This window comes from Ictidomys tridecemlineatus, chromosome 9 (genome assembly GCF_052094955.1).
Source record: "Ictidomys tridecemlineatus isolate mIctTri1 chromosome 9, mIctTri1.hap1, whole genome shotgun sequence".
NCBI classification, from domain to species: Eukaryota; Metazoa; Chordata; class Mammalia; order Rodentia; family Sciuridae; genus Ictidomys; species Ictidomys tridecemlineatus.
The window spans coordinates 111452619-111596797 of record NC_135485.1 but is presented as its reverse complement, the minus strand read 5'-3'; the positions used below and the strand labels follow the sequence as shown (position 1 = coordinate 111596797).

General features: G+C 33.5%; 1 protein-coding gene across 1 annotated transcript; it reads left to right on the top strand.

Annotated features, from left to right (window-relative positions):
* Nucleotides 1-25218: 25218 nt before the first annotated feature.
* Mmrn1 (multimerin 1) lies at nucleotides 25219-90205 on the top strand. Its single transcript, XM_040293082.2, has 9 exons — nucleotides 25219-25360; nucleotides 34534-35377; nucleotides 47798-47917; nucleotides 50586-50692; nucleotides 61996-62124; nucleotides 65674-65847; nucleotides 70657-72642; nucleotides 88009-88161; nucleotides 89377-90205. The coding sequence occupies exons 2-9, from the start codon at nucleotides 34794-34796 to the stop codon at nucleotides 89796-89798; spliced, it is 3675 nt and encodes a 1224-aa protein (XP_040149016.2). The 5' UTR covers nucleotides 25219-25360; nucleotides 34534-34793; the 3' UTR covers nucleotides 89799-90205.
* Nucleotides 90206-144179: the final 53974 nt, after the last annotated feature.

The window sequence follows — 144179 nt, the reverse complement described above, 5'->3', positions numbered from 1 at the left end:
GGTGCATATTTATATATTTAAATGGCCCTGAGAATTGGATATTTCACTTTTATGGCCCACTATTTATTCCTGAGTCAATGACAGAGCCTCATGTAAATCCATGTTTATGGATTCTGTGGCACAGATCCCAAGCCAGTCAGCACTATTTCTCTGGAATGCATGGCAATGCTCTAAATTTCAGTCTGAAGGAGACTCTCCTCTCACAAGACAAGGGAGGTTGGTGGCTGAAATCAGTTAGAAAACAAAAGTTACTTAGGTCAGGAAAGAAATAAAATTTATCCTTTTGCACATGGTTTTAAATTGGGTGCCTTTTTAATATAGGCAGCACTACAACTGAGGTATTTTATACCTTCCAACATGTGGCTGGGTCGGGGGGTTAAGTATTACAATTAAAATAAGCCAGTTTTAAGCAATTGGGATATTGGGAGCAAGGTGTTTGCAGGTGAGAAGGGAATGAACTTAATATGAGTGACTGAATGCACTTATCTCCATCATTAGAGTTAAAACAGTTGTCCCAGGCTTCCTGGGTTTCCATAAGAAGGGATTCTCCTTGATGTCTTTCCTTACTCTTTATTCTATCCAGAGAAGAAGGAGAAATTTAATAACTGGATAAAATTAGGAAGAATACACAAATAGCTTGCCTCAACTACTTCCCATTACCACTTAGAATAAATATCTTCTTTGTATTTTTTTTTTTTTTTGACAGAGGTACCCTGATGCCACACTTTGGAATCCCTTTCTCAAATTTTTCCAAATCTTCCTCCTTCCAGTGCCTGCAGTGCCCACTCTTAGCCTGGAACGGGATCCTATGGGCTTTTTCCTTCTCCCTTTGCAGGTTCTATTCTTTGACCCCTTTGACTCCACCTATGGAGTCAGCTAGAAGCCTGGAACTCATGTGCATACATTTGTTCTGGGATTCTATTGTCCAGTCAGGACTAGGAGGAAAACTGGACCAGTGAAACGCTTCTTCACTGGGTAAAGAGGCATACATTTTGCGTGAACAAGCAGTCAGAATTGTACAGTTATGCCTACTTAGGGTGACTTATTCATGTTGAACAAAGGGGCAGTTTAGGATTCTAGGTTGGTTATCACCTTTCACCAACCCAGAAATCTGGGCTCTTGCATGGGGTCTTTCCTGTCCATGTTTCCTTCATGGTGCCACCTAAAATTTACAGCTCTCCCACCAGAGCAGGGGTGGGAGAAGCCGTCTCTTATCATCCATCAGCTATTCATCAGACAAGCCTTGAGATGTGGCTCTGTCTCCTGTGAGGGCTCTCCACCCAATTTCTTCATGTTGATGATAAGCCCTTCTGTTTAATATCCTCTTTTGCTTCTCCTCAATATGGTAAAATTATTTTTTCTCAAGTTGGATTGAAGCCATGCTAGAGGACCAAATGTACGTCTTTATATAAATGTGACTATTCTTCTTGCTCTGTCTGCAGTCCCTGTCTGAACCTCTCAACCCAGTGGCCATGAGTGAGAGGTAAGGTAAAATTGGAAGAAATCATACTCTTGAAATTCAGTGATAATGTCTTAAAGAGCTCAAAAGAAGACATAACTGGATGTGTTGTTCTAAACTCATTGTACAAAATTTTGAATAGTAAGTTTAACAGGAGGAGCAAAAAGAATTGTTGTCACATTTTCCTGCACACTTCTAACTTTTTGCTTGGTCCTCATCAACAAAGCATAGTAACCACTTCTGAGAGTCATTGAAAGCAGGTGTTTTTTTACAGACTAGCATGGCAAGCAATGCAAAAACAAGGGTGATTATGTAAATAAGGAAGGGTGACACCTGAAGATGATAAAGAATCTTCATATATATATTAATTGGACAATAAAAACACCTCTTTTATTCTCAATCTTCATCAATAAATCATTATACCCCAGGGTCCTTAGATTGTATAATACATTTATCAACTATATATGTGGACAGGAACCTGGTACTACCTAGTCATGGTCTTACACAAGAACTGTGTGGGAAAGCTCATTTCAGTTCAGCGCTGCAGAGAACAGAATGGGTTAATTTGTTAGCTCTTATAATCCAGTCAATAGACCTGTTTGTCTTAACCTACATTTTCTATCTCAGACTTCAATAATAATATTGATAATATTTCAATTTCCCTCTGCTTTCTTTTATTTTCCTTTTTTTTTCCAGTTGATTCAAAATCTCACTGAAGAAAATAACCTGTCTTGTGCCTCTGTATGCTCCAAGACCCCCTTGATGAGTGGTCTTTTAACATATAGACATGATACAAAGGACAACTGAAGACCACAAGCATGTAAAAATGCCACAATCAACTGGATGTTTGACATAGTTCCCAAAATACACACCTCACCTCATTTTGTTGTTGTTGTTCATAGAAGAAAGATGCAGTTTATTATTTAGGTTTGTATATTAGAAGATTATCTCTACCCTGAGACTTCTTATGATGAAACTAATGAACACTGAGATGAAATAATGTGTGAGATTTTCAAACACTCATATAAATGACATCATCCATATGTCTCATAAACCTATGAGGGCTGGAGTTGTGGCTCAGTGGTAGAGCACTTGCCTAGCATGTGTGAGGCGCTGGGTTCGATCCTCAGCACCACATAAAAACAAACAAACAAATAAATATATAAAGGTATTATGTCCATCTACAACTAGAAAAAAATTTTTTTTAAAAACCTGTGAGGTAGGTAGGTGTTAGTTTACTAGGACTACAAAACAAATTACAAGGCAACTTAAAACAACAGGAATTTATTCTTTCACAATTCTAGAAGCTAGAAGTCTTAAATTAAGACTTTGGCAGTCTGTGCTCACTCTGAAGTAGCTTGGTGAAGTTCTTGCTTTCTCCTAGCTTCTGGCGGTTCTCAGACACTGTGGCATTGCTTGCCTTTCAATCGTATCGTTCTGTCTTTTCCATGACTGTCTTCCCTCTGTGTGTCCATGTCTCTCCATCCAAATCTCCCTGTTTTTTCTCTTATAAAATATTTAGGGAACAGTTTAATACAGTGTAACTTTATCTTACCTTAAGAGCATATCAAAACCCTATTTCCCAGCACAGTCGCATTCTGGCATTCTGTGAATTTTGAGGGGACATTATCAGACCCACAACTGTACTATTATTATCATCGACATCATCACCCCTCTTTCACACTAAGGATAATTGAGGCTCAGAAACAAAAAGGTGAAGGGGCTTTATCTAATATATACAGTCAATTCAGTATTGTGATTTCATGTACTGCTGCATTTTAAATTTATTTAAAATACAACATAATATGAAAAAACTAAACACATTATAAGTGAGTTTCTTTGATATTATCATAAACTTAACACATATATACACAATCAATAGTCAGATCGAAAGAGATGATTACCATGACCTCAAAATTCCCACCATGTGGTCTCTTAGTAATAATTGCTACCATGAGTGACCACTTTCCTTACTTCCAAAAGGACAGAGTACTTTTACCATTATAATTATTTACGTAAATTTAATCTCTCTCACACATATTTGGGGCAACATATTCTATTACTTTTCTATTGCTGATGTAACAATTTACCACAAATTTAATGGCATAAAATAATATTATGTTGAAGTTCTGTATGTTGGAAGTCTGGCACAGGTCTCACTGGGCTAAGATGAAGGAATGCTTGGACTGTGTTTGTTTCCAGAGGCTCTAGAGGAGACTCTGGCCTTACCTATTCTAGTTTCCAGTGACCACTCACAGTCTTTGACTCATGGCATCCTTTCTCAAACTTCCAAGATAATGATGTAGTGTCACTCTCATCATTATTCCACATAAAGGGGGCAGTATCTCCTCTTCCTGCATCCAAGAATAGCTTCTACCAAGGAATCATGAATTAGACCGAGTCTTTATGTGCCACAGTCTGGCTGGGCACAAATCACCGAGACTGCCACAAAGCATTTGTATGTTCAAACAGGAAACTTTATTGCCTGAACTTCAACAGCACTCCACTTTGCACACTCCCCGGGAACTCTCCCAAACGCCACCCACGCGGCCCCTCTCTGGCACACCACACCAACTGGAACTCCCTCCACCTGAACTTCACCAACCAACTTGAACTCCCCAGGAAATCCCCCCCACACACACCCAGAACTCCAAAGTAGCGGGCACCCGAGGCGGACAGCAGGGTTCTATATACAATTGAATCAATCCAGCATCATCTCAATGGCTCACCTCTCAACCATTACTTCTGGCAAAATGCCAGGGGCCATTCCGACTCAGCTGTGGCTCTCAACATATATGGATAATCCAGGACAATCTTTCTGTATCAAGAACATCAATAATTAATCATATCTGCAAAAATCCTTTAATCACATACTGTAATGAATTCACAAGTCACGGGGATTAGAACATAATATCTTTAGTAGTTCTCCATTCTACGGTAATACTGTACGGCATAGAATATGCATATATTCAGATTTAATAGATATTGATAGTTTTTCAAACTGATTGTACAAATTTGCATTCCTACTAGCAGAGTTGTCAATACTCATTTTTTTTTAAACTATAACTATTCTGGATAAAGTTCTGAGATGTATACCTGATTTCTTGCAATTTCAATTTTTTAAATATTTTTCAAAATGCTGAGTCAAGAACTGTAAAAGGCCTGAGATTTTTATAATACTTTCAAATTGACGAGTTAGTCTGCCACAGTTTCAAGGATGCTGGCAAAAGATAAAAGATTCCTGGGTCAGAGATAGAAGATGGTTTATTACTCATAGCAATAGCTGTGGAAAGAGTATCTGCCTTTGCTTCAGTTCCCAGACCCTAATTCTCACACACACACACACACACACACACACAAACACAAAGAGGGATAGATGTCACTGTATATGCAGCAAGGTTTATGATAGGAGAGAAACTCAGAGGTTAGAGAGACAGATATTTTATAAGGGAGAAAATGTATGCCTGGATGGAGACACTGCTTGCATGTTATAAGACCATTCCCAGTACAAGTAATCTTTTTTTTTTTTAAAGAGAGAGTGAGAGAGGAGAGAGAGAGAATTTTTAATATTTATTTTTTAGTTCTCGGTGGATACAACATCTTTGTTGGTATGTGGTGCTGAGGATCGAACCCGGACCGCATGCATGCCAGACTAGCGCGCTACTGCCTGAGCCACATCCCCAGCCCAGTACAAGTAATCTTGAAAATATATTCTGGAATAAAAATAGCAAACACATCTGCTTCAAAGACATGTAGAAAAACCACCGAACTAACAGGTAATTATCTCCCAATATGTTGACTCTGTTTGGAATTAGTTAATAGATTATGATACTTTGGGTTGCATGGGACTTCTATGGGGAAAATTACAGAAATAAATCAAAAGATGGCCTTACTTTCAAGAAACTTACAAACTGGCAGAGAATGAAAAGCACATACAAGAATAATTTTAGAATAAAGTAGAATGTGCTGAGCATGTACCAAGAAGATTCTCTTACTGTTAAATAATTTCCAGAATTTATATTAAAGTTTTATATTCTTTGATTTTTAGAAATTAAAAATTTTATGCAACCAAATTGTTTCTGTTTTGTTTGTCATCAATACTACAACTTTAAAGAGAGATGTCTTAATTGTTTAAATAGGCTTCTATAGAAAGGAATTGGAAAAATAATTGTTGGTGTAATATTTAGGGGAAATTTTACAATTGAGATTATTCAAATAAACTGTAAAGGAAATAATGAAAAGAACACAGGCATTTTACATATAAGGGAAGAGATATATCAAGCAGATATACAGAACTCACAAAAGTCTACTTTTACTAAAATAAACTAAATTTGGAAGACTAAGGGTATACTGTTGGCCAATTTCCTCACTATCCTCAAATGCAGAAATGTGGTTTTAGTTACTTATGAATGAAAGTATCTAGTCCACATTCTGGACTAAAATATGCTCTTATTTGTTGAATTAAATAGAACTAAATACTGGAGTTTAGGACTGAGCCTTAAAATACTTGAAAGTGTTTGTGTATAAGTGTATATTATGTACATGTGATTTGAGAATGTGTTATGTCAGGAAATGCTCAGAGATATTGTTGTGCACTAGAAAAATCTAATAGTGCTTCATGGTGTGAACTGTGTAACAATAAAGGCATAGAAACTATGTGTCAGCAAATGCCAAAGAGTCCAGGTTGAGAGCAAGCTGAACTAGAAGCGCACAATAGAAAGAAGGAGTTGAATGTAAACATCAATCCTGTGTTTTTGTTAATTTTTCCTCTTGGGCATCTGGAAAAATTGTAGCAGCAATAGTTTTGATAAAGAAGGTAGGAAGAAACATGAGTTCTTAGGAAAATTTACTTTCTTTTTCTTTTTCCCCAACACTTTAATGAATCCCTGGGATAAACTTCTTTACACTTTCTTGCCTTTAAAAACCTATAGATGACTCCATAGATTACTGTTCATGAATGGAACACAAGCCTTCTCCAAGACAGCCTGGCACAGGTGCCAAGAGATTGGGGCACTTTATCATTGACTTTCACTCTTCTATCTTCCTTTAGGTAATATTATTAATATATTCACCTTAATACCAACAAAAATTTGGATAAGCATTGCTAACATGTTTCAAAGCAACATATTTACTTTTTTATTTTGAAATCATATGGGATTTGCAAAATAATTGCAAAGTACAGAGAGTTCTTGTACTTCTTTCACAGTTTCCCCTAATGTTAATAGCTCATACAATGGTGGCATATTTATTTTTTATTTTAAAAAGCTGAACATTTTAAACTTTGTGTTTTAAAAATGATAGTTTCAATTGTCAATAAATAGTCTACTTTTCAATAAAAGTCTAATTTTCACAATTTTATATACATGTATATTTGTGTGTGTATATATATCTCCAGGTGAATACCTCACACTTGTTTACATTATAAACAAAATGTTTTCCCTATTATACATCTATAATATTGTGTATTATGAAACATAACTAATCTTAATCTATGGGTCACTTTAACCCCTAATGGCATTTCAATAGGTCATGTTTTCTTTTATGTGGTTTTTAAATAGTATAGAATTATTTCTTTATTTTGTTTGTGAATTATAAATAAAATTATAAGTAGATCCACCAATGAAATTCAAATTCAGATTTTCCCTGTTTAGGCCTTTAGATTTTATTGCCAATAACTAATGTGAAAATAAGTTGAAAATTTATTTGAATCAAATAAATTATAGATCTATTGAAAATTTATCAGATTAGTCACAACTCTGTTTTAGCCAACAGGGAAACAAATAATCTTTTGTACACTCATCCTTATACAAACCTTGCAGCAATATTTAAAATAAATGGTTAGAAATGTATCATTTATGCTGTGAAAATAATACGTACATTTCAACCATTCCAGTTACCATAACAACAGAGCATAATTCATTTTCCTTTATTTTAGTCAATCAAATTCATTTGTATTTGATTGCTACAACCAAAAATGAGAGAGATGAAAGAGAGAGAAATTCAGAGAGAGAAGAGGATGTTACAATTGCATTTCTACTTCTATTCAAAGGAGAACTTGAGAAATATCATATAATACTTGAGGGTTGCACAGGTAGAGTAGATAAAGTTTCATTTTCTAGCATTTTTGCAGATTGGTGAGGTTTGGGTTTAAGTTTTGGCCTCTTAAGTATTAGCAGAAGTGTCAAAGGCAGCTTCTGGAACCTTCCTAAAAAGATGATGTTTCCTCCTGTTCTTCCCCATTTATCTATTCCATTCCACTTCCTGAAATATAGATACAATAGGGAAAACCTTTGCTACCATTCTGTGCCCTGAGAGCATAAGACATGTATTAGAGATATCAAAGTAGCAGGTTAGATATAGCTTGAGTCCTTGAGAACTTCCTTGAAGTGTCCATAGTAGCACTTGACTTAGAACTTTTCCACAAGTCGGGGATTATTTCTATTTTATTTAAGCCATTGTTAATCGGAATTTTCTGCTGTTTGCAATTTAAAATAATTCTGATGCTCCAAGTCTCTATGGAAGTGGAAATATAGAAAATAATAGTAGATATTTATACTTTTCAAGGCATTTTTTTCTTATTCATTTATTTAAATACCTGTCACTTGTGAACATTTGAGCTGCTGCTCCTGCTCCTGCTATACTTTTCTTGGTGGATTCTGGATTGGCAACAAGTTTCAACCCACTCTTCTCTGACCCCATAAGGAGCTCTCAATCCACCTTAAACACTCTTAGTTTTATAACGGTTGGTTTGTTTTTAAGAACATTGTGACATTCTAAGATAATTAATAAAGCCCTAGAGTTTTACACAATCAGGAATGGGGAATGACTATATAAAGGTTTTTGTATTTTAGTATTAAAAAAATAGTACAGTTAAACCCTACTCTCAATACTACCAAATTAGCAGAGAGAATGTATAGTTTATTGAACAATCCATTTATAAATTCAGTAGAGGAATAGATATAGTGAACATATAAACTGCAATAGGAATCTCTTCTAAACCACACATGAAGTGTTATTCTGAAATAGAAAAAAAATATATTAAGTGGGATTAAAACACTTTAGGTATACTCAAAATCTATTTTGCCAAGCAAAATAGAATTTAGAAAGAAACAAAATAATGGCACATACATTATTAACACTTTTCTAAGTGATGAGAACAAAAGTTTCTCTTGAATAATAAAGAAAACATTACAGTGGAAAAGTATATTGTTGTTGTTGTTGCTTTAAGATAAAGAATATAAAAAAGAGAAATTGGAAAAGGCTGGATCACGATTATTTTAGGCTAGATCTCCAGAATGTTTTTCTAAGAAAAACAAAAACAGCACAAAAAAAATGGCATATCACCAGGATTGTTGAAAATGGGATTTCAGTAATAGGACACACAGGCAGATTTGAAGTTGACAGTTGTACCTCCAATTGGACCTAACAGTACTGGAATGGACCAAATACGAAAGGGATCAAAGCAAAGTTGCTGCCTCTACTGCTCCTGCCAAAGAAGTCATGTGAATGGCAAAATTCTACAGTAAATGAATCTTCTCTTCCTACACCGGATTGGAATATTTAACTACTATGAGAACAAAACTATTGTTCTATCTTTTTTCCTTCCCAGTTTCTTCCTCTGTGTGTTCTACCTTAGACTGTCATTTTTAAGGGACAGAAAAGAAGCAGTTGACCATTTCATTATTTCATTGGCTTCTTGGTTCCAGTGTTTCCACCTTCTCCTCCCCACCACAGACCATCCTCGTCTCCACTGAGACTAGGAGATCCTTCACATTTTAAAATGAAACACTTCTTGCTATTGCAAATCAATAGATCATGTTCTTGATTCTGGTTGTCTTAATATTAATATTTAAAAATTTATAGCAATGAGCTTTTCAACTATTATCACACATTAATTGTGAAAAAAACCAATATTTTATTAAGGATACTACAAAGATTTTTCTTCAAGATTAACGTCAATTAACTGTAATTTTGTAATTAAATTTATTTTTTTTCTGGGGCTGATAGTCATTATCATTTTTTTAAAAGCAGAGAAATAGGAAAAAACATAAAGTGAATCTAAATTTGACACTGCCCTCTGTTGATTACAAACAAAAACTGCACATTCTTTAAAGGTACAATTCCTTTCTCTGATAATTTTCAAGAAAAAATATTATAAGACAAATTTACCCTGTGTTGTCAATATATAAGAGAGAAAGATATAGTGATTTGTTCATGCTGTATTTCTGAATACAAGAGAATGTGTTATTTCTTTTATATTGTATGATATGTTATAGCTTTGAAATTGTTATAAATATTAGATAAACATCTACATAAAGGTCATCAGTATTTGGAGGGATGGGTACTGGGAATTGAACCCAGGGGCACTTTACCACTGAGCTACATCTCCAGCCATTTTCATTTTTTGTTTTGAGACAAGGTCTTGCTAAGTTGCTTGGGGCCTTGCTAAGTTGCTGAGGCTGGCTTTGAACTTGTGACCCTTTTGCCTCAGGCTCTCGAACTGGTTTGATTACAGGTGTCCTCCACTGCCCTGGACAAGTTATCATTATTAAAAAAATATGAGGAGCTAGGGATATAACTCTGTTGTAGAGTTACTGCTCAACATGCATATGCCCAGGGTTCAATTCCCCACTCTGCATATATATATGTGTATATATGCAGAGTGGGTGTGTGTGTTTATGTGTGCATGTGCACACATGCATATGCCCACACATGCACATGTGCACTTAGTTCAGGTTAAGTTTAAATAAAATGCAAAATAGTTGATATAGAAGACAATAAGTATATTTTCTGCCTTAAACATAATGGAGTTTAATTTTATAACTAAATGTTAAAGATAAGTGTGGTTTTTATTTCTGAACAATGATGATAAACAACTATGAGTGAAGTTATAGTATGGCAATGCATAATTGCATATTTTAGACTTGAGAAAATAAAATTATTATTTTAAAATACTTAAATTGTTTGAAAATGTGAACTATATATTTCCTCTCTGTTTAAGACATCTACAAAATTTTCAAATAGAATGTAATTAGTTTACAAAGGCAGCTAAAATTAAAAGAATAGTTTTATTGATTTAGCAAAAAATATTTATTGGATATTTTTATGTGAGATATTTTTATAAAAGATATGATATATATTTAATCCACTTAATTGCTATTGTTTATGTTTATACTTTCCCTGAATATTTTAAGTATTGATAATAATAAAATCAATTTGTTATGTGAAAGTTGCTATTTAGGGGGAAAATAGAAAATTCCATTCATACATGATTGTTTTTCATGATTAGTGTATTACTGAAAATTAGGAGTCCATTTTAGTATTTTTTAAAAAATAAGATATTCTTGCAGTATGATCTGTATTTTTAATAAGCAAAATTAAAATTTAAAGATATTAAACTCTCTTCCATTTTCTTTTTCATAGTCAGCTAATATACATTATTCATTGCTTCATCTCTGTAACCTTATTCTCTATTTTTGCCAAAAAGATCTGTTGTACATTAAAATCATTAGCACACTAACAAAAGGAACTTAGGAAAGTTCTTAACGATTTAAGTTTATAATATTTCAGAAGCATCTTTAGTACGGGTTACATTTCAGATCACTTTCTTAATGCTGTTGTTTGTTCATGGAAGTCATTTAACACTTCACAGAGGTCTTTTCAACTTAGTGAGAGGCAGAGTCTCGAATAATGTTATTAATTTTCCAAGTAGAATCATAAAACTGCTTTAGAATTAGATGCTTTGTATACTCATTCTAAGAGTGCTCTTTAAGAGATAAATAAATAGATTACCAAGTTGTTTAAGAATGAAGAAATACATTAATATTCTTGACAATTTTTGTGGCTTCCATAAGGAAAGATGCCAAGAAGAACCTTTACTTCTCTTAAGTTTATCTCTACAACATTCATTAGTAATAAACTCACAGTTATACATTGATTTTAGAGTATTTTAAGAATAACCTGGTGTATCATTACATGGCTCCAAATCTTTAAGTAAATCTTCAATCTTACATTTCTCAAGCAGATATAAACCCCCAAAGAAATCGAACTGGTATTCTTTCTTTTTTTATTTTTCCAGAATGAAATAATAGAGACTACATCTATCCTCCTGCTTTATATAAATAACTAAAAAGTCAGGCAAAAGATTGAAGCTTGACCTCTATCTCTCCCCGTGTACAACTATCTACTCAAAAGGGATCAAAGACCCTAATGTAAATCCTGAAATTCTGAAACTACTAGAGGAAAACATCAGGGAAATACTTCAAGATACTAGAACAGGCAATGATTTCCTGGCTAGAACTCCAAAAACACAGGAAACAAAAGCAAGAATTGACAATGGTATTTTGTCAAATTAAAAATTCTCAGTGCAGCAAAGAAAAAAATTAACAGAGTGAAGAGACAATTTACAGAATGGGAGAAAGTATTTGTTGGCTATTCATCATACAGAGAGTTAATATCTATAATATATAAAAAATGCCAAAAAACAGCAAAGAAAAAAAATAAGTAACCCAATTAAAAATGGGACAATGATCTGAGCAGATACTACTCAAAAGAAAAAATGCAATTTACCAATAGATATAGGGAAAAATGCTAAATATCATTAGCCATCAAGAAAATGCAAATTTAAATTACAACAATAGATTAACTATACATTGTTAGTAAGAATGTAAATTAGTATAGTTTATAGAAAACAGTATGGAGATTCTTAATAAAACTACCTCATGCTTCAACTATCCCACTCCTGAGTTTTTATATAAAATAAATAAAGTCAGCATATAAGAGACAACAGTATAGCCATGTTTACTTGAAGCACTATTCACAATAACAAAAATATGGAATCAGCCTGGATGACCAATAGATGAATAGAATATTATTCATCCTAGAGAAGAATGAAATCTTGTAATTTTCAGGAAAACAGATGAAACTGGAGACCATCGTGCAAAGTAAACTAAACCATGTACAGAATGAAAAGTATCACCTGTTCTCACTCACCTGTGAGGTAAAAAAAGATCTAAAACTAGGAGAAGGATTACTAGGGACTGGGAAGGACGCAAGAGGGACTATAAGGGGTGAGGGTAAAAGAGTGGAAGGACACAATTAATGCATAATAGACATATCACAGTGACCCCATGAATTTACACAATTAATGTGTGAAAATAGTAACAAAATAATAGCATAATGCAAACATAATGGTGAGGTACTGTGATGCTTATCACAAGTAAAAGGAAAAAAATGTTAATGATATCACATATTTCAACAAGTAGAAAAGGAAGCATATTTTTTAAGGTTCCTATATTTTGCAAGAAGCAGTGTATTATTTGAAGGTAAGCAATGATAAGTTAAATATGAATACTATTAACCCTACAGAAACTAAAATGAGACTGTGCAGAGTTATGGCTAATAACAAAGGAGAATTATAAATAGTATCATAAGTCACTCTCTATTAATTGAAAAGACAGTAGAAAAGAAAAGAAAAGGAAAGCAACAGAGAGGTCAAATAAGACGGTAGAATTAAACCCAAAAAAACATTTATTAATCATAGAAAATATAAAGCTTTAAATACTGAAATTGTAAGACACACAATATCGGATTGGATAAAACAGCAAAACCCAACTGCCTGCTGTTTATGAAAAATCCAATTTAAATGTAAAAGCATAATTAGGTTGTAAGAGGATAGAATAAAATATTCTATGCGAACATTTATCAAGACAAAGTCAGAATGGCTATATTAATTTCAGACTGTGTAGATTCCAAATCAAAGAATATTATCAGAGATAAAGATCATTTCATAATGGGAAAGAGTTCAAGTAATCAAGTCGACTTAACAATCTTATATATTTATAGACCACATCAGTTTTCTGTTTCTGCATAACAATTACCACAAGCTTAATAGACTTTAAAAATTCCCATTTATTAGCTCATAGCTGTGTAGGTTGGAAATCTGGCCATGGAAATCTATTCAGCTTCACAAGGCTAAAATCAAGGTAGCTGCTGATTTGTGTTCCAGTCTGGAGCTCAGGGTCATCTTCCAAGCCCACATAGTTGTGACATTAATTCATTCCTAGCATTTGTAGGACTGAGGATCATTTGTTTGCTGACTCTCAGCTGAAGGCCACTTGCAGCTCCTGGAAGTCAGCAGTATAACTTGCCCAATTGCTCCCTCCACTTTCATAGTCAGACAGGAAATTTCCCCACACAAAACTTCTTCTCATACTTGGGATTTCCCTCTCCAGGACTCCTGTCCCTTTTAAGAGCCTAACTGAGTAGACAGAGTCCACTGTAGAGTCTCTAAGGATCATACACGGCACACACACCTTAGAACTTTGCCTGTCACATAGGCAGAATATCTAATAACAGAGCTTCAAATTCATGAAACCAACAACGAAAGTACTACAAAGAGTAATAGAAACATTCATAATTATGCTACATATTTTAATAGCCTTCTCAACAATTTATAAAATAAGTAGACAATTTATAAAATACAATTTTACAAAACAATTTATAAAATAAGAAATTTCGTAAGGTAATAAAAGGCTTAAGTAACACCATCAATCCACTTGACCTAATTGATATGTTTGGTACATTCTATCTACCATCAGCAGAACACACACTTGTTTTCGAGTTTATATTGAATAGCCAATATGATAGGCCAAATCCTGAACCATAAGTAATAATTATTTCAAAAGTTTAATTTATACGAAGCATATTCTCTGAACACATAGAATTAAATTATAAATCTTATCATGATGGCATCTTAATATTCCTACCAATAAAATAAAAGAGGGAAAGCCTCAATGAGGTCACAATTAAAGAAAGACTTGAGTTGGCCATGGTGGTACATGCCTGTAATCCCAGTGGCTCAGGAGCCTGAGGCAGGAGAATTACTAGTTCAAAGCCAGTTTCAGCAACTTAGAGAGAGGGTCTATGAAAGTTAGTGAAACTCTGTATCAAAATAAAAAAATAAATAAAAGGGCTGGGGATGTGGCTTGGGGGTTATGCACTTCTGGGTTTAATCCTTAGCTTCAAAAGAAAAAGAAAGCAAGAAGAAGAGAAGAGAAAAGAAAAGGAAAGGAAAAGAAGAGAAAGGAAAGACTTCAAAGAGTGAAGAAGCAAACCATTTGGATGCCTAAGGAAAACTGCAGAAAACTGCAGAAGCAGTTGTTTATGCAAAGGCCCTGAGGTGAGAACCTCCAAGGAGGTAGATATGGCTGGATGGACAAGGTATAGAGCAAGATACAGAGACAAGGTCAGATATGGGGGAAAGAATAACCTGCATGGCTTAATTAGCCATCCTGTGAAGGCAATAAGGCAATCAAGTATTCTAGAGACAATCACACACAACACAAATACTCAAAGAGTACTTCTGTCTAAATCTCCTTGTGCAAGAAAGTGATTTAAACAAGCAAAATGTAAGCATTTTAAACAACTGTTGGCATATTTTTCTTTCATGCACTTCAAAGCAGTACATTTTTCACTGCTTTTCCATATTTACTCAGTTCTACTTTTAAATTATTAGAAAAAGAGGAACTAATAAAATAAATTCCATATACCCAATATCCAGATGACAGTATCAAGATTTTGACAAAATTGATTTTTTCTTTTGCCAAAGTATTTTCAAGCAATTTTATATCATTGCATCTTTATATTTCAGCATGCATCTCTAAAAATACAGTTATATACTTACATAACTACAAAATCATTATCACATGCAACTAAAGAAACTTACTTATGTTCATCTAACACTGTGCTCATAATCAATTCCTCTGATTTTTCTCAACATATCTGTTTTGCAATTGCTTTCTTTGAACCAATACCCAAACTCAGTGGTATTTCTTAGAGTAATAATAATTTAACTCTTTATGTAGTCTTCTCTTGAGTATCTTATTTTAAAGTATCTTAATCTTTCCAAATACTGAATTAGGGAGGAAATTAATTTGTTAATTATAATCATAAGCATCCTGAATTGATACTGTATTTGACTTTAAATGAAAGTGCTCAATCCAAAGGCTGCATTTACATGATTTTTACATTTCATTGCCTTTATTACCAATACAGCTGCTCAATTGTACTATGATTTAAATTATATATTAACATATATTTATTTTAAATCATAAAGGACTTAGAGAGTTCATACATAGAGCTTAGATGCATTTCCATGAAATAGTAGGTGAAAGGAAAATAGTAAAAGCAGCCCAGGTAATGATGCAACATAGAAAATGAAAATGGTACCAGCAAAGAAAGGAGGAGGCCAACATTTTTTCCAGTAAGCATTTGCTCCACATTATAATTAGTAATGTTAGATCTTAGTTCTAGCCCTATTGCAACATGTTTACAAAGCTGCATTTGATTTAGGTCATATAATAAAATCTGTCAGAATTTTGAGAAAGCCTTCAATTTTCTCTTTATATATTTCCCTAAACGTTTTTTTTTCTTCATAAAAAGTTTCTATTTTTCTTGTTCAGAATCAATAAAAGAATTTCTTCCTCTTTATAGTTATATTGAGTTTGTCTTTCCTTTATTAAACACTCCTCAATAACAAGCCATTTGATGTAGAGCATGTAGAAAATGGTTTGATGCTTATGACTCCATTCATCAAATTCCAGAGAAATATGATTTTGTGTCATTTCCAGGGCACATTACTGAACCTGAACTGAACAGAAAAAGACTAACCCTAATTAATCATCCTATCCTTCTTTTTCAACAATCATGTTGATGGATGGTGGATTTATCCATCTCCTTCAAGTTGGAGGAGAGTTTTTTTCGGAAGACCGAATTTGAAAATTTTGAATATTCAAGTCACTATGTAAATTTTTTAAATAAAAACTTATGTCTGAGAGATATTGGATATTCTAACATCAAATTCTAGCAGCTAGAATTTTTTTTTACCTTTGTAAATCTGTTTTAAATGTAAAATAGAATGTTTTTCCACTTTCACAGTTATCCTTTTTTCTTTCTTTCTTTCTCACACTAAGTCACATTACCAGACCTTTTTTATATGTTATTCAGAGGTGGGGTCTCACTAAGTTGCTTTAGGGCCTTGCTAAGTTGCTGACGCTGGCTTTGAACTTGTGATCCTCCTGCCTCAGCTTCCTGAGCCTTTGGGATACAGGCATGCACTGCCACGCCCGGCAATAGCTACCTTCATTATAAACATTTTAGAGTCATATCTTATCTGGTAGCCTTGTGGGTTTTTTCTTCCTAGTGTGGTTTCTGGACTGTCTTTTGCAGAGATGTTCTATGAGTTGTTTTTAGTTGATAAAACCTTTGTTTTCAACAAATATAAGTCTTCAATGCAAAAATAAGTCATTATGTCCAGTCAAAGATGTGTCTCTCAAATGAATGTTTGTTACTGGAAATATTTTTATTCAGATTTTATTGAAAATTTTCTAAGTGAAACACCTTTTGCTAAGTCCCTTGGGATTATTTTATTTACACTTCACATTAATCCTTGAAAGTAGGTATTATTATGATCCTGAGATGAAGAAAACAAGGATTGGAAAGTTAGATCAACTTCAAGGTTCGATACTTAGCCAGTGCTCATACTTCAGACACAGACTCCTCTATTAAGCATCTTAAATTAAACAAAAGTTTATGTATTACCATGTTTGTCTACACACTGATGATCATAGAGAGCCATACAGTGCCATACTGGGAGTAAGATAATAAGGTGGTTCAAGTGGGCAGAGATTTTGTTCTCAAAGAAATCACACTTTAATTGAGGAGACAATCAGGCAATAAATGAGTATATCCTACAATATCAAACAGTGACAAGAACAGTAAAAAATAAATTGGTAATACACTAATTATGTCATTTGTATTTGTATGGAATCAGTAAGACATGTGCTTCATTCGGGACACTGAATCTCTTGATAGATATTGTGGTAAGGGAATCTAGGTCTTTAGAAGCCATACCGGCCAATCATGACAATTGGTTCCCAACAGTATTAGGATAAGTGAGGTCCCAGAATCATTGTTCATGTTGATATGATGTGTGTTACATATATCATTTAATAATTTTTTTAAGCTGTACATGGTGAATTCTATTATTTGCAACTAAAAACTACTATTGATATATGGAAAAAAATTGTAGTGGGTTTGCCATAAAAGAATATTGGAAAAGGTGTTATTCCACAAGAGACATAAAGGCAAAGGAAAAAGCACATGGAAATGAAGCCAGAGGAAAGAGTAAATCTTTAAAAAAATGTCTAAAATAGAATTTAAAAAGAGGTTGAAAAGGAGTGGACAATGAATTGAGATAAAAATGCAGAACAGACATTCCAAGTGAAGAATGTGTTTCCAGAAAGATAAGGTCACCAACCATATCAAATGCTACTAAATAACTGTAATCTTACAAGGCCTAAGAATTGACCATTAGGATTTGTCAGAATAGTGTCACTGTGCAGTCAGGTCAAGGAGATAGTGAGAATAACTGATTCGGTGGAATAAGAGGTAATGAAAAATCTTATTTGAGAGCAAGAGTTGTTGAGAAAAAGGGGATGAAGAATTGAACAAGTCGAGTATAGTTCATTGATTTTCTAAAAAAAGGAACAAAAATAGAATGAGGTCTGAAAGCACAGAGCATAGGGAGGGATCTCTTTCTCTCTCTGTCTCTCTGTCTTCATTTTATTAATCGTATTCACCTCCACACATAAATCCATTAACATAGAAATATAGGATTTTATCAAGTTTGATCTTTTAAATTTTATTTGTTTTGACTACTAGTATCCAGTGACCTACTGAAACCAGTTTAGTGGTATTAATGTTTCGTTAAAACTATTCAGAATATTTAAAAATGGGTCTAGAGTAGACAGACAATTTTAAACTACTGAAAAATTTACTGAAAGGAAATATTTCACATTATTTTATCAAAGATGTGGGTTTTTTTTTTACATGCTAGAGAAGTTATGGAGTGAAAATGCAACTAAATATTTCAGTTTAAGAGTATTTAAACTTTGAAGCTTGAAACAGTGTGTAGAGTATTTAGAAAATAAGACAGAAGACACAGGCCAAGAGAATGGGGAAGTGTGATATCCTGCAAATAATAATAAAGCAGCGCCCAAGGATTTTACCTTGACCATAGTAGGCACTGCCAGGGGATGTCTAAATGCTGTAGAGTGCACTTGGCTGTGTGAGACATGGCTCTTTACATCAGAAAAGGTATAGACGGAATTAGGAAGACAAGGGGCATATGGTACGGAGATAGACAAAACAATAAATCTGAAGGCAGAGGACATAATATCTGCCATAACATTCAGGACAGATATGGTAATCATGAGCTTGAATCATTATTCAAGTCTTCTGTATGGGCAGAGAATGGAGAGGATGCATAAAATCTGGAAGGTGAGAAAAATGGGAAACAACATTCTCAGAAAAGAAAACGGAATTTTGGAATGATTTTTGCAACAATTCAAATTAAAATAGTTTCCTTGATTCCTTTTGTTTACACAGTTAAGTCTGTGCATACAAAAAAACAATTTTATATTCACCCACCTAGCTACAAAAACTGAAATATAGCACATATCAGATGCTGGCAAAGATATGAGGAAAGTGGAATCCTCTTATTGGTGACAGGTATGTAAATGATAAAAACTTTTTGAAAAATTTGACAGTTTCTAAAAAGCAAAATATTGAGTTATTTTATAACCCTGCCATTTCACTTCCATGTACAATAATGCTTATAGCAGCATTATTCATTATAGCCGAAAATTTTTAAAAAAACTCAAACATACATCAACTAATAAATTATAAACTTTTATGTATTCATACAAAAAAATTTATTTAGCCATAAAATGGAATGAAGCACTGGTATGTGCTACAACTGGAGTAAACTTTGAAAACATCATCCTAAATTAAAGAAACCAGACACACCAAGCCATATATGATTCTGTTCATAGAAAATATATATAATAGGCCAGTACAGAATGTATAGAATAGGCCAGTCACAGTGACAATGTCCTCTAGTGGTGGCCAGCAGCTTAGGGGACAGGAGATGACTGTTCATGAGTATTCAGTTTACTTAAAGGGTGATGAAAATATTCTGAAATTACATAGTAGTGATTGTTGTAGAACTTCTGGGGTATCCTAAATGCCACTAAACTGCAGATTTCAGAAAGTTGAATTTATAGCATGTGAACTGCATCTCATTTTTTTTAAGTAGAGAGAAATACCTAATTCATAAACAAAAGAATAGATGAAAGCATTCTTTTTGACTGAGTATTTCAGAGTCATATGGGAAGAGAAGTAGGTTCATAAGATGGGGAAATAGACTGGACTGACCAGAGAGGAGAATTTGGGATCCATAAAAGTGAAATGATGGGTTTTGGCAATCATATTATTTTAAAAATAAGTAGTATAAAGTCAAGAATTTAGAAAGACTGAAAAATCCAAGTCTATTTATTTCAAGCTGTGATAAGAAGAAACGGGAAGGTGCTTGCCTAAGATCATACAATAAATAAATAGGAGTCAGGATTTAAACCCAGATTTGACTAACTCCAGAGTCAATACCCATGGCTATTCTTTGTCCCCTTCAATACTTTATCATGATGACATTTCTAATATAAATAAAAATCACTCTTATAATATTAGCATTTTATTTTTCTTCCATCATAAGATGAAAAATTATATTTGATTTTGACTTTACTAGAGAACTAGTTTCTCAGGAGCCAACTAATATTCACTAAGTGCAAACAAAAATCAAATTGTTTTTTAGCGTGATTTATTATCATTGAAGTAGAAGCATTTTAAAAATATGTGTTCCTAGAGTATGATATGGAACACTGCAATTTTTCTTAGATTTAGCCAAATATATTTCATAAAGTATAAAATTAAAATTATGGCAGAGATATAAATAAAGAGGAAATTGAGGCATGGTCAATGGAATACATTTTTATAGACATATTGAAGTTCATTTAAACCAAAACATAGTATTTTATATTGCTTTTTTTTTGCCTTTGAATGTAAATTATTAAGGTGGCAGTTGGAAACAAAATTTCTGATTATAACCTATTGTCATGTGGCCATAGTTAACTATATAGAAAACTAAGACGTTTATCTGATTATCATGAAAAAGGAAGAAATGAATATTTGCAGATGTGGCAGTTCAGTTTCTCTGGGAAGCAGATTCTGAGATGGAAACTCACTAGCAAGGAAGTTTATTATAGAGTGTCCTGGGATCAATGACTGTGGAAAGTCAGTGAAAAGAGCAATTGTGAGTAGATCAGTCCCAACAAACTTGTAAGCCAATGCAATGGGAAACTCTGGAGCAGGGACGACCTTTATATTTGTCCCTAGTTGGAGAGAGGGGACCATGTCCTAATATTTCAACTTTGATCATTTGTTGCACAGTACTACTAAAAGGTGTGAGATTGGGCAAGGCTACTCTCTCTATCTGAAAAAAATCGTGAAGAAAGCTAACAGTTGAAGGCTGTTTTCCAGAATTTGTGGGGATAAATCCTTTGTTCCTGAAGAGAATCTGGGTAGTACATCACAGATTGTGTCAAGGTAGAATGCTAGCACTGTCTGTCACTGATGATATAAAGGATGAAAAAGGAAATTTAAAAACATATCTTGCCTTGAAGACATAAGAACTTATGTTTCAGCTATATTCCAAATAACAGACAGAAAGGATTAAGTGTCTAAAAAGCAATACAAGTGAAGAATTTTGGGAGTTCAGAGGTTACTTTTCATCCACAAGTTTACAAATATTTATTAAATGTCACTCAGATGTTAGATACCATGCATGCTAGGCAGTACGGGTTGAGTATACCTCATCCAAAATTCTTGGAACCATAAGTGTTTCAGATGTCACTTTTTTTAAACTTTGGAATATTAGCATACACAGTGAGATGGATTGAGAATGGGATCTCTATTAGTCAGCTTTATATTACTATAATTAAATACCTGAGATAATTAACTTATAAAAGTATTTATTTATTTTGGCTAATTATTTTAAAGATCCCAGTACAAGTGTATCATGGCAAAAGCATGTAGAAAAAAGAGCAAAACCATTTACCTCATGAGCCAGGAAAAAAACAGGAAGAGGAAGAGATCAGGGTTGCACAGTTCCCTTCAAGAGCAATAACCTAAGGTCCTCCAGCTAGGCCCCACTTTCTAAAGATTTCACCACTTCCCAGCACCATTACTTGGGGACTGAGTTTTTAACACATGGACTTGTTAACTGCTGTGCCAAAATTATCCAACAATAACAATTTACTAGAGGAATCATTTATTTGTGTTCATGGTTTCAGAGGTCTCATGATTGGTCAATTTCATGGTTGGTTCATGGTTGGTCAATTTCATTTCTCTAGTCCCAAGATGAGATAACACATCATGGTGTCAGGGCATGGTGGAGGAAAGTTTCTCAGTTCATGACATCCAGGAATTAGAGTGAGGAATAAGGGGAAAATATAATCCCTAAGGGCATGCCCCTGGTCACCTACTACCTCCAGCCACATCCCAGTTGCCTACATTGGTATATTGAATGAATTATTTGTATAATTCATTCAAATTATTAATCCATTAAATAGATTAATCCACTGATTATGTTACAAATCTCATAATCTATTCACTGCACATCTGAACATTCCTGCATTGCTGCAAAAGCTTTTGGGAGGACATCTTATTTCTACACTATAACATGGATCTTCACAGAAAACGTATCCAACCAGAGCAGAAACCAATCCTAAACACAAAGTTTGTTGTTGTTTCACATGTGATATACATATGAAGACAATTGCATATAATATATATTTTTTTAAAGAGAGAGTGAGAGAGGAGAGAGAGAGAGAGAATTTTTAATATTTATTTTTTAGTTCTCGGCGGACATCTTTGTTGGTATGTGGTGCTGAGGATCGAACCCGGCTGCATGCATGCCAGGCGAGCGCGCTACCGCTTGAGCCACATCCCCAGCCCCCATATAATATTTTTATTGCTACTGCTTTTGAATATGATTTGTTACATTAGGTGTGGAACTTTCTACTTGTAGTATCATGTCAGTATTAAAAGTTTCCAAAATGTGGAGCATGTGAAATGCTCAATCTGTATCATCAGAGAGATGAATATGACCGATCTGTTCTTTTGCCAAAATGGAATTTAGTGACTCAGTTGGAAGAATAATTGAAACTAAATTAAAAAAGTAAAATAACTCCTAATTTTGATATATTGTGGGAAGGAAATAAACAGCAAATAAATGACTCATTCTGAACTCTGTTTTTCAAGAAGATGCTCAAAGGGAAGAGGAATATAAACTTGGTTATATAATCTGAGAAGGAAGCAGCCACAAAGAGAATGGAAAGACAGAGGCAGGAGGCATAAAATATTCCAGAATTAAGTGACAAGTTTGAAGATTTACGAATGCCAGCAAGACTGGGACATAATTAGCAAAGGAGGAGGGAGTGGTCTGAGAAAAAGGGGAGTGTGGAGAAGACCCTGGGAGCCTGAGAATCTGGGCTGTGTGAAGAACAATGGGAAGACAAGGGCTTAGCACACAGTGGAGCACATGTAATCTGATTATTGGTTCTTATAAATTGCTTCTGGCTGCAGTAGAGAAAGTGATGTTGAAGGACGGAAGGAGCATCAGAAAGCTTAATGTCAAAGATTTTGAGAACTACTTTCAACTTTTATTCAACAATTATTAAACTTATAAATGTGCCACATTCTTGATAAAGTGACATGCAATAAAAAGGCAAAATTTCTTGCCTCCTGAAGCTTACTTTTCTTTGCAGAGATTCTTCTCCACTTTTCTCTCTTCATACCTACATACATACAGACACATACATGTATATATAGATGTATACACACAGATTTGTGAAAATGAACGGATGAAAAGAAACTCTGAACAACTTCCATAGCTATTTATTTTTATTCTTTAAAATGCTTTTTCCTTTCTACTTTCTATGTATAATAAATTATGCATGTATTCTACATGCTGTATATTTTATTATGTATTTATGCACATATATTTTGTAAGTATACACATGTATATATTATTCACATACTATATGTAATATATAGTCCTATATAGATATTATATTACATATAACATACCATACACCAAATTATGCAGGTATATTAAAAAGTTTTTACATTTTCTGTAATTTTTGAGTGAAGATAAAAAAATTACTCAACTTTGCATTTGCAATCTCAATTTTGTCATGCATTATAATATGCATTAGGCCCATACAGTATTCCCTCTTGAATTCAAAGAAACTTTTATATGTTGTGATGAAATTAATCTTACATTTTATTTAATAGATAATATTATTTTAAATACGTAGTCTTTTTTTAATTTTAGATGAAAATGTAACTACCCAAATATAATTTATTTTAAAATGTAGTTTTTAACTTTAACATTAGTATCAAAGCAAAATAATTTTTTTGTACTTATGACTCATTATTCAATTTATTTTCCTTGTGATGGGATAATATAATTATAATGCAATTAAGCTACATACCCAGAGTTAAATACCCAGAGTCTAAATAAAGCTAGTGGCACAGAGTCAGAATAAACTGGTGGCACAGAGAGAAGAGCTGAATACAGTATTCTTCATGATTTTGCTGCCTTGTGTTTGCATAAAATTCTGTGATAGAATTTGTGTTTTTTAATATGAGAGGGTTAGGATACTATAGTATGTTTCAATTCATTTCATAAAAGAAAGTCAACTACTAGAGAATTCCTGATTCATTATATAAAGAACATCATTCTAAAATTTCCCTAAGTAGACTATTTTTTCATTGTTTTTATCTTTCAAAAGCCAAATATTAAACATTCTCCAAAATTTAGATACAATGACTTTCATTCACATGTACATAAAGTTTCAAAAGTGGTTCTGGCAGAGGGATCTGAATGTGGTAATATCTGGTGACTTTTTAAACAATGAACAGCTTCGATACTGATTTCAAAACAATCAGTATTATTTAGTTGGACTGTCTCAGCTATCAGAGAAAAATCAAAAGAAAGTCAAGGAGAGTGGAGAATTCAAACTTAAGCCACAGCTTCCACTATTTTAGGCTACCAAAGCAAATACTCTACTCTACTTCAACACATTTATTGATCATCTATCATGAAAGTTTGGCCTTGGTATTGAAAAGATGAACAAGGCAGAAGCTCCTTCCTGGCATCAGTTTGGAGAGGAAGATCTTTTAATTCAACATAAAAAAACGTGTCAGATGTTGCAACACAGAAGTCAAGTAAGTGAAAAGGGACACAGATGACTAGAGACCCCCAGCTTCACTATGATATAGAAACTCTTTCTATCCACTTAAAGTAGCTGTCTAAGCAACTATAAAATTCTGTAGCACATAGCATATGCATTAAGGAGGTTTAAGTGACCATGAAATATTCCCAGGAACACAGTCAGAGCTATCATAGTGGTGGGGTTAATAAAAAAATCCTAAAGCACAAAATGACCTTAGTTTCTATATTTTTTCTTGTTTCAAAGGTGAATGGAATTAACTGTTTAAATCTTAACATGTATGATTAAGATTAATATGCCTGTTTTCAATAATGATTTAAATATTATTGATTAACAAGCTATAATATCTCAACTTTTGAGAAAACTCTCCTAGCCTTACTTTATTCTGAACACAAATCACCTTAGTGGCTAAACCTTCAGGTCGGAGCTTCAGTAGGAGCTCCAGGACCTTGTGCAATACTGAAAGGACCTCAGCAGACTGGGGGTCAGTGCCCTCAGACACAGTAGTTTCTAGGTCTCTGCACTTCTGTTGCTAGGCATTTACTGAAAGAATAATGGCAGGGCCATTGTAAGTGTGGTTTTCTTTACCCTCCCCCACTCTAAGCTCCTCTTTCTCTGCTTTTGCAAGTAAGTGAATATTTGAATTCAGTGGACAGAGAGACCCACAGAGGTTTCCACATGTCAGTATACATGGGTACCAAAAGTTAAGGTAAGAGCTATTAGTAATTCTTTTAAAAACGTACGTAATACTTTGCTTAATTTTAAAAAGTAGCTGGCTATTGTTGCTTCCAGTGAGATTACAGGTCTATTTTGAGTTTTAAAGAACTTTGTAAAACAAAAACAGCTTTTTATTTTTAAAAAAGCATTTATTTTCTTCTGAAATGTGTGGTACTTATAATCCAGTAAGAGTATGTGCAGAGAAAATCTGGCAGAAGTTAACAAGATATATGAAAATAGCTCGAAGAAAAGTGTTTATGTAAAATACTGTTATGTTATTATCAGTTATGGCACTTTCATTGACAGACTAAATCAACTACTAAATCAACAAACTTTGTACTGTGAGACTTCAGTCTTTTGGATGTGGTATGCTGCTGGTTTAATATTATAAGTATTCTGATTACTCTTGATACAGAAACACTGGGGAGCACAGAGGATTGAGTTAGGCATATTCACACATGTTAATTACTTTTCTTTTGAAACCAAATTCTGAGTCTCTTTCTTTCTTTCTTTCTTTCTTTCTTTCTTTCTTTCTTTCTTTCTTTCTTTCTTTCTTTCTTTCTTTCTTTCTTTCTTTCATTTTCTAGTGTAGCAGAGGTTGACTTCTGTGTGCCAAAGAAATCTAAATCAAATATATGAAATCAAGATAATGGGTGAGAGGATTTAGTTTAAGCCCTTAAGTGAAAAGTCATAGATTTAAAGAATGGTTATATCACTTTTCATATACCATACCTTGGGCTTCTTGACAATATATCATAGGGTTGTTAGAGAAAATAAATAAGATTACATAGTTTATATGCCACTTAACAGAGAATGTGGCACAAAACCAGTACACAGAGAGTTAAACAATTTCTATAATTATCTTGAAAAGGTAAGCCAGTGTTAACCTGCCCTTACTGTTGGTATAAGAAGAGAAAATTCAAAGAAATAGTAATCTGTCCAACAAGAATTTATTGAAAGGGGGCAGGAATATAGCCCAATGGTAGGGTGCTTGCCTAGCATGCGTAAGGCCCTGGGTTCAATCTCTGCCACTGGGGGAAAAAAAAGAATTTACAGAAAAGGTCAGTGACACAGAAGTCTCTTGGGATTTCTGGTGCTTAGAGTAAAGCCCTGAAAATTAAATTCAAGGTCAGGTGTGTCCAATACCTTGACGAGGTAGGAAGAGAGAAAATTCTACAGCTGATGGATGTTCTATAAATATCAATTAGGTTTAGTTGATTGATAATTTTACCCTGAAGGAAAGATGTTAATATCTGTGACAATAATAATAGATTTGTCTATGTCTCCCTTTAGTTGGTCAAAAGCCCTTTTTATTTTATTATGAGACAGTTTTCTTACTAAGTTACCCAGACTGACTTTGAATTTACAATCCTCCTGCCTCAGCCTCTTGGGTTACTAGGATTATAGACTTATGCCACCCTTGGCAGTTCTGTGGATTTTTACTTTATGCATTTTGAAAGTATATGTGATGCACTTAAATACAATGTTGTTATGCCTTCTTGGTGAACTGTCTTTGAAGATTTTGAAATCTCCCTCTTTGTCTTTGAAAATTGTCTTGAAGTCATTGATGTCTAATACAAATACAGTTTAACCAGTTTTCTAAAATTTAGCTGGTTTACAGTTTATATGGTATTTATTTTTCACATTTTATTTTTAACTTGTTTGTGTAATATTTATAAAATTTGCTTGTTCAAATTGGGAAATTTATAGGCTTTGCTTTATTTGTTATTTTGGTTGTTAACTCTGATAAACACTGACTTTTTGTTTGCCTGGATTTTTGTTTTTTCATTCAGATTCTTTTGTTGGTACATTATAGTTGTGAAGCCAGATTTAAAATTAGGTAGTCAGTGTAGTTAGGGGGTCTAATATCATATCAAGTGAAATCTAAAATGGAGGCCATGCTGATAATGATTCCCGGAAACCTGGACAACTCATGGAATGTAAATGAAGTCCAGGAAAGGCCCTAGGCCAAAGTCCACCCTAAAGAAATATTAATGGAATCCAAGAAACAGCCTCCAATAGATTTGGAGATAGCCCATCCCAAAGAAGTGATAATGAGTTCCTTCCTGCCCAGATTACTTGTTTGGCCCACCTGTGTCCCAACCCTTCCTCCCCTTACATTCCATCACCAAAACTATAAAAAGGGGAGACAACCACACTTCCACGGATTCCACCTCTTGGGTCCCCTTCTTCCTCCGGGAGAAGCTTTTTCTGCTGCCCTTGAATAAACTTCTAATTTCTACTCTGACCTTGCCTCCTCGTGCTCTGTGGTGTTATTCTTCAACAAGGGGAAGCAAGGACTGGTCACTGGTCAACAGCGGTAACAGTTGTACATAATGATGGGATTTGTTGTTGCATATTCATATGTGCATACAGTACAACAGTATAATTTGACCAGTATCACTCCCCAGCACTTCCTCCCTTCTTCCCACCTCCCTTCCCCACTCCTTTCCTTTAAAGACCCCTCTTTGATTTTCATGACCCTCCTTAGTTTTCCTTTTTTCTCTCTAGCTTTTGCATATAAGAGAAAACGTAGGACCATTGACCTTCAGATCTTGACTTAATTTGCTTTACATAATAGTCTCAAGTTTCACCCAAAAGTATAAAAGAAATATTGACTTTTAATTGGAATATTTATTCTCTTTATATTTAAGGTATTTACACCCTTGTGTTGGTTGTGCTCACATCAGCCTGCACTTTTAATTACAAATCTGATCAATGATCTGATCATTGATCAGATTTGTAATTAAAAGTGATGCATACTTTTAACACAAATGTGTGATTTTTATTTAAATATTTAAATTTTTGAAAAAAGATATAATGTATTATAATTTACTATGTATAATAAATAATATTGAATTTTATGCTTACCTACATATATAACTGTTCCACTGGTCTTCATTTTTCCCTCCTGGTCTAATTTCTCCTTAGGAAAAACAATTTCTTTAGCATGTTTTATAGTGTGGGTGCTCTGGAAACAACCTCTTTCAGATTTTGCCTATTGATGATGGTTTCTTCTTTGCTTTTGAAGGATCCTATCTTTTACAAGATATAAAATTTTAAATAGGTAGGGTTGTTTTTTAAGCTTTGAGCACTATGAAGATGTCATTCCATTGTTTTCTCTCATCTGTTTGACTTAATGAAAAGTCTTCTACAATGTTTTATCTCTTTGTGTGGTATAACATTTTTTTTCCAGACTACAGTCAATATTTTCTTTTTATCTTTAGTTTTTCAGAATTTTACCTGCATATACCTAACTCTTATTTTCTACAGGGTATTCCTGAACATTTTGAAGGATTGGGTTAATATGTGTTATCAATTTTGGAAAATTTCTACCTATTATCTTTTAAAAATAATCATTTGTCCTATTTCGTATTTCTTCCAATTAGAATGTTAAAACATGAAATTGTTCTATAGATCTCAGACACTTTTTGCTTTTTCTACGTATTTACTTTTTGATGTGTTTCAGTTTGGATAATTTCTTTTTAAATTTTTTTCAAGTTAATTGATTCTTTTATTTTTTTCTGGTGAGCTTTTAAGCTTTTCAAACGAGTATTTTCTTAATGATGTCATATTTTGGATTCATAACACATTTGTACTTTTTCTTTTAAGTAATTTTGTCAGATAAAATTTTCTTTCTGTGCAGACATGTAGCCCACTTTTCTACACCATTCTAGAATAGTTATTTTAAATTCTCTGTATATTTTCAATATCTGGGCTTTTTTTGGATCCTTTTCTATTGAGGATTTCTTACATGACTATAGGTCAAATTTTCTAATTTCTTCATATGCCTCACAAAATTTGATTATATGAGAGACATTATGTGTAATGGAACAATAAAAAGTGTAGTAAATAATATTTATCTCAGAGAAGTATATACCCTTATCCTGTCCTGCCTTAATATGGGGACTAAGTAACCCCAATTTGTAATGAGGCAGGTGTAATCTAAACCAAAATCATTAAATCTGTAATTAGTTTAACTCATCATGGTTTTAAAATATTTTAAAGTCCATAACTGGGAATTTCTTTTAACTATACTTGATACCTGAGCATAGGCTAAGCTTGGGAGTTCTCTTTGTTCTTTGCAATACAGAAAAAAAAGCTCTTGGTGCTGTGTGAGGCCTATAATTAAGGTACAATATTATGTGCTGCTTCAACATCTAAAACCAAGGGCACTGGATGGACTAACCGCAAGTTCCTTTCCCTACTCTGCTCTTGAGGATAAAGTCTCCTAGCCAGATGATCCCCCTTATCAAGAAGACCAGGCACAATTCCTGTTTATCACTGATTAGTGGGTTTCAGCTTTCTGCCAGCCCACAGAATTATTCAACCAAGCCAATGATACACTCTTTTGAAAGCAGGGAACATGCCACTCTTGCTCTTACAAAACCTGCCTCCTATAGTCCTTGACTGTTTACTTTGCTTCTGAGCATGACCCTGTGTGGTGTGCTGTTTTCTCCTCCCCAGGCTGTGAGTGCATGTATGAACTGGTGTTGTCTCATCCATCTATCGCTGGGTGTTACATGTTCAGTCATCCTCAGAACCCTAGAATGGGTATTTGTCCCTTGCTAATGCAGTAGAGAGGGGTGATTAAAACACTGTGAAAAGGGCTGGTGGTGTAGCTCAGTGGTAAAGCGCTTCTGAGTTCAATCCCCAGTACAAAAACCAAAACACTGTGAGGGGAGATCTCCTTCTACTTTACTTCAAAATGTGCTCAGCCAGGCCTCAGTATGTCTCAAAGTTATATATTTGAGTTCTCTTTCATGCTCTTCAACAAGTCTTTGGAGGGCTAGGCAGAGACTACAATGGAGCCTTATTATTATTTTTTTCAGAATGAAACCCAAGGCCTTTATGCATGCCAGGCAAGTATTCTACCACTGAGCTGCATCCCCTTAATATCTCCCTCCTTTATTTTTTTTGTTAGGACAGGGTCTTACTAATTTGCTGAGGCTTGCCTCAAACTTGTGATCCTCTTGTCTCAATGTCTCTAGTAGCAGAGTTGCAGATTTACACCACTGCACCTGGCTCCTGGCCCTTTTCTGACCCCCACCCCCCATCAGCAGGAAAACAAGGGTTGTGGCAGGCTGATGCCTCTGGTGAGGTGGAAGTTTAACCCCCTTTACTGGCAGGGGTGGGGTTTTCATTTTGGTGTTTGGTGGGAGTACTTACCTTTTTTAAAGTTTTCTGGTGGATAATTTTCTAGTACATTTATTTACATTGCTTTCTGTCTTTTGAGGCTATGAGAAGTGCAATAGAGCCCCCTCCCTTTACTTCCTCACGCATCCATAGCTACGTCTATCCATTCACTGATTCAAAACAAATATTTTCTGAGTGCCTATGAAATACTGTTCTGGATACTGGGAATGGCATAGTGTTCTGTCTTCCTGGAGGCTCTTTTCTAGCAAATGAAAGGAGTGTAATAATTGTGCTGTCAAGGACATGACATCATCAGCTCCTACAATTGTATGCAGGAATTAAAACAGCTGCCCGACAGAAATGAAATAAGCAGTTACTATTAGACTAAAGGCAAACTTATAAAAACCCAAAATGTTCCCCCTAACTTCATACCCTCAAACTAATAGAAATCATTAGATTCTTAGAAGTATCTAAACTTAGGTGTGAAATAAAAATAAAAAATCGAAGCTGGACTTGGTAGCTGGGTAAGGTGGCAGCTATAATCCCAACATCTTGGGAGGCTGAGGCTGAGGAGAATAATGAGTTCAAAGGCAGCCTCAGCAACTTACTGAGGCCCTAAGCAACTAAGCAAGAACTTGTCTCTAAATAAAATATAAAAAAAAGGTTGGGGGATGTGGCTCAGCGATTGAGTGTCACTGGGTTCAATCCCCAGTACAAAAAAAAAAAAAAAAGAGAGAGAGAGAAAGAAAAGAAAAATAGCTTAAAATTGTTTAAGAAGATGAATTTAAAACAATTTGAAAATTAATTTTTTATAGTTTTTCTAAACTTAGAAGTCTGTTACTTCTTTGGAGGGTACTAGCAAATGGTGGAATATAAATTAAAACTAAATTGTGTGTTCTATGAGTCACTAGTGTGGTACCCTGTGAAGTTATTCTTAAACACTAATTTTCTATAAGTAAAATGAGAAGAGAATATTTATATAGCATGGTTGTTATAATTATATGGCATGCCAAATTTAACTTATGCACCACATTGTTTCATCAAAATCATGAGGAAACTTGTTTCTTTCCTTTCCCAACCCTTTTGCAGCATACATGTCACTCCCTTTATTCACATGTAAAGGTAATAGATTTTGAATATTTTCAACCAACAAAAAATGGGGGAAAATATTTTTAACAATTCCAAATGACAGAGTAAAGCTATAAGAAAATCTTATTTGGAATGTTTTAAGAAAATAAAAAAAAATTCTTATATGAAAAATAAAGTTATATAATAACCATAGCCTTTTATAAAGATTCTTAGAAGTATCTAAACTTAGGTGTGAAATAAAAATAAAAAATTTGACTAGGATCAAGCCATAAAAATAGCTTCAAATAATACATAGCACAATCTACAGTGAAGTCCTCAGTCTGAGGTTCTTGTTTAACTTACATTTGTATTTTTTTAACTTAATAAAAAAAACATTTTGTATTTTTTTTCTAGTGGTTAGAAAATAAATTTATGTGAGTTGTAAAGAAACCCAGAAGAGACTGATTATCTCATCATCTAGAGGTAACCCATTTTGCAGTGTGTATTTAATCCTGTTAATGATACAATGAAAAATGACATAAAAATCTCCTGAGAGCTCACAACATAATGAATTTCATGTTTTATTTTTATAAAATACTCAAAGCAAATAAGTTAGCAACATGGTAAAAACAACTTAATATAAATAGTCTAATGGAAAATAGGGGTATAGCAGAATGAAGGGGTTCAAATATATGAACTGACAGCAAATTTAATTCAATAGTAGTATTTAAAGTATCTGAAAGAAGAAATGATCTGAGTATTGTTCTGTCAGTCATTTTAGGAATACTATTTTTCTTAATTGTTATTTGATGGCTGTAAGTGAATATCAGCAGAATTTGAAGTTAGGTCTCTGATAGTTTCTGTAATACAGAAACGTTGTCTCTAATTAAGAGCAGATTCATATTCCTAAAACCATCAAATGATCTGAGAATTCTCCGGAGAGTTATAGCACAAGATCATTTAGTAGATGAATGATGAGATACAGCACCTTTATCCTTTAGATCACAAGGTCACTTGTAAGCTTGGATGCAGACAGCAGGGATCACTGGTCAATACCCTGCAAAAGGTGAAATGGATTGCTCATTTCCATTCAATTTTATTATCATTTGGTAGCTCTTTGATATCAAATATAGATCCATTGAGTGACCTTTTACCACTAAAGTTCACTCACTTTGACTAGGATCAAGAATCAAGATGGGATTTTAAAACTATAGAAGCAAAAGCCAAAAGTAAGCAAAACAAAAAAAACTGTGAACGCCATCTAGTTGTGTTTTCAACATTCAAGATACTCTGTTCATCTACTGCTACTACATCAAAGGAAACAAATTCAAAATGGTACATTAAATAGAAATATTTTACTTGTATTTTTTTGAATTACTATTCCATTATAAGTCAAAGCTATTTGTTTCTGTCTTTTCTGGGTAAAGAGCTACAATGTCTTTTTTAAATTTAATTAAATTAATTATTTTCTTTTTTTGTACTTAAAACCATATTTGTAGTGCAAAAATTATGTGTTTCCATTACCCTTTTGGCTAACTAATAGCTGCCTGGATTTTTGTGCTGGACCCTTGTGTTTTTACTAATGCCAGGTTTGTGGATTTTTTGACTTTGAAGTTCACATTCCAGTCAGTTGGGCTGTGATTCCCATGTGTTTTAATTTAAATAACCCCATGTTATATGCTGTCTAGTAGGACAACAGTATGCACATAGAAATGAATGGCAATGACATTTAATATTAAATAGTTAATATTAAATAGTTTTAATATTAAATAGTTAGTCAGCAAGTCAGGGAAAATTAGGTCTTGTTTTAAAACTTGATATCCTGTGTTTAGAACTAGGGACAAGAACACATATTTACAATAACACAGGAACCAAATGGGAGCAGGTTTCCAATTTTCCGATTCTGGAAAAAAAAAATTCTATGATGTTTATTTAGCAGGAACCTAATGCCTGGCAAAGAAGTTGACAAAAGATTAATTACACATGTATCTAATCTTTAAATAACATGTAAATGACCATTAAAAAATTGATATCCAGTAATATTCCTAGTTTCCTTTGTAATCCCACCATCATCTAAGAGAGAGTGCCTTGCATTGACTGAAGGTTTAGATTATTACTAAATGTGAGGATAAATGAATAAACTCTTATAACTTAACATATATTTGTCTAAGGTACAAGATAAGGAATTTTGCAAATGAAAGAGATTAATAGAATCCTAAGAATCAGAGATTTGCTGGAGAAATGAAATCATATATCTCATGAAGCACCTCTACTAAAAAAAAAAAGTAAACCTAGAAAACTCTTTTGATCAATTTAGTTCTCTGTGCACTACAGCAAAGATATATGTGTGTTTTATATGATACTATTTTAATTTATTTTCATGTGACTCATTTTTCTTCATCTATTTTTCAGTGGTACACACAACCTCTAGAAAATTAGTGCTAAAAAATAGATAAGGTGACATTCTAATTATTCATTCTATTAGTCGGTGTCATTGGCAAAGTTCTAAGAACAAAATTTAAAGCAAGGTTCTTTACGATTATTTAGGCTTCTTTTTTGTTATTATAATCATTGAGATTAATTTCAAGTAATGATGCAGTTGAAGGTGTTTATAAATACCGTAATTTTTAATAACTCATCCTGTGATGTATGAAAGACAGACACTGTAAAGGTGTTTTTGTTTATTTGTGTGCTTGTAAGTATACATTTGTATAAAATGTGACTCTCTGAATATGGCACAGTGGAAAAGAAGTATCACAAAATGTTTTCTCCATTTCCTATATCCAGAACAAAATGTTAAGCTTTTTCCTTCAGCCTCCATAAACAACATTCCACAGTTCCCATTATCCATGTGAAGTTTCTCTTCAAAATCAAGTGTATACTTCGGAAGGAAAATTGCTCATGGTTTTCTCATTGGGTTTTCCTGATAATAATTGTGTTCTTTTTCCCATTTTCCCTTAGTTTTGTCAGAGGCCCTTCTACCACATCCATAGATCCATCCTAGCAGAGGTCACAGATCACAAAAAGCCTGCAGAAACAGGAAATCCAACTTCCTGAGTCCACCACAAAACACAGAAACCTGTTTCCTCTACACATCTCAAATTGGCAAAGTTCTGTCTTAGCACATTCAGTATAGAAGCAGCCATCCCAAAGGCTTGAAGGAATTTATCTTCAAATTTCACATGACTTTTTTTTGTTTTGTTTTGTTTTAATCTGTTGAGATGAAGGGTGCAAAGTTATTTTTCCTGCTTTCAAGTTTATGGAGTGGGGGCATGGGGCTTAACAGCACTGAGCATTCTTGGACTACACCTGAGGATGAAAACTTCCAGAAGAATGTGGCCTATTCTTCAGTAAATAAAAAACAAAGTCTCCGAATGCAGTCAACCTCTCAGATCCCGTCTGCTGAGAGAGTTACAACACCTGAAGCCAGAACTTCTGAAGAGAATCCTCTACAATCCTTGCTGCCTCACTCTGAGACAAGCACCCTCCCTGAAGGTACTAGAAACCCAGCACTCACACCTACAGGGAAGACAGAAGAAGGGGTGGTGGGGCTTCAAAATCTTACCCTCCCAACTGAGCCCAGCATCAAGGTCAGCCCTGGAGCAGAGATGGTCGTTCTTTCTAATTCCACGCTGAAATTTCTTCGGAGCTTTGCCAGAAAGTCAAATGAACAAGACATCTCTTTAAATTCAGTTAGAGGCGTGGGAAATCGATCGCCAAGAGAAACGTACCTCAGCAGAGGAGACAGCCCTCAAAGTCAACGATCCAGCTATCAAAAGTCAAGTTTTGAAACAACTAGAGGAAAGTAAGGAACACTTTTTTATTTATTTTTTCTGTGTCTGACTAGAAATTCTATAAGAGTATAAGCTAACTTTTTGCTTGAACTACCTCACTCTCAGAAAGTTATTTCAAGATAAAATCAGATCATAATTGTAACCCCACAATTACAATTTTTCCCTTTACCTGGTCGAGAAAAGATGAACAAGTAAAATGCAACAATTTTATTTTATCTGATATAATCAAAATCACTTTTTTATTCAACTATGCAAATATTGTTAACTTGGAATAGTCACTACCAAAGTAGCAATATAGTAGCTATTAGATTTTTATTTAGTTCCATGTGTTAGTTGTGTTCAGAACTATAATATCCACAACTTGAAAGAAAAACATTTTTTTAATGGAGACATAAACAGATGTGAAAATTAAAATAGGAGAATTGTAGAAAATATGCAGTAATCAATCATCAGACCAAACCAACTGAGTTACAATGTGCAAAAATACTTTTTATATAATTAGGCTGAGGTTGTAATTCTAGCTCTAGGGCTGTCACAACCCATGACTTGGAGTAAATCAACTGATCTTCCTAAGTTTTAATTTTCTCAAATGTAAAAAAGATATCATATGTGGAATGCAGATAAAACTATAATTTTATGGGTTTATCATCCAGATTCAAAATAATGAAATATGCTTAGACAAATAATTCTCACAGGAAAGGTTCTCAACAAATCATATTTCGCATTGTTATCATATTGTGTTCATTGTCATGAATGTGATAAATTAGAAAAGACTACTTATGTGTTGACTTTAAATTAAAGTTAGTCCAGTGTCAATTGCTGAAGTGAAATAATAAAACCAAGTATTGTTAGAGAGGGCTTTCAAATAAACTGAAAACCAAACAAAAACAAAGAAAAAACAGTTCTGGCTAAGTTAGTGTTTTATTCCTTTTAATGCTCATAGTCACCAATGTGTTTGGAATACTGGAAGCTGAGGGTTACAAAATTAAACTTGTAAAATACTTTTACCTTAATAAAACGATTTCAATACACCAAACATGCTTGGGATCTAAATTAAGTTTCTTTCTAATAATATTTAAAAAATCAAAAGTAAAATAGTAGTTGGCACCTGCTACATGAGGACATTTGTTCAAGCTGGTGCTGATACAAAGGTGAGAAGCAAGACACTGGGAAGAATACAAACCAATGAATTTGTGAATAAGTATTTCTTATTATTCGAGACAAATTTTTCACCATATCCTAAAGGTTATGCAATTTGTAAAAATATACATGTATATCTGACTTTAATTAAAACCTTATTTACTTAGAATTTATTTACTTGAAATTTTTAATTGTAAAATCAATACTACAGATTACAAAATGCTCAATGTGGAATGAGTAAGTTTTGTCTATAATAGAGAGTTAACAAACATGTATTAATCTTGTTTATTTTTGGAAACAGCAGAATTGTGCCTATTAAACATTAATGACATATATCACTGAGAGCATATAGGGACGTATTTTCAGTGATAGCAAAATCTTTGTGCTAAGTGCACAATAAATATTTAAGAATATTAAATCTGAAATATGTGGATCAAATTGTGAATATGAAGAAGACTCTTTCCCAAAGACATATTATTTTTCCATGGCAAAGTATGGTTGATTTGTTGTAAACTCTTCTTTTTTTTCCATCCTATCATTCTTGGAATGTTATAGTAGTTCTTAGTAAGGAGAATACTTCTATCTATGACAACTTCCTTTGTACATGGTTATTCTGGTGCGTTTTTTGCATCATCATGCATTTTCTCTCATTTTAGCACTGCAGAACTCTTAGCTACAACAGAGCTATGGTTTCCTGTGTGGTAGAGTGGGTGTTAATCAGTGACCAAGCACTTTGAAATGGTTGAGGAATAAAAGAAGAAATTAGGACTAGTGTATTTATGTGTTAAACATATATTGGCTAAACACCTAATCTGACTCCAGTGCTATGGTTATGCTAGGAGTCAATAGTAAACAAAAACACTTACATGTCCTGTGGGAGGGGTGAGAGGAAGAAAAACAACAAATCACAAATGCTGATGTTGAATCAAATAGCAATAACATTCTGAATGAAGCTACTAAGTGTGTAACAGGTGAACGAACAGCCTGCCATTCTTTAACAGGGTCAGTGAGTCTGGCCTGAGAGGACAATAGGTACAATGAAGTGTTGATGTAATCCAACTTCCCTAGCTTCTCCCATATTTCCCAACCCCTGCACACATGCATCTCAATCTTCATCATTTTAGTAAGTGAATAATTCCATAATTGTAGAATTTAGGTATATCCTTTTTATTTTTCTCTCCTTTAAAAAAAAAATCTAATCTATAAAGTCTTTTAGGCCCTTCAATATTTCCCAAATCTCTCAACATCTCTCCAACTTTGCTACCACCATTCTATTCCCATCCACCATCATTTAACAACAATTTTCTAACTGGTCCATATCCTTCCACACTTGCCTTCCATGATCTATGCCCCATGCAAGTGAGAGATCTTTTAGACATTTAAGTCAGATTAATGCATTTCATTGGCTCTAAAACTTCATCGTTGTGACACATTATAATAGGTACTAATAAGAAGGAAAAAGATGACATCACACTTTATTTCTTAGAATTCTTAGATTTATTTATCTTTTAGACTTTGAAATTTTTATCACATCATTCTTTTATGAACTTGAAAATACAAGTGAAACTGGTTAAGGTATTTATAAGGCAATGGCACTAACTACTGTCTGACCAATTGTGACTGAAGAGTATCATTGATTTCAGAATACATTCTGGATTCACAGAAATGTATGTCTTCAAATCTGTGAAATCTGGTATTTCACTGACCATCACACTCCAAACTCAGGACACTGGATTTCTCTGGGCACACTGGCCTTCTCTCTGCTTACTGAACATGTCAAGTTAATATGCATCTCTAAAAAAGCTCCTGTTTTTTATTTTTATTTTTATTTATTTTTTTTACTAGAATGCTCTTCCTTCAGCATTTAGAGCAAGGGACTCCTTTTCATTTGCAACTTCAGATTTAATGTCACCTCCTCAAAGAGACCTTCTCTGAATAACTGATGTAAATTTATCTATCCTCTTGCAGATTACCCCATCTTGTGACCCTTTTTTCTCCTTCATTGCACTTATTTAAAATTAATTGGTCTATGTCTTTCCACAATAGAATATACATTCCACTAACACAGGAACTTTGCCCATCTTCTTATTCTATTTACTGCCCAGAGTAGTGGCTGGTTTGCAGAAATAATTCAATAAAGCTGTGTGGAAGCCCAGTGCAAGAGGCTGAGGCAAGAGGATCTCAAGTTCAAAGCCAGTCTCAGCAAAAATGAGGCACTAAGAAATTCAGTGAGACCCTGTGGTCCAGTGGTCGAGTGCCCAGAGTTTAATCCCCAGTACCACTGCCCCCTCCCCCCCAAAAAAACAAATTGTGTGGAAAAACAGGTTTTGGATGGGTTTGAAACTCAGGAGGAAGATCAAGTGTAGGAGCAGAATCTGGGAAAGGGTTAGTATAGAAACATACATTAAGTTATGGATATGGATGATGCTAAAGGTTCTATAATCATGATCAGAGAAATTCTAATATTTGGTGGAATAAGGGCAGCAGGTACCAGGGCAATAAGCCCTTAAATGGAATGGCCCATGGAACAAAGAAAAAAATATTTTAGGAAGGGAGGCAAGTTATCAACAGTGTATAATGCTGCTGAAAAGGGCAGGAAAATGAAGACCAAAAATATCCACTACTACAGTGACATGAAGCTTAATAGTGAAGTGAGCTCTGTGCTTAGGCCCAAGTGAATGGAGCTATGCAGGAAGGTGGAAAAAAGAGAGGGCAGTTACAGACAGCTCTGTTGGGGTTTTCACTTTTTCTTTTCATTTTGTTTTGTTTTTAATGAAACAGAGAAGAAAGAGATCAGAAATTAAGATTAGTGCCAGGGGAGGTGGAGTGTACCTATAATCCGAGCAGTTCCGGAGACTGAGACAGGAGGATCAAGAGTTTAAAGCCATATCATATTTCACACTTTGATTCAAGTGGGTTATGAACTCCCATTTTTACCCCCGTATACAGATTGCAGAATCACATCGGTTACACATCCACTAATTTACATATTGCCATACTAGTGTCTGTTGTATTCTGCTGCCTTTCCTATCCTCTACTATCCCCCCTCCTCTCCCCTCCCCTCTTCTCTCTCTACCCCATCTACTGTAATTCATTTCTCCCCCTTGTTTTTTTTTAACCTGAACAATAAACAACCATTGCTATTTAAAAAAAAAAAAAAAGAGTTTAAAGCCATTTGTAGGTAAATGGATGGAGTTAGAGAAGATAATGCTAAGTGAAGTTAGCAATCCCCAAAAACCAAATGCTGAATGTTTTCCTTAATATAAGGAGGCTGGTTCATAGTGGGGTAGGGAGCATGAGCATGGGAGGAATAGACGAACTCTATGTAAGGCAGAGGGGTTGGAGGGGAGGGGAGGGGGCAGGGTTATTAATGATGGTAGAATGTGATGATCATTATTGTCCAAAGAACATGTATAAAGACACGAATTGGTGTGAATGTACTGTGTATACAACCAGAGATATGAAAAATTGTGCTCTATATGTGTAATAAGAAATGTAATGCATTATGTTGTCATATATAATAAAAAATTAATTAATTAAAAAAAAATAAAAGAGTTCAAAACTAGCCTCAGCAAAAACAAGGCACTAAGCAACTCAGTGAGACCCTGTCTCTAAATAAAATACAAAAGTGTGGCTTAGTGGTTGAGTGCCCCTGAGTTCAATCCCCAATGCCAAAAAGTAAAAAGAAAAGAAAAAGAAATTAAGGTTGATTCAGTTTCTATTTTTTGTATTTTATTCTTTCCTTATTTTATTTCATATACAGCTGGGGTCAAAATGTTTATGAAAAAATAAAAACTGAAAATGCAGGTAAAAACAAAATGTTTTTTGATGAATGTAATGACAAACTTCTTTTAAAATTTTGTTCATAGTATTCTTTTTCTATAAACTATATAACTTGTTTATTTACAAAGAGGAGGCTTACCTTGAATGAGTTGCAACTTCTAATATAATATTTCAAAAGATATATTCTTCATATCTTTTATTATTTGTAATTTAAGAAATTAATACCGCATTTAAAAATTATCTTGAATTATACAACCAAATCATTAAACCATCAAATTAATATATTTTTCCAAACATTTTATATATATAAACATTATATATATTCCATATATTTTTTTTTGCATTAATCATTTACTTTATTATATTATTTTGCCATTTCTGTTCACTGTTTTTACTGAATATATAGACCTATATTGTATTTTATTTGCTAGAATATAACAAGTCCTTAGTCCAGGTAAATTTTTGTATTTCCACACCTTCTGCTTTTCTGATTATAAAACTATAATTTTTAAAATTCATTATTTATGGGGAAATGCTAAGAGGGACAGTTTGCAGGAACAACCGATTAAACATAGAATTAAGCATCACACAAATGTTAGCCTGCTTTGTAGTCTGCACCCTGGGAAAGCCTGACACCTACTGGAATAAAAACAGTTTACAATGCCCTGAGAGTTGGAAGAAAAGAGATTAAAATAAAATAAAGTGAAATAAAGAAAATGTATAAAAAAGTTATATTTAAGGTTAAACTTAATGCTCATTATTTTAAAGAGGTATATATTATACCTAAATAATTCAGTGTACTACTTTTTAAAGAGTCCTAACTTTAACTTTAAAACTTGTAAAATAGTTTGGATCAAAAAACAAAAACAAAAACAAAAACAAAACCCAAATCTTAGGTATTTCCTGCGATGGGAACACATCCATCTCATTCTCCTATTATTTTACACTGAGAATATTGTAGAAAGACAATATAATTTGTGTGCCTTGTGGCTTCATATACTCGTTTATCACTGGAAACTCATCACCACCCTGTGCCCACTACAGAAAGAAAATTAATGATGCCTGAAAAAGACTTTGATTACAAAAGTTGGTATGTAAAAACATGTTTCTTCTTGGAACCTGAATAACTATAAAATTAAAGTACCAAAAATTCCCCATGATCTGAGCTTTGCATGGTTCACTTCTGAAATGTTTTAAAATATTAATTCATTTACATTATTCTTTTATAAAACTAATATTTTTATCTAAGCTTAAATACTATAAAGAATTTTGAAAAGAAAAAGCTATAACTGCAGAAAGGTACACTAAAGGAAAATAAAGGACAAATTATTATTTTTATCTGAAAATAAAATTCTACTTTTTTGAGGGGGTGCATATCAGGGATTGAACTCAGGGGCACTCTACCACTAAGCTACATCCCCAGCCCTATTTTGTATTTTATTTAGAGACAAGGTCTCACTGATTTGCTTAGTGCCTCACAGTTGCTAAGGCTCGCTTTAAACTCTCCATCCTCCTATCTCAGCCTCTTGAGCTGCTAGGATTACAGGCATGTGCCATTGTGCCCAGAAAAACTTCCATTTTCTTAAGGAAATAACTATTGAATTGAACTAGTCTTTTAGACTATTAGCCAGAAAAAAAAAAATATAAAGACGAGTGAGTGCTTTATTTAAATGTGATTTGCTTATGGAGAATCTTTTACTAAACGTGAATCCTTGTTTCCATTGCTATTATTCATATTGCATATATTTCCCCTTGAACTACATTCTAATTTAGGACTACTGAGCTACACGTAAATTTTAGTCTCTAACATTAATAGTTTGTTGAAGAATTTCTTTTAAGTGTGATTTTTTAAATTCCAATAAACTATTCTGTAACACTTTGAAAATGTTTATGTTCATGGCTTCTTAAGTCTAAAGAGACACTTTGAATACTATATTTCTCCTGAGAGCTAAGCTTCATCATTGTAATTGAACACAAATGATGATATACTTCTGTATTTTGGGGGAAATTATTATTGACTTAAAGCATACAAACAATTATGGTTAAGATGAATTTGTCATATCATTAAAAAAGTAAAAATGGAGCCATGAGGCAAGAAAAAAAAGGGGGAAAGTATATATTCTTCAGAAAAAAATCCCACTTACCCACTTATCTTACTTAAATATCTTGAGTCATTTAATTATTTGCACAAGTGGTGATGGCAGCAAGTGTTTTACATATTTTTTTATTTATATGTGACAGCGGAATGCATTACAATTTTATACATTACACATATAGAGCACAATTTTTCATATCTCTGGTTGTATACACAGTATATTCACACCAACTCATGTCTTCATACCTGTACTTTGGATAATAATGATCATCACATTCCACCATCATTTCTAACCCCATGCCCCCTCCCTTCCCCTCCAATCCCTCTGCCCTATCTAGAGTTTATCTATTTTTCCCATGATCCCTCTCCCTACCCCACTATGAATCGGCCTTCTTATATAGGAGAAAGCATTCTACATTTGATTTTTTGGGATTGGCTAACATCACTTAGCATTATCTTTTCTAACTCCATCTATTTACCTGCAAATGCTATGGTTTTATTCTCTTTTATTGCTGAGTGAAATACCATTGTGTATATATGCCACATTTTTTTTATCCATTCATCTATTAAAGGTTGGTTCCACAGTTTAGCTATTATGAATTGTGCTGCTATAAACATTGATGTGGCTGTGTCCCTGTAGTATGCTCTTTTTAAGTCCTTTGAGTATAGACTGAGGAGAAGGTCTTTTACATATGTTAACTTATTTAGTTTCATAATAATTTTGTGAGGTACGGAAGATTATATTTACTTACAGATTAAGAGATTCATTTCACAGACAAAGAAATGGCTAACAGGTTGTGGAGGCAAGCTGTAGAAGCCGTCAGCCTATCTCCGGCATCCAGTTTTGTCACATGCCCCTATTAACAGGTCAACAACTATGTTACATGACTCCATTCAGGGAAACTTTTTATTATCTTCTTTTGCTTACTCCTCTGTCACCACCCAGATCCTCTCTCTTCCTGATGTATTCTGATATAGAAAAAACAAACTCAATGCAGAAATGAATTTTCTTCCTTATTTGATCTCTCAGCGTGTAAAGTAAAAACAAAGCAAGGAATCCTATCCAGCAAGCAGCAGTCTTTCATCATCAGAAATGACCTTCTAACTCTGACTCACAGAGGTGGAAATAGCAAGTACTTATGACAGCTCTGATGTCAGGGGAAATCCCTCATCTTCCCTCCTTCCCTGTCCTTCTTTACCCCTTTTCGGCTCTTTTTTCTTCCTTTTGTCTTTCACAAAAGACAAATTGATTTTACTTCTAAGACATACAGCACTGTCATTTTATAATCTTGCTAGTAGTTATAGTCAAACTTAGTTAAGTATTTCCATGTACTAATAATCTTGTAATTTAAAAATAGGGCTCTGCATGAGAGATTAGTGGAAATATGAATGGGTTATTTTCTTGTGAAGGGTTAATTAATATTTTCCTCTCTAAATCCCACTAGAGACCTAATTTTTCCCTAAGGCATGTATGAATGATTAATACATGTATATGTTATTATCATTTGTAATTTGTATTCATCTGTGAGTCCAAAGTAAGGAAAGGTCACTTATAATCTTACACTTTCTCCAGGCAGGGATGCCTAGGTGGGTAATTAGATGAGGTAAGGTGGTTGCTAACCAAGTTACCAGGTAAGCCTATTTCTTTGAAAATATCACTTTTCACAAACAGCCATGTTTGTCTTGTATTGTCTCATTTTCCTCTTGTTCCCCTTTAGATTTCTAAATTTATCTCAATAAGAGGATGATAGATTCCTTAACCTATTTTCTCCAACTTCTAAGGGGAAAAAAATACATGTGCGTGCGCGCACAAACACACACACACAAATACTAGTATTGGCTGGGTTTATGGTAGAGACTTTTCTGGTTTAACTTGAGCACCTTCAGGATTTGATGCTTTTATACTATGTGTCAAATCAAGTCACAGATAATGAAATATGAAAGTTTAAACATTTAGTCTCTTAAGATTTGGATTACAAGGAATTAAGTAACGTGTGTTATAATTTACCGATGTTAATTCTTGGATGTTGAACCTTTATTTTTAAGGAAAATGTCCTTGGTCATTATTTAAAGGCATCCTTGCTGCTTTAGTCCACTCCCATTCAGAATAAGAATTGATATATCTGGATTGTGATCTGATGAGTTAGTGGAAGTTTTTCTTAATTTAATCTTTTCACTACCCCCTGAAAGATTGCCTCTAAAAGGTCAAAATCAAAAGTATAGCAGATTTTTTTACAATGCCCTTTCTTAGTTCATTATACAGAGACTTCCACTTTGACAAGTCATCACAGAACCCTTTTCCCACTTTCTGTTTTATGTACTCCACAAGCTAGATTTGTACGCACAACCAAAGAAATCTGCTTTTCCCTGGACCAAACCTTTTACCTACTAACTTGGAAAATCCAAAAAATCAATACAAGCTTTTTTCAGTACATGCTGCTGCACAAAAGCAACAGAGTTATTACCCTTAAAGAGAATCCCAAATGCAGCCTGCTGGATGGAGGGTTATGACCCCATGGACAGCTAAACACTTCAAAGTCACTGCTCTCTATTCACCATAATCAGTCTGGAAAGGTACACAGGATATCCAGGTTGCAGCAAAATACTTGTCTGGGCTCATTGCATTTGCTTTTAAATTACCTATCACCGTTTTTGCCATGCTTAATTTTGTCTTTTTAAACCTACATTTTCAGATAATTTGGTTTTAAAATTATATTTACATTTTTAAGCATTCCTTGGTGAGCTTATTTCATCAGTAGCATAAACCTAATTATGAGTCACACCAGGGGTTCTTTTGCTGTGGATAGCTCTTTGAATTTATGCTGGATCAAAGATTGCTGGGCCATGAGCAATAAGTTGATCTGCTGCCTTGCCTCCTTAACGATTTTGGTCATGAGACTATTTTACTATTTAGTATTTTAAAAGATTTCTGCAGGTGACACAGCCATTTTATTTTCACAGAATAAAACATACATTTTTTTACTTTAAAAAATTCTTCTTATTATACATGACAGCAGAGTATATTTTAACATATTAAACATATATGGAGAATAATTCCTCATTCTTTGGGCTGTACATGATGTGGAACCTCATTGGTCATGTAATCCTATATGCACACAGGATAGTGATGTCCAATTCATTCAACGCATCATTTCTATTCCCATTCCCCCTCCATTCCTTTCATTCCTGAGACCTTAGGACTCCTAACTTTGCTATCTCTTCCCAACCTCCCTAGTCATTTGCTAAGTATTCATGTTACACACAGTCCCACTGTATTTTTGTTAAAATTGTGTCAGTGATTAAAATCATCACTGGCTCTAAATAAAATACAAAATAGGGCTGGGGAAGTGGCTCAGTGGTCGAGTGTCCCTGAGTTCAATCCCTAGTACCAAAAAAAAAAAAAAAAAAAGGATCATCATTGGATTTGCATGATAAATTTAGTTATTCTTTTGGAGATTCCTTTGTTGTAGTTCCGTTAATTTATAAACCTATGTTTTTATTTCTTGCTTTTCCCAGTTCTTTGTTTTGAGATATTTTTGCTTTAGGTATCACTATGCTTTAGCAAAATATGCCCAAATCTCTCTCTCTCTCTCTCTCTCTCTCTCTCTCTCTCTCTCTCTCTCTCTCTCTTTGAATACTTAAAACATCTCATTCAAAAAAAAAAAAAAAACCTTCCACAAGTTTTATGGTACTCAATTTTTCTGCTTTGGAAGGATTCCTTAGATGAGCTCAATATGGAATGATTAAATCAAGATAATTAACATAGCCCCTTTTTTTCTTTTCATATGGTATTTTTGGAATTTTAATATGATGTATTTAAGTAAGGTTTTACTTTCATTTATCCTTTAGGCATTCATTGAGCTTCTTAGATATGAGGTTGATTTTTTTTTAAAATCAAATTTACAAAAAAAAAATTCATTCTTATTCATGAAATATTTATTCTGTCACAGTCTATCTCCTAGGCTCCTAAAACTCTAACTATGCAATCTTAGGCCAAATTCTGTTAAGCATATCTAGTCAATTTTTAGTTCATAAAGTCTATGTTTCTTGTTCTATTAAATGTTTAACTGTTTTAGTCACTGGTTGCTAATTCTAACACCCGTGTCATCTCTGTTTCTACTATTTACTGGAGTTTTACTCTATGTATTGGTCTTATATTCCTGCTTCTCACATCTAGCTTTGTTTACTGCTTCTTGCTTGGCACTGTGGACTATTATTCAAGTGTCTCAGTTTTGTTGTTTGCAAGCATTGATGCATTTTGAAAGCTCTATTGAACATGGAGCTCATATTAAGCTTTCCCACTCTTTCAAGAATCATATGACTGTATCATCTGCTGTCCAGCATCTGAAACTATTGCTTTATATGTCTTGGCTAGATTGAATTGTTAACATAGGCAAGTATAACCAATGTTCTGCTAGAGCTAGAAACAGAACTCTTTGAAGTTCATAATTTTAGTCAATTATTTAAAATTTATAAAATAAAATGACTTAAATTCTCATGTAAAACGAAGACTTATTGCTAAATAAACATTTAATTTATAGATTTATTTGAAGAGATTCAACATGTTTATTTTGGCTTTCCCCATCAACTGATGATTAGATTTTCATTTTAGCCTTTCAATACATTTAAAATATTTATAGATTAAATTTTATACTACTTTTGGTGAATTGAGTCTGAAGTTCATTATCCTTGTTACTTTTTGCTATTGCAAATGATGTCTTCTTTGAATTTGTGGTCGGTACAAAGAAATGTAATTGATCTTCAAGTCATGGGGGAAATAAATTGATTAGCTATTATAAATTTTTATATTAAACTTGAATACACTGCAGATCTCTTATTAATTATAATAGTTTGCATCTAGAATATTGTATTTTCTTTGCAATCAAAACATCTTCTGAGCTGGATATGGTAGTATATGCCTGTAATCCTGGGGGCTTGGGAGTCTGAGGCAGGAGGATTGAAAGTTCAAAGCCAGCCTAAGCAATGTAGTGAGGCCCTAAGCAACTTAGCAAATCCTGTCTCTAAATGAAATATTTAAAAGGGATGGGGATGTGGCTCCGTGGTTGAGCTCCCCTGGGTTCAATCCCTAGTACCACACACAAAAATATATTCTGTTAATAACAAGTGTTTTTTTTTTCTATTTTTGTTCTTTATCATTATTCAGTTTATTTAATTTTCCCTTATTGCACATTATCCAAACTAATAGACCTAGATCTGAGTATCCTATCTCAGTACTGAAATGTAGTAATCAGTCTATTCTTTCTAATATCTACATATCTTAAAGCTAGATATCATTGTTAAGACAGCTAAACTACAATACTTGCAGAAGTAGATATAGGCACATGAATATAGTTTTGATGGAAAAGATACTTGCTGACAGTGATCTTTATAATGATACTGATTTATCCCCTAGGAACTGGTGTGCTTATGTACATACCAGATTATCTCCCACGGTGATACTGGACAACCAGGTCACTTATGTTCCTGGTGGAAGAGGACCCTGCAGCCGGACCACTGGATCCTGTCCTTACATGTATGTAATGTTTCTTGAAAACACAGCTTGCGCTATTATCATTATGACTAAGAATATGCAAAGTTAGTCATCTCATGCATTTATGTGTAATAGGGTCAAAGGAGGGCTATCACATTAGACCTTCAGTAAGTTAAAATGCAGATCTTAATAATACTTGTGTCATATGATTTTAAAATCACATGAGATAATGCAGTAATATACTTGACCTAGAGCCCGGTGCATTGTGAATATTTAATAAATGTTAACACGCTTCTTTCTATTCTTATAGTCATATCACTTTCATTCTATATTCTGACCAACAATGCTATCTTTATGAAATAAAAATCCAATTTTGAAGATTTATTTATTATTTCTTCATACTAGCTCAGAGAGGATTCTGTACATACCATATTTCACCACATAATCATTGCAGATTTTATGTGAAGTTATTTTGTGAAAAGAAGTGGGCTGTGACCATTATGTGAAGCTTTAAAAAAATTGTGCCAGTATTACTTTAAAAAAATTATTTGTACACTGTCTTTTGTTTAAAATAAGGATCCATGGAATACCTGTGAATATACTTTAATGCAGTGGTGACTATGATACAATGCAATACGGTAACTTGGCACATATTCTAAAATTTAAAAAGCAATTGCAATTATGTATGGTAAAGCAGTTAAGTGGGGCCTTTCTTCTTGTGTCTATTTTAATGACCCATGTTATTTAGTTGTTTTTTTTTTTAAATTTATGTCATTGCCCTAAAATGTAGGACTGAGCACTTGATAAATTCTCTGAATTCATGTAGTCACAGTAGCTCAGCTGGAGATGTTCCTGAAGAGCCTGCAATAAAAAATTGAATTGCTATTCAGGCCATGATGGCTAATGTTATGCAGATTGTGATACAAATAACTCAGGAAATGAATCTGACACATCAGCAATCTGGAACAATGCACAGTAAGGGTACATAAAATCAAGGTGTTTCTTACTCCCATGGGGGATAGCTAAGGTTCATGGTTCAGAGAACTAAGCACATCTTAGGGATTTGAAAGAGCTGAGCTCCAGTTCTGCCTTCAGCATTTACTCACTTTGTGATAATTTCCTTGTGAACGTTAAGACACAAAGAATGCATTGTTAATTCTTCAGTAATGAAAATATTACCACTGTAACCCCTATCATATTGTCCTTCTGGGTTCAAGGTGAGCTCTTTGTTATTTTTTCTCTTTAAATAAGCCAGAAATACTTATTTTTATTCTTATCTTTTTTGTACTTTTGAATGGATCTCTCCATTCGTTCACTATTTTAGTACTTAAACAGTATTTGCCACCTTTTCTGTTATTATATCTGAGTTACATACAACAAATACTCAGTTTTCCAAATCAGCAAATCAAACCCAATGGTGATTCAACTAATTGTGTGAGCCTCTCCCTACAAACTTTGAACAAAGCCCATTTCCAAACTGGCTCACTTTCAATTTAGCTCTAGTGGTTGGACTGGATATGATATTTCACAGAACAGAGTTATTTACTAACTATGATTTATTGAAATTTTAGAGATGGAAATAAATCTTATAACTCCCTTTATAACTGAGGAATAACCTTGTACACTTAGAGTTACCTGAACATTGTATCACAACCCAAAACCACAGTCACTGAAAGCTCAGTCTATTAGAATGTGCTATCATCCACATATCCAAGGGCTTCTCATGCTCATGGATAGTAGCTAACAAATTCTAGGGTGTAAGCCTGGCCCACACAACATGGGTTAAAATTCCAGTTCTATCACTTTTAAATGTGGGACTCTGAGCAAGTTATTTTATCTCTCTGTTTTGAGGTTCCTCATCAGGAAATCAAGGCAATAGTATTTTCATCATAAAAATAATATGAGGTTTGGGCAAGAAAATGTGTGACTATTTCATAGACCCATTTGATAAATATCATCTATGCATAAGAGTCATAGATAAGAATAATATGGCCAAATTGATTTTATGACTTATATCTACAGACATATAGTCTGCAATTTAGTAATTTAGTAAACATTCACTAACTATAGAGTGATTGTTGTATTGAAAGATTATAACATTAATTTTCTTCTATGATTTTATCTCAGAAATAATATTTTTGCACATTAGACACCTTGCCTCCCTCCCTCACTTTCTCTCTAAAATACTGTATGGCAGAAATAGTAGATAGTATAATTTTAAAACTGGAAGGAGAGAAAATAGAGATTGAATGAGGCAATTAGATCTCTAGTATCCAATTCGTTTCAAGTTGCTTGATATTCTTCTAGAAGAAATGAGAATCTTTTATCCTGAAACAATATAGGAAATAATAGAATTGAAATAAAGTAAGTTATTCCTATATAACTCTCCAAAATTTGAAATTAAAATAAGTTCTAATATTGATTTAGCTAAAAAACATTATTAAAGGAAAAGCTGAGATATCTTTAGAAAATGTAATGACAGAAATTGAAAATATCAAAAGTATAACCACTAATGTTTTTTGTAGTGTATTCAAAGAAATCTAAGTTTGGCAGTTTCAGATATAATATTGATGCTGAAGATCGTGATTATAACAGCTAACACAAAATGCTTATTATATATCAGGCATTGTTTCAAATGCTTTGTATTTATAGTTCCTACTGATAATATGAGACAAATAATCTATTTTCCTGCAATTTCTCTCCCCTCTAGATCCCAGCAGAGAACTAATCCTGTCTATAGGATGCAACATAAAATTGTTACCTCATTGGAATGGAAGTGCTGTCCTGGATACAGTGGACCAAAATGTCAGCTAAAAGGTACACTCTGTTATTAATTTCATAATAACAATTACAAGCATATAAAGTTTGAAAAATTGATGAATGATTTTATAGAAGAAAATAATTATTTTTTCCCTTTTGAATGAGGGTAAATAAACATATAGTCAAACTATTAGGACTATTTTTTTTTTTTTAAATTTCTGACTTGATAGCTATTGATAGCACCCTAAAATAGTTTCTCCCTCCATTTCCATGTTGGCTTTATATGATGAGTAAATGAAGATCTTATTAAATATCTTATTTTTTCTTAACACTAGAAAAATATGTGCTACAAAATATAGCACACTATGATATCAAGAATATTAATTTTATGTTGTTAAGTAATTATTAGAAGTGACTGTAGGTATAAATAAGAATAACATCTAGCTTTGTCTCAGCTTATTTGAAATAATGCACATATGAATGAAATTCCATATTAAAGAATATATCAAGTATATGAATAATTCTTCTGTTTAATCCTAATAGAGCAAATTTTTTCAACTGAGATTTTAAGGATTTTCTGGTGGCAAAGCTGATCAAACACATGGTAACCTGCTGTGGCCTAACATCCATGTGACTATTATTTTGCTTTTGGCTTTAAACAGGTTGCCTTTGAAAAATAAGATATGGCATCAGCATACATATTTTAAATGAATGAATATTACAAGAAAGGCCATTAGCAGTGGTGGGGAATTCAATCAACATTGTAAGAGACTGTGATTAAAAATTAATGTAAGTGTGGAGAAACCATTATGATTCACATTAAGAAAAAGAAAATTATAATACAAGAGCTCTAGGAATCTTGCAATTTAGTTAGGGGTATTATAAATGGTTTTGCTAGCTGTACAATGAAAATCTGTAGGCAAATTTCTCTGTGATGCTATTTATTCTGGGTCTGGCCTGAATTTCAGAGATGATAGAAAAATCAATGCATTTTCAGACCACAGCATGAACATGTACTCATTTATAATCAGATAGAATAAAATTTTAAAGAAGGGACTGGGGTTGTAGCTCAGTTGGTAGAGTGTTTGCCTTGCATGTGTGAGGTACTAGGTTCAATCCTCAGTATCACATAAAAACAAATAGAGATATTGTGTCTGTCTACAACTAAAAAAAATATTTAAAAAATTTAAAGAAAATATGATCTATACTGAAAATATCTGAATATGAGATAATAAAGCATATTCTGAAAAGACCCAAATATACCCTGTTTTCAGAGGACTTCTGATTTCCATAAGACATATATTCACAATGGTAAAATATATTTGTTCTTGTTTATCTTTTACAGATGAATAAAAATTCTAGACAGTATTTAGAATCATATTTCTCAGGTTTATATTTATCTTTTTATATAAGAAAGGATATTTGGGGAATGATAATTTCATTATTATTTCTTGAAGATTCAAGTGTTTGCTTAAAGAATGCCTTTCTAGACATTTGAGATGTCATTATACACCTTGCTGTATAAGGGCTGAATGTAGATATGTGGCAGCGAACAAAGTCTTCAGGTCAAACAATATCACGGGCTCTAACTGCTGAGGATCGCAATTACTCCCTGCTTCAGCCTTGTGTACCTGAAAATTGATTCTCCCTGCTACTACCCCACATTGCTCTGGATGGATCCCAGGATCTGGCATGGTAGGCATGCACTTTACCATCCTACCACCAAGCCCCAGCCCTTGGTGAATAATTCTTAATCACTATGGTGAACTACATCCACAATGGAGAAAAAAACAAATCCATAGATTGTAAATATATACACAGAAACAAAGTCTAGTTGACAATTTTAAATATCTACTATGTACTATTATTTTCATTTGTCAAAGTATTACATCAGATATCTTAAGTGAATTCAAGAGGTTAACTTTTTATTGTTTAGTGACATTTTGTATTCTAATTAAAAACAACTTGTGAATATTTTTAATACAAAATTATAAACTGTTGCCTTAATTCACATTGACAAAAGTATCCCAAAACATTTTGCTTATGAATTTCTGTCACAATCATATAGTTAGAACTACTCATAATTCAGCTATCCACTTATCAAGTTGTTGTGGAAAGATCTATTTTCTATTGGAATCTTGGTAGAAATAATTCTCTGAAGGCAGGAATACCCAGTGTGTCATGATTTCAGAGAATTCTAATATAACTTTGATTCCAAAAGGATGTCCTATTGCTTCATACCATTCTTCTCTTCACTTTTTTTGCAGTCCATAAAGACTGTTGAATTTTTTTTTTTATCGGTGCAATAGAGGCACTGTTGATACCAAGAACTACTGTGTGAGTTTTCCCCAGACCTGTTCTTCATTATCTCTCGCCTAGGGATTTAGTCACTTTTTCCCCTTCTGACTGCCCAATTACATGCCAAGTACCTGCGCCACCCCCCCACCCTTTCTATCACACTTGATAAATGTGCCACCAGCTTTTTATTCTTACACAGTAAAGAAAAATTGTCCCCCAGAAGAAAAAAACAGTGTTTGACAACACTGTCACATGTTGTCTCATGTGACAGGCTGGCTCAAATATGGCAAGGATAATCAGTTTGGCTGATGTATTCTTCAAACCTCTTTCTGAACCCTCAAGGGTGTGGAATATCCTGAAAATACAGCCACCATGACAGTCATTTCAGGACTGGTTCCTCACAGCGTCAGGAGGTTATTTTACTCAGAAAGTCTGTAAGGTAGTAAGTATATCCACCTTACAAATTCTTCCTTCCTCAACAAGTTTCCTCCCCACAAGCAAAATTAATTCCAGAACATTAAAAAGAACAGTTTTCTTTTAATTTAGGTTGCAATAGGGATGATCAAATTTATAATAAGTATCAATAAATTGTAATAAAATGGTGTTGTTAGCAACTAGACACCCTTTTTCTTCTTTCCCTCACTTTTCTACCTCTTTCTACATCTTTCTCCCACTCTTTTTTAGATCTTCTTCAGGTCATTATTAAGGCATCAAAATTCATGAGGCATGCCATTGGTGTCTTATTCCACAATACACTGATCCGTCCATCACACACACACACACACACACACTTGAACTGCAGTTCAGATAATCAAAATAGTAGTATAATTATAGGATATCTTATTAAAAATATTACTTACACTATCAAAAGGAACCAATTCTTAGGAAGTTCAAGTAGACTTTTATTGGCTAGGAGTTAGGATCTTTTAAGTCCAAATAATAGTTTTGAGAGATTTTACATTTGCTGTATCTTTTGAGAGTTACAGGATTTTGCCTAATTTTATGGTATAATATTCAAGACATTTTTTGAAATATCTGTAGAAAAACACCACTTAAGCCTATTTTATAAAATTTGCAATTATGCACCTTTCCAGCAGATGTCTCTAAAATATTCTGAGTGTAACAAGAAAATTACAACTTGCTATAAATGACACAAAGGAAAGGAAATTCAGTTCAAATAGTGTTAGATTAAAGAAAATGAAGAATTTTTTTTGCACATCTGTTAAAAAGTAGTCTATTTTACTCAGATTTTCTCTTTTTAAATATTTTTAAATTGTAGATGGACACAATACCTTTATTTATTTATCTTTATGTGGTGCTGAGGATCAAACCCCGTGTCTCACACATGCTCAGCGAGTGCTCTTCGACTGAGCCATAACCTCAGCCCCTATTTTACTCAGATTTTCTATACAGGGAAGGATTTTTTATAAAGTAATGTTTTATGAAATTTATCACAGATATTATGAATGCTAAAAAGATGTGTGCATGCACAGATACACAGCTATTGATAAACTGATTCCTACCAGATTTCTATTATCAATATATGATAAATATTTCATTTTATAATCCTGTGAAATAATTCAACAAGTTAATGAACCAACTGCTGAAACTAACATTTTCAATATGGGGTCCTCTGTAGTACAACTATTTTAAAATGTAATTTAAATAATTTGAAAATTACAAAATTGAAAGAGGAAAAGCCTTTATTTCTTTTACTTTCACTTATCTAGTTCTTTTCAGTAGTCTTTAACATTTTTTTTAAAGAGAGAGAGAAAAGTTTGTAATTTTAATTTTTTTTAGTTTTCAATGGACACAACATCTTTATTTTATTTTTATGTGGTGCTGAGGATCGAACCCAGAGCCCCGCGCATGCCAGGCGAGCGTGCTACCTCTTGAGCACATTCCCAGCCCAACATTTTCTTTTTTAGAAAGAACATTTCCTTTTTTCAGCATCTTGTTTAATAAAATTGTTATATTAAGTTAAAGAACACTGTTCCTTAAGTCTTTGTTGCACCATGCCGCCTGCTTAAATTTAACTATCTTTATATATTTACTAAATATTCACCATGCAAATATTCACTTGATATTGCAGGATCAGCTGGAAATCTGTCTTGTCAAGTCACATAGGAAGGTTTTCTGGAGCTAGGGGAGAAAGAGCAAGCATTCTCATTACTGAGTTGCCATTAATGACTTCCTCCATATGGCTCAGAGACCTGGAAAGAAAGAAGAAAAAAAAAAAAACTTGCAAATAAAACCTGTCTAATTAAAAAGAAAAAAAAGGCACCTAATAAGGAAGCTGTTGCTCTTGCTCTTGACACTTGCTGACCTTGATTCTCTAAGTCTTTGATCCACCAAGGTCAGAGTTTCCATTGTAGGAAGAAAAACAGAGCAGTTACATTAGCAGATAAGACAAAAGGAGTCCAATTTAAGAATTCTATTGCATTTACAAAAAAAAAAAACCTAAAGTGCACAAAGATCTTTAAAAGTTCATCGATTTAAATAAATGGTGTTCTGTTCTGCACCTGTCATTTAGAAAGTACCAAGAAAAAGAGACTTTGAAATCTGCATTCTAAAAACAAAGCAAAGGTCTGTCTTTAGGTGAAAGCAAAGATAGATTGCTTGGAAAATCTAGAATCTGTGGCAGTCCTTGTGGTAGAGAATACACTTGGGGTGACTGAAAGATTTCTAAATGAAAAAAAAAATAAGAGTATTAATCAAAACCAGACTCTTTATTACAAGAGAGTAACTGACTCCACTGTCAGAGATCCTATCAGCTTTTCACAGCCGCCAGTTAAATCCCATGCAATAAATTAGGATGAATGCAAGTATTGAACTCCAGTTGACAAACAGAGCTAGGAAAAGATAACATGAACTATTGAATTTGTAAAACAGGTATTTCCAGTTTTTAACAGCCTTGGCAGGAATCCCATGCAATGAATTCAGGAGCAAACAGGTTCATGTGACATCTGGAACCCAAAGATCTTTGTGTGATGCTTAATGGTTATTTCTTTATTTTAGAGTAAAATTTTCTCTTCTGCTTCACACACACACACACACACACACACACACACACACACACACACACACACAGAGTTATATTCCTTTATTGATCAATGTTTTCAAGTATTTTCCAATTAAATTTTCTTTCAAATTAATCTTTTTAATTTTACCAATATATGAAAAATATATTGTATATCTACATAAAGAGGAGTTAGTCATCAAATATCAGAATGTGTAAGAAAACTGCAGACTTCCCTTTGATATGCCCATTTGTTATTTTTCATCCATTTCAATTTCTTTCCTTTTTATTTCTAATAGTTTGTCATTTACTTTGTCCTTCAACACTTGTCACTGATTTTAAAATTTCTTTCTTATGTTTTTAGTTTCTATTTTGAAAGTACTGGTTTTCTCTAGCAGTCCACCTTCTATGACCTTGTTTATAATATAGTAGCATCTCTAGCAATTCACATTCTATGACCTTGTTTATAACACAGCATTTTTCCAGATCACATGAATGAGATTTATCTGGAATTCTTTTGAATCTAAGGTTAGTAGTAAATTAGACCTTGATGCTCTTCATTTGTTTTCTGTCTCTTCCTGATACATTACCTCTAATCTGGGTTTGTTCAGACTTCCTGAATGTTTAGGTTCTTGCTGAACTGGGTAACTCAGAGAGAACTATGACTTGATGGAATACTCTACTCAAATCTCATCTAGGACATGAGAAGGCTTAAAATACTCCTTTTACCTCCTCACATGCGTGTGCATTGCAAATATGGTGTGTGTTTGTGTGTGTGTAAGAGAGATACACAGAGACACCTCATTTCCCCAGATCTGGAGGAATTCTAAGTAAAACATAATATTATAGTCTCCATATTAAATGCACAATGTCCAATACTTTGCAAAAGTTGAAGTGAAACTATTTCCTTAAAAATTAAATTGCAATTTAAAAGAAAGCTTTAATATTCATAATATATTTTTAGCAAAGTTTTTTGAACTCCTGAAAATAATAAACAAGCAAAATCAACCTGCCTCTTGATTTTAAGGATAAGGTGGGAAGGGGCTGGGGTCATATTCAAACATTACCCACTAATTCAGTAATATTGATCAATATATAAAAGATTAAGAAGGCATTATTTATTTTCTTCAGTTAAAACATGTAATAATTTCTATGATTATCAATGATGTCTTTCTATTGAATTATCTATTAAGCACTACTAAAGTAAAAGCAATTGTATTCAATTTTTTTCTAAAGTTTAAAAGCTACATTTTAAAATATTTAATATCTATATTCCTAACTATATTATGAAAATTGTTATAAGAATTTCCTATTTCAATTAATCATAGAGCTTTGTAAAAATTTTTGGCCAAATTAAGGACAACGTAAATCAAGGAACATTGACTTTTTTACTTTTGTCAAATAAATTTAATTTTTATATAACTTATTAGGGAAATCTTTTCATTTTTCACATGTAATTGATTATTATATTTGTTTTCACATAATGTATGCATATATGTACCTTAAATAACATATATAAATATGTGTATAAAATAGAATATATATGCTTCAAATATAAATATTTTCATAGTGTATATGAAATTTTAACAAAGGGAGTTCAACAAGAACATTACAAAATGCCTTTTTATCCACAGGCTGCCATTAAAGTCTAAACATTCTCGCAGTGTTTATTATTTCAATCTTTAACATATGCCCTTCTTTTCATCTCTGAACTCAAAATATTTTGTCTGAAAAACTTGGCTTACTTTCTCAGTACTATTCTATTGGCTCTGTTTAAAAAATTCAATACATTTTCATGAGCACAATTTGCATAGAAACATTGTTTTCTTTAGTGTTCATATGTATGACTATAATATTAACATAGTATTAAAGATTATTTTTCCTTCTAGAGATAAGGAAAACTATTAATTGTATACAAATTCTTGATTTTTAAATTTTATATAAATTACATATAAAACATTTAGGTGTAAAAGCACTCAAGTTGTATAATAATATTTAAAATTTTAATTTATTTGACTTTTAGGTTTCTAAGAAGTTATTCTCTCATTTTATTAGATATATGCTTTACAAAATATAGTAACATAAAAATGATTTTCAATGATATCTCTATGTCAGAATTAATATATTAGGTAAGTTCCCTAATATTTATATTTTCTGAAATGGTTTATTACTTCAAATATAGATAAATAGTGTTTAACATTTTGATTTTATTTCCTAAGTGTTTTTATTTTTACTAAAGTGATTTTTTATAAAGTATTATTTTTTCTGTTTTTATTTTTCATAAAGTATTTTTAAAATGTTTTATTATTTTAAATGGTTTGCTTTGATGAAAACTTTTATCCTTAAAATTTTAATTTTACAAATTTCATAACATTCTTTAATATCTTCCTCTTCATTATTAATTATTGCAAGTGAACTTCAATACACTGCAAATGCAGTCAATACAATGTAAATGAAAGTTGGTTAAGTAATTTTAATTTTAAATGATTTATACATTTGGAATATTATTTGAATTTAATACTCACAAGGGAAAAGACACAATAATTTTTATTGAAAAGTTAATTTCCATTCCAGAAACACAATTTGTTTTTTATTGAATTTACTTTTGATATTGATATGAGATTTTTTTAAAAAAAATATTATTTATTTTTAGTTTTTCGGCAGACACAACATCTTTCTTTGTATGTGGTGCTGAGGATCGAACCTGAGCCGCAGGCATGCCAGGTGATGCTCTACCGCTTGAGCCACATCCCCAGTCCCTTGATATGAGATTTTTATTTTGATATTGTACACACTGAAAAATGTTTCAATTTGATTTTTGCATAGTATGATTAAAAAATCTAGATCCAAATTCATAACTGGTAAAATTTCTACCTTTCTTTTCTTAAATTTAACAAATTCACACTCATGATACCTGAACTATTTTAAAAATTTAAACTTCTGTCCCTTTCAGTGGTTTGATAATTCTTTATAAATTCCTGAAGAAGAAATATAAAAAAAAAAACCCTGCAGATAGGACAATTAGAACATTCTAAGTAGTAAAGTAAGTACCTAATGACTTGGCTCCAAGAACTACATAAGTCACAGGTAATGGTAAACCAGTTATGCTAATAAAACACTGCATTTCACAAAGCCTATACAGTGCACCATGTGGACCCAACAAATTTCTAGTTCTTAAAAATAGTTCTCAGATGTTGCTGCAATAGAAATTCCTTTCATCATGTGTCCTGCAAAACACATCCTTTACCGTGTATCCACAACTAAGTGGAAATAAATTACTATTATAATTTTATCAGTTATTGGGTATCATCACTTCATATTTTCCAAAAAGTATACCTGTATTTCAATATTTCAATAGTTGGTAGACCACACTGATACTTACTAGCTAAACACAATCTTGAATTTGTGGGAGGATGTGGATACTTCTAGGTGAAACTGAGGAGCAACAGCCTTGCTTCTGATAGAAATGATTTTTTGTTTGTTTGTTTTACCCTGAGACTTTCTAAGATGTCAGTGGACTCTGGATGTGACTTCTGACAGAGTAGAACAAACATGTTCCATATGCTTCGAGCTCAGGAGCACCTGTTACAAGGGTGTGTCTACATAGGGTGAGGGGGAATAAGAAGCTGTGAAAAGTGCCTCCATATTCTACCCATACCATTTAATTCTGATAATGGCCCTCTTTTTATGGAATTGTAGGAGACTCCAGGTTTTTATTTATATGATTTTTAATAAATCATGTCTTTAACACATGCCCTGTTTATCAACTGACAGGCTGTTTAAATAAATCTACAAAGATTGACTTCTGGATTGTAATTTTAATAAGAAAATGATTGTATGTTCTGCCTTATAACAATAAATTTACTTAATAGAATGGGAATACTTTGCAATTTTTTTTTTCAAAATATGGTAGCTCTTAAGCAGAGCTGCACATTGGAATCGCCTGTAAAATTAAAATTTATAAAGTACACACATACTCAATTCTCTAGGGTAGATAAACTGGACCAGAATCTTAGGTGGGGAAATGGAAGAACATGCATACTCTCAGCAATTCAAAGATTACAGATGCTTCCGTGTTCTATCCATGTGAAAAGCCTGTACTCTAAAGGATTAGTAAAAACAAAGGATAAAAACCATAGTACATGTCAAAAGTTGACAGAAAGGAACATTTGAACAGTAACCTTTTTTGTATACCTGAAAATGGTCTAGATTTTGTTTTCACCATAATTATGTTTTATGTCTTAATAAAATATTAACCTATCACCATGTTAAGGAACTGCATTTAAATGCTTGTTGTCCCTATCATCTAGTTCAAAATTTAAGGAGTAAGAACATGAAAAGTCCCTTGGTCATCCTGGTAAGCCACCTGTTCCTACTGCTATCAATCCTTACAAGTTTGTGTCCTGAACACTGTCTGCTTGGAGAAACATTGAAGATAGTGGGGTGAGAAGTTGCTAAGGAGGATTTATCTTGACACTTTACTCCAGTGGAGCATGTGTAACAATCACCCTGAGGGCTTGTTAAAACACAGACTGCAGGCCCACCCCAGAGTTTCTTAAATTATTAATTTGGGATAGGGGGATAGAAGCTGCAAGTACAAAAGTTCCAGGAGCTGTTGGTACTGGGGAATTCAATTTGAGGACCTTTGTTTTACTCTCCAGGCACACTTTTGAGTCGACAGATATAAATTTCCAGGAAAAAAAAATCTCTTATTATACCATCTAAGGAGGATCCATGACAGACATTTTATATAATAATTTAATAGACCTATTTTATGAACTAATTTGTATTTAGGTTATAAGAACCTTATTCAATAGGATTTAGGAGATTAATGCTTTTCCCCACCTACCTCAGGCCCAAATAATTACACTTCTCCCTAAACAGCACATTGTTTTTCTACCATTGAATAAATAAAAAATTACACAGTAGAGGCCAAAAGGAAAGGAAAAGAAAGCAGAATCAAAACAAAAACTGTGGACATGAATGAAAATCCATTAATTTAGCTCAATGCCCTAAAGAAAAGAAATGCAAAATTCAATCTAACAACAGCAACTAACCCAAATTACTGCCAAGTCTATTATATTTCTTTTTATGGAGTAAAAAACTTCAGTATTATTGTCACAGCCACATATGCCTTAGGGAACATAATTAACATGTGCCAGAGGTGCAGAGTTTCACTGGTACATGATTTCACATGGGAAGAAGCCTAGCAGACACCAAACACTTGTTTGCACAAGTCTGATATGCAGAATTTAATGCATAAATTTGTTCATTCAAAGTCCATGATTTATAGACATACATTATTTAGTGTATTCAAATTTTTTTAAAAATCTCTCTAAATTGTTTTTCTCAATGAAGACTCACACTACCACGGAAAATATCACTAGATTTATGGGAAATAGGATTCTTTAAGAGTAGATAGTAAAATTTCCATTCTTCTGAAATTTCATTGGCATCATGGGTTAGCACCTTAGAGATGTACCTGTAAGTTTACTTTTACTTTTAGTCCCTTAGAAACTATGTGCTTTTTTTAAAATCTAGGAGAACCCTTTTAATTGGTTCTATTATTTAAATAACTATCTCCTCCCCCCCAGGAAAGAACCTGTCGTGCTCCCTTACTTTCAAGTTGTCACTGGTCAGAAATTCTACCATTAAAAGATTAGCCTTTTTGGCGGTCCACTTATAAGGCTGCTGTACTTTTAATACAGCAGATTTTAAAGTCCAATTTTGCAGGTATTTTACATCCTTCTTCCATCCCACCCAAATTAAAAAAAAAAAACCCACCATCCAATTTTTGTTTAAAGCAATTATGAATAATTTTTTTTTCCAGGCAGAGTTAGAGTGGTGTATTTCCAATTCCAGTGTGGTGTCACACTGCCCTGTGACTGGGGGCGGGGCAGCTTACTCTTGCAATCATCCTAGACCATCACGCTTCAGTACCCAGGAAAATGAATGTCAGCCACAATATTGCTCAGGACTGGAAAAAAAAAATGAGGCAGTTCCAGTGCTTAACACTCTCTCTTCTCTTTTTGTTTCCATCTAGCTCAGGAACAGCAGCAATTGATGCACAGCAACCAGGCTGAAAGTCACATAGCTATTGACAGAGGAACAGCCGAGCAGCCTCAGCAGCAGCAGCAGCAGCAGCAGCAGCAGCAAGACTGTGGTGACCCAGGTCATAGATTGTAATTACTATCATCTCTAACCCAATTATTGTCAACAAGGTTTATTTCAACTTCCAAACAAGAAATCTAAGCTTTTAAATGTGTGATGGTGAAACATTAACATACCCCTTAATCCTTTTCTATTGGTGCTGGATGTTGGGAGAAACTAGATGTGCTACAGATTCTAGGGTGAAAAGATGGAGAATAATTATTGAAGCTTTGTGTGCAAACACAGAAGGAGAATACAAGTACTGTGATATTCAGTTATAAGGAAAAGAACACATTTCTAAAATAAATTCAAACCTTCATCCTTCAAACAGTGCAATCATGGAAGAATCTTGACATAGAAGGGAAGACACTTTGTCCCGTTTTGGAATCAGAGAACGAAAGTTTTCTTCCATTGATTGATAGGAGATCAGCAATGTTATTGACTGGTCAAGAAAAACAATTATGACTAAGAAATACCAAGGATCTTGTGTTGATAAAAAGTTGGCATGTTATACTTTTTCTCATTCTTCTAATCATAAATGTTTTACCATATTTCTTGGGCTTAAATTTAGGTCTAAAAAATATAAGGGAGGTTGGTGCTAACATTTCTTCTCTGGGCTTGGCAGATATTTGGCATATAACAGGGCAATCAAATTGAGAAATGTGACTTAAGGGGAATTTCTTTAAGAATGCAGGTGAATATGCCTTAAAAACTGTCTTCTAATGCATTATAGGGAATGGAATTCAGTAGCTTTATAAAATACTGTCCAATCCTTGAATTATTAAAGTTATATGTAAAGGGATAGAAAATGTCATTGCTGTATAAAGTGATCCAATTTAAATTCTATATATCTCATTAAGGAATGCCTCAGTAAACAATAAAATTCTCAGAATATAGTTACTGTTATATATATATAAAGTTACACATATGTAATGCTGGGTCATTGGATTTCCCTTTATTTTTTATTGGTGCATAATAATTATATGGAATGGTGGGTTTCATTGGGACACATTCATAATGCATATAATAAAATTTGATTAATTTCATTTCCCACTATCTCCCCTTTCTCTACCCTGCCTCCTCCCCTTTCTCTACTCTGCCCCCTCCCCTTTCTCTACCCTGCCCCCTCCCCTTTCTCTGCCCTACTGGTTAGTCTTCTGTTTTCATGAGATCCTTTTTCTTGTTTTTTTTTTTTTCTCTCTAGCTTTCACGTAGGAGAGAAAACATACAGTACTTTATTTTCTGAGCCTGTCATATTCTGCTTGACATGAAGCTCTCCAGTTCCATCCATTTTCCTGCAAATGACAAGATATATTTTTTTCCTTATGATTGCATAAATTGGTATTATGTATATAGATCATATTTTCTTTATGCATTCATCTGTTGAAGGATACCTATAATAGTTTAATGACTCATCTTGTGAATTTTGCTGTGATAAACATTGATACCCATGCATCTCTATGATATGCTGACATTAATTCTCTTGGTTAAATACCTAGGAGTGTTATAGGTTGGCCCCATGGTGATTCTATTTCTAGTGTTTTGGGGAACATCCAAACTGATTTCCACAATGGATGTGCTAATTTACATTCCCACCAACAGTGTATAAGAGTTTCTTTTTACCAACATTCTTATTGGCATGTATTCTTATTTATATTTTTAATGATTGCCATTTTAACTGGAATGAGTAGAAATCTCACTGTTGTTTTGATTTGCATTTATCTAATTACCAAAGATGTTGAACATCTTTTTCCTGCATTTGTTGGTCATTTGCATTTCTTCTTTGAAAAGTGTCTGTTTAGTTCATTTGACCATTTATTAATAGGATTATCTGGTTTTTGTTCTTGTTAATGTTTGTTTTGTTGTTTTTTATGGTAATTTTTTTAGTTCTTTATATATTCTGAATATTAATCCTGGTCAGAAGAGCAGCTGCCTCAAATTTTCTCCCTTTCAGTAGTCTGTTTCTTCATGCTCTTGCTTCCTTTGCTGTGTAGAAGCTTTTTAATTTGATGCAATCCCATTTATTAATTTTTGGTATTATTTCCTAAACTTTAGGAGTACTATTAAGGAAGTCATTGCCCACATCTTATGTTAGAGTATTGCCTCCACATTTCTTCAAGCTGTCATAATGTTCCTGGTCTATCCCTAGGTTTTTGATCCATTTTATGCTACTTTTGTGCAGGACCAGCAGTTTTCCCAGTGCTGTTTGTTAAAGAGACTATCTTTTCTTCAATGTATGTTTTTATCACCTTGGTTAAGGATTGAGTGACTTATCTCTGCAGGTTTATCTCTACATCTTCTATCGTATTCCACTGGCTTTCCTGTTTATTTTTATATCAATACCATTGTTGCTTTTGTTACTATAGTTCTGTAATATCATTTGAAATCAGGTATTATGATGCCTCCACTGTTGTTCTTTTTTCTCAGAATTGCTTTGTCTATTCTGGGTTTTTTCTTCCATATGAATTTTAGAATTGTTGCTTATAATTCTGTGAAGAATTATACTTCTGTTATAATTATACTTCTTATAATTCTGTTACTTTGATGGAAATTGTATTAAGTCTGTAGATCACTTCTGGTAATATGGTCATTTTAACAGTATCAATTCTGCCTATCCATGAACGTGGAAGGTCTTTCATTTTTAGTGTTTTCTTCTATTTCTTTGTGTTCTGTGATTTTTCTTTGTGGAGGTTTTGTTACATTTATTACTAGGTGGGATTTTTTTTTTTGGAGACTATTGTGAATGAAATTGTTTATGTGATTTCTTTTACAGTGAATTCATTGTTGGTGTATAGAAAAGATATTGATTTTTGTTTGTTGATTTTTCTATCCTACTACTTTGCTAAATTTTTTTATAAGCTCTAGCTTTATTAACAATAAAAACAATGAGTAAACTGAGGAAAGAAGGAACTTACCTCACAAAGACTAATAGGATAAATCCCAAATCAACATCATACTGAATATGGAAAGGTTGAAAGCATTTCCTCTGTTATCAGGAATAAGATAATAGATGCCCCATTTCACCATTTCTGTTCAATATAGTACTTGAAGTTTTAGCTAGAAATATTCAACAAGAGGAGTAAATAAAAGGGATATAAATAGATAAGAAAGAAATCAAATTATCACTCTTTGTAGATGGTGTGATCCCATTCTTACAAGATGATAAAAGCTCTATGAGAAGATGTGGGTCATCATATTGTGGAGCCGAAGATGAGCCATTAGCTCTGCAATCTCAAAAAAAAAAATTATTTTGGCTTTCCAAACTTCACTTTTGTCATCTTTTGACCATGTGACAATAACTATATGAGAGTTTTTTTTAAAGACAGAAATTTTAAGAAAATTTGAAACACTTTAGAAATCAGATATTATAATACTTTAAAAAAAATCTATCTTTAAATAGCCTTAAGATTCAGACTGCCTTTTGGTAAATGAATATAGCCAGTTACTTATATTTTCAAATTTATTACTACAAACATGATTTATTTGAATTATCTTTAAATCTAATGTGAAATTTGAGTGGTTCTAAATATATATTTTCAATGCTTCCAATTTTATCTTCTTCCACATGCAGCAGTAATACAAAAAATGACTGACCAGATGAACCAGCAGTCCATGAAAGTGACACTTCTGCAGAAGAAAGTTGACAATATTTCTTTGGCTATGGATGACGTAAGGAACACATATTCTTCCCTAGAAAGGAAAATCAGTGAAGATAAAGGCAGAGAATTTCAGTCTTTTCTAAAAGGTAAAAAAAATGAAAATAAAGGGCTCTTTCAGTTCATACAAAAGGAAAATGATTCATCTTTTCTTGTGTCACTTTGGGATCTTTGCTGTAGACTGGGTGATATGGAAGTCTACAACATTTTTTTAATGAGATATTTTATAATCACTCAACTTCTGAAATAACTTGAAATATTATATCAAAATATTTTTTACTATGTGCACAAATCTTTGAAAATTCCATATGGTTGATTGATGTTATGTACCTAGTTACAGCATAATTGTCTTTTTTATGGTTAAAATCCATCATTGATAATATCCAGTTCAAGAATAAAGACAGTGCTGAGGTAATGATTATCAAGGCAAACTAGATGCACAGATGTCTCAATATTATTGACAGAGGTATTGAGAATAAATCTGAAGTGGTTATCCCAGAAATTATCTAAGTCATGGTTTATAATCAATACAGTATATTCTAAAACATTCCAGTTCAGAAAAGTAAATTTGCAATATAAATCGGATTAAGTTTTGTCTGAAATCTATGCTCTTAAAACAATATGCTTAGAAGTATGCTGTGCTCTTTTATGGAGAATCTATAGCATAGATAATCTATTTTCTGTTAATTCAGTTTGTTAGCTAAATTTATTTCCTCCCAGCTGTTGGACTGAGGTTCCTGCTTTTTTGAGATCTGTGAACTGAGGCCAATTCTCATCTTCTAGAAGCCACTGCATTTCTTGTCTCATAGCTTTCTTCCTTCACCTTCAAAGCTAGTGAGTTGAGTCCTTATAATGCCTCCCCAATATACTCTTCTGCTTTCCTCTTCCAATTTTAAGAATGGATGTGATTAAATTAGACCTATCTGAATGACTAAAGACAATCTTAAGATCCTTAAACATATTTGCTAAGTCCCTTTGGCCATATAAGTTAATATTCATAAGCACTGTGAGTTAGGATGTGGACCTCTTGTGGGGAGAGGAGTGTAAACCTTTCTGTCTACCATCAAGATTTATATATACATAGTAATTAGCATAGTAGTGTTATGCACAGGGTACAATGGGACCATTTGAGATTTGCAACAAATCCAGTGTAAGGGGTCAGGGAATGCATTTAGGAAGAGAAGCCATCTCAACTGATTTGTGGAGGATCAGGAGGAGTTGACCTTTTGGTAAGACTTGAATGTTTCAGGCAATTAGTTTGGTTACTAGGAGGATCCCAATGCACTGGGTTTATTGTATGTTTCCAAGTCTCAAGGTTAGTGTTCACATTGACTTTACTTTATTAATTAAAACTTTCTCACTGGATACCCTTATTTCTATACAATTTTTTTTCTCTCTTGTGGTTCACATTTAAGAAAAAAAAAACAAAGTAGTCATAGATTTGATGTATCATCCACTAAGAAAGACACTTTTACATCTCAATAGCAACCATGATTCCATTATGTTTTTCAATCATGTAAATAGTGCTATTCAGCTACTGAAATGAAGACTCTGTCCTACATAATTGGTACAGCCCAAATTACCAATTAAAACCATATGAGAAGAATTTTTTCTCCCTGAAGTGATAACACAAGAAAGAAGTTGGGCTGGGTTTGTAACTCAGTGGTAGAGCGCTTGCCTAGCACATGTGAGGTACTGGGTGCAATTCAATCCCCAGTACTGCATAAAAATAAATAAATAGGATAAGGTTTTGTATGTATCTACAACAAAAAATAAAAATAATATAAAAAAGAAAGAAGTCAAAAAGAAACTGTGTATGATTGACTGTAACCATCTTAATGAAATTAGCAAAATTTGGTTAACACAACCCTAGAGATTTAGGCTTGTCAATGGCTTTTTGCAACCTACTAACCTATTTAAAAAAATCTGGCATAGGAAAAAACTGACACATGAAAAATCATACTCACAGCAACAATAATAAAACTCCCTACTCAATAGTAGAGATTAGTTATTCCTTAGCACAATCATTAATTATGAGGACCAGAGGGCTTGTAGTTCATGAATATTCTTATAGGAAACAAAGACTAAACCCACCCCTAAGGTGCCAAGCTTGCTACAGCTTCCTCTCTTGTTTACTTCACATCCAAGGTTAAGAACAGTGCTTAATCTGCTAGTAACCATAGAAACTGTTGAAAATCAAATGTCTCAACTCCTCACAACCTATCTGAATGTTATGAAAAGACCCTATGTTCACAACCACAGAAAGGGCATGCAATTATGTCTGATATTAAATATATCTAAGTCACCAAAAACAATATTATTTTTTAAGAAAGTAGAAGGATTTAAGTCACATGAAACAGAATCAAAAAGAGTTCAAAATTATATTCCCACATAGATATTTCCATAAGCCATCTTGGCATATTTTTTCAAAAATAGATTTACATAAATATTTTTTGTAACAAATTGTGGAGATGTAATCTGAAACAGAAACAAAGTTTTAAGCTAATAATCTGTTTAGGTTTTTTTTTTTCTTCAGATCTTACTGTGATTTTCTCTTTTCTCCAATATATTTTTTTCATAAAGATTTTAAAGAATTATGGCTAAGGCATCTCATATTTTTCATTTCATAATTTCTCCTACTTGCTTTGACCAAGATTCTGACCTGAATTTTACCTGACACTGTTTTTATCTCTATTTCTTATTCTGACTTTCAATCATGTAGTTTTTGTTTCCCAAGGTCAAACATCTAATTGTCATTATCTACAACTAATTAATTCAATAAAGCTTAACTTATATTTTATCTTTACAATCTTGAAAAGCATCTTTTGTCAAAATTCTGAGGTTATAAACTCAAAGAAGGGTTAACCCCAACCTTATGTATGCTTTATTGCACTACATCTTTACATCTTTTTTTTTTTTTGCTATCATGAGAATTAAAATTAAGTTTAACTAACAGGAGATAATTAATTACCTGTAGATAGTGCTACAAAAGTAATTGCACTATGGAATTGCACAATTCCTCATTGGGGGAAGCTCATATAGTCTGTTTTTAATACCAAAAATCTAATTTTTTAAATTTTATTTTTGGTATAGGATACAGAATGTATTTAAAGAATATTTGTTAAATAAATGGTGATTGGTTAAAGGCTGTCTGAATTTAGAAAATACAAATATTTTAAAACCTTTTGTTACAATTCAAAAGCTAGGAATTTTTATGTGTAACATCTCTTAATTGTGGCTATTTACATTTTCTAATGAATTTATTCATTCTTGAGTACTCTGTGGTGTTGTGTGTCACTGACTATTATTCCATATTTGACATTTTAAAAAATGTTCCTATTATATACAGACTAGTTTTCTATACTTTTTGAACTTCACAATTTATTTAAGTTTCCACTAGGTTTAGAAAATGTAAATTTTTTTTCTCATTTTAGCAACATCAATCATAAAACATAGGATTTACTAGGTCATTTTTGTCCATGTAAAAACCGTCTACTTTTACAGCTTTATCTTTGTACTAGATTCATTGACAGCAAGATGTTAAAGCAACACTTCATTCTGTTTTTTAATAATTTCTCTTTCACAATAATTTTCATGTAAGTCTCTCATGCATACTAAATACTTTTCAAAACATGCTTACGAAATAAATAAATAAAGAGCCTACACTAATTTTTTTATCCTATGATATTTCCTATATAGGCTACTTAATAGCCATAACTCAAATGGCAATATACCACTGCACAGATTTTCCTTTTGAAAATCCTAAGTATTATGTTGCTTGAATCTTGTTGTATGGCCTTTGGTGTTTTTGAATTTGAATGGACAGATCTTACATTTACATTGCTAAATAGCTAGATACTATAAAATTTGGTTATCATAAACAGCTTTTTGTAACCCATTAACCTACTTTAAAAAAAATCTGGCACAGGAAAAAACTAATACAGGAAATAAACTTGGCAATAATAATAAAATTCTCTACTCAATAGAAGGGATTAATTATGTCCTTAACCCAGTTTATATATATATAAAACAAATATATATATTTGTTTCTGAATGAAACAGAATGTTGTTGCAGTTTTAAATATTCATTTTCTATTATATCATTTATAATAATCTATATAATACTTTTCATTTTCTCTTTCTTTCTTAATACTACTTTTCAAACTTACCACAATCTTGGTTCATAATTAGTCTATGCTTTCTCATATTGGAGACACTAGTATGTAGTCATTAGCAGGAAGTTTCCTCCTCTCTTTCTGTTAAAATGCAAGTCATATTATGAAAATTAAGCATATCTTGAATTCTTGTTTTAATTTACAATTGAATTGTTTTGTTATCATCAAACCTCTTATTTTACTTTTTTATTGTTGCTGTAAACCATGTTGACTCCTGTGAATGTGAATTCATCTTTTTCTTCAATTCATTAAATTTCTTTACTAGAGCAGATTCATAGTGTTTATAAATTCAAAACGTAAGCTCTGAACCTGATTACCAGAAATCTAATAACACAGTCATCAGCTAACAATGGGTATTATTTGCAAAGGCAAAAAAGATCAAAGCCATTTATTTTCATTCAGGACTAGACCCAGATTATTGCATAGTAATGTCTATTACTGAAGCCAACAGTATTTCCTTCATGTCTTTTGTCCATAGAACCTTAGATTTATAGTTCTAGCATATTCTACATTACACTTTATTTCTCCAATCAGGTTCATCAACCAACAAGGTGATTGCCTCCTATAAGTCGTAGTTTTTAAAATGTTGTAAGTAAATATATTAGAGTATTATTTTCACTAGTTCATGTTATTAATAGTTTCAAACATCTACCTTTTAAATATATCTAGCCTCTAATAATTAAAATCATGTATTTTTTTATTATTTGTTATCTTTGTCTTTAGGTCTAAAATCCAAAAGTATTAATGATCTAGTAAAGGACATAGTACGAGAACAATTTAAAGTCTTTCAAAATGACATGCAAGAAACTGTCGCACAGCTCTTCAAGACTGTGTCGAGATTGTCAGAGGACCTTGAAAACACCAGGCATATAATTCAACAAGTTAATGCATCTGTGGTTTCAATAACAGTCCAACAAAAGTCTATTTTAATGCAAGAAAACAGGCCCACATTGACTGATATAGTAGATCTAAAGAATCACATTGTGAATATCAGACAAGAAATGACCTCTACGTGTGAGAAGCCTATTAAAGAACTAGAAGCAAAGCAGGCTCATTTACAAGGTGCTCTAGAACAGGAACACTCAAGGGGCATTCTGTACTATGAATCCCTCAATAAAACTCTTTCCAAAATGAAGGAAGTACACGAGCAGCTTTTATCAAATGAACAAGTGTCAGACCAGAAGAATGCTACAGCTGCTGAATCCAGCAGCAATAATGTCACTAAATACGTATCTATTCTACATGAAAAGATAAACAAGCAAGGTTTGATGATGTTGCAGATGTTTGATGAGTTGCACATCCAAGAGAGTAAGATTAACAATCTCACCATCAGTTTGGGGATGGAGAAGGAATCTGTCAGGGTTGAATGCGAAGACATGCTATCTAAGTGCAGAAATGATTTTAAATTTCAACTTAAAGACACAGAAGAGAGTGTACATGTGTTAAACCAAACATTGGCTGAGGTTCTCTTTCCAATGGAGAGCAAGATGGATAAAATGAGTGAGCAACTAAACGATTTGACATATGACATGGAGATCCTTCAACCCTTGCTTGAGCAGGGACCATCACTCAAACAGACAGTGACATTAGAGCAACCCAAAGAAGTAGTAGTTACAAGGAAAAAGGTGGAAAGTCTGATAAGTGCTGTCAACAGTCTACATTTTCTGATCAAAGAACTTACGAAAAGACACAATTTACTGAGAAATGAAGTACAGAGTCGTGAAAATGCCTTAGAAAGACGCATTCATGAATTTGCCTTTGAAATGGAAGATGGCCTGAATAAGACGACAACTATTATAAATAATGCCATTGATTTTGTTCAAGATAACTACGTGCTAAAAGAAACTTTAAGTACTATTAAGTATAATCCTGAGGTCCACCACAAATGTAACCGAAACATGGAAACCATTATGAGATTTATTCCTCAGTTCCAACGTTTAAATGATTCTATTCAAATTTTGGTCAATGACAGTCAGAGATATAATTTTGTTTTGCAAGTTGCCAAGGCCTTTGCAGCTATTCCTAAAGATGAAAAAGCAGATCAGTTCAACTTTCAAAATATTTATCAAATGTTCAATGAAACCATTTACCAAGTGATGAAATATCAGCAAAACATGAGTCATTTGGAAGAAAATATACTCTCAGCCACCAAGATTTACAAAAACTTTGAAACTCGGTTGCAAAGCATTGAATCTAAAGTGAGTCAGACACTCATTCCTTATTATATTTCACTTAAAAAAGGCAGTATGACTGCAAATGAGAGAGACCAAGCTCTTCAACTACAAGTATTAAATTCCAGATTTAAGGCCCTGGAAGCCAAATCCATCCATCTTTCAACTAATTTCTCTTTGCTTAACAAAACTCTGCACGAATTTTTTATCGTGTGTTGTAATGCTTCAACAAGCGCATCAGAACAGAATGCTGCTGTGCTTAAGTGGATAAAAGGTTCTCTGCCACAAAATCAGCTTCCTCAGAAAGGTCTGACAGAATTTGTGGAATCAATAATTGAAATAAAAACTCAAGCTGCCCTATCTAACTTAACTTGGTATATAGATCGATTGTTGTCTGAAGGTCTGGCAAATGTTGTCAAGTGTCAGAAGCAAGTAAAATTGCTGAAGAAACCTAACACACTTAAGAAACCCACAGTAAATCTTACGACGGTTCTCATAGGCCGGACTCAAAGAAACACAGACAACCTTGTGTATCCTGGTAAGCTATTTCTAAAAATAACTTTTAATTTCTCTTTCTAGTTAAATGACATTTAGCCAGTCTGTACAGTCTAGCAAGTATAAAAGGTGTTCCCTTGAGACTGGATAGTCAAGTATTAGAAGATCATAGATTATTTGAATCTCATTCTACGTAAACTATTAAAACAAAACATGTACTTCTAGTGTACATATTTGTCTACATGTTTTTATTATTTTCTGATATTTGATGATTTGATCATCTGATGATCATTTTAAAATAATTAAATTTTCTCCCATTCAATACATTTCAGCATAAGTAAAGAAAAGTATTCCACAGTGATTTGGTAAACAAGATCAAAAAATCATTTTGGCTTTACTGGACACAATATCAAATGTGTAATAAGAACTCAGTAATTATCTGTTGAATGACTGCTTTATGATATATGTTTAGAAATTAGGGTTGCGTAGATCACAGAAGGTCATTAAGTACCAAGCTAAGCCACTTAGGTACAATTTTGCCAGTGGAGGGATAGCTGTAGAAATTTGGGGTAATGGGCTCTGTGTAGTAAGATTCAGAAGCATGAAGCTAACAGCAGCAAATAGTATGAGTGCAGAGAATGACATTATGGTACTGATTAGAGCATTACTGAATAAATTTTGGCAATATCAATAAGAGTAATATCTAAGGAAGGGGTAGTTAAAAAAGAGGCAACAGAGACAAGAAATGTAGTGAATGTATAATTAACAGAAAAAAAGAGTAACTAATTAAAATATTCACCTATCTGGTGTCTCAGTTTCTTCCTTCGAAGTGAGAGGATTGCAACTGGTAATTTGCCGAGGAGAAATGTGTTGCAGACTGCATCACTGAAAAAAATAAATAAATAAACATCTATTCACAGACTCCATGTATGGAATTTGGAGAAGGGAGACCCTAGAATACTCTGAAGTTTTAGATTTGGGTAATGAGAGGATGTTGGTGGCATTAACAGATGTTGTTAGCACCACAGGAGAAAGCACAGAGTTGAGAGGAAAGAGGGATTCAGTGTGGTAATATAAATAACTTAATAGTAAGAAAGAAGTGTTTTTTAAATGTTCACCAGCTGAGTAATATCTAGTAATATTTTCACAACGAGAATAGCTGCTTGTTCTTACTAAGAGAAATGGCTGTGTTTTTCTCACATAAGTAAGCTGTTAAATTATATGCCCATTTGGATGAATTTTGTATTTTATTGCTTTTTAATTGCAAAGAGTGCTCATTATCTTAACATAAAGTGAATTTTCATATTTAATCTCCAAATGTTTTGATAATGTTAAAAATCACAAAATACTATTGGGATGAATTCTTGTGAATGTTTAACTAGTATATTTATTTATGAGTACCCCAAATTAGTCTGACTAGGAGGATTAATCTTACCCCTATGGGTATACAGAATAAACTGTTTAGAGTTATGTGTCCTCAAAGAAATTTAGTACCCCAATATAAGATGTCCTTGTAGTAACCATTTTAGGAATGATAATGATTTGTTCTTTTCCAAAGTACCATACTATCTTGGTCTTCATGTGGGATTTGCAATATGAGCTTCAGTGAAATTCTGTGGCATGTTTGATCATACATCAAGCAAGTGATGTCATTTTTTTTAAACCAAAAACTATCTGGATCTATATAGTAAACATAAATTTTAAATAACCTGAAGTAAAAAATTTATAGAATAAAAGAACTTAGAAACTTTAGTAGTATAAAGAATGCATTTTGAAATATAAAGTGGTTTACTCAATATTGAGTTTAATGGGCTAAAAGGGAATAATTCAGTTTTGATTCATATTTTTCCAGTAATGTTTTGATTAAGTTGTTTCCTGTTTCTTTACTTACTGAGAGCAGAATGTTTATAGAACTATCTGGCCAAACTGACATCTCTGTAAAAATATCAATAATGATTCCAGGGCAACAAAGGTGTATTGCCCTAATTCTATGTGCAAGTTGGAAATTCACCTTATGTGGGACAGGTGGCATAATGTGTCGGGCCCCTTCAAGCAATCGTATGGGTTTTCATGCCCATTAAATTGGCCATGCTCCTAGGGTCCATAAAATTAGTGGCATTATTTGGGAATCTGAATAAGTACGGTTTCTGCAAGGTGATAAAGGCAGTGGATGCAGGCTAAGTTCTCTTTCTATCTCTTTCTCTTTGGCACTAGGGATTGAACCCAGGGTCACTTAACCACTGAGCCTTATCTGCAGTCCTTTTTAATATTTTGTTTAGAGGTCAGGTGTCTAAACAGTATGATATTGGATACTGTTTATTAATGTTTACTGCATCTAAGGCACTGTATAAATTTAACTATATACTATATCCTTCCTTTACCAATACATATGAGTTAGTCACATTTTGAAGATGACTAGACTAACCTGCAGAGAGATTAGCCTAAGCATCCTGCTGAGGATCATTTACCTTGTATGTGGCTCTTGGTCTCTTGGACTCGGGGCTGTGTTCTCATCCACTACATTAGTTTGTTTTTGTTGTTTGTTTGTTTGTTTATTTGTTTGTTTTTTCACATGCTTTCCTCTTCCTTCTGCTTCTGTCCCATGCATCATGTACTTTTCAAAGTCTCACCATATCTGAATATTCCATAATGACTACAGTTGATATTCTCAGGGAATTTCCTTTCTTGGGAATTCAAATCCTGATAACTTTTTGTGTGTTGATGCTGAGGAAGTAAAGGTACTATTTTCAGGTTTTTTTTTTTTTTTTTTTATGGCCAGTGGTTTATGTAGGAGGTGTCCTCCAAAAGCTCAGTTGACTTTTTGGAGGTGAAATGATTCGATTTTGAGAGGTATAACTTAACTGTCAGCAGTGGAGTGTGGCTGGAGGAGTTAGGTCACTAAAGGTGTGCATTTGGAGTAAATATTTTGTTCCTGGTAAGTGGAGCTCTCTCTGCTTCCTGTTGTCACATCCTGAGATGCTTTCCTCCATCATGCCTTCCATCATGTGTTCTGCCTCACCTGGAGCCCAGACTATGGAATTGGCTGGTCACCGACTAAACTTTTGAAACTAAGCTCCAATATTTTCCAATTTTTCCTCTTCTACATTGTTCTCAATGGGACTTTTGGTAAAGCAACAGAAGAGCTGACTAAATCAGGATTTTTCTTTACCAGATGTAGGAGAATGGCAACAAAGTTCAGGGTACTCATCCTCAGCACTTCCTTTTCAAACCATGCTTACATTCAGTTATGCTAATTCTGATTCCTAGTAGGCCAGTGCTGATAAGCTGTTCTGATTCAATTGCTAAATATTTGTCTTGTTTCTAAACAATATTCCAATAGACATCAAGAGGTTTTTTATTTCATTTGTGAAGATTTGTTTGTACAGCAATTGGCAGACTGGTCTCTACAGAGAGAGTCTGGCTGCTTGCCCTTCCAAAGGACAGCTAAATCCTGCCTCGGCATCATTTCTCAGTCCACTGTGGAGCATGGGCACTCAGGCTTGTGGCTCATTCATTCACTTTTTATTAACTATCTCCCTGATATGTAACACTTTAGCTATCCTTGATATTTGTCTTGTTGCTAAACAATATTCTACTAGACATCAAGAGTGTTTTTTTATTTCTCCTATTCATAATGATCCCAGTACTCCTAAGAAGGATTGCTTTCTATAAAATATTTAGTAGTATACAACTTTAAAAAAATCATTGTTGTGAATATAAGCAATTTTAAAAAGGGAGAAAAATGAACCTATTACATACGCAACTGTGTTTTTAATACTCTAAAACCATTTCTAAGGTTTGTGACTCTTAGTAGAAGCAGTTTTAATGACTAATGAGCACTGACAATTGGGAGTCAGGAAATTAGGGTCCAAGTTTTATCATATTTATTTGAAAAAAGTCATACATTTTTCTCAGCATTATTTCCTCAAGTATAAAATAAGAATAACATACCCACCTTACAAATGTATTTTCCAGATCAAGAAAATAATCTGCATATAGGATATTATTTAGCTGTGATGTATATAATTTTCTTAACTATTTTTTTTTATTGGTTGTTCACAACATTACAAAGCTCTTGACATTAAACAGAGGCACGAGATGGGAGGAAAAGAGAGAGAAAAGGGGAATTGCATGGAAATGGAAAGAGACCCTCATTGTTATAAAAAACTACATAAAAGAGGTTGTGAGGGGAATTGGAAGAAAAATAAGGAGAGAAATGAATTACAGTAGATGGGATAGAAAGAGAAGATGGGGGGGGAGGGGGATAGTAGAGGATAGGAAAGGTAGCAGAATACATCAGTCACTAGTATGGCATTATGTAAAAATGTGAATGTGTAACCTATGTGATTCTGCAATCTGTATTTGGGGTAAAAATGGGAGTTCATAACTCACTTGAAACTATTGTTCGATAGTTCTAGTTGTACACAATACATTTATTTTAATGTGGTACTGAGTGCCTCGCACATGCTAGGTGAGCATTCTACCATTGAGTCACAACCCCAGCTCCTTCTTAGCTATTTGTAATGATGTATTTTCTCAATATTTTGTTTAATATTTCATCTGTAATTATTGCTATGCATCAACACAATTGACAGACTCATGGCATAGCATCATTCTCTATTTTTATTTCACTTTTTAAACAAAAAATTAACTGTAGATGGACACAATACCTTTATTTTATTTAGTTAGTTTTTTTATATGGTGCTGGGACTCTAACCCAGTGCCTTACACATGCTAGGCAAGCACACTATCACTGAGCCACAACCCTGGCTCTATCACTGTGTTTTAAATCCAGCATATACTTATACTTTAGCTTAAGCTTGCTCTGTAATGATAAATCACAAAGAATAAAATACAAAATATAAAATCTTAACTGCACAAAGACATGTGCATTGGTAAACACGGAAAAAAAAATACCTCCAGAATGTTTTAAGAATGATCTCTTCCAAGGGGTCTTCTTTTCATAGAATTTTTCTACATTAAAAAATATTTTTTTCCAATATACCTCATGTTATCAAATAAATTGACTTGAGTAAAAAGTGGTTAAATTTTAAAGAGCATTTACTTGAATTTAGAATTTCTGACCTATTAGAAGCCCCCCCTCCCAAATCATGCCCACTTTATTGATTCTCCACAAGCCCTCATAGAACTTGGCATATAGTTGTGTACATAGCTAAGGTTTATTATGGTAATATGATACACAATAGGACCAACTAGGAAAAAAGATTTAGGCAGAATTGAGAAATCCATGCATAACTTCTTTATATGCTTTCCTTTCCATGATAAGGAACAAATCTGTGAGCTCTTTTTTCCATTCAGAAAAAAAAAAATGTAGCAACATGTATGCTATGTTTCTTCCCAGAGAAGTGCATCAGGTATTCAACACCCAAGGGTTTGGTTGACCTTGTCATTTAGGCACTGTTGGCAAAGCACATACCAAAACTCCATGTTCTCTAAAGGAAAGCAGATGTTCAGCATAAAGCACACTGCTCATATAATGAGTCTGTACAAGGTGAATGAATGATTCATTCCTATTAGAGAGTGAAGTCAAGTTCTCACATCCCAACCAAATGCAAAACCTTGCAAGTGGGCCTTTCAAAGAAAAAATTCTCAGGCTTGCTAGATTAACTTTTTTCTGTACATGATCTTAAAGATATTTTTGTGTCAGAATTGGTCAACAGAGGGTCTGGGGTTGTGGTTCAGGGGTACAGTGCTTGCCTCTCACTGTGAGGCACTGTGGTTCCATCCTCAGCAACACATAAAAATAAATAAAATAACATTTAAAGAAAGAATTGGTCAGCAGGCCTGGGGATGGCTACCCCAGTTTCTGTTATTAAATCATCAGTGTTGAAGAGAATATTAAATAAACTACTTGTTGTCCATGGCTCCCTGGGAGAAGAAAAATACTTTCCCAGCTTTCTATGTGATTTCCCTTCATATGGAAAGATGATCACAGGTGAAGAGAGAAGTCTGACACAATTAGCAACCCTTTCTTGCACCTTGTCTTACAATAAAATAACCAGCATATCTCAGGTGAACAGTCAGATTCCCATGCATGGGGTGGATATTTTCTGATCCAAAATTTCTAATATTTAGCTTAACATTAATAGCAAAATGTAGCAGAATGTCAGGTTCTGTTTACGTAGTTGCTGCTTATGTTTGGGTTTTTCCTAACTAAGCAAGAATCATAGGAGTCATTTTCTAAATTAAATTTAAAAGGACATCAAAGATTTGAGACTAAATTTGATTATTAAGTGATCTGTAAGTTGGATATAATGAATAGATGTTTTTCTATTGGTCATTAACTGCATTATTCATTTTAAATTGTGCACAATAGTATTATTTCATGTTGTGTTGATTATCATACCATGGTTAATTAACAATCCTGCTAGAAATCTTTTATAATTTTAAGCAAGTGATAAAACCGTAATTTGTTTGGAGATTTAATTTTAAGAGACCGCAGCACAAGAACCATGTTGGAAAACTTTGGGCTTGGTGAGATAAACCAAGGGAAAACCTATCTGACCTTGGGACTGGAAACAGGATCAGAGTTAGGGCAACAATAACCTTTAAAGGATAGCTGGAAAGAGAGAAAAGTCAAGAGAGAATATTGGGGAGGAACAGAGATAAGAGAATAAGCAAATAAGTTAATATATGAATATTAACACCTAATTTTGATTTCCAGGTCTTTCACAGTGAATTAGAAGTTATAGAAAATATTCAATATCCCAAATAATTTTCTGAATAATAATAAGACTTCACAACTACCCTTCAAATATTAAAACTACCTTTTAAACATAAATTAAACTCATTGAATTTGTTGTCAGCTAACAAATTATTGCACATTTATTATAACCCAAGAAATTTGCTTGAAAAATATCAAACTGCAGATTTAATCCAAGAAAAGTTTTGTAAAACACCTTACTAGATTGAAGATGCAATAGAGGTGCAGTAATTTTTTTAAAGTGTGTCACATTAGTGCATAGTATTGTTTTAAAACTAATGCACAAATAAATAAATAAGAAAAATAAAATCAAAGATTTGTGTCATTAAGAAGAAACCTCATATTTAAGTTATTTTTGGCTTGGGATTGAAATAATTTATCTTTAGAATTATTTATATTTGAAAATTATAGCAATCATAATTGTCCATTTCAATTCAACAATTATTTAAGTGCCAGATGGAATCAGGTACTATTTTTCATGCCTTGAATATACCACAATATATATTTTTTTAAAATTTTGATCTCCTAGAGTTCACATTCTATCAAGGATAGAGAGAGGAAACAAATCCACAATAAATAAGTGGACAAATGTTATGCTAAAATTGACAGATGCTATGCATGAAAGAAATGCAGAGAAAAGTAAGAGAAATCAGAGTATTATAGAATGTGTTTGGGTATATTGGAAGTAGGTAACATTATTAAATTAGACGGTAAGATTGGCTTCATTTGTTGGAAAAAATAGTGAACTCTGTAAGCAATACATAGTGCTGTATGTATTTCTCTTTAAGGAAATGATAATAGAATGAAATAGCAAGGATCTGGCTCAAAAATCCTTGTAATTTTGCTCTAGAAAATGTTGATAGTACTGAGCTCCATAGTGCATACCTGTAATCAGAGTGATGCTGGAGGCTAAGGCAAAAGGATAACAAATTCAAGGCTAGCCTCAGAAATTTAGCAAGACCTTGTCTGGAAATAAAAAATAAAAAGGGCTGTGTATGTAACTCAATGGTAGAGCACCTCTGGGTTCAGCACAATACCCTCCCAATACACACACACAAAAAAAAAAAAAAAAAAAAAGAAAGAAAGAAAGAAGAGAAGAAGTTGAGAGTGAAAGGTTCCTCTACAGAGCTTTGTTTCTCCCCTTTGCCCTATCTAAAGTTCCTCATTCTTCCCATGCTCCTCCCGCCCCCATGAAGGATCAGCATTCACATATCAGAAAAAACATTTGGCCTTTGTTTTGGGGATTGGCTTACTTCACTAAGTATGATATTCTCCAACTCCATCCATTTACCTGCAAATGTTGTGATTTTATTCTCTTGCTGAGTAATATTCTGAGTAAAATGCTGAGTAATAGTCCATTATGTATATATACCACAATTTCTTTATTCATTTATCTAATTAAGGGCATCTAGGCTGGTTCCACAATTTAGCTATTGTGAATTGTGTTGCTATAAACATTGATGCAGCTATGTCACTGTAATATGCTGATTTTAAGTCCCTTGGGTATAGACCTAGGAGTGGGATAGCTGGATCAAATGGTGGTTCCATTCCAAGTTTTCCAAGGAATCTTTATACTGCTTTCCATATTGACTGCACTAATTTGTAGTCCCATCGGCAATATATGAATGTATCTTTTTTTCCCACACCCCTGCCAACACTTATTGTTGTTTGTATTTTTAATAGCTGCCATTCTGACTAGCGCAAGATAAAAATCTTAAGAGTATTTTTGATTTGAATTTCCCCTCTCTCTCCCTCCCTCCCCTTTGTTCTATCTATAGAGTTTTTCTAATCCTCCCATGCTGCCCACCTCAAACCCCATTATGAATCAACATCCTTATATCAAAGAAAACATTCTGCAATTGTTTTTTTTTTGTGTGTGTGTGGGGGGAATTGGCTAACTTCAGTTAGCATTATATTATCCAACTCCATGTGTTTACCTGCAAATGCCATGATTTTATTCTCTTTTAATGCTGAATAGTATTTCATCGTGTCCCATACACCTTTGTAGGCAGATTACACATCACTCCCAGACACTGATAATTGTTTTCTTTCTACACATTTTTCCCATTTCCAGAATATCTAATAAATGAAACAACACAGTGTCTGTAGACTTGTGAGTCTAACATCTTCCACTTAGTGTAGTAGGTTTGAGATTACCCACAGTGCTGCATGTATTCCATTGTAACCTTGTACTACAGTTTATCTGCTGTCCTGTTGAGGGATATTTTGGATGATTCTAGTTGAGGGTATTTATGAATAAAGATGCAATAAACATTCACATACAAGTTTTTTGTATGAACATAAGTTTTGATTTCTCTTGAGTTAAAAAATAGGGTAACAAAGCTTGGTTATAAGATAAACCCACACTTAACTTTATAAGGAATGACAAGTCACTTAGTATTTCTATCAATAATATATGAGAGAATTCAACTTGCTATGTATTCTTGCCAGAACTTGAAATTGTCAATATCTTTTAGTTTATCATTTTAATAAGGGTGCAGCTATATTTCCTTGTGACCTTATTTTGCATTTTATTAATGACTGATGATGTTAAAAAATATATTCATGCATTTACCTGAGAGCATTTTTAATGCTTTTGATTGTGGGTTTGTGACTCTGAAGAAAAATGAGAAAGCAGTTGATAATGTCAAATAAAACATTTAATTTTCTAGTTTATGGCTTAAGATCACATGATGATTGTTTAATGATAAAGGTTAAATCTTCTGGGACAGGGTTAATATATTTGGTAAAAATTGCTGATAGGATTAAATGTGCTTTAAAGTGACATTTGAATGGTTGAGAAAAAAATCCCAGGAAACAATGTCAAGAACAGCAGATGTCAAATAAAAAGAACAAAAATAAAAGCTGGGTATTTGAAGTAAAGGCAATAAAAATGATTGGAAATAACATTTCCAATCATTTATACATCAATGAAGAAAATATGAGTATTTAGATCAATAAATTTGAATATTTAATATGAACATAAATATTTTCATTTGTAGGAGTTGTTGGAAAGGAGAATATGAACTATTTCTAGAGTAATAGAAGAATAAATCTTATTTGATAGAAACAATTTTGATAAGTAAGGAGGCAGAATAACACTGAATGCTAAGAATGTATTCACAAATATTAGAGTTGAAGTATTTTAGAAAGCATTGATTGGAATCAGTATGAAACATAAAGAAAAGTGGTAATGCTATGAGGTTGCATTACCTAGGAGCAGAGTTGTTATGTAGTGGTTTGTATAATGCTTTCCTCCAGAGGCAAAAGGACAGGTCTTCTCACTGATCTGTTGATAACTCATTTCAGAGTTAGGTGCCCTTTGCTACATACGTTATTGTTCAAATGAAAAATTAAAAAGTAAGATCTTCATGCCAAACTATGAGTAAGAAAAAAAGTGAAACATTAAGCAAAGTAAAATAATAAATTACAATATATTATCTAGCATATATGTATATTTCAAAAATTATAAATATTAAGTTATATATAAAATAAATGAGGATTAAGTAGAAGAGCAGCACAGAGTGTTCTTTCATTTGTTCATGTACTCCCTGTTGAGTAAGTTCTGAACAAGCCCTGAGAAAGGCTCAGTGCATACAGTGTCAATTCAACACAGTCCCTCTCCTCATGGAGCTCAGACATTAAGCAGGTACTTACAATAAGAATCTGACAAATGTTAGCCATGGCAGAGTGCTTTGAGAATGTAAAGAGCTCTCCAATCTGTTCAAATTTAACATCAACATTTATGAATTTGAAAGTAGGATTAAGGGGAAAGTACAACTAGAGTACATATTAAGGTCCAGAAAGCAAAGGCCAGAACAAATAGTGATTGATGAAATATTCCAAGACAATGGGAAAGGAATTCTAGTCATACTCAAAGCAGGGAAATGAATAGTGAAAGATTTGTCATGCTACTTGCACAAAATAGTAGAATGCTGAGTTGGTAGAACTGTTCAACTAATTGCACTTTTCTCCATCAAAGAAATTAAATGGACTGGATAGGGTTTAAGAAGTTACTGAAACCCCAGGAAGGAGGGAAGTTGTGCCTGAGTTTTCTTGAGATAATTCCATGTCTCTACAAAAACATATCTATGATACAGCAGCAAATTCTGTGATTTTGAGAAACTGTAAAGAAGGGATAGAGTCGGGTAAAGTGTGGTCATCTACTCTATCTTTTGTTAACTTGTTTATTCTTCTTTAAAAAGCCTTTAAAACTTTCTATATGAAAGTTTTGTGATAATCAGTAGTGACAGCAGGTACTTACAATAAAAATATGACAAATGTTAGCCACGGCAGGGTGCTTTGAGAATGTAAAGAGCTCTCCAATCTGTTCAAATTTAACATGAACATTTATGAATTTGAGAGTAGGAGTAAATTGAATATTAAGGTCCTATTTAAGAAATAGAGGTAAGCTCTGACCTCAAAAAAGCTCACACTCAATTGGATGAAGAACACATGAGTAAAAACACTATCAAACTAACAGTAAGTATGATACTTATTATGAGTATCATATAATAATCAGTTCAATGAGAAAACTTATCCAGAGCATCAAGCAATAATTGAGAGAATTACTTAACTCTAGCAGCAGGAATGAGGAAAGATGTCAGAAATGATGCTTTATTGGATTGTAATTTTTGTTATCATCTCAGGAACAAATACTTATTAAGTATTAATCTGTACAGGAGATATTAATAAAGATATCTGACCACTTTTAAGTATTTTAACAATAAAATGGAAAATGTGAATCAGAAGATGCACAAAATCTATACAATCTATAACTAATTTTTTTCCTCTGTTCAAATACAGGTCTGTTCAAGTCTTTGGCTCGATTTCTTTCTTTCTTTTAATTTTATTTTTTATTTTATTGAATTTTTTAAAAAAATGATTAGCAAGCGGAATGCATTACAACTCTTATTACACATATACAGCACAATTTTTTATATTTCTGGTTGTATATAAAATATATTGACTCCAATTCATGTCTTTATTCATGTACTTTGGGTAGTGATGTCTATCCCATTTGTGTAACATATTGCAGACAACTTCAGTTGGCAAATCACTGACAACAAAGTTTACTTGTCTTTTATAAGGTGCTGTACTTGACAGTGATTCGTGAAACATTTTTATCAATGATTTGGATTAACACAATGCAACATAAAATTGGAGATGATAAAATGGTGGGAGGAGTGGCTAAAACATTTCTTTACCGAATAAAACAATGAGTCATGTCTGTGCACAGAAATGATAACTCAAGTATAACAAATTTAATTGTTATCAGTAATAATTGTAAATGTATGTTTAAATGAATGACATAAATATGGGACTTTGGAGCCTTTCAATAACATCAGAACATAGACTTGTTATGACAAAGTATGATACCGATGCAAAAATAATGAACACCTAATACATAGTTTGCATTGACAAGAGATATAAAGTCATTTTAGCAAGGTACTTAGCAATTATTGCCAAAGCCTGCACTGCTTAGATTTTGTTGGCATAGTAAGTCCAGTACAAAATGCCATGGGCATTGCTTAACTAAAATGTGGATTATTTTGGCTGGGATTTACAGAACAGCAATAACATAAAATAGCAAGAAAGGCAAAGAAAGTAACTTAAAACAGCAGTAGAAGCAGGTGCAGCCAGGCGAATGAGGCATTCCCTACAGATGATCAGTAGGTACCAAGAGAGATGTGGGAGAAGGCAAACTGTGCTCTCGAGAAGTTTGGGATACTATATCAATAGGAGAAAATGCAGGCCCTCAGACTAAAGAGGACCCTCATCCAGTCTCTGAATTGCTAAAAGAAGAAAAGAAAGGCAAGACACCATTCCAGGAGGTAATGCAGCATAAAGAGGAGAAAAATAGAATACTCATTCTGGACATTAAATAGAAGTCAAAACCTTTTGACCTGAAGAATCAGAGTAGCAAAGCCATGCAAAGCAATGCATTGTTTCTAGTTTTTTGAATTCTCCCTAGAACGGATTTGGTCATTCATGAATAGGCTGTGTTTACAGAGGACAGTAACTTTTTCTCATCTGGGAAAATGAGAATTATAGAGTTGATCAAATTGCATAACTACAGTGTTTCCCCAATCCTACTGCACAGTTGATCCCTTCCCTGTGAATCACATAACTGAGCACTCTCCTTTGAATCAGTCATTGTACTAGATTCAGAGAATTTAACAACAAATGGAGCAGTGCTTTGCTGTGAAGAAAAAATGGGAGTTCATAATCCACTTGAATCAAATGTATGAAACATGATATGTCAAGAGCTTTGTAATGTTTTGAACAACTAATAATAATAAAAAATAAACATTAAGGGTTTAAAAAAAAAAAAGAACTCACATTTCTACAGGTAATGGAGAATCACTGATGTTTTGAGAACCAGCAAGTAATGGACTAAGTTCTAGAATTATAGCTCACAGCAAATGAGAGTGTTTTAATGACCTAGTCACATGGTAGAGAAATGGCATTCAAAAAATGTAGGTCAGCTTGAAAGACTTGTTAAAATGTATTATATACCATGTGTTTATATAAATCGAAATATATTCCTGTCCTTTTTTTCTTTTTCTTTTTTTTTTTTTTTTTTAATTTTCATCACATACTGGAGATAGAACCCAGCGTCCTATGGATGCTAGTCAAGCACTCTGTCCAGATGTACATCCCCAGATCTTGATAATGTATTTTGAGAGAGAAACTCACCAAGTTGCTCAGGCTGGCCTCAAATTTGTGATCTTCCTGCCTCAGCCTTCCCAGTAGTTGGGATTAGAAGTATACATCTCCACACCCAGTTTATGCTTTTGGGGTACTGGGGATTGAACCCAGGTGCTTTACACTGTGGCTCAATAGCCAAAACCCCATTTTCTTATCTTTTATTTTGAGACAAAATGTCCCTAAGTTGCTTAAGACCTCACTAAATTGCTGAGGCTGGCCTCAAACTTGGGATCTTCCTGCCTCAGCCTCCTGAGTTACTGGGATTAAAGGATGTGCATCATCAGGGTCAGCTACACTCTTCTTGATGAGGGAAGTAGTTTATAGACCATTGCAGAGAATACATCAATATAATTCAAATTTAGTTTCTAGTTGCATATTATATTTTCTTTGCAAAAAAATCTTAATAATATAAGAATATAGTTTGAATACATTTTATAAGAATTTAATATAAGCAGATAGGAAACAAAATGTATTAAAAATGTTTATATATCTCACTTCATGAAAAAAATCAAAGAAAATAATCCCCAATTTAAAAAAACATCAAGAAACACATAATTTGAAATGAGTGAATTGTAAACTTATTTACATTGTTGCCACAAGGTGGTGGTGTAGTGTAAATATGGCAAGAAGGGTAATGATTCTTCCAGCATTTTCCCAGCATTTACTTAATTATATATCATGTATTATGCTCTAACCATATTTATAATTTGAAGCTTTATAAATAAAGGGAATTAGTCTATGTGCAAAATACAAATGGTAATTTGCTGATGTTGGTAAACCAAATGTGTTGGGGGATCTACCTCATTCTTTAACTGCTATGTAATATATCTTAGTGGACATATGTCACAATTCATTTAATGAGTTCTGAATTACTGCTTATTTAGTTGTCTTTAAATTTTTCACTAATGAAAATGACGCCATAAAGAACACCTTTTTAAAATTATCTTTATATACATAGACAAGTAGATCTCTTTCTGCCAGGAGAAATTTCTGGCTCAAAGTCAATATGGTCAAATTGTTCTATTAAAAATGTCAAATCATTTAAGCTCAAAACCAATGTTGTATAAGAAGTTTCATATTTTCTCTTTTAAAATATGAAATAATATTACCATGGTAAATTTTATTATTACTTGATTAGTAGCAAATTGAATGTGTTTTAAAACTTTTGGTAAAATTTTGCAGTTTTTGTGCAGTGACTTATCTGCTCATATCATTCGCTCATTTTTCACTTTATTTTTCAGGGAACTGTGTTCTATTTCATTTAGATTCATCAGAGCTTGTCATATGTTATTAGATATTAGTCATTAGATTATGTCTATTAAAATATTGTCTCTTAATTTTCCCCTTATCATTGAACATTTAATTTAACAACTTTCATTTAAAATTAGTTTTAATTCTTTCATAATCAAATGTGGAAATTTTTTCTTATAGCATCTGTTTTTTTTTGTTTTGTTTTGAAAGAGTTTTCTAGAATTTAAAAAACCTTATAAAGATACTCTCCTTTATTTGATTGTAATATAATCAAAGCGGTTTTTTTAAACAAAAATATAGTATTTTTGTACACGTAGAATTTGCATTTTTATCATTATCCAATAATCCTAATATTATGTATTGAGCAGATATTTTTCTTCTTCAGTGATTTGCACCATTACCTTTATTCCATACCAGTTCCAATTATAAATGATCTGTCTAGGTAATAGAACTCTCTATCACAGTTGATCAAAATCTTAGCATTTTCACACAAGTAAATGCAATAGATAAAAGGATCATTCCTACTTCACAAAAAGGAAGAAAGAGGTCAGAGCTAAGTGATTTGCATGGAGTCCCATTATTACATTGGCAGGAGATCTGTGCCTAGGAACCTGGTTTTTAAATTGCAAATTCAGCGTTTTGCCTATTCTTTTGCAAACTGTGATTTGAGATGAACAGGAAAATAGAGTCACTTTATTCTCCTTTATCATGATTCTTTTTCAGTCACAGAGGAGTATTCAGGCTGTAGCAGATTCCCATGCCAGAATGGGGGCACGTGTATAAGTGGGAGAACGAGCTATACCTGCGCCTGCCGGCACCCTTTCACTGGTGATAACTGCACTATCAAGCTGATGCAAGAAAATGCTTTAACTCCAGGTAAAAGAGTCTGCATCCTTAGATTTGCTCAATGTCAGATACGGAAACATATTCTGAAAATATTTGCAAACGGATATTAAGTCGATCTATTCTGGATCCACGTGAGGATTAATTACTTTTCTGTCGGAAACTTATTGAATAACGTACCTGATTTACAAATAGAATGTCTTTATGTCAGGAAAATTTATATTTGCAGGAACTTTTTGACATTTTTATGTTGGTATTCTAGAGGCATTGTATTGAAAGTTCTACCCCCATCAGTTTTTCTTAGTGCGTATTAAGAGAAAATGCAGATGTACATATCTGACAGGTATAAACTCTCCTCGAACAAGTTGTTAAAGAAACACCTTTGAGTCATGTCAGATATGGTCATTTAAATGAAGCTTCAACATCAGCTTGGCAGTATGTTTTCCATGAGAGTTGAGCTAGCTGCCATTTTGATGACATGGGGATTATTAGAACATGCTCAAATGTATGGAAGAAAACAAGATGCCTCTTTCATCATGTCATTTGATAAGTATTGGTTGCTTTACATTTACTTTAATAGTACATTTCTGGTTTAATACAAGAAAATATGTACAGCATTCAAATTATGTTATCTTTAATAGAAGCAAAAAAAACCATTTCAAATAGGGCTTTATTTAAATATGCTGCATATTGAAAAGTAAATTTTTTAGCCTATTTTCTAACTGAGCCTTTGTATGTGCGTTTGGCATTAATTACACAGAAAATTTCTTTTGTCTACTTCCCTATAGTGAATATGACTTCATTTAGTTTCTGTTTTAGCCTCTAGAAACAGTTTGACAAGGTGCTGGAAAAATTGTTTCTACTTGATGTCAGCTTCAATTCTTGCAAGGGACTTTAAAACATTCTGGCATACCATAATAATCATAGAGTGCTTTGAATTCCTTTATCTCTGGGGAGATCAAAGAAATATGCAAATTAAACTTTGAGGCATTTGTATGAGGAAGATAACAAATATTATTTTCCTCTATGCTGATCTAAATGGAGAAACTGAGGCTCTAAAAAACGAAATGTTTTAGGGTAATTCAGTCAAGAGAAGAGGCAGACATTCAGGAACATAACCATTGTTAAAGTTGCTTCTGTAAGGCTTTTTGTAACTAAGATAAAATGATAATGACATGAGAAAAAAAAAAAACAAAACAAGATACAAACATGAAAATTAACTCTTGCCCTTTTTTTTTTCTGTAACAGATTTTTCCAAAGGATCTTATAGATATGCACCAATGGTGGCCTTCTTTGCATCTCATACATATGGAATGACGACACCTGGCCCTATCCTGTTTAATAATCTGGATGTCAATTATGGAGCTTCATATAACCCAAGAACTGGAAGATTCAGAATTCCATATCTTGGGGTGTATGTTTTCAAATATACCATTGAGTCATTTAGTGCTCATATCTCTGGATTTTTAGTGGTTGATGGAGTAGACAAGCTTGCATTTGAGGCTGAAAATATTAACAGTGAAATACACTGTGACAGAGTTTTGACTGGAGATGCCTTATTAGAATTAAATTATGGGCAGGAAGTGTGGTTGCGACTTGTTAAAGGAACAATTCCAGCCAAGTTTCCCCCAGTTACCACATTTAGTGGTTACTTGTTATATCGTACATAAGCTAGTATGAAAGATACTATCAACTTCACTGAGAAACAGTAAGTGATTTTATTATCTTTGTATGAACATCTCATCTACCTGGGATTTTCTACACTAAACAAAAACCAACTTTCTTTCTAAACTTAGTAAAGCTATGTTTGTTTATTTCACAAAATGATCTCAGTATACCTGCTTGTGGAGGTGTTCTTGCTCCCAAAGGAACATAGCGGCCCACAGAAGAGCATTTGTTAGCCCAAGTAACTATTCCTACTTTTTTCCTTGATTTTAAGTCATTTCAATGTATTGTACAATGATAAGCATACAATATTTGCAGTAATGGTACCCTTGATTTTTGTTACATTCTCTGTATATAAATATATAACAAACATTTCCTGATTTAATAAACTCAAATTACTAAAAGACAAAAAGTGCTTTTTAAATTTTTTTATTGTTTACTATTGAAGTGAACTATTTAATATATTTAAATGTTCATTCATCCTCAATTTGGAATAGTTAGAAGCATGAAATGAAATAAGTTTAATTATTGTTTCCTTCCTATAATTAATGGATAAAATAATAATTGATACATATGGGATATTTCCACCTATTTCTAAGGATACATAAGTGGATTATATATCTACCTCCCTCATATAACATCTATAGTGAGAAAAAATAAAATCATTTTATAATCAGTATCCTATTACAATACGTACAGATCCGCCTCTATTCTTATAAAGGGTAATACTGTAAAATGCTATGGATTATGGCATGCTCACAATGCCCTGGTTATTTTCTAAAAAATTTACATTTCATGTCTAGTTGATTTCTCACAATAATTCGTATAAGATGGTACTATCATTATTTTAATGGCATAAAATATTAAGCATAAAGAGATTAAGAAATGGACCAAGCCCACAAACCTACCCACTGAAGCAACATCTGAACTGAGTCCACGCCTTCCCCGTTGCCTCCCTCATTTGTCCCCAAATTTATTTAATAACCCCTTATCAATGAACATTTAGGTTGTCTACAATTTTTATTATAAAAAATTGTTCTAGTAAACATTCTTAAAAATTTTTGCCTTTTATATTTATCAAAGGATTTCTGAAGAATGTATTTTCTTAAGTGGTAGTAAAAATAATAATAAAAAACAATTGTCATGGCCAGCATTTTTCATGAATTAATTTATTTATGCTCACTATAACTCTATGAATTATACATCAATGTGAAATACATATTGCATGTTATTATCCTCTTTATGGCCCTGAGGAACAGAGGCACATAAAAGCAAATATTTTTTCCAATATTACATTAAATGATGAATTTCAGGAACAAAGGACTAGCAATTTTATTATTTTGATAGATACTACCAAATTACCCTAAAAATATGTCTCCACAATCTGCGGTCATAAAAAATATATATAAAAACATTCAAAACTCACAATTTTTAAATATTTGCAGTCTTTAAGATAAAAGAAATTATCTCCATATAACAGAAACTTAAATTTAAAAAAATTTTGTTTAAGCTGGAATGAATACCTCAATACAAAGACTTGTACACAAATGTTCATAGTAATTTCATTAGAGCCCAAAACTGGGATTTGCCCACATGCTTAACAACAGATAATGAAGCAAATTTTCATTTATCCATGCAATAGAGCACTATCAAGTAATAAAAAGAGAATGAACACACTGAAATACCTATGAATTTTACAATAATGATGAAGAAGTTTACAAACTGCAGTCTAACAAATATTGGACAATCCTGCAAGTAGACTATTATCCTTGAGAATGTCCCATGTTGAGACAGAACAGCTAGGGCTTTGTATCCCAGCCTCATTCAGTATTAGACTCAGGATTCCAGGGGAAAGTGTGAATTAGTAGCTGAAAACTGAAGACTGGGTGAATATTTCTACCCTGTTATGTGTAAGTATGTCATTTTCAAAAAATTTGAAAAGTTACTATACCTTCTTCAGTTGCTGCATAAAAATTTATCATTTAAAGTTTTTCATTTCATTTCTTCAGGTACTCATTCGTGGGTTAAATACATAATTTTAATTTCTAAATACACTTTTCAATATATATTTTCCTGCTTTCAAAATACTGCTTATCTTTAACAGTACCAGAATAGAAGGAAGTAAATCATTTGATGATATTCATCATTGCCATGCCCAATTTATTGATTTTATAATTAGACAACTAACAGCATTGAATGGTGCTTTGATGTTTGAGATTTTAATTATTAACATTATTCTTTATTTTTATAAGTTTTTGTAGAATAGATAATTAGATATCAAATTTCTCCCAATAGCCACAAGGCATTATAGCAGCTTTGAAGCAGCTGTGAACTTGTTTGGTATATTTAAATACCTAACCAATATCATGTAAGACAATTAAATAATGTATTATAATATAATAATTGTCCAGGTGAAATTTATTCATACAGTACTGAGATTTTTCTGAATTTCTTTTATGGAGACAGCCCTCTATCTTCAACATTGCTTTGTAGATTAAATTTCAGAGGCTTTTTTTTTTCACCATACCTTCCTGCCTAGAGAGTTCCCAAAGTATACCAAGACCATAACTATTGATGACAATATCTCATTCATTCATCAATTATTAACAAATTATAAATCATACATACCATATAATATACAAATAAATATCAAGTTAAGTCAGTGTAAACAAATGCTGAAATTGAAATACATTATTCAGAGTCATAATATTACTTACTGCAATCAACACCATGGGATTCTCTTCAACGCAATGGGAAATTTATCTCTAAAATCATCCATCTCTTTTTTTCTTAACCAAACTTCTATATTTTTTGACTCTATCCACAAGTTGGGACTTCATATTCAAATACAACTGTGCCTAATTTTTTTTCTTGTACTATTTCACAGTCAACTCTTATTTTGGAAGAATGAGCTAATATTACTTAGGCATTAAAAAAGGATTCAATAAATCAAAATCTTTTGTTATTTGCCTACATATTCTACTTAAGATTTTTTGGTTATTTTTAATCTATCTCAAAATAAATTTCTTAACTCAAATGAATCTTTGATTTGCACATACTCAGCTAAATTTATATGTAAGTATATAAAACATTATATAAAATTATTTAAATATGAAATATAAAAATATAAGTAATTGATATATAAATATGTAAGTTAAGGTATAGTCACAAATGTTATCAATAAATATATAATTTATATAGAATATATCATTTATAATTATAAATTTACATGTATAAATCATTATTTATTATCATTTGCATAGATAAATCCTATATAATATACATAAACATAGATATATCTTTAATTATCATTTAAAACTATATAAATATGTCAGTGTTTATGATAAATATAAACATCATTTTATATAAAATATGATTTTATATAATGTCTGAAGCATATTTATGTTTACTTGTATTATACTTTTATATATAACAGTCATTTGCATTTTGTTATTTGTTTATATCATATATGCATTAAGTTGAATAATATAAATATTATATATATATATATATGTAAAAAAGATGTAAAGTTTTTATTATGCACTTGTCAACTGAATTTGAAGAAAATGAGTACACAACTTGGTACCTCTTTACAAATCTACTATGGTCTATTAATGTCACCTTTTTCACATTGAATAGTGTGGAGTCACATTCTTTATCTTCATCAAAGGCAATTTTAAATGTAGAAAAATTTTCATCATTAATGAAAATTATTTACATAGTGTTTATTATTTCAGGGTACATGTGAGACACATTAAAGCAGAATACAAACCTGCTCTCTCTAGTGTTCACAGTGTGGTTGGGTTGCTCTCCTCTCAGAAGGCAGACACATTTGCTGCCGGTGGCTGCAGACACAGCCTCTCATCAATAAGCTGAGGAGTGTTATTAAGCACCTTCCCTTGAGTGCTTTTTCCACAGCTCAGTGAGAATTCTCAATGAGCTCTACTGCGTGTGTTTAGAGAAAACAACAATAGAATAGACTTATTTCTCTGCTCTGACATCCTAATTAAACAATCCAAAATTCTGGGAAAAGTACAGATTTTGGAGTTTTTATTTCTTTTATTCATGAATTGTTTCCTGAGTTGTCAAAGCCCAAACTTTAATGAAACCCCTTTCCAGACAACAAGTATTTTAGTCAGCTTGGTTGCCAACAAACAGCCATTGACTAGGAGGTAAACAACAGCCATTTCTCCCAGCTTGTGGGAGGCTTGATCCCAGAGTAAGATTTGGGTGTGGTGAGAGGATTGCTTCCTGGCCTTTCAATGGTGTCTTCACATGGAGGGGGGTGGGGTATGAAGAACTCTTGTGCCTTATTCTTCTTATAAGGGAACCCATGCATTACTGGGCCCCCATATTCATTGTTTCATCTAACCTACTTACTTCCTAAGACCTCACCTCTAAATCTCATCACATTGGCAGTAAAGGCTTCAACATATGAATTTTCGAGGAAGCATGAATATGGATATGAATTCCACAGTACCAGGTAATGAACGTGACGGTATTTTTAATGGTGCTTGTAAAACCTCATTTTCATAGTTTTAAAATATCAGTTTATAATACAACCTGGTTAAGATGGTTTCGTATTAGTTAGGTTCAAACACATTTTTATATCAAGCTCACTAAAGATAACACTGAAAATATTTTATGGTGTAATTATACATGCAAGGAAGGTGTTTTTTCAATGTCTTATTACAATTCAAATACATATTTGGATTTCATTTTTTAAAATTCAAATCAGTACTTCTATCAATCCAACTTATCAATGAAAATGCCACATTATACAACCGAGGGAGGGGGAATCTCAATTTTGCTCATTTTAGTTACTTGTGTAGATTTCGACTTATACCAAGATAAAATTAAAAATAGCTTTTCATGTCCTTATTTGTCACTTATTTTCCCTCATTTACCTCTGCAATCACTATCACCATGATCAAAACATTTAATTGTACATAATTTGTGTACAAAGAATCACTTGTACATTTCCTTATTTATATGAAACCTGTGCATAGTGAGAATAATTTGCCAGCAAACATAGGAAAAGTATTGTAGCCATTTCCAAAAAAGAGTCAAGGTGGATAGATATGTAATTTTTTATAACAAAAAATATTAAATTTACATAAAGGCATTTAGCTGCTATTTATATATGTCAAGAAAATGTGCTGTCCTTATCTTGATTTCTTAGATATATTCACATGCACTGATTTTCATGGTTTGTCACAGAGCAATCATGCTTTTAACAAAGAATGTTCTAAAAAGATGCCTTCCACATCCTCCAATTCCCAACTGTCCCAATTCTCTATCTCTCCATTGTAGATTTGCTATTTAATGAACATGTTTATAACTCTTTATTCCTGCTGAGGAGGCAGCTAAATAGTGTGGAAATTATTCTGTAGACAAAATTCAAAGGCTCTCCAGAGATTACATGTCTTTGTAATGTGACTTTCATTGCCCTTTCTGAATCTTGTCATTAAATCCTTTGAATCATTAACCTATTTCATAAACTCTAATTCCTTTAAATGGTCAGCATACTGATAGATCATCAGTGAGTTTTCCCCTTATCTCAGAGCTCTGTATTAACAGCAAACTGAGAACTCTACTCCATGCAATGAAAAGGAACAATAAATGTCATCACTGCATTTCTATATATGTGTGGCTTTTCTCTTCCCATATGGTTGGCTCTAAGTAGAACATCTGTTTGAGGGGAAAAATAATCATTCTCATCAGCAACAGCACACCTGTCTGTATACCTTAAAGGCATTCTTGAGCATCCAAAAGATCCTTTTAAATTTAAGAAATACATTTTAGATATTACTGGATCAATACTGATATCTAAAAATGGATTCCATAGTCTGTAGTCTGAGTAGACTAAAATATCTACAGAACAACTTAGAATTCCATGAGGTCATGTCAATAAAGTTTTCTATCAAGAAAGTTCTTGGCTCGTGTCAAGGAAAATCATAGAGATCAGTAAATGCTGAAAATGTGGAATATCATAAATTCATGAATAAAATTTTAAACATTTATAAGTAAATGTTTAGAATTTCTAAAACTTAAAAAAATTCTAGTTATATTCATTTTACTCACTCTAATGAAGACACACATTTCAATTTGCAATCACTAAGCCCAAAACTATTTCTAATTTTCAAAATCTGAAGATGTAAATATGATGTCTATATTTGATTGATGTTGTTATCTTCAATTAAATAAAGATTTTCAAGTCTGTCATGGTAACATCAAATTTTCTTAAGATATTCTGAGTTCTAACAAACAACAAATACATAACGTAGGTGTATTCTTAATATGCAGATGTAGTCCTGCTAACAAGATATTTCTTCTTCAGATCAATAGATGAATCTTCTTAGCAAATTATCCTGCAATAAAACTGTGTTTAATAGAGCCAAATGGCTCTTGAATCAGAGATGATAACCACTTTCCACATAAATAATTACACAGAATTTGGTTTTGGCAATCTTTTTTTTTAATGTGTGTCACTCGAAGTTCAGAGTTACTGATCTTTCTTCAGTGTAAAAGCTAAAACATCATTTTTTTTCTCTATGCTTGTAAAATAAAAACAACACAAACTTCAGGAAAAAAAAAACTTTTTTTCTATTGCTTTTCCTACTTTGGTGGTTCTATGAAAAATATATGGCAGAGGCAAGAGGAAGAAGGAAAAAATAGGTAGGAGAAGAAAGAGAACACAAGAAGAGAGAGGAGAAAGAGTGTGGGGAAAACAGAAAGACAAAGAAAGATGAAAGAGAGTAAGGAAGAGAAAAATCTATAGCAAAATGGGTGAGTGTTGAGTGATAAATTGTGGCCACAGTGTGAAATAGTGTAAAAGAGTGAAAAATCACAGGCAATGTAAGATATTGGCACAAATTTAGTAACCCTAGATGATTAAAATTCTAGCAGAGGAAATATTAATAGGAAATAATAATTGTCTATCTACTCCAGCTGCCATTTTGAAAACTTGTAAGTTGTCTTGAAAAAGTTTTAAGATACACATTTTTCTTTGCACCTTGTAAAATTGCCTTTCTCTGAGTAACTTAATTCAAGAATCAGAAACTAGAAAGAAAAAGGACAAAAATTAATGCTTTAGTTCAAAACTTTGGGGTCAAATGTTATCAAATCCTCTTTTTGAAACTTGGAAATTTATCTAAGATGAGAATTTATCATCTAAATGTTCTTTTAATGAAATCCTAAGATGATTTTCCTACTATATGATCATCAGTATGTTTGTTCAGCTCTGCACATTAAATCAAAAGGCGCAAATAGGTGAAATGCATATGTTTTTAATAAACAGAGCTCAAACTCCAGCTTGGAAATTACAAAATTTCTACACTGGCATTGCTACTGAACAAATGTAGGAAGGTAGCAAACGTATTTAAACATTTTCTGTGTGTTCTGATCTTTTAAAGTAAAGAAAATTGGAATATGAATTTTTAAAGATGTTTAGAGTAGTGACCTTAAAATAAAGCTACATTGAATTCCATGTGCCTTGAATATTAAGTTTGTTGTATAAATATTGATCAGAAAATAGCCTGCAACAATATGTACTTCGTTCTCTTCTCCAAACACAAAGCTCTTAAAAGACAAGAGAAAACAAATTTTCACCTACAGTAAAATTTCATTCAATACCAGTTTTGGAAAAAAGATGAGAATACCCATGAGCAAATGTATAAGTAAGTAAGGAAATAAAAGGTATAGTGAGATTTGGAAGAGGAGACTCCTAAAATCACAGAGCAGATATCAAAAGCAGCACAGTCTTGATTTTTTTTCTTCCCACAATATTTCATAATATCACACAGACCAGGTTACAATGACAACATTTCAGAATGAACAAAACCATATTGCAGAAGGTATTCTATTTTGTTTTCCACAGTGGAAAAGGGGAAAGAAAGAAAGAGAGAGAGAGAAAGGGCAATTATGTTCCTTTTTGCCCACTTTATATCTTACTTTGATCTCCACATTCACCACCCTTGGGGTTCTAGACAACTTCTGGCAATCCCCAGGAACCTCTCAAATGTTATCATTCGCCCAGCAACCAGGAGAGTTCTAAGTCCAGATAAATGGCCTTTGTGGGCCAAGACTTACTTGCCTCTCTTGGATTCCATCCGTAGAGACTCTGTTTATCCCTTATTTTAGTCAGCTTTTTCACCACTAGGACTAAAAGGACCCAACCAGAACAACTTTAGGGGAGGAAAGTTTATTTAAGGGCTCATGGTTTCAGAGGTCTTAGTCCATAGAAGGTTGGCTGGCTGCATTGCTCAGGGTTCCTGGTGAGGCAGAACATCATGGCGGAAGAGTGGGCCAGAGGGAAGCAGCTCACATAATGATCAGAGAACCGAGAGAGAGGTCTCCACTTGCCAAATACAAATATATACCCCAAAGTCACGGCCCCAATTTCCACCTCCTCCAGCCATACCCTACCACTTCAGTTACCACTCAGTTAATCTTTGTCAGGGGATTAATTCACTGATTAGGTTAAGACTTACAACATAATGATTTCTCCCCTGAACTTTTTTGCATTGTCTCACATATGAGCTTTTAGGGGACACCTCAATCCAAACTGTAGCATCCCCATGTGCACTACTTTGCTACAGAGGCAAGAGCCAGTGCAGGAAATTACCTTTCTGTTACACCCAGCTTGACCCCACCTGCTCTTTGAAAGTCAGTCTATGGAAGTCCTTTTACAAATGTGAAGACAAGCTTTGATCTGTTTACATGCTCTTGTCTCTCCTTTTACTTCTTTTTTTCCCCCTTTTTCCTCTTACCCCATCTGACCCCTCCTTCATATTTCCCTCTTCCTCCTCTTTTTTCTCTTCTTCCTCCTACTTCCTTCCAACTGCCCATTTTTCTCTATATCTTTTTTCACTTTCAGTTTCCTTTGCTCTCCCCCTTATTTTTTTTTCTTTTTCCCACTCTCCCTTGCTTACACATATTTTTATAAACCTTTGCTTTTGTTTAAAGGATGTATATATAATATAATCCTGCCATGTCTTTTCTTCTATTTTTGCCCCATAGTTTTAAAGGCCTCATAATAATCCAAAACCCACTCTAATATAATAGGCCTACAATGGTTAGAGTGAAATTAGTTTCCATTGTATATAGTAGACCTATATTGTATTTTTTTTCTAAAAGTATTACAGAAAATGCTGTTCTACAGTATTCTGTAACTATTTAAACAGATTAAATTTAACTGCCATCTGGATAGTAGATTTCAAAGAAAAAAACTTAACACCATTATTTATAAATGTGGTTTTACAATGAATTTCAGTTTAAGGAAAGACCACATTTTACTTATTGAGGTAAAATATTTGTCATTCGCAAAGAATCATTAAATCGTATTTGTAAAAAAAAAGCCACTTTTATAACATTATCATATGAAATAATATACAACTAAATAAAATTACTTATAATCAGGGTTTAAAAAAATCCATGAGGTAAATTAAACAGTATACCAAAAAAATGCATTGGTCAAAAAATTTTCTTCCTAAAAATCAGAAGCCTTTTGAATATATAGAGCTCACATTATTATACATAAGTACATTTCAGTGGATGAAGATTAAGCATGATGAATGCTAGATTGTCTCAGATGAAATCACATGTACTGACAGAACATCTGTTACAGACTCCCTTCTTGTTATTTTATTGCAAATTTACAACCTATTGCAATTAAAATAGCATGATTTAAGATTATAGACATTTTGAATAAAGGAAAATTTATAGACTTCTCTAAATAATCAAAATAATCAACCTATTTTGCAAATGACAGAATTTTTTTTAAAATGATTTCTGAATATACATGTTATATATACATATGCAGACATATGTATATATGTGTATATATAAAAATATTACAAAAAACACTAGTATTTAGTATTTATGTTCAGACATATCTACTAGAGAAAATAAGACTCTCAGTGTCAGTTATTCAATAACAGCAATACTGGCTATATTTATTAGAGGTGTTTCACAGTGACTTAACATTGGTTATCCTTGTTCATATTTACAAGGTCAGCAAATAGCAGAAATGTATTAGTATATTTTTTTAACCAATGCTTAAGTTTTAAAACAAATGTACAAACAAAGTGTTCTTAAGGACATATGTTTGGGTTGGGTACAAACAAACCATGTTACCTGAAAAAGTAACTAAGATTACTTCAAACAGAAAGATGTCATAAGGATTATACAGTCCATATGTGGAAACAATAAGAGAAATACTAAATGTTTATAAAAACATTATATAAATGGAGTTCCCTGATTTTGTCTGTCTGCTTGTTGTAACAATTAAATCTATAGAACTGGATCAACTCCACATAGAAGGCTGTAGGAATTTTCTATCAACTGCAGCTTAACCATTTGCATGTGGTTCAAAGTTCTGATTCCAATGTTTATTTACTTTAAGTTGAAATTTTCTTATCAAAACTAATCACAGATTTGGGTGCAAAGATAATCAAGTGCTTCCTCTCTAACAAGACCTGAAATTGATTGTCTCTTGATCAAATCCAAAAGACATACTATTTGATGTGAAAGGGAGACTGGTTTGGAAGGGATGGGGATCATGTGGACAGGGATTAACTGAGTTCAAACCCCATCATCCACCATCTGACCTTTAATGTTTCTGTGCCTCATTTTCTTCATTCATAATGGATATAAAATAGTTCCTACTGAGTAAGATTGTTATGTAGTGAGTATGTGATGATGCATATAACACGTTTAGCACAATGATTAATGCTTAGCAAATACTAAAAAATGATTGGCTCTCACTATTGTTATGCTAGAAAAAAAAGTGGGGAAGCTTTGAAAGGTAAAAGAGAATGCACAGGAAAAGGAAGGAGACAATTAGCAAATTCTAAAGACTACTTATAGTCTGCTTTGAGTTTTAAATGCACAGAAAAGAAAAAGCAACAAGAGGAATAAAATTGGTAAAGTAGAACACCATATAAAAATGGATAAATTAAGAGAAATCATGTCACCAGCAAAAACTTGCACAGGCATCAACAGGCAAATTGAAATACTGAAAGAAAATAAACAAATAAAAAGGTAGTCTTCACATCCAATTGCATACTTCTAAAATGAAAGGTATCTTTAGCCTGAGGTAATACAAGCTAAGGCTAAGCTGGCAGAGGAAATGAGAGTATATGAACAAGAAAATTCAGCAGGAAATTATTTGTTGAACTTTGGATTCTATGTTAATTCTTTGCTTTTCTTTATTTCATAGTGACATAATCCTAGCAGGAGTATAAAAAAAGGCATTAAGAGACTATAAAACTATTTTCAAAGTGAAAAAGGATTTCTCCCACTAGTGAAAAACAATTCATCCTTTTCACCTGCTTACTTTCTTAATAGAATTGGTTTTTTTTATTATGGTATTTATAGATTTTTTTATCTAGTAAATTGACCATAAATGTCAATGATAGGTCACATAGAAGAACATGTAAGATTTCAGGGTTATCATAAGCAGTTCTAGTGCATCTAAATTACTTGAAAATTAAGGAAATCATTTTATATCTATACAAATTGTTTGGTTCAATAATAGTAAAAACTACACTAAAATTTCTTGGTTGATCTCTTAAAAATAAGAATTTTCAAATATTCCTTCAAAGATGTTCTTCTCTTTCTCTACTACACTTGAAAGACACTAACAAAAAGAGCAGGATCAATTACTTAAAAGGTTTTAATTAAGAGGTAGATTGTATAATGGTTACAAACTAAATTGCTTAATTCAACACCTGGCTCTGCCCTTTAAATGCTGTGGGACCTGTGGTTAATTTTTTAATTTCTCTGAACTCCAATCTCATCTCATATAAAATGAATAATAATAATAATAATAAGTGTATCTACCTCATAGGATTGGTACAGGGATAAAATTAATTAATAGACATCATTTTGTATACAATTGGCACATAATGTGTACTCTTGAAGTGTTCACTATTGGTACTTCTGAAATTCTGCACTTAAAAATGATGGCAATAAATATTTGAAACAATCTCAAGAGTTTAAACACACATACATATATGATAGAACATCTTTAGGTTGAAGGTGTTCATCACAGCTTTACATTTCAATGCATTATCTCACAAAATATTTTTTCCTAAACTCAAGAGATGTCACTTAAAACAGATTTGGGGATGTTCAAAGAATTGCAGTTATAACAAAAGTAAGAATCTCTTGGGTAAGCCAATGTCAATACTAAAATGAAATTTTTACTCATTCCCATTTGCCTGTCTTGTCACTCTTCTTTCTTTTTTCATACATGATCAAGAACCTACTCTACAATATAGAAAAATCACAGATTTCAGATTTAATCCACATGGATCCCTGCATGTTTGATTTAGTTATGTGTCACCTAAGAAGAAGTTCAGGTATGATCTTATTAGCTATCTTACAGAGTGGTTGAATCCACTATTAAGATATATCCTGAGTAAAATAATATTGATGAAAGAATAAGCATATTAAACTAACTCGTCCACCCACGGATAATGAATACAATTAGGGGAAGTAAGGTGGAAACAAAACTGGGTTAAAACTGACTCGGTTTTGGTATGGATTAATCATTTGGAAACAAAAAGAGAAAAGCAAGTTGAGAATTGGCAAAATACTAATAACAGACACTGTGTCTTTTGTCATATATACAAACATTTATATATATATACATATACATCTGAAAAGTTGATGTACAAAAACTTGGAGAAATGGTTTTGCACTCTGGATTCCCTGCATATTTCTGCAGTTCATAGATGTCATTAACTTCTAGTAAAACAGTTTGTGTATAGGGAAAAAGTACTTAAAATGAGAGCACAATAAAAGGAAGATATATAAAATTATTTCTGGAATTCAGAATTTCATTTAACTTTATAGCATCATATAAATCAACTAAATATTCTATTCCATTTAGAATTGAAAGTATCAACATGAGCTATAACATGAATATTTATAGATTTAAAATATTTTATTACTTAAAAATCAGAATGGTAATATTTTTATGGTTTTCATGAATCTGTCTACTTTATTATGACAAAGTGTTGTAGAAAAAATTAAATTTAACATATAATGAAAAATGAATTGAGTTATTTATATGTAGCAGTATAAGTCTTAGGACACAAATGCAAATGTTAAATCCATTTTCTTCCTTCTCTTATTGATCCCTTCCAAACTAAACCTACCTTCCAACTCATCGTCCTTCACAAAGTGTACAGCACACTGGGAAGGGACACTGGATCACACTGTCCCCCATATTCTCTCTCCTCCACCTGCTTCCCTCTTGGAGAGAAGTTCCTCTAAGCTGAAGCATTTCTAGACACCTTGGGAATAAAAAAAAAATGTTAACTTGTTCTAGTCATTTGACTCATCATAAGTGAAGAGAAGAGAAAATACAAAGAGCTAATGAACATTCAGAAAATGTCAATGCTTTTGAAATTATTTTAAAAATTCATCTGCATATTATAGTAAGCTATCCTTGATCTTAAACCACCCAGGGCTATGCAGCTAATTCTCTAGAGAAAAAGCCAAGAAAGCATCAGTGCATCATTGCTTTTATATTGAAGAGAGCATGCTTGCTGCATACAAAAAAATTTTAAAGTTTTTATGTTGTTTTTTTAAGTTATCAAGTTAATTATATAATTCAAAACTGCTAAAATATTGATAAGCTGAAGGCAAATAATTCTGTAGCTATCCCATTGTGTTTCATAGACTGATCTTCCAGAAACCCTGGATGCCATCAGAAACCCTGGATGCACCCAGCATCTCACCCACAGCAGGTTTCTTTTCTCTAGGATAAAACAAATTAGTAATTGCATTCAAAACTTAGATAATGTACAAATGATCCAGTTATGTGACACTAAAAGTGAAAAAGGCAGAGTACTTGTCAAGGGGTAGGGGCAGTCTGGGGCTTATCCTGTCCTTTGATATTATATTGGACAGGGAGGTTATTACATGATGAGAAACCTATTCTATTTGAGGCACATACATTGTTTCAAAAACTGAGCTACAATTTATTTCTCTATTATTTTCCTGTTAGTTTATTTCTGTCATATAGTGGTACACAGAAAATAATTTTTGTGGTCTTGCAGCTGCTTGTCAATGCTCAACCAGAAGGAAATGCTGAATTGCTTCGAAGAGCAACTCCAAAGTCACATTGGAGGGTGCTGAGAAGCTTGTGTCTAATGGGAGTCACCAAGAGTTTCAGGCTCTGGACAGAAAGATGACTAGTGTTCAGCCCCTCTACACTTTCCATTTCTCAGAAAGTGCCAGTCGAGGGTCATGTGAGATTGTACTGCAGGCTTCCTTGCCCATTATGTTAGCAAATGAGATCTAAAATGAGTCTAAACAATTTTCCCATTAGATAAAGCATTCTAAAAATGAAAATGAGTTATCAAACTTAACAGTAAAACTCAGCACTATAAAGCTCATTTATGCAATTATAATTAATATACAATAATACAAATACATTTTGGAGGGCTAAATTATGTTCCTCTCTCAATTCAGATATTGAAATCCTAAGTCCCAGTATCTCAGAATATGCCTGTATTTGGACATAAGAACTTTAAAGAAATGAGTAAGTTAAAATGAAATCTATAAGATGGACCCCAATCCAGTCTGACTGATGTCCTTATAATGAGGGGCATGAACACTCATGTGGTGATGCACTGAGGAGGTGGCCATTCACAAGCCTATGAGAGAAGCCTCAGAGAAAACTACACCTGTTGACACTCCATCTTGAACATTTAGCCTCCAGAATTGCAAGAAAATTAATTTCTGTTGTTTAAGCCATCCAGTCTGATATTTTGTATGGCAGCCCTAACAACATCTATGTATATAACACACTTATTTATGTTTAAAATAATGTTATAACATTATATCTTATCTCTCCATATAGGAAATTTCCAGACAAGGTGAATTCTCTTGAAAGAAATGATACAGTATTAATTAATATCCCCATGCAAATTTCAATGATTTTTATCTATATTGGAAAACATTAATTTTAAATTTAAAAAATCAAATGCAAAGATCTTTCCTTATTGGTAGCTTATGAAGGATCTGATACTGCTTTCCTACCAAGCAATTTATCTTCTCTGGACAAGAGCATTTTAAATAGTGTGCAGCACACTGACACAATTGCCTCCAACCTAACAACCTTAATGAGGAACTTCTATCTATGTTTTGATCTTCCCACAGCATGATGGCTGCCTCCTTTAGACTATGGTACCAATCATTTACTCATGTGTGCTGATAACAGTGTGCTGTCAACATCCGCATTGTTAGACCTTCCTATTGTGTTTGATATACTTGATCATGGATTCTCACATTCTTGCAAAGCATATGTTACTGCCTTAAATAGGTTCAGTTCTTTGCCTATGCAGTATATATGTTACCTTATTGTCAATATTGCCAAACATTTTCCCATTTACAATTAAAGATCCATGGGATTTCATTCCTGACTAAGGGCTTTGGAATTATTGAATCTAAGGTATATATATTTTTCTTTCTATTATCATCATTCTCAAGCAGTTTCAGTTGCTTTGTTATGTTGATGATATATGAGTTTATTTTTCATCTCTCAAAAAGCAATTTAAAAATTGATTAAGTGCCTGAAGTGTCATTTGTAAAGTAAAATTGTGAGCATCCATCCATCTTTTGAATGGTGCTTTATAATTCTTGCTCTCATATGATTTGTATTTATTCCACAGCTATAGGAGCATTTTGATTCATATATTTAGTGATAGCAGAAAATTCACATGATCTTCAGGTTGAAACAATTTGGGAATTTACTTCTTTTAAATGCTTATAAAAGTAACATCTGAGAATAACATTTTATTAAGGCATATTATAAATACTAATAAAGTAAGAGACTACCAGGTAGGCATTATTTTTCCCTATTTTGCAGAGGAATTTACTAACAGATTCATAAAGTTTAGATTATTCACTAATCAGAACTAGATACCGGAAGAATACAAACCATAATTGATGCTGAAACCCACTCTTAATGCTATGCTGTACTAATACATAATTCTCATTAAGAGAATTATAAATAAATTCTAAGACTCATTATTTTAAAGTGATGTTCCTCAATAAACCAGTTTACACAGGCACTTGACAAAAAGTTATCCAAATAAGCAATGAACATTTAAAAAGGTGCACAACATTGGGAAAAGCAAAATAGAACTACAATGATATAAGAATTGATAAAAAATAAAATAATTGAAAATAAAAAATATTGTAAGAATGTAGAGGAAAGGAATTAATTTTTATGAATGTAGAGGTGAGACTAAAAACATGGCATTTGTTAAAGCTTATCCTTCAGACAAAGTGTCAGGGGCTGAGTGCAGTGATAATTGGAAAAGATTCCTCAACAGGGATTCATTCCATATGAAAACTTCAAATTGTATTAAGTATGTCCCAATTATTGGCAAGATATGCTAATATCCTTCCATCCTTCTCTGTGACAGTGTTAAGTAACTGTGAAATAATGGACTTGAATTTGAATGTTTTATTCTTTATTTTATGATTTTTCATGTAAGACTGATGGGACTCTTGGAAAAGTTTGAAATGAATTGACCACAACAATTTTACCACACTAAATTCTACCCAGTGTGATCTGATTACCTAAGATGGTGTTTTTAATATTTTCTCCATTTGGTTTAGAAACCTTTACATGTGAGGTGTTTAAAAAAATAAAACTGAAAAAGCATGTGCTCTTCTGGTCATAGAAAATGGCTTGGTAAGAATATAAGCCCTACTAGCTTCCCCTGTTCCCTGCACAAAAAAGATCCTAGCCATATGACATTTACTCATTATCTACCCAGGTACTTGAAGAAAAAAAAAATTATTGGAATACTGATCTACACCAGTGTTTTTTAACACTTTTTTTAAAAAATTAGAAAATTCTTCGAACTCTCAGGAAATTGTAAAATACCTCTTATGGCAAAAAAAAAAAAAAAAAAGAACTTTCAGCTGTGATTAGGTTAAGAATATTGAGATGGATAGAGATTGTTCTGGTGAGCCTTAAATACAATTTCAACTTTTTTTTTATAAGACAGAGGCAGATCAATTAGATACAGAATAGAGGAAGGCAATCAGCTATTAAGTGGTACAGTCACAAGCCAAGGAATGACAGCAGCCAAGAAGCTGGATAAAGCAAGAAACCGATTCTTCTCTGTATCTTCTAGAGGATTGTGGCTGACCAAGATGTCAGCACGGAAACAAATGATATTGATTTTAGACTTCTGACCTCCCAAACTGTGAGAAAATAAATTTCTCAATTCAAACCATGAAGTTTACAGTAATTCGTTATAGCAGCTATAAGAAACTAATACATGACATTTACAGCTATAAAACTATATAGCTGGCAAAAAATTCAACATATGGAAATCAATAGGCATTTAGAGTAACTTGTATTTACTAACTAAAATTCTGAAGAAGAACAGGATGTGAAGAGCTTTGGGCTTCTTGACATCTATGACTCTGATTTAGAGATTGGTTCAAATTTTTTACTGTAAGTGAAGGTTTTTTCCTTGAAAAATAAAAGTAACCATTTGTAACTTGTCCATGATTAACATAATATCTAATTTTAAGATACTTGGATTATAGTTCCCAATGTTATTGGCCTTCTTAACCACTGTCATTGTCTTCTCCACAGCCCTCCCCATGGTCTACTCAACATTTTATGATCAATATTTCCCACTTACTGATAGAAGAGTTGGTAATTTAGATAGCAATTCCATTGGGGGGAAAATGTTTCATAGGAATTTTCTCTTTATCTATTTTCCATCATTATCTTTAAAAATTCTTCACTTCCCTCTAACTCTAATCTACCCAGCTCTGGAAGCTGCCTCTATCATTTGGATCAAACTATTTTTCTCAAAGTCACTAATATTCTCCACACTGCCAAATCCAGGGACAGTATTGTTCTCTTCTTAACTTCTTTTTCTGGAAGCATTGAATATAACTGATTCCTTTCCTCCAAAATGAAACCGTCCTTCTTTTGACTTTTACATCACCATGTTCTCTTGGCCTGTCTTTGTCTTTCTCTTGGTCCTCTTCTTCTTCTAACTCTAATTCTTAGTATTACTCAGAGCTCAAACTTGAGTATTATTCTTTTCTATTTACCCACTCAATCTAGATGACCTTATCTATTCCCATGGCTTAATATGCCTTCTGAATTCTGCTGGCTCACTGATTTACATATCTAAACTTCATATTTACAGATCTAGTTGTAAGATTCATAGCTCCTTTGATTATAAATGGCATCTGATATCCATATTGGGCAACAAAGGACTCTGTATTTCTTTTTGTGCACATTCACTTGTTCTTTCTCCAGCATTTCCCATCATATTAAACGAAGCCAACATCTACCAACTTGTTCCAACCAGAAATCTGAAAATAATCTTTAATGCTACCAAGAACTACCATGTTGGATCCATCATATAATTCTGTATGTCTCAAACATATTTTTTATTTCATCATTTCTTTCCATCTCTATTGCTATAATTGTCTTTAGTCTGTACTACCTTCTAGGTGGTCTCCTACTTCTAGTCTTTCCTGTTTGCAACCCAGTTTTCAAATGGAAGCCAGGTTAGCCATGAGATCAGTTTGCTTGCCCACTTAAACATTTTGATTTCTCCTAAATAATTTTTATTTTGAAAAGTTTATGCATGATTTAGGTCTTTCTTTTTTTCTCGAAACTCACCTCCAACTCTTTATCACAACCACTGTACATACTGAAGTCTTTTCTCAATTCCTACAGAACTTTTTTTTCCCCCTGCCTTAATATGTTTAAAATGGTATTTCCTGTCTTAATCTGAATATATTCCCACGCATTAAAGTTTTAATTTTCATTCTAGTTTTGACTCACACTTCTATTCCTTAGGAAAATCTTTCTGACCAGCCAATGCAAAAAATAAAAGGAGGGGGGGGGAGGCAATCCCACTTATTCTCTATCAGGGCATTCTGTTTATTCCTTTCAAAGCACTTGCTATATTATTTTATTATGTACCAATTATTTGCCTTTTTTTCTCTCACTAAGCTATAAATGCTATGAGGAAACCCATTTGTCTTTATTAAAATCTTGTTTTTATTACATTTTTATTTTTCAAAAGTTTCATGTGTCCAGAATTTTTTAAAATATGAATAATAGTTATCAAGGTGTTTATATTTTTATTTATGTATATTTCAGTTGTCAAAAATGAGCATTTAACTTTCTTTCACTAAGCCCCAAAGATTCACATACTCTTTCCACCACCAAACTTACTAACATAGCTAGATCATTTATTTGATTAGAATAATAATTTATGTTTACATTATAATGATTATGCAAATGAAAATCACAAAAGAGTTTTCTCTGGAGTTAGTAGTCATCTTGGTTTTGTTTGCTTGTTTTTATAGATTTCTATGCATTCACCACTAATTCAATCCCAAACCCTTTGTTAATTGTCTAAAACTTCTAAATATTTAGACTCATGAGTCTTTTAACTGATTTTTTAAAAGAGCTCTCCTTCATCCTTCTCTGGCTCCAATCTAGTTTTCCTGCCCTTCTGGCCTGGCACACAGCTGTCGTCCAGGAACTTTGTTTATTCTTCTATTGGGGAGCCCTTTATGTCTTTCCAAACTGTATCTACTCCATATTTTCCTCTTCCTTGTTTTAGTTCTGAATTTTATGAATATATAATGTTTTGCTCCATGTTTAGTAAATATCTTCATTCTATTTCAATTCTTGTATTCTTGAGTACAGTTCAGTGTGGATTGACTTCAAATTATCAATATAAAATCACTTTTATTCAATAATCTTAGCACCTAGTTCCATGACTTTGTTAGCTTCCAATATGGCAATAGAAAAATCCAAAATTATTCTGACCCTTTGTTCTTTGCTAGTAACTTTCCTTCCCACCCCCATTCTCTAGAAGCTTGTTATACTTTCTCTTATCCACAGTGTTCTGAATTTTCACTGTGTGATTTATTTTTATCCATTATTTTAGGCACTTAAAGAATAAAAAATAAAGGAAAGGATTAGAGTAGAATAGGTATATGTGCACCTGAGAGCAAAATTGAGGTATTTAGTTTAGATTTTATTTTTAAAATGAGGTGAAAAAGGGTCATGAAACTTTTTGAAAAGTTGTTTGGGTCTATTGTGGAGAATGAGAAACAATACTTATTAGGAAAGTTTATTCTTATATAAGTTTTTTAAAATGGGACTCTTTAGTGTTTAGTTTAACTTAGGGCCCCAAAGTTTCAGAACAAATAGGTTGCAAGCATTTTCACAATTTTTAAAATCTTTTTTTAGATGTTGACAGACCTTTATTTTATTCATTTATTTATATGCAGTGCTGAGAATCGAACCTAGTGCAACCTACCAATGAGCCACAACCGCAGCCCCATATTTTCACATTTTGTAGAGATGTGCTAGACATCCATGATCAAGCATCAATTGTGCACACCTAGATCAATACCACCTCCTTGCTCCCTCCTTTTTGAGTTCTTCGGGTCTGAAGTTGAATGAACTAACTAGGGAGAAAGTTTCTAGGCAGAAAGTTGTTGAAGTAATAGAGCAAAGATAGTGAAGATAGTTCTTATATGCCCTTTACTTAATTTCTTTAAATGTCAACATCTTTTGTTACATGGTTAAATTACAAAACTAAGAAATCAAGACTGAATAATACTATCAACTAAGCTCCAATCTTGACATCAATTTCACCAGATTTCTCACTAAAGTACTTGTCTTTTTCTAGGATCCAATCCAGAATACCATGCTGTGAGCAGGTGTTGTGTCTTCTTTGTCCCTCAATGTAGGATCATTTCCCAGCTTTTCTGGATCTGTCATGAACCCGAATATTTTTGAATAGGACTGGTCACATTATCTTTTAGAATGTTCTCCAATTTATGGTTGCCTAATGTTTACTGATAATTAGAGTCCAGTTGTGAATTTTGAATGAAAATATCACAGTGTTTATATTCTGTCTCCTAAATTGAAATATGCCCTAAGGGAAGAGGTTTTTCTTCTGTTTTCTTTATACCTACAACAGAAGATAGAACAGTTTCTGGCACATATTAGGGACATAATAAATGTTTAGAAAATTAAATATAGAATGGCTAACAGCACCAGGATTCTCTTCTGCCAAAGTTGAAAATCATGAATTTTTTTTATAGTACCAATCTGTGTTACTCATTTTTTCATCAATGTCATAAAATTCATGAGATAATCAACTGCAGCAGAGGAAGCGTTTATGTTGGCTCATGGTTTCAGAGGTCCATGCGCTGCTGGCTTGGTTGTTCTGGGGTATGTGGCAAGGCAAACAAGAGAGTGTATGGTAGATTAAAGCTACTCACTTCATTATGGTAGGCAAGCAAAGAGAGAAAGACAGAGGGGAAGAGGTCAGTGTCCCAGTATACCCTTTTAGATGATTTTGCCTCAGTGACCTTAATGTCCTTCCACTAGGCTCCACCTCCTAAGAGTTCTACCACCTTAAAATCACATGATAGACTGTCAACCAAGCCTTTAGCACATGAATTTTTGGGGGTCACATCAGATCCAGAACCTAACACAGAGAATTATGAGAATTCAGCAATTATGAGAATTCAGCATCTCCCATACATTCTACAGTGGTGAAGCTTTGTTGATCAAAGGTTATCATTTTGTCAAATGGGTGCAACAGAAATATAATATTAGAATAAGGAGGTTAGGTAGACTCAAAAGAATAACATAGGGACAGCAGAAGAAGAGGAGGCAGAGCAGAGAGGATATGTTTTCAAGAACTGTTATTCAAAGGAGGGTACTGCTGGTGAGGGTGGGGAGAAAAGAATAGGAAGGCAGAAAGACTTAGGTCTCTCTGAACTCACATTTTATATTGAAGGGTTGGATTTATGGCTAAACTCTAGCACAGATGGGCAGCAGCTAATGTTATTTGTAATTTCCTGACCTCTGCTAAGTTTTGGAGAGTGTAGCAGTTTCTGGTGCCTGCAGAAGATAAATATTTGTGAAAGGAATCAGAAATAGTGAGCTTGTGAATGCCGTATCAGAACATAGTTGTCTTGGTCACACCCCTTAATATATTATCAGCCAAGCTGCTGATAAGTTCAATTCTTGTTTTCCTCCAGCCCCTTTGGAAATGTATCCTGCTATAATGAATTCCTCCTAGTGGCTACAATTGAATCAGCAAAGGCAGCTGCTACCTTTTCCTGCTATAATTACCCATGTTTTGTGTGATCACTTCACCAAAATGAATTTGAAGTCAGATGTATAGATGAAGGTATGGCTGGCAGATGATTTATGAGGTTAATAGTAAAGAAAGCTAGAAAAAAGAAAGAGGGATCAAGACTGTGGTCCCTGACCTATCCTTTTGGGAGTTAGAACAACCATAATGCCTTAAATTAAAGGCACGAACTATATAAAATGCTCAGATTCTAACAGAAAGAATTGGACAAGACATAGATTTTTTTTCCTTCTAAATTCCATGATGTCTTTCAGGCCACTAAAGTACAATTTACTTCACTAGAAGAAGTAATTTACTAAATGTATTCTGGAGGAATCCCCGAGTTCATGTATCACTGAAAATGAGCAATTTGTTCCTTTCTTGTAATATCAGACCCAACAAATTATATAGAAATAGGGGAAAGAAGAAATGTCATTAAATATATTGAACTGGCTAAAGCAGTAGTTTCCAAACTGTGTTCCAAGATCAGCAGCCACTTACAAAAGGTCAAGGTGGTGGTAGCTTCAAATAGATCAGCTCCATTTTTATCTTCTTTATATATTGAGCTTCTATATGAAATTAAATTTAACAACAGGTTCTGCTGCAAACTAAGTTAGAAAAACCACACTCCTTCTAAGAATAGAAAAAAAAGAGGACATTTTGAAAATATACCATAGATTTATGTTGCAATATGTATTAATAAAAATTAAAATTTAAATGAATGTAGCTATCATTTAAAAAATAATTTTTAGTTATTAATGGACCTTTATTTTATTCATTTATTTATATGCAGTGCTGAGAATCAAACCCAGTGCCTCACTCATGTGAGGCAAGCACTCTACCACTGAGCCAAAACTCCAGCCCTGTAGCCATGATTTATAAAGTACTATCATATATAAAATTTAGCCACTGTTAAATAAAAAAAAAGTTAAAAAAGAAAAGGGGGGTGGGAGGAAGGGACACTAGGACTACAATTCAGTTTCCGAGTTATTCAGTGTTGTGCAAACCCCATTTATATCCAATTCCAAAGCATTTTTATCATCCCCAAAGAAAGAGTAATCATTAAGAAATAACTCACATTGCCTTTCTCTCCTTATCCCAGTAAGCCACCAATTTTCTGTTGTACTCCATGTTTTTAACTATTCTGGATATTTAATGGAATCAATAAAATATGTGGATTTTTGCATCTGACTTGTTTTATTTAGCAAATTTTTGAGGCTCCTTCTCCTTGTAGCATGTATTAGTGCTTCATTCCTTTATTAGTACTAAACAGTTTTCCTTTGTATGTATATACTGCAGTGTGTTATCCACCTGTCTGTTAATAGACATACAGGCTGTTACCACCTTTTGGCTATTGTGAAGAGAACTGATGTAAACATTTGTGTACAAGTATTTACTTAACTACCTGTTTTCAGCTTTTGAAGATAGATACCCAACAGTCATATGGCAATTCTATTTTTAATTTTTTGAGGAAATGACAAACTGCTTACCACAATGGCTTTCCTATTTCACATACCAATTTCATCACATTTTCACAAATATGTTATTTCTCATTTGTAATCTTTTAACCAGAGTTTTGTGTGATTGAAATTATAATTATTGGTTTAATATGTCAATCATTATTTTGAAAAGGATTTTCTTCACAAATTTGCTTTGTTATTTTTACAAAAGTTAATTCTTTACCCCTTTCATTCATTGTAAATAAAGAAATAGTTAATGGTTTTATTAAGGCCCATGTGCAGGACAGCATATCATTATCCTAGGAGACCTGCTTTCTTTAAATGAAAAGTAAGGATTCATTCGAAATCCAGAGAGTATTCCTAGTGGTTTTTTTTTTTTATCACTTCCCACTCTTTCCAATAATGTCATCGATTTTTCTTATTTTTTACAGTTTTTGATATGGAGTTCTTAGGTCAGTGATAGTCATTGTTGGTAGAGATCAGAGAACCCAAGCTTAAGATTAGCAAATAACTAGGAAAATCATGGTTTAAACAGGAATATGTGTGCAATCTTCTGTTTCCCATATATACAACAAATAAATTTCATAATGAAAGAAAAGGTAAGTCTCAGAACAATAGAAACGGGGATATTTTGACCCATCTTTAGACACTTTGTGTGATTTCACTGGTAATTTTACTTGGTGCTTATATCATTTTATTTTTCTGCTCTATGGCTACTCTGTCATTTAGAATGGTTTGTTCAGGTTACTATAATGTGCCCACAAATCAGTTTAATACGTTTCTACTCAAACAGTGATCAGTCACATGCCACCTGCCACACATTGTAACTGATCACCAAGTAGACAACTTTGACAAACTGTCCCCTGGAGACTCCTGTGCTATGCTTTGTAATAAATGGTAGCCCAGTGGGATCATAGTCTAGGAACATAAACCCAAAAGTCAAAATGGAAAAAAAAAAGGAAATTAAAGATCAAAGTGACTAAGAATAGGGTAACAACTTTAAAAATTAAAAATACTGTAAGATTATTTTTTAAAATATGAACACAGGATGGAAACAGATTTTTAACAAGTTGACCTGAGAAAGAAATGTTGAAAAGACTGCACTGTCATGGTGAAAAATGTAAATTTAAAATGTAGCAAACAGGAAAAAGTAAAACATAAAACATCTAGCAGATTTTGCCCCATATGGAAGGGTAGAAAGATTTAACTGCCCAATGCAATGGAAAATAAGCAAGGAAACACAAGTTGTGTACACACACACACACACACACACACACACAAAACATTCCTAAAGGCTGTGCTTAATAGATATAGCTCATCCTTTCCACATATGAAGTTTGGGGTTTCTGTGTCATCATCTGTTTGCACATTCTTAGCGGGACTCAATAAGTACATGTTTCTGCAAGAAAAGCAGCCCTGCCATATGGAATATTTACACATGTAACACAAAGGAAAAATGAAAATGGCATTTTTTCCTCTTCTAACCTATAGGAATATGTTACTTTTTATTTATTATTTCCAAAATGTGTTTTTTTTTTCTGAAACAGAATTGTGTTGCCTTTACTGTATGATGTACTTACCATAACTGTGGGGAAACTATACATAAATATAACCAAAAGAAAGACCGATTCTTTAAAGACTCCTGTTAAGAGATGTGAGCTGGACTTTAGATGCAGGGCATGAGCACCCACAGGTCTGTTCCCGCTCTACTCAGAGTGTTAGCAAAGGTGTTGTGGACACAGAAACACACACTCTGTCTTCCCCTGTCATAGCTTAGAAGGCCTGAAAGCTAAGAAAGAAGGGCTATTGCCTGGAATCCTGTTCAAGAGGAAGACCAAGGTGACCTCATGCTTCCTTCTGCCCAAAGGGGAAAGCACTGTTCACTGAAATCTTGCCTAAAGGACAAGCATATTTGAGATCAGACTCTAGGTGACTCTGATTTGATTGACAAATGCCCACCAGAACTGTGGTGATATCCTCTTTTAATAAGTATACTTAAAATTGGCTTTATGGTAGAAAACTATTCTGGTGTTGCATTGGTGACAAAGGATGAAATGAATAAAGGCACAAAGATAAAAATTCATGTCATAAGAAAATTAGCAGAGTAGTACCTTGGAGAATGGAAAGGATTGGAGGTTTAAAAGTGTGTTTATGATGAATGCATAAGGATCAAAACTAATTTGTTAAAGGTCTCAGATAGCCATTGAAGAGGCTTCTTTGGAAAAAGTTGTATTATAAAAAGATAAAAGAGAGTATCCTCTAGTTCTAGAAATCTCACTATTAATTCTTTAAGATGTAAATATAAAGGTATAGTTATACTCCACATGGATTCATTTTAATAAGTCAGATTAAATAAGACTGTTCATAAATACAGTGTGATTAAATATTTATATAATTGTATTAAAGCCAATAATGAATCTTTTTAAAAATTCTTTCTTAGTTATACATAACAAGAATGGGATTTATTTTCACATAATTATAGAAGCCTGAAATATATGATTTTTTTTACATCTTTAAATTTAGGGTAATAGAGGAACTAAACATAGATATACCTAACTCAGATATCATTCATTAAAAGATACTGCTTGCCAGGTCAATTCACATGTATACCACATTGAAAATTATAAGTATTATAGATTTCTACAGATTACAAACATAGTAATCTAAGTTAAGATAACTCCCTGAAGGTCAATTGAAGACTGTTGATAACCACTGATGAAACATTATGGAATGTTATAATTTTATAAACACCATACCTGTTTCATAATAAATTCAATAATACACAGGTAACATTATAATGAAATTCTTGTTAACCATCAATACCTTCTTAGCCACTAAAGAGATCTTAATCCACTGGTCAACAGTTCTGTAAGAATGTTTTCTTTTTTCATCTTCCCTTTCCGCATTTCACAATAATTTATAGTCTACACAGAACTTTGCTGAAACATGTCAAATTGATGGTTCCCTTCTGTCAGAATTGATGAGAAATTTTAGGAACTTCTCAGCAACTGAGAAAACAAGGACCTTTAGTCACACCCACCAGGGTTTGAAATTTAGTTTTGTGGCCATGGGCAAGTGACATAACCTCTGTGTTCCTTGGGCTCCTTGATGCAAAATAAATCTGCCATTTGCAGTTGTGGGAGGATTTGAGACACCTGCACACCAGTTGGTGCATAGTGAGTATTTGCAAATGGACAGTTTTTTTCATGGTTTTCTCCTTCTCATTATTCTAGTTTCAATCTCAAAGCATCAATGATATTTTTCTCAAATGTATTTTATTAACCTATTAATATTTTGTTAATCCAGTGTCCTTTGCTCTATTCTTTTGATATTTTTTGAAAAAAACATGGGATGCCAGGAAAGAAATTGTGGCAATAAGTTTCTGTCAGATCCATAAACACATTTGAGAAGTCTTTGTATGGATTTTTTTGCCAGCAGTAACCCTCCATAGTGGCTCAAATAGGAGTCCATAAATTCCCCTAAATATCATGGAAGAAGAAAAGCTTCTAGGTTAAGTGTGGCCTTCAGCAAATCTATGAATAAATGATCCTCTATCGTATACAGTACATCTTTGCCATCCCAGCAGAGGATGAGTTCTAATGTGTTTTTTGCTAAATTCTGTACTGTCAATCTCTTGTTTCCCAATTGTTTTCATTTATTAATTTTGTGTCCACAGGAGTACCCAGGAGTTTCATCATGCCTTGAACTATATTAAAATATACTTGAACTCCATTCTATGTCCATATATAAATAAAAACCCTTGTTAAAATTTATGAAAATTCCCAAGCATTTATATCCAAATGGCCCTAAATTCTGGTTCTAGGCATTTACTTATACACACACAGCATGTCAACCCATTCATGAATCTCAAACTTAAACTTAGTTTCCACGAAAATTACTTCATTCATACAAGATATATGCTTGAAGTGGATTTAAATAAAGACATTGGTGATAGCATGGAGTTGAGGGAAGTTTATATTGAAGCAATGTCAATTTCCAATCAGATATTGACAATCATATTCTTTAAAATCCTTGTCTACCAAAGCTCCTTGGAGTTTCTCTTTGGCCCTTCATGCTGTGCCCAAATTTTAAACACCTCTCTCAGTCCTTCTCTTTCCCACCCATTTTTTCTATTCCTTCTCTCCTTGACTCAGTCATTGTATTGTTTTAGTTTCATAAAAAGAGATCTTTTGTGTCTTACATCATAGTGCTTTTATGTCTTTCATCATAGTGTTATCTAAAACCTTTAGTCAGCAAAGGCCATTAAATTTCATGAGAAAATATTTATCTAACCTATGCACAAAGGTACACATGAACCAGTTTGTTTTTTTACAGTGGGAACTATGACATGCTACCAAGATCTGTGTTCAGAACTGGGGACTGCAGGAGGTTTCTGCACCCCTAATCCCAAAAGATGGAGATTTGAGAAACAAAATGGTCTCCTCCATCTCCCTAAAACCTGGCTGTTATTCTTTTGTAGTAATTAGAGAAATGTGGATCAAAACTATTCTAAGATTTCATCTCACTACAGTCAGAATGGCAGCTAAGAATTGTAATGCAAAAAAAAATAGCAAGTACATGTATGAAGACATGAATTGGCGTGTTTTTATATTTTATACAAAGATATGAAAAATTGTGCTCTATATGTGTAATGAGAATTGTAATGCATCGTGTACTTTAAAAAATCAAATTAATAAAAAAATACAAGCTATAATAAGTGTTGGCTAGGATGTGGGGAAAAAAATACACTCATACATTGCTGGTGGGACTGTAAACTGGTACAACCACTCTGGAAAGCAATATGAAGATTTCATAGAAAACTTGCAATGGAATGACCCTTTGATCCAGCCATCCCACTCCTAAGTCTATACCCAAAGGGCTAAAGTGTACTGGTAGTGATGCATCCACATCAATGTTTATAGCAGCTCAATTTATAATAGCTAAACTGTGGAACAAACCTAGATGCTCTTCGATGGATGAATGGATAAAGAAACTGTGGTATATACACACAATGGAATACTACTCAGCATTAAAAGAGAATGATATTATGCATTTACAGGTAAATGGATGGAGTTGGAGAATATCATGCTAAGTGAAGCAAGCCAATCCCAAAAAAACAAAGGCCAAATGTTCTCTCTGATAACTGAATGTTAATCCATAATGGGGGGAGGGCAGAGGGGAGCATGGAACTTTGATTGGCATAGAAGAGGGGAGAGGAGATAAATGGGGGTAGGAAAGATGGTGGAATGCAATGTACATCATTACCCTAGGAAAATGTATGACTGCACATGTGGTGCAATGCTACATCCTGTACAACCAGAAAAGTGAATAGCTGTGCTCCATTTGTGTACAATGAATCCAAATGCATTCTGCTGTCATATATACCTAATTAGAACAAATAATTTTTTTAAAAAAACTGGCTGTTATGATTTGGTTGTGAGGTGTCCCCCAATAGCTCACGTGTAAGACAATCTGAGAAGGTTCAGAGGAGAAGTGATTGGGTTGTGAGCGTCTTAACTTAATCAGTGAATTCATTCCCTGGTAGGTAACTGAAATGGTAAGATGTGGCTGGAGGAGGTGGGAATTGGGGTGTGGCTGTGGGGTATATATTTGTATCTGGCAAGTGGAGTCTCTCTCTCTGCTTTCTGATCTCAGTGCAATCTGGTTCCCTGAGCCACACTCTCCTGCTATGATATACAGCCTCACTTCGAGCCCCCAGATTAACTTTTCCTCATCTAATGTTGTTCTGGTTGGGTCCTTTAGTCACAGCAGCTAAAACACCAGCTTTGAACAAAACCTGTTTTTCTTTTTGTGGAGCTCCAGGACAATAGTTTTTTTCTTCTCACTGTCTCCTCTGTTGGATGCTGATTTCCTCTTCTATAGACTGAATTTTTGTCTCCTCCAATATTTATCTGTTGAAATCCCAACTCTCACTATGAGGTATTAGGAGGTGAGGACTTTGATAAATAATTTGTCATTGGGGCTCTGCTGCCATTATACAAGAGATCCTGAACACATAGAGAAGATGCCAGCCAGGTACCAGGAAGAAGGCCAGCCACAGAACTCCACCATACTTACACCCTGAACTTGGATCTCCAGTCTTCAAAACTGAGAAGCTAGTCCATGATACTCTGTTACAGCATCCCAGGTGACATAGATATCACTCTTTCACAGTTGTTAATCCAGAGACTATTTTCTAACAAAGTTACTAAACAGAATTTTTATCTCAGAGCATGTTTTCCAGGCAACCCAAGCTATAACTGTCCATTATTAGTTAAAACTATGCAATAAGTAATATAAAGCAGTGATATTTAAAGGAAAGGGACAAAATAACTAGTGTGGAGAAACCTTAAAAAATCATAAGCACAAAAGGAAATACCAAGGGCTGGGGATGTGGCTCAAGCGGTAGCGCGCTCGCCTGGCATGCGTGCAGCCCGGGTTTGATCCCCAGCACCACATACCAACAAAGATGTTGTGTCCGCCGAGAACTAAAAAATAAATATTAAAAAAAAAAGGAAATACGAAGAGTTTCAACACTTAAAAGTGAAATTTTTAATTGGGTCATCTTAGTAGTATCTGTTTATAAATAAGACATTGTGAAGTAATTGATGAAAATAAAGTTAAGAGAGGAAATTATCTAAATAGAAAGGTTTCATTATACTCTAGGACTATTTCTCTTTTGCAGTCAAAATATCATAGCCCAATTTAAATTATCTTTGTGTTTCCTGCAGCTTTAAGGTATACAATGTTATATTTCCATGAGACATGATTATTGGTTCATTGATTATAAATCTGAAGATTGTTATTTCTCATATAATGTAGAATCAGAAGGTAAATGCCTGATTATGAAAGCTAGGAAAAGTTTAACAGCCTATTTGAAAAATGATTCCCAAAAGACATGAGCTGTGAAAACCATTGAAAGATATTTCCTTGGTTTTGGTCATGGTAGGTTCACATCTGGCATTTGGTCAATCACTCATTAAATATTAATTAGCATTATTTATGCAATTTCAATGCCTTCTACCCTTTTAATGGAAAAAAAACTGAAGGCAAGGGGATCTTCAAAGGTTAGTTATGTTCTTTCTCACTGATCTGCAGCTTGCTTATTCAATTTAAGTAATTTTTTTCTTAGTTTCCCTTTTCTAAAGCTTGAAATGGACATAGTGAATTCAATAAAAAGAAAATATCTTCTCAGTATGCAATTTCCTTCCAAATAAAATTATTTGATTAATTTCTATTAATAAACAAAAGAAATCAGTGCACTATTTAGCATTTCCTAAGTCAGGGCTTTTAAATATGAAGAATAACTTTCAAATAACATAATTCTAAAACTAAGGTATGTATACCTGGAAATCTGTGAATAAATCTAACAGTAGCTCAAACATGCTATGAAAATTTGGCTCTGGAGTATGCCCAATGTTTAAAAAACTAATCAGTGACAATGCAAGCATTTAGAAATATTATCAAAGTTTAGGATAGTAACTCGTTTCAATCAAGTTGTGTAATTATTTTTTCAATTGATATTTGAGCATCTATTACATGCTAAGCAGATACAAAGGGTTTCAGAGGTAAACATGACACTCTTCCTACTAAGTAGGAGTTCACCTCACCTTTCAGAGACTACTGACAAGTTATGGTACTGTGAGCAATTAAGAAGAAACGATACAGAAGAGATCTCTGCCTTGCTTATGTTTCCCTCAAAGCAGGGTGTACATTTACAAAGGCAAAAGTTATCCTTACCAAGGAGAGCAAAGTTAACCACTGAACTAGATTATGTACATAGTAGGGAGTGGGAAAGACCAAATACTCCCTGAAGAGTGGGACACTATCAAGGAACAATTCCTTATGAAACTTGAAAAGATGAGTGGGACATATAGAGGTATAAGATAAAATAAGTGAATAAGACAGGCTAGGTGAAGGAAGATGTATAAACTGGAAGTTGCAAGGGATCTTGGCTCACTATGCAAGTACCAAGTGTGTCTATGGCCTTGGATAGAAAGGTATATGTGTATGTGTGGGCACGTGTAAGAGTGTTTACATGACAGCTATGGGAGTGGAAAAAAATCTTTTTCAGCTTTAAAAAATTTTTGGAATGAACCTCTGTAACAAAATATAGACTTACATAAGAAAAAAAAAATACATAGGCTTACAAACATGTATATTTCAAATGCACAGGAGTCATCCAAGGGAATGAGTGCATTGCCAAGAAGTGGCTTTAAATTTAAGTTTTTTAAACATCTTCAAGAACAGTACATTTTTAGAGAAGGGAAAGACAAAAGAAGAGAATGTTGGATCTACAAGGGAAAGAGAACAACTGGCAGATAAGGCTGTTTGGTTTAGTTTATTAGTGTAGATTCCTTTGGAGCTATCACTGAGCCCATAAGGACAGAGGGTGGGTCTCAGTGGTTAACTTTGATCTCCTTGGTAAGGATATCATTTGTGTTTGTACATGTACAACCTTATTTGTGGCAAATAGAGGCAGGGCAGAAAGCTGTCCTGTATCTCTTCTTAATTGCCTTTGGCTCCAGAATTCGTCTCAATTTAGGATGACATGTTGTGTCTCACACATCAGAAGATGAGTATAAATGTGCATGTAGGAAGACATTAATCAAGGGTCTGGTGTGTTCATTATGAATTTAAACTTGGGACTTTCAAGATGGCAGAATAGAGGAGGTTGCTTTCCTGGCTGCTCCGTGGTGTGAAACCAAGAAAGCAGACAGGCAGCTTCTCAGCAAGGTGAGTGAACAAAAAACAGAAAACAAAAAAATGGGAAGGGACTTTATGGAACTGAAAACTGGACATTCAAAGCCAATCGGGGACTCAAGAAATTGGATATGATAAAATAAGGAAGAAATCCCCAGTGGCACAGCCACTGGTGCAGCTGGGCCAAAAGCACCAGACAGAAAGGTCCCTCTGTGAGCAAAGTGGAGGAACAAGCGAAATAAAGGAACCTAGGTTTTTAGGAGGTTTGAGGCATGTCTGCGTCAGATCATTTAGAGATCAAGGACATTGCCCAGAAAACCTGAAAGATGTGCTGCACAATATCCATATGCAGGAAAGAAGCCACCATCTCTCCAAGCAGTGTGCAGAGGACAGAGGAAGAAATCCTTTTGCAGCTGCAGTGCAGGAGCCAATTCCTGGCAAACCTGAGTTTGGCCTGAATACAGGTAGAGTGAACATACCCTACATGACTTAGAGTGTGCTTAAAAGACCAGGGAAAATTGAACACGAAGAGAGGTTTACACAGGAACAACCTGTCATGGAAACATACCCATCTCTGCTCCTCCCTCTCCAATCCAGCTGCTTGAGAGACCAGCTGGGAGAGAAGTATCTGGTTATAAATTTGCAAGGGCAGGAGCTGGAAAATTGAATTTGGAGAGTGAACCTAAGACCAGGAAATGTGGGGGCTGCAGGTAATGTAGGGGACTAAGATTTTGCTCCTCCTCCACAAGAGTGGAACTCAGGGGAGATATCAGGGGTACAGTCTTCCAGCATGGACTGAAAATTACTGGGTACTTGAGGTGCACTGATTTAAAGTCTCCAGACTGGTTGCCATTCAGCAAAGACCCTGGAGCCCACCTAAACCTAAACCATGCCTCCAGGAATTCCACCTATGGGATTACCTCTCTCACTAAAGCAATCCAGAGGGTGGTACATGATGCTTCAGACAACCCCACCTAAAACTGCTGAGAACAGAAGTTGAGAATCTTTCCCACTTCAACTGAAAGACTTCTTTAACTTTTCATCAAGATATTTTGTTTGATCTTTTTTCTTTTTTGTTGTTTGTCATATTTTTCCTCTGTTTAATTGCAACCTTAATGGTACATAAACATTTATACAGACTCATATTTTTATTCTCATTTCTAGCATTTTGGAAGCCAGTTACTTTTAAGGATCAGGTTTTTTTTGTTTGTTTGTTTTGAAGAGTAGGAAGTTTGATAGTATATTTTAGTTTTATTTTGTATTCTTTAATTTTTTGTTCAATTTTTAAAATGTCTTACTTAAGATATGCATATTTTTCTCTTACCTCTCTACTTTCCTAGATTCTCTTTCACTTTTTTTGTTCCACTAACAGCCAATCTCTATTTTTCTCTTTCACTCTTCCTATAATTTTTTTAACTTGTATTTCCTTTCCTCTTCCTTCATACTCATCATATCCTATAACACTGCTTTTCTCTCTCTGCTCATCATTTGAAATTGTAAGCCCTTTTGCAAACTTGATGTTTTTGTTATAAGCAATAAACTGATCATATACTTTCTGTTTATTGTGATAATTGGCATTGTAGACTTCATAGTAGGAACTATTTGGTTTAATGCTGTATACTCTTTGTATTAGTTGTTGTTATTATTTGTCTCCTCCTAAACAATGAGATACTGGAAACCTTCAGAAACACTATAAGTCCACAGGAGAGAAACTCTACTGCCTCAGATCCATACTTTTAAATAGTTAGACATACAAACAAAATGAAAAAGTGAGGGAATGAATTGCCACAAACAAACCAAGATACTCTAATAACAGAATCCACTGACACCACAGTGGAAAAAATGTCAGAGAAAGAGTTTAGAATATATATATATATATATATATATATATATATATATAGTTAAACTCATATGTTAAGTAAAGGATGATATAAGAAATGAAATCAGAGAGACAATATAGGAAGTGAAGGATCACTTCAATAAAGAGATCTCTGCGAAAAACAAGCAGAGATCCTCAAAATGAAGGAATCAATAAACCAAACTAAAAATTCAACTGAAAGCATCACCAATAGACTAGATCACATGGAAGACAATTTCAGGCAATGGGGACAAAATAAATAATCTTGAAAACAAAGTTAACCACGAAGAAAAGATGTTAAGAGATCATGAACAGAACTTCCATGAAATATAGTCTAACCTGAGAAGAACAAATTTAAGATTTATTGGAATAGATGAAGATTCAGAGATACAAATGAAAGGAATGGACAATTTTTTTCAATGAAATAATATCAGAAAATTTCCCAAACCTTAAGAATGAAATGGAAAATAAAATACAGGAGGCTTACAGGACCCCAAATATATGAAATTACAACAGACCCACACCAAGGCATATTATCATGAAAATGTCCAACATACAGGATAAGGATAGAATTGTAAAGGCTGCCAGAGAAAAATATGAAATTACTTACAGAGGGAAACAGATATGAATCTTAACTGATTTCTCAACCCAGACCCTTGAAGCTAGGAGTTCATGGAATAAGATACACCAAGCTCTGCAAGTAAATTGATGCCAACCAGGAAAACTATACTCTATACCCTGAAAAATTAAGCTTCTAATTTGAAAATTAAATAAAGACTTTCCATGATAAATAAAAGTTAAAAGAATGCACAACTAGAAAGCCTGTAGTATATAATATTCTCAACAAAATATTTCATGAAGAAGAAATGAAAAGTAAAAGTGAAAACCAGGAGAGGGAGGAACTACACTAAAGGAAAAGTCAATCAACAGAGAAAATAATTCAAATTATAAACCAGAAATAAATCATAATGACAGGGAATAAAAATTATTTCTGAATCATAACATTGAATGTTAATGGCCTAAACCCATCAATCAAAAGACATAGACTGGCAGATTGGATTAAAAAATAAGACCCAATAATATGCTGTCTCCAAAGACTGACTTCATAGACAAAGACATCCACAGACTGAAGGTAAAAGAGTGGGAAAAGATATCAATCACATAGATTGCATAAACAAGCAGGACTCTCTATCCTCTTATCAGTTAAAGTGGACTTCAAGCCAAAGTTAATCAGAAAGGACTAAGAAATTCATTTCACACTGCTTAAGGGAATTATACCTCAACAAGACATAAAATTATAAATATTTATGCCCCAAACAACGGAGCATTTACATACATCAACCAAACCCTTCTCAGTTTTAAGAAGCAAACAGACTACAACACAACAATACTGTATGACTTTAACACACCTTTATCACCACTGGATAGATCCTCCAAACAAAACTAAACAAAGAAGCTATAGAAATAAAATATACAATTAATAATTTAAACTTTACATACATATATATAGAATATTTCATCTATCAATGACTGAATCCACTTTCTTCTCAGAAGCACATGGATCCTTCTCTAAAATAGACCATCTATACCTCAAAGCAACTCTCATGGAATAAAATTAGAAATCAACAATAAAATAACAAAAGATACTCTAAAACCTAGAGACTAAATAATGTTATTGAATTATAGATAGATAGCAGAATAAATCATGGATGAAATAAAAGAATACTTAGAAGTAATGAGAATAGAGATACAACATATCAAAATCTCTGGGACACTATGGAGGCAGTGCTAAGAGGAAAATTCATTGCACGGAACCCATTAATTTAAAAATAGAAAGTCAAAAAATAAATGACCTAATATTACATCTCAAAGCCCTAGAAAAAGAACAAATCAATGTCAAAAGCAGTAGGAGATAGGAAATAATTAAAATCAGAGCTGAAATTACTGAAATTTAAACAAAAGAAATAATCCAAAAAATCAACAAAACAAAAAAAATTTTTTTTGAAAAAAAAAAGTAACAAACCCTTAACCAACAGGCTAACAAGGAGAAAGCGAGGGAAAACTCAAATTACTAAAATTCATAATGAAAAAGAAAGTATCACAACAGGAACTACTGAAACAGTTCCAATAATCAGAATTTTGAAAATTTCTACTCTAATAGAAAATCTTATAAAAATTTATACTTTAATAGAAAATCTTGAAGACTTTGAAAAATTTCTAGAGACATATGATCTACCCACATTGAATCAGGAGGACATAGAAAATTTAAGCAGATTAATTTCAAACAATGAAATAGAAGACACCATCAAAAGCCTATCAACCAAGAAAAGGCCAGGACCAGACAGAGTTGGTCAGAATTCAGTTTCAGCTGAGTTCTACCAGGCCTTCAAAGACGAGTTAATATCAATCCTCCTCAAATTATTCCATGAAATAGAAAATGAGGGAACCCTTTCAAACTCATTCTACAAAGCTAGTATCATCCTGATCCCAAAACCAAAGACCCATCAAGGAAAGAAAATTTCACACCAATATTCCTGATGAACATTGATGCAAAAAAATTCTTGATATAATACTGGAAAATCACATGCAGAAACATATTAAAAAGATAGTGAACCATGATCAGTTGGGGTTCACTCCTGGGATGGAAGGATGGTTTAATATATAGAAATCAATAAATATAATTCATCACATCAGTAGATTTAAAGAAAATAATTACATGACAATCTCAATAGATGCAGAAAGCATTTGAGAAAATACAGCATCCATTCATATTCAAAACACTAGAAAAATCATGGAGAGTAGGAACATAACTCAACATTATAAAAGCTATATAAACTAAATCCAAGGCCAACATCAGTCCAAATGGAGAAAAATTGAGAGCATTTCCTATAAAAACTGGAACAAGACAGTGATGCCATCTTTCACCACTTCTATTTAACGTAATACTCTAAACTCTAGCCATAGCAATTAGAAGAAAGAAATTAAAGGATATGGATAGGAAAACAGGAGCCCAAACTATTACTATTTGCTGATGACATGCTTCTGTACTTAGAAGACACAAAAAACTCCACCAGAAGGCTTCTGAAACTCATAAATGAATTCAGCAACATAGCAGGATATAAAATAATTAACACCATAAATCAGATACATTCCTATGCATCAAGGATGAATGAGCTGAAACAGAAATCTGGAAAACTATCCCATTCACAATAGCCTCAAAGAAAATAAAATATTTGGGAATCTATCTAACAAAAGAGATGAAAGACTTCTACAATGAAAACTGCAGAACACTAAAGAAATCAAAGAAGACCTTAGAAAAAGGAAAGATTTCCCATGTTCTTGGATAGGCAGAATTAACATTGTCAAAATGGCCATACTGCCCAAAACACTGTAGAGATTTAATGCAATTCTTATTAAGGTTCCAATGACATTCTTCACATAAATAGAAAAAGCAGTCATGAAATTCATTTGGAAAAATAATAGGCCCAGAATAGCAAAGCAATCCTCAACAAGAAAAGTGAGGCAGAAGGCATCACAGTTGACCTTAAATCATACTACAGGGGTATAGTAACAAAAACACCCTGGTATTGGCACCAAAACAGACGTGAAGACCACTGGTACAGAATAGAAGACACAGAGACAAACCCACATAAATACAGTCATCTCATATTAGACAAAGGTGCCATAAACATACTTTGGAGAAAAGATCTCCTTCTCAATAAATGGTGCTGTGAAAACTGGAAATCCATATGTAACAAAATGAAATTAGACCCTTATCTGAACAAAACTGAACAAAACTCAACTCAAAGTGGATCAAGTACCTAGGCTTCAGACCGGAGACTTTGTATCTACTAGAAGACAAAGATGGTCCAAATCTCAATCACATCAGCTTAGGAACTGAATTCCTCAATAAGACTCCTGAAATGCAAGAAGTAAAATCAAGAATCAATAAATGTGATGGACTCAAACTATAAAACTTCTTCGTAGTAAAGGAAACAATCAAGAATGTGAGAGAGCCTACAGAATGGAAGAAAATCTTTGCCACCTACACCTCAGATAGAACATTAAATTCTAAAATATATAAAAATTCAAAAAACTTAACACCAAAAAAAAAATAACACAATCAATAAATGGGCAAAGGAATTGAACCCACACTTCACAGAAGAAATATAAATGGTCAAAAAACTATGAAAAAATATTCAACATCATTAACAATTAGAGAAACGCAAATTAAAACTACTCTGAGATTTAATCTCACTCAAGTCACAATGGCAATTGTCAAGAATACAAGTAATAATGAATGGCAAGGATTTGGGGAAAAAATTCACTCACACATTTCTGGTAGGAGTGCAAATTAGTGCAACCACTCTGGAGAGCAATATGGAGATTCCTCAGAAAACTTGGGATGGAATCACCAAATGACCCAGTTATTCCACTCCTCAGCATTTACCCAAAGGACATAAAATCAGAATACTATAATGATGCAGCACATCAATATTCACAGCAACTCAATTCACAACAGCCAAGCTATAGAACTAACCTAAGTGTCTTTCAACTGCTGAATGGATAAAGAAAATTGTGGTATATATACACATTGGAATATTAGTCAGCCATAAAGAAGAATGAAATTAAGACATTTTCTGGTAAATGGATGATACTGGAGAATATCAGGTTACTGCAATAAGGCAGTCTCCCCAAACCAAAGGCAGAATATTCTCTCTGATATATGGATGCTAACCGTAACAAGGTAGGGTTGGGACTGGAAGTACAGAAGTACATTGAATTCGACAAAGGGAAATGAAGGGAAGGGAGGAGGGATGGGAATGGGAAAGACAGTAGAATGAATAGGACATAACCTTCCTATGTTCATATATGAATACACGACCAGTGTAACTCCACATCATGTACAACCACAATAATGGGAAGTTATACTCCATGTATGTATGAAAGGTCAAAATACATTCTACTGTCATATATAACTAAAAGGAACAAATAAAAACAACTTTAACTTTATCCTACAGTCCACCCCAATGAAAGATAATACAAAAAACTGCTACCAAGGAAAGATGGAAGTTCCACTTATAATAGATTATTTTAAGTTAGTATGTACCATACTTATTGCCCTGTATTAGTATAGAAGTCTATCCTGTGGCTTTGGTTACATACAACACAGAAGACCAGACACATCCAGGGGATATCACATGAGACTCACCCAGATATCTCTTTTAAATTAATATGAGTATGTCTTTGAAAATAGACGTTAGAAAAGACTCTTAAAATGACATTAGAGGGCAGTGAAGATTAGAGCCTCTAACTTCTTTGAGTCATGACAGGTTAAAAAAGAAAGAAAGAAAAAAGAAAATTGTGAGATTTATAGAGAATGAAAGGAAACTGAATGGCAGTGTTCAGATATTGGAGATGTACTATCTCCTCAGAGTTTAGCGTTGACTAGGTATTAGATAGGGGTTAAAAAACGAAAGTATACACACACACAAATATACGTATATATATATATATATATATATATATATATATATATATATGTATATGTATATATATAAACACACAAATATATATATATATGTATGTATATATATATATATATAAACACAAATATATGAATATACACACACAAATATATGTATATACACACACACAAATATATGTATATACACACACACAAATATATGTATATATACACACAAATATATATATATACACACACACAAATATATGTATATACACACACAAATATATATATATATCTGTATTTTGTACCAGGGATCGAATCTAGGGATACTTGCCCACTGAGCCACATCCCCCACAACTTTTTTTTTTTTTTCCCAAGATAGCATCTCACTAAATTGCTAAGCCTGGCTTTGAACTTGCAGTGTCCTGCCTCCTGAGTCTCTGGGATTCCAGGCCTATGTCACTGTGCCCAGCTAAACATTGCCTGTGTTTTTCAGAATATGAATCTTCACCAGGTAAAATGTCTTTAAAGTAATCATGTGAAAATATGTTAACTATGCTCTGCGGCTGCTCTGCCTGGCCCTTCCCAGCCCTGCCTTGCCTCCAGGAAAGAATGTTGGGCCCTCTTTACTCAGCTCTCTAACACTTCCCTGTTCCTCTGATAAAGCACTAGCCACACTGTGTCTGCAGCCCTTGGTGGACCTCAGACTCCATGGGAGTTACCCTTGGGGGGTAATATCTCTTTTAAAAATGGTTCCCTTGGTGGATAACTCCCATGGAATCCCCCCTCTAGTTCCTGACAACAGATGCTTGTTGAATAATTTTGAGGGTGGAGAGAGAAAAAAGGAAGCTATAGGGTACGTATTCAAAGTTGCATCATGGGAAGGAGAATGAGCAGAGAGCAAAGGGGATGGAATTAATTTTAAGGACTATTTTGCTTGACTGAAGAAGTAAAAGGAAAGAGGATTAGAACCAAAAAGTGTTGATGGCCATGCAATATTGATTTGGAGGGAAATCACTACACGCATCTATCTGTGGTGTAGACTTGGGCTATTTTTGGATCACGTGGAAAAGGGGAATAGCCCAGCAATTCTGATTTTCATTTGCATCGAGGCTATTTAGAGATCTGGGTTGACAGGTCTTTTAGGAAATTCTCAAAGCTCTGTGTGATCTAAACAATGACTCGGAATTCAGAATGATTCATATACTACAATTCTCCTCTTTGTGACTTCTACTTAGTCAGAAACTTCTTTTTTTCTTTTTAGTTTGTGACTTGAGACGTTAGGTCACAAGACAGATAAAGGAAAACTCCAAGTACTTCTTCTTCTTTTACAGGAATAACAAAGAATACACAGAAGCAAAAATGATCATGTGTGTTATACATTTCATACATGTGCCTGAAAGCATATGTCCAGATTCTGTCTAATCACACCCATGGAAGCAAGGCATGCAATTTCACATTCAGCCTATTGATAAGAATCACTTGGATAGTCTTATATTGGCATTCTGTCAATCTTCTTTTGTAATTTATTCCTGAAGCTATAAATATCAAACCAATTCTTTCCCTTTCCTAATATATGTCATTTGCTAATATCTTACGTCACGTAAGAATATTCTATCTTCTTTAGGACATTAGCATTCTTACTATTTGAAGTTTATTTATTTCAAAAATAATACTTGGGCTATTTCTGGATCATGTACAACTTAGAATTTTCTGGAAATTAACAAACCTCTGGGTCATCACAATGTTTGTTAAAAAGGAAGACATCCATATCAAATGTGTGAGATTCAAAATATATAAATCTAATATGTGGGACCTAATCAAACCTAAGCCTTCAGATTTCATTTTGTTCTTTTTCTGCTTTTCTCACTTAAAAACATTCAGATGTCAACACCACTGTTGAGATAGCATATGGAGCAGGATTTCATTCTGCCACTGATACAATGGGTAACTGTGGAATAGTCTTTAACCTTTTTGAAATTCACACCACTAAGTCAAAAAGAACTTTATTACAAGGTCAATAAGATCATGTCTGTAGAGGATTTCAAGCTCTCTTAATTCTCAAAATGATAAACAAATATGAGGTTTTATTATCATTATCATTGGCTTCAAAAGGAACTTGTCTTTCATAGCAGTGGGATAAAAAAATAAATAAATAACCCGACTGTGGTGTTTATCAAATAAATGTCAGGGCTAAAAATTCAGGAAGAAACTGAAGAGGCAGAGGTAGAAAAACCTTGTTTCATTGATACATCAGTAGTGAGCACCAGCCTGAGCAAGACTGAATCCTAAATAATCTATCAAGGCAAAACTCTCTCTCTCTCTCTCTCTCTCTCTCTCTCTCTCTCTCTCTCTCTCTCTCTCACACACACACACACACACACACACACACACACACACACACACACAACACACAAACACACACACACAGTCTTTTAATTTCATTTCATTTACCTGTTATTCAATCTATTACTCATCCCCCCATGTTAAATTCAAAAGACAAGGATAAGTAAGATCACTCTAATTTTATTTCTGACTGCTTTTCTTAATGAATGTGTTAATGGAATTTCCCTAGATGTTTAATGTTGCATATATTAATGAAATCTAGCAGACTACTTCTGTTCGGTTAGTCCAAAACACAGTCATTCAATCCTAAGGAGTAACATCTATAATCTCCTGATTTGAAGCCATCCATAACTTTTAGATGAAAACCTTAACATTTATAGTAGTTATAATTCTATTGTTATAAAATCAAAAGTGACACATTTTAACATAGTTTATCCTTTGCATTTATTTAAAGCTTAACTGAAAGACAAAAAGAAAATCTGCTTCATATATCTAATTGTGCTCATTGAAATGTAAATCCCAGTAAGTGACACGTGGAGAAGTAAATGGACAAACAGCAAAAAAATAAAAATGTATTCCCTCTATACAGGCATTTGTCTTCTGATAGCATGAGTAAAGCTTAAGTCAGATACAATTAAATGGACTAAAGCTTTAACAGTGACTTTTGAACTGCTTGAATTAACAAAATCAATCCTCATAAATTAAGCCATCAATGATCTATGATACAATTAAGTTCCATAATCAAAAATGCTACCGTGCATGCAGTGTCACTTGTGCTATTTCTGACACTGAATTTTAACTACTGCTGGCTAACTCTTCCTGCAGGGTTGTGTAAAACTCCATCTGGCACACGAGACAGCAACGTTATGATACACGGTTTCTTTTCTATTCTTCAATTTAGGCTGACATCTGGTGGTCCAGGGGACCGACAGGCAATCTTTCTGAATGTAAACCAATTCACAAATGCGGCTTCTTTCAGTTTTCCCTTTGTCTTTCCAAAGTGTTTAAAATTATGACCAAACCAATTAATTACATGGAAATTCACATAGAATAACAATTTAAACAGCAGAACAATAAGGGTGAAGAGATTGACCTTCACATGATGAATTATATACATGTAAGTATATGGAACTCCGGGGTGACCAAAATGCATCAATAGAAAGCACCATATATTGGCCAATTAGAGCCACTCAGAAAGGGGACTATTTAATGGCACCACACTGGGGATCATAATGGAAATGTGGTAGATGTAAGATTTCTTTCTTTCTTTCTCCTTGTCAGATTAGTTGCAGGGAGGGAAATGAAGGAAATGAGGAGGAGGGGGAGGGAACACTGCATAGTCAGAAATTGATGTTTAAACAGGCATAAAGAAGTATTCAAAAGCATTCATTCCCCACCCCCCTTTGGGAAGAAGGGGGCACTTCCAGCAGTTAGCAGCGGTCCAGATGGTAAAACACATTGGGCCAGAAGCAGGAGCAATTCAACTCTCTCTACACCTGGGATATGCATATAGCACACGCATATGCACACGAATACACATACACACACACACACACACACACATCCACACACCCCATCCCCACCTATCTCCAATTAATTTACTATGGTATATTCCACTAATTACAAAATCATGGAGGAACAGAATAATACTTTGTCAGTCTTATGATTTTCATGCCATTTGTCTACAAGCACAGAAAAGAAAAAAAAACTCCTGTGATTTTTTTCCATATTCAACACTTAGCTATATTATTCTGTAGAGACTTAATAAATTGATATTTTGTGCTCAGATTGGTAATTTTTCCCCAATAGTTTGTAGTGATTGTGAATAGCATAGAAAATAGATGTAATGGTTGAATTAACTTTAACATACCTCCTTATTTATGAACTGCTTTGTCAACAGAAATATAGGCAAATCTCCCTTTATGAAAAACAATCACCACGTAAAGCAAAACAAACAAACAAACAAACAAGTGAAAAAACAGCTTTAATCTGGTGCAAGGAAGATCATTCTGAATGTTTGGTTTGGTCCCTGTTTCCACTTAACCTTGTGACTCTGAAAAGGTTATTGGAAGGAGTGCCAATTATGCTGGTGCTTTTGAAATATGGCCAGGTCCTCTAGAAAGCAGATTTGAGCTGCCAATACCTAATCTCATAAAGGTCACTGGAAAGTTCAAAGGAAATTGCTTTTAGTTACTATGAAACCCCTAAGCGGAAATGGGTGAGAGTTAAAACACCTACCTGTGCTTACCAGGCATTTCTCCCGTCTTAAGAATGAGGTTTAGTTTTAATCAGTAACTGTAAGGTCTGTCCAGAAAGAAGAATTTTCATTTTCTTTTAACAAACTCGTAATTATTAAGTAAACTTTTCAAGACAGAAAATGCATGTTCTATGCCCTGGTCGGCAATTGGAATGTACCCCAAAATCCATTTGTTGAAGGATTGGTCATTAGCCTGTGGCAGTATTTGGAGGTGGTGGAACTTTTAGGTAATGGGTTCCAGTAGAAGAAATTCAGGTTAGTGAAGGGAATGCCCTCAAAAGGGATAGTGGAGGACCCTCCCATTGTTCCACTTCTGTTCTTCGCAGCTGCCATGAGATGAGAAGATTCATTCCTCCACATGTGGCCCACTGTGATACCCTGTCACCACAGGCCCAAAAGTTATAGGGATAGCCAACCATGGACTGAAACTTCTGAAATTCGATCCAAAATAAAGCTTTCCTCTTTATAGATTTTCTCAGATATTTTGTCACAGTGATGAAAAGCTGACTAACATATTTTGTAAGAAAATTGCAAACTAATCATCAACAAGTAAGGCCATGCCATTCTGGTAGACTTCATATGGTTGTTTTATTTATTAAGGGATAGGGCAGAAAAAATTTGTAACTGGAATGTTAGAGGCACTAAAATAGGTCTAATTCCCACAAATATTTTATACCAATTATTAATGAATGAACTCTCAAATGCAGACATTGGCTTTGGGCTTTATGTCCTTTCTGAAGATAAGTAATTTTTCCAAGAAATCACTTTTAAAACTGTGTTTCATTTAATTTTGCCTTATTTTTGATTGACATATGTGATTATACATTTTATAAGGTTCAATACAATATTCAGACATGTGTATATTGTATAAAGTTTGAATCTGGGTAAGTAATATAATATTATGTCTCATTTTTATCATTATAATTTCTTTAGAAAATTTTTTTGTCAATATATTTTATTTCTTTCAATTATATTGCTCTAGATATAATAATGATGCCATGTTAAAAATAATTTAAACTATTTCCTTAGAAATATAATATAGTACCTTTATCTTCCTACTCTATATTAGACAAAGCCCTAAAGGTATTTCTCATGTACATGATTGTGTAAGTCCTCCATTCTGAGACCTCCGTTGTTGCTGGGTAACCCATATGAAATTCCCTCATCAGTTCCACCAGGGCCATTTCCTGCTGCCACCTCTACTGTCACTGCTCCTTGCTGCTGCTGATGTGGCAGTGTCAACCAAACCACACCAGCACTGACATCCTGACAAGAACACTCCTGCTCTAGCCCAATGCAGGTGGTGTGATTTTGGCATCAGAGCACAGTGACAAAAGATGCTGTCTAGTTTCAGACTTAGATTTCTTTCCTTCCTTCCAGATATGGTTTAGATGTTAGTGTCCTTCCGAAGCTAATGTTGAGACAATGCAAGAAAGTTCAGAGGTGAAATGATTGGGTTATGAGAGCCTTGACCTAATCTACTCATGAATCCCCTGATAGGGATTAACTGGGCGGTAACTGTAGACAGGTGGGGTGTGGCAGGAGGTGACAGTTCCCTAGGAGTCCTGCCTTTGGGGTTTTTATTTTGTTGTGATGAGGGAACTCTCTCTCCATTTCCTGGTGCCATGTTCCCGGTTGCTTTTCTCTACCACACTCTTCCACCATGATGTTCTGCCTCACCCCAGACCTTGGGGAATAAATTTTCAGCCTTCTATGACTGAGACCTCTGAAGCCATGTGCCCCCAAATAAACTTTTCCTCCTCAAATCGTTCTTGTCAGGTCTTATATTCACAACAGGGAAAAAGCTGATTAAAACACTTCCTTCATTCCTTTCTCTCTCTCTCTCCCTCCTTTCCTTCTTTTTCTTAATTCTTTTTCTTCCCTCTTTTCCTAACTTCCTTACTTTTCCCTTTTTTCATTCCTTCCACCCTTCTTTATCAAGAACACTGTGGCTTAACTGACACACATAGTCATTAAACTATCTATGTAGAATGAATATGCCATCACCAGGGAATTTTGTGATATAGTCTCAAGCCATATCACAAGCAGAGTGCTCCAGCAGAGAACTCTCAGAAGGAAGCATAGCTTTATGAAGGTTAAAGGTAAGAACCAAACTGGGTCTTTCTCTTCGTAGTAGGGTAGAGGTAGATCATTTTTAGATGGATATTTGTTTTCCTGAAATGGTGCTAGTATTTGTATGTGGTTATCATCATCATCGTCATCATCATCATCATCACAAACTCTATTTTTCATTCTTTCCATATTTTTTCATGAGTGCATTATTCTTGTACATAATGGTGAGACTTGTGGTTTCATATTCATACATGCACAAAATATAACAATATAATTTGGCCAAAATCATTCTCCTGTATTTCCCTTTTGCCTTCTCTCCTTCCTTCCCCAGGTCCTTTTCTTCTAGTCTACTGATCTCCCCTGGGTTTTCTTGAGACTCCCTGTCCCACCTGCTCTGGCCACCATTCTTTTCCTTTTTCCTCTGTAACTTCCACATATGAGAAAATCTGCCACCCTTGACCTTCTGAGTTTGTATTATTTCACTTGTCATAATAGTTTCAAGTTCCATCCATTTCCCTGCAAGACATAATTTTATGTTTCTTTGTGACTGAATAAAACTCCATTCTCTGTGTGTGTGTATGTGTGTGTGTGTGTGTATCACATTTTCTTTATTTATTCATTTGTTGATGAACCCAAGGTTAATACAATAGTTTGGCAATTGTGAATTGTGCTGCTATAAATATGGGTATACTTCTATTGCTATAGTAAGAGAAATTGTCTAATAATCTTATTTGACAATCTTAGATCTATAGGGAACTATTTTTAAAGCTTATAAACAGATGAAGATAAAATAAAATACATGTCAGATCAAAGAAAACAAAGTTATGTTTACATATATTAATTACATTTTGGTCCTTCTTATTTTTCTTATATGAAATATGATTTATAGATGTTATAGTACTGAATTACTGGGAAAGGAAAAAGAGAGAGGGAGTCAGTGAATCTAGGACAACCTGGTTTCCTTATCCATAAGGATTCACATTCAAGGATTCAACCAACCTTAGATAGAAAACCTTTGGGGGAAAATGTATCTGTAATAAACACGTACCAACCTTTTTTCTTGTCTCCATTCCCTAAGCATAATAGTATAGCAACACTTCACATGGTGTTTGTTGTTACAAATAGTTTATAGATGACTTAATGTATACAGGAGGAAGTACATAGGTTATATGTGAAGACCATGCATTTGATATCAGGGACTTGAACTTCCACACATTTTAGTATATTCAAGGTGTTCCGGAACCAATCCCACATGGATATAGAGGGACAACTGCACGTGATTTATTTTTTCTCATTGTCAACCAAATTCTCATGAGATTTGGGGGAGGGGAGGGCAAATATTAATTTTTAAATAGAGTGTTCTTTATACACACACACACAAACACACACACAACACACACTCACACATACCCTGGATTGAATCCAGAGGTGCTTAGCCACTTAGCCACATCACCAGCCATTTTTAATATTTTATTTAGATACAGGGTTTTGCTGAGTTCCTCAGGACCTCACTAAGTTGCTGAGATTGGCTTTGAACTTGTGGTCCTCCTGCCTCAGCTTCCAGAGCTACTAGATTACAGCATCCACCACTGCACCCACCAATAGAGCTATTCTTGAAATGGATTTATTGTTCTCTAATTCAAGATGTGGACATCTTGGTCACATTATAGGTACATCACATTGTTGTTGATAATATCGTAATGAAGAAATAAGTAGTATGAATAAGGTAAAATAAAGTAAGATATTATGGAGAACTTAAGTTTGTTTTATGCAAGAATACAGAAAATATATTTAAACATGTTAATGTATAAACTGTTATTTTAAAATAAAAATCATAGTTTCAGATTTAATGAAACTTGACACTTTAATAAGTGGAATTCAGTCTAATAATCATGCATAAATATTAGCAGTCCATTCCTTCAAACTAGCAGGCTTTCAGTACCTACAGCAGTGGGAGCCACTGCACAATTCCATGTTTAAAATACCAGAACTCTGATCTGGGGTAGTGATATTTGTGCCAGTCTCTAGCAGGTTGTCTGACACAGAGGTGAATCATCTTAGCATGTTCCACTTCCAGATGGTTAGTTTGGGTAGACAGTGAGATTAGAAACCTTCCTGGTCAGCCTGCCAAGAATTTCTGGGATGGCCCAATATTTATGTACCAGAAAAGCAGTGGCTGCGTGAAAGCAGCTGTCCTGGCTGCTGAAATTTCCTTGGTATAGAGGGAGCAATTGCTTTCCTTTGTTGGGTTTTTGCTTTATTGTTGTGGTTGTTGTTTTTACCTGCATAGTCACAGCAAGGATTAAAATGGTTAGCATTTGTTTATCTCCTTTGAGAGCTTTTCCTGCCCAGCTGTCTATAGTTCCAGAAGCCATTATGCATGAAGTGATAGAAGCCAAGTAACAGATTCCTCAATTCCTTCCTAACCACTTTTCTTTCTATCCTCTCTCATTGCTGGATGTCCATGCAGCCTCATTATGGGAGGCATAGCACAGAAAGTGAGTCCACCAGAGGCCAAACGAGTTTGCACAAATGAAGCAGTTTAATAACAGCAATTAAGCATGCCTTAAACTTAAAGTGGCACCATTTGCAAAACATATGTGATTTACTTTCTTTTGCTTCTCACATTTGTAACCTGGAATTTAGAGTCATTATTTGGGTAAAAGTTTTATCTCTGAAAAAATCAATTATATACTGGCCACACGTTAGGCACTGGAAATAAAAAGATGTTTAAGAAATTGACTGACCATTATTATCTGACAGAATAGTACTTCTGTAGAAATATACAAAGTCCTGAAAAATAAAAAAGAATGAACCTGTCTAGGCAACAGAAAAAAGTCTGTGAAAATGAGACTTGAAGAAGGAGTGCATTTATCAAGTGGAGAGGATGGCATCTTGTTTCAGAAAACAGAATGAAGAAGAACAGCCTGTAGAAGTAGTAAAAGCACAAAACAAGAGCAGAAAGCAAAGTCAGAACATGGAGGAATGTGTATGATTGCATAAATATTTTCAATTTTATCTTATGGTTTTGAGAAACTACTGGTGGATTTTAAGTAAGTAAATAGGGTTGATGCCAAGAGCTAGTTGAGAAGGAGAGAGGCTAATAAGGGTGGAAAAGATAAGTAAACCATAGATAAGTAGCATTTATAGAGAAATATGTATATGAATCTATGTGTGTGAATAGAGATAGATAGATAGATAGATAGATAGATAGATAGATAGATAGATAGATAGATAGATAGACAAACAGACAGATTTGTCTGGGGGTGGGGGATTTTTTTTTAAGAACAACCATGAACATAGTGCCAGGATGTATGATTTGTATCAGTTACCTGTTAATTGCAGCAATTGAAGGCATTTTGCACCTGAACAGATAATTTCAGGGGGAAAAATTTAGGACTTGCTGAGAAAAGAGAAGGGGCACATGAGTTGAGTCTGTGGGAAGAGAGAACATCAAATGCACTGCAGTGTGCAGAGAAACCCAAGAGAGAAGAGCACCTACTTCTTAATCATTCCATTGCATTCATTTCTTTACTAGGAATTTATAAGATGAGAACAGCCAACATTTCTCTTATTTAACCTTAAAATTTTAATTATAATAGTTCATGATTCACTTTAGTATGACCCTTTTTGGACAACTGATAAGATGAAATCATTTTTATCAAGCTTATTTCTCCAAAAATCTAGAGTGTAGCTTTATTATGGGAGTTTTCAAAAGGCAGCACTGAAATTCTTAAAGAATTTTTCAATAAGTCTTCCACCCTTGAATAATTTTAAGTAGTATTTTTATCAAAATTACATAGATAAATTATTGATGAGAATGCATATGCAACATGGGACTTGGAATTAATTTAATGTGAAAGGTCAATTCTCAAAATCACATGTTTCTATTCCTCTCTGCTGTGAGGAATACATCACTGAAACGTTTCAAATATGTTGCATTAAGCCATTTTCCAAATAATAAATTAAGTTTCCTGCAAAATGCTAAGATATTTCACTGCATTCATGGTTAATCAAAAAATTCAAAACAGTAAATAACATGTAATTTTGTCTTATTCCAGAATCCTTAAGGAATTCCACAAATACTACCCCATCATCTTCCTCATAACCAAATGTACTCTTGACAATAGTGGCAGAAAGAAAAAATGACTTTGGGTGGAGGTTGAAATGATTGAGTTTTGTGGTGAGAAAGTTTTTTCTCTTTGATTTATCTCAGTCCACAATTTCCCATTATTGAAATTTTTGATTAGTTTAAAATAAGAACACACCTTTCATAATTTGACACTTGATTTCCATTTCAGCAGGGGTCCCACATCAGGCATAGTAGTAATACTGACAGTATTTGCATATAACAGGAATAGAGCGGGAATGCTTCTTCATTCCCCAACCGTGCTTCCGGCTCAGGAGCTCCTTATTGTGTACTCAACCACATCCTGAGTGTTCTCTTTGCCTTTAATCTCTTTCTTCCTTGAATCCATCATTTTGCCTGGTTAATCTTTCTTTAGACCACTACTCTGGTCACCATCCTTCTCAAAAGACCTCTGACTCTCAATTCTCTCCCTCAAAAAATATTTAAATCCTTTAGATCAATGACTTGTCATGTTTTTGGGTTCCTATACCAGGAAATCTGTTGAACATAATGAAAATTAGGGGCTTTCTTCCAAGAAAATGCAAGTATATTTACATTTATGAAATTTCCATACAATGTCCAGTTAATTTGCAAACACACTAAAATACATAGAAATAAGAACTCTTGTGTTTCTTTTATTTCTTCAAAAAAGGTCACATATTAGTAGTTTTTTTATTTGTTGTTTTTAGATATACATGACAGTGGAGCATATTTTGACATATTATGCAAACATGGGGTGCAACCCATTACAATTTTGATGCTACTCTTGTGGTTGAACATGATGTGGAGTTACACGGCTTATGTATTCATATCCCACCATAGGAAAGTTATGTTTTTTTCCTATTCCCATTCCTGCTCCCTTCCCTTCACTCCCCTTTGTCTAATCCAAATGAACTTCTATACTTCCCCTCTCTACTCTCCCTTATGGGTTAGCATCCAAATATCAGAGAGAACATTTGGCCTTTGTTTTTTGGGGATTGGTTTATTTCACTTAGCATGTTTTTTTTTTTTATTCTCCAATCTGATCCATTTACTGAAAAATGCCATAATTTCATTCTTCTTTATAACTAATTATTCCATTGTGTATATATACCACATTTTATATATCCATTCATCTGTTAAAGGGCACCTAGGTCAATTCTATAGCTTGGCTATTGTGAACTGAGCTGCTATAAGCATTGATGTTGCTGTGTCACTGTAGTATGCAGTACATGTGTATGTGTGTGTATATTCATATTTTTAAGTGAGTATATAGATGCATGTGTAGAATATGTTTTCCTGATGCTGTGGACAGAATGTTTGTGTTTCTCAAAATTCATGTTGAGATCCTAGTCTCCAATGCTGATTTTAAATCCTCTGGGTATATATGCCAAGAAGTGGGATAACTGGGTCAAACGGTGTTTGACCATTCCAAGTTTTCTAAGGAGTCTCCATTTTGCTTTGCAGGGTGATTGCAACAATTTGCAATCCCACCAGCAATGTATGAGTGAACCCTTTTCCCCACATCCTCACTAACATCTATTTTTACTTGTATTCTTGATAATTGCCATTCTGACTGGAGTGAGATGAAATTTCAGTGTAATTTTAGTTTGCACTTCTCCAATTCCTAGAGATGTCATACATTTTTTATCATTCATATTTCTTCTTCTGTCAAGTGCCTGTTCAGTTTCTTTGCCCATTTGTTGATTGGGTAATTTGGGGGTTTGTTTGTTTGTTTGTTTTTTGGTGTTAAATTTTTTGAGTTCTTTATATATCCTGGAGATTAATGCTCTATCTGAGGTGCAAGGCAGTAAAGATTTTCACCTATTCTGTAGACTCTGTTCAGTAGTCTTTTTACTAAATGTCAGTCACTATTCTGGGTACTGAGGTTCAAGTACAGTAAATAAACTATGAGACAGTAATGTTCATTGGGGAAAAAATAGAAACCATAGAAGTGGACAATTAAATGGGTGAACCAGGAAAGCCTTCATTGAGAAAGTGGATTTTGATCAAAAAACTGAAAGAGTTAACTATCCATATGAATATTATCCAGGCATCAGAATTACCAAGTGCAAAGATGAGCATGATTGTTATGTTTGAAGAGCAAAATGAAGAGAGTGAGAAGGTAAGCAGATCCAAATAGCCAGAGAGTGACATTAAGCAGATTATGTGGCATTTCACAAGTCATAGTATGCACTTTGGTGCTTATTTTGAGTGAGATATCCGCCTTCAAAGTATATGCAAATTTCTTCAGAGTCTGGTTTTAACAAAATTTCCATCTTTACTGTTATCACTTTCCAAATCATGTACCATACTTTTGCATAATCCTCAAAATAAAGTAAAATTTAACCACTTGTATACATGAGTCATATATATGTATATAAACATATGTGTGTATATACATATACATACATATATTAATATTTTTAAGTCAGTATACAGATGCATGTGCAAAATATCTTTTCCTGATGCTATGGACTGAATGCATGTGTTCTCCCAAATTCATGTTAATATCCTAGTCTCCAAGGTGATGGTATTTGGAGGCAGATTTGGGGGAGATAATTAGTGTTAGTCATCAACTCCCATCTTGGGGTCAATACCCTTACTAGAAAAAGCGGGGGGGGGGGAAGATACAAGACCTTTCTCTTTTTGTGCATCTACCAAGGAAATATCATGTGAAGACATGACCAGTTAGAGGGCCTTCATCTAGAATCCAACCATGTTCACCCCCTGACCTTGGACTTCAGCCTTCAAAACCATAAGAAATAAATGTCTGTTGTTTAATACACCAAATTTATGGTCTTTCATTTTAGTAGTCTAAGTTGACTAATATACCTGGAATTAATTACTAGCAGTTAGTTCACACAAACTAAAATTTCAAAATTAATATCAAAATGACATTTGATCTCTATGGCTTATTAGTCTCACCTAAGTTTAGAAAGTAATATTTTAAAACTGTTACCAAGACAGAAAGAAATCATGTGAGATAACTCAACTTCTAGTAGGAACATTGCTTTTTTATTCAAAATATTAATTTTTAGAAATTAATCAGTACATATAATATTATAAAGTCATTAAATAAAGATTTTGGACTTCCTCAAGGATTTATTGATAATCTACTAGGTTCTAGGATCTTACTAAGTACTAGAGGTGATTAATACACATCAATTAGGTTTTCCTGTATAAAAACATTTCAAAACTTTATGGTCAAAAATAACAAATCTTTATTATTTTCTATGATTCTGCGTATTTGCTGGGCAGTTCTGGCTTGAATTAGTCTGGTATCTCTTTGGTCAGATAGTATCTCATTGAGGCTGTTTGGTCTAAGATGACTTCATGAACTTCTCTGACAATTGTTGTTCTTGGCCTTGGGGGCCACAGATGAGCTCAAGCTCCATATGGTCAGTCAATCCTCCAGGTGACTAACAAGCCTGAACTTCCTTCTAGGGGCAGTCACAGTGATCCCAGAAGCAGCAAAGAAGGAAGAAAAATCCCAAAGTGCAAGTGCTTTTTAAATTTTTGCTTAAGTCATATTTGCAATTTTCATTGGCTAAAGCAAGTTATATGATCAACTCAGAGTTAGTACAGAAGAAAACTTCATAGACTATGCGTATCATCAATTAGGCACTATTAATGGAAAAATCCACATAAATAGTGTGCATTGTTGAAAGTCATAATCAGAGATTCCTTTGATTACACTGGAAGCCACAGGATATTTAATAGTGGAAAATATATATATTTTATATAAAAATACATTATATACATATGTATTCTAATTTTACATAATTCATCATATCTGTTCTTTTTTTGTATTGTTCACAGTAATATGAAATTATTGTTTACTCTGGTATCATGAATATTCTGTCCTTGTTTTTATCTTAATTATATGTTTTAAATTCAAAGTTGTACTTTGAAATCATAATATAA

Coding starts and splice junctions, on each gene's coding strand:
- Mmrn1 (XM_040293082.2), top strand. CDS start 34,794: ATGAAGGGTGCAAAGTTATTTTTCCTGCTTTCAAGTTTATGGAGTGGG. Junction 50,693..61,995: donor ACCAAAATGTCAGCTAAAAG/GTACACTCTGTT, acceptor GTTTCCATCTAG/CTCAGGAACAGCAGCAATTG. Junction 62,125..65,673: donor GCAAGACTGTGGTGACCCAG/GTCATAGATTGT, acceptor TTCCACATGCAG/CAGTAATACAAAAAATGACT.